The sequence below is a fragment of the Nerophis ophidion genome, linkage group LG13 (assembly GCF_033978795.1).
Source record: "Nerophis ophidion isolate RoL-2023_Sa linkage group LG13, RoL_Noph_v1.0, whole genome shotgun sequence".
Classification (NCBI taxonomy): Eukaryota; Metazoa; Chordata; class Actinopteri; order Syngnathiformes; family Syngnathidae; genus Nerophis; species Nerophis ophidion.
Window position 1 is genome coordinate 48,938,526 of NC_084623.1, and position 144,179 is coordinate 49,082,704.

Consider the following 144,179-nt stretch of genomic DNA (forward strand, 5'->3'; position numbering starts at 1 on the left):
GTGCGGCTTCGTAAAAAAAGAGTGCGGGTACTTTCCTGGCCCGCCTGCAGTCCAGGCCTGTCTCCTATCGAAAATGTGTGGCGCTTTATGAAGCGTAAAATACGACAGCGGAGACTCCGGACTGTTGAACGACTAAAACAAGAATGAGGAAGAATTCCACTTTCAAAGCTTCAACAATTAGTTTCCTCAGTTCCCAAACGTTTATTGAGTGTTGTTAAAGGAAAAGGTGATGTAACACAGTGGTGAACATGCCCTTTCCCAACTACTTTGGCACGTGTTGCAGCCATGATATTCTAAGTTAATTATTATTTGCAAAAAAAAAATAAAGTTTATGAGTTTGAACGTCAAATATGTTGTCTTTGTAGCATATTCAACTGAATATGGGTTGAAAAGGATTTGCAAATCATTGCATTCTGTTTAAATTTACATCTAACACAATTTCCCAACTCATATGGAAACGGGGTTTGTACATGAGGCCCCAGGTCCTCTATCTGTGATCTCTGGACTCAAATTTCCATAGAAATATGCCGACATCCTTGCAGAGAGTCTAAAACTCCGTTCTTCCCCGCGCTTTGGTCGACAAAGTGTATTCCCCACCGTCCTCCCTTTGATGCACTGACTACTGTATCTTCTCCTATTTACACCAGCAGCGTGTTTTCCAGCTCTTATCAAAGCAGCGCTATTGTGTCGGCGGAAAAAAAACAAAAACAGTAGCGATGGTCAAACACAGTCAGCTCAGACGCAGGAAGTAAACAAACACGGCTGGTGTGTGAGCGCTGAGTGACGTGAGCGACCCTCGCCTCAAGTCAGCGGAAGGGAATCGACGTTTGGTCGTTCTTCCCAAAATGCTAAAAGAAACGGCCGCTCGCCTGCGTCAATTAGGATTGGCCGACACGCCGTGTGACAAAGCAGCCAGTGACAAATGACGTGTCACGTGTGATGTATGGCGCACGCCGCCTTGCCAGAATGGTCTCAGTGTGGCGACCCGTGACCCCGCCCACTACCCCCCCTCCTCTCAGCATCCTCCCACCGACATGTCAGCATGTGTGACGGGAATCACAATGGACGCTTTTGAAAGGTGAGGGTGTTATGGAGCGTGTCATTACCCTCCCCCCCCCCTCCCCTCCTCATGTCATGCACTCACAGCCTCTAGATGGCAGCATAGAGCAGAGGAGCACCCTCACAATACTGTGTGTGTGTGTGTTTGAATCTGTGTGTATGTGTGTGAGTGTTTACACATGTGTGTGGTGTGTGTGTCTGTAGATAATTGTGTCTTTCTTGTATGTGCGTGTGAGTGTGTGTGTTTAGGTAAATGTGTCTTGTGTGTGTGTGCGTTTGTCAAAGTGACATATGGGGACATTTTTATGAAATTTCACCTTACATATGAGGACCTGTTGAAATATGGGGACATTTTCCATGTCCCCATATTTCCCGCAATGCTATCGTGTTCTAGACCCTCCCAGCATGTTCCCAGACCAAAAATCTCTGAAGTCTTCATTTGTCAAATTTTCAGAAAAAGTGTGTGAAAGTGTGTTTAATTTTTTTGCTCAACTTCGATTTTGCCCCTAGTGGCCATCTTTGCTATTATGACACACACACACACACACTTGTCCTCATATGTCATATGTCCTCATATGTCATGTGGGTCAGAAACTCACACACTCCAACATTTTGAAAAACCTCTAATCATTACAGCAATAAACATACTTTTGAAATCTAAATCAAATAACACATGTTCAACTGATCTGATGATCTCAACCTTTTTTATGTTAGTTTTATCTATTCATTTGGTTTATCTGGAGAGGATTTGGGCAAGACAATTAGTAATAAAGGGATTATGGTGATGATTTAATCGGTTTGATTCAGTATTTTACTGTATTGGGCTTTTTGCTATTATGTTGACTAAAATACAATGCCGCACAATAATTAATTTAAATGTGCCTGAAATGTAGGTTTTTGCATAAATGCCTCCCCCCCCCCACTCCACCCCCTACCAAAAAACCCCAAAAAAACAACCCTCAACTTTGATTGAGACAAAGGCAATAATTCAAATGCAATTCAAACTACATACAGTATTTAATATTTTCAAATGGTTACAATAGCACATGATTTTGGTATTTTTATCTTTGGGACAAATTTTGTATTCAATTGGCGATTGTTTTTGGAGGTATTCATTTTACATGGTGTTCAAGATGGTTACTTCCGCCCACTCTGAAGAGTCTCGGCGTCTGATTGGTCCAATTTTCAGTTAGGCGCTGCCTGATTGGCCGGTGGATGATGTCGGGATCCTAACAGAGGGCTAAATCACTAGTTTATTATTTTCCTCATGGAAGTTATACAGTTCACGTATCACACTTAATATTGAATATATATAAAAAGGGTTTTCCAAAAGGACCACTTATAAGCGAAATACAAAACTTCACACACGATTTTGAGCACAACAGGGCGCTCAGTGAACAGCACTTCCGGGACCTGCATCACCAGAAGGGGGACATCTATCTTGGCCACAAACCATCTTTGACAGTCTTCGACAGCATGGTTGAATCAGGTGAGCATAAAATGGAGTTTAACGTAATTAAATTCACCAATGTTTTTTAACATAGGAAAATAGTTCATTATAAAGAACAGTTAAATGTTTTTTGTTATTAATTGCAACCAGATTTGATTTTATGAGGTTAAATAAAGCATTTCAGTTCTGGGCCAAGGCCAAGGCATTAAAAAAAATTTTTTTTAAAGTTGCATGGAAGATTATAAGTAGCAGTGATTGTCACACACTAGGTGTGGGGAAATTATTCTCTGCATTTGACCCATCACCCTTGATCACTATGCAAGTAAACCTTTTCTTAATTTTAAACAAGACAGACTAGAGTTCTTCAAATTGTTTATACTTTTTGTCAAATACAAATATTTCAAGCTGATAAGCACTGTGGAGTTGGCATGTTACTGATATTGTTACATTAGTACTTTGTTTGAGAAGCTTCATGTCTGCATTGAGCCTAAATTTAACAGTTTTTGAAGGGTTTAGTTCTTTGTTTTATTTCTGTGTCACTGACTTTTTTAATTTTTATGTGTGGATATTTGTTAGGCGCATCAACACATGATATAGACATCGTGTCCAAAAGAAGAGCGAGACGTAATCCTGAGGCTGAAGCCACCGAGTTTATTTGATCTGGATGTGACAAGTCTTGTTTTAAGGCCCAGTGGATCAATGATTGGAAAGGTATGTCTTGTTATGTAACATATCAATGGTAACTGTATCAACATCTCATTTGGATCATTTCCTTACAGTCTAATAGAGGTTGTATTATATGGCTTTAATTAGAAGTGTTTGGAATAACAGCGTTCCACGTTCCAAGAGCTAGCTTCTGTAGCCGAGGATCGGACCGCCAAGTGCCCTGCCTTCGGCTGCCGCCCAGCTCACAATGCACCCGACCTCTATGGCCCCTCGGAGTCTTGTTCACGAGTGAGGGAAGAGTGGATCGTGAGATCGACAGGCGGATCGGTGTGGCGTCTTCGGTAATGCGGACGTTGTACCGATCCGTTGTGGTGAAGAAGGAGCTGAGCCGGAAGGCAAAGCTCTCAATTTACCGGTCGATCTACGTTCCCATCCTCACCTATGGTCATGAGCTTTGGGTCATGACCGAAAGGATAAGATCACGGGTACAAGCGGCCCAAATGAGTTTCCTCCGCCGTGTGGCAGGACTCTCCCTTAGAGATAGGGTGAGAAGCTCTGCCATCCGGGAGGAACTCAAAGTAAAGCCGCTGCTCCTCCACATGGAGAGGAGCCAGATGAAGTGGTTCGGGCATCTGGTCAGGATGCCACCCGAACGCCTCCCTAGGGAGGTGTTTAGGGAACGTCCAACTGGTAGGAGGCCACGGGGAAGACCCAGGACACGTTGGGAAGATTATGTCTCCCGGCTGGCCTGGGAACGCCTCGGGATCCCCCGGGAAGAGCTAGACGAAGTGGCTGGGGAGAGGGAAGTCTGGGCTTCCCTGCTTAGGCTGCTGCCACCGCGACCCAACCTCGGAAAAGCGGAAGATGATGGATGGATGGATGGATGGTATAATATGAAAACGATGTTACTAATGCTGTTACTTTTACCGGTAACGAGTAATCTAATAACTTTTATGTACGCTACAACGCTGTTACGATGCGTTTTATGTAATCTGGCATGCTACTTTTGATGTGATTGTATGTCAACAAGACAGCGTTAGAAGCACAAAAGGGTTAGTGCAGGTAATATCTTTTTACTAATGAAAGCAACCCCCGGAAGTAATTACGAACACGATATCAAATAGAAAGAGGCCTCATCCACACGCAAACAAAACCATTCAACAGAACTATCTTAACTGCCACTGCTAAGCTAAAAAATACAGCTGAACTATTCTGCTATGTCTGGGCGCTGAAGTCTCACGTCACTTGGCAAAAGGCACAGCTTTTTGAAGGCACACACACACTCTGCTCTCATGAAATGTCTCTCAACTGCATATGCTAGATATTTAAAACTTTTCTTTTTCAAGTAACACATTAATTACAAACCCCGTTTCCATATGAGTTGGGAAATTGTGTTAGATGTAAATCCAAACGGAATAATTTTTTTTACAAATAATAATTAACTTAGAATTTCATGGCTGCAATACGTGCCAAAGTAGTTGGGAAAGGGCATGTTCACCACTGTGTTACATCACCTTTTCTTTCAACAACACTCAATAACCGTTTGGGAACTGAGGAAACTAATTGTTGAAGCTTGGAAGGTGGAATTCTTTCCCATTTTTGTTTTATGTAGAGCTTCAGTCCTTCAACAGTCCGGGGTCTCCTCTGTCGTATTTTACGCTTCATAATGCGCCACACATTTTTGATAGGACTGCAGGCCGGCCAGGAAAGTACCTGCACTCTTTTTTATGAAGCTGAACATGTGCTGAATGTGGCTTGGCATTGTCTTGCTGAAATAAGCAGGGGCGTACATGAAAAAGTCGGCGCTTAAATGGCAGCAAATGTTGTTCCAAACAGATGGGTAACTTACAGATGTGTAAGTTACCCATGCCTTGGGCACTAATGCACCCCCATACCATCACAGATGCTGGCTTTTCAACTTTGCGTCGATAACAGTCTGGATGGTTCGCTTCCCCCTTGGTCCGGATGAAACGGTGTCGAATATTTCCAAAAACAATTTGAAATGTGGGCTCGTTAGACCACAGAACACCTTTCCACTTTGCATCAGTCCATCTTAGATGATCTCGGGCCCAGAGAAGCCGGCGGCGTTTCTGGATGTTGATAATTGGCTTTCGCTTTGCATAATAGATCTTTAACTTGCACTTACAGATATAGTGAAGTGAATTATATTTATATAGCGCTTTTCTCTAGTGACTCAAAGCGCTTTACATAGTGAAACCCAATATCTAAGTTACATTTAAAGCAGTGTGGGTGGCACTGGGAGTAGGTGAGTAAAGTGTCTTGCCCAAGGACACAACGGCAGTAACTAGGATGGCGGAAGTGGGAATCGAACCTGCAACCCTCAAGTTGCTGGCACGGCCACTCTACCAACCGAGCTATACCGCCCCAATATAGCAACAAACTGTATTTAGTGACAGTGGTTTTCTGGAGTGTTCCTGAACTCATGTGGTGATATCCTTTAGAGATTGATGTTGGTTTCTGATACAGTGCCGTCTGAGGGATGGAAGGTCACGGTTATTCAATGTTAGTTTCCAGACATGCCGCTTACGTGGAGTGATTTCTCCAGATTCTCTGAACCTTTTGATGATATCATGGAGCGTAGATGTGGAAATCCCTAAATTTCTTGCAATTGCACTTTGAGAAACGTTGTTCTTAAACTGTTTGACTATTTGCTCACACAGTTGTGGACAAAGGGGTGTACCTCGCCCCATCCTTTCCTGTGAAACACTGAGCATTTTTTGGGAAGCTGTTTTTATAGCCAATCATGGCACCCACCTGTTCCAAATTAGCCTTCACACCTGTGGGATGTCCCAAATAAGTGTTTGATGAGCATTTCTTAACTTTATCAGTATTTATTGCCACCTTTCCCAACTTGTTTGTTGCGTGTTGCTGGCATCAAATTCTAAAGTTAATGATTATTTGCACCAAAAAAATGTTTATCAGTTTGAACATGAAATATGTTGTCTTTGTAGCATATTCAACTGAATATGGCTTGAAAAGGATTTGCAAATCATTGTATTCTGTTTATATTTACATCTAACACAATTTCCCAACTCATATGGAAACGGGGTTTGTACTTAATTTAATAATTATTTACATTTATGAAAGAGTAATTCTGTTTGTAATTGAATTTTTAGTCAAGTAACGACTATTATTATTCCTTTTTAAAACAGATATTCCAAACATTGTTAATTGATAAACTGTTTTATCAGGATATGGTGTATTTACTCTTGCATCAATTTAAAAAGGTTCTTTTGTGGTCGAGTACCGAGGGAAGTTCATCTCAAGACATGAGCGGGACAAGAGACAGAAACCCTCTATAAATATCTTTACTATTTATCTGGCATTATATGCTCATAATGTTAACAACAAAAAGTGCTGATAATGTTATAATTAATAAGTTCTAACATTATTTTTATGTGTTTTGTTGCAGACACCAACTGTTGATGTTCTATCTCAACATTCTCCAGACTCATGTGAGCGATAAACCGACTTCATCCCTCCAACAGGTTATTACTTGACTATTTTACTATCCATCCATCCATCCATTTTCTACTACCTGTCCCTTTTTTGGGTTGGCGGGGTGTGCTTGAGCCTATCTGAGCTGCATTCGGGCGGAAGGCGGAGTACACCCTGGACAAGTCGCCACCTCATTACACGGCCAACACAAATAGACAACATTTACACTCACATTCACACACTAGGGCCAATTTAGTGTTGCCAATCAACCTATCCCCAGGTGCATGTCTTTGGAGGTAAGATGAAGCCGGAGTACCCGGAGGGAACCCACGCAGTCACGGGGAGAACATGCAAACTCCACACAGAAAGATCACGAGCCCAGGATTTAACTCAGGACTACTCAGGACCTTCGATTTGTGACGCACATGCACTAACCCCTGTTCCACCGTGCTGCCCTATATCTGCTAAAAACTTGACACAACCTATACTTCAAAATACATTTAATCCTTTTAACCTCTCACAGATCAGTTTATATGACAACATTTTTTTAAGCGTAAATCCATGTTAGTCTGTGGAATTTACAACTCATGTTTAGCAAAACAGATGTTACAGGTCAGCAACATGAATTCTATATGTGATCACTTGTCATGTACTCATATTGTTTGAACTAAAAAAGACTTCAGTGTGTTTCATATAAGGTCCTCATATTTTTCTGAACCACATTAGTGTGTGTTACAATGTTTAATTCAAAGCTTTAAAATGAGTGTTTCAATCCAGGTCCTCATATTTTCTGAACCACATTTTAGTGAATGTTACATTCTTAAATAATAGTCCAAGAGCTAAAACGCTATAATAATCTTTACTGTTTATGTAGAATTATATGCTCAGAATATTATCAACCAAAAGTGGTTGTTAATGTTATAATTAATTAGTTCTTACATTATATTTTTGTGTTTTGTTGCAGACACCAACTGTTGGGGTTCTATCTCAACATTCTCCAGATTCAGATGTGAGCGATAAACCGACTTCATCCCTCCAACAGGTTATTACAAGTCTATTTTTACTATATCTGCTCTAAATGTGACCCAACCTATATTTTGAAAGACATTTATTAATTTTAATCTCTCACAGATCAGTTTATATGACAACATTTTCGTAAGGGTACATCCATGTTAGTCAGTAAGGAGTTTGGAACTCATGTTTAGCAAAACAGGAGATGTTACAAGTCAACAACATACATTCTACATGTGACCACTCGTCATGTCCTTATATTGTTTGAACCAAGAAAGACTTAGGTGTGTTTCCTATAAGGTCCTCATATTTTCTAAACCAGATTAGTGTGTGTTACAATGTTAATGTCCAAGCTTTAAAATGAGTGTCTCAATTCAGGTCCTCATATTTTCTGAACCAGATTTTAGTGTGTTTTATATTCTTAATTAATTGTCTAAGAGCTGAAACTCTGTAATAATCTTTACTATTTATCTGGCATTGTATGCTCAGAGTTTTATCAACAAAAAGTGCTGATAATGTTATAATTAATTAGTTCTGACATTATATTTTTGTGTTTTGTTGCAGAAACCAACTGTTGAGGTTCCATCTCAACATTCTCCAGATTCAGATGTGAGCCATTAACTGACTTCATCCCTCCAACAGGTTATTACATGTCTATTTTTACTATATCTGCTCTAAATTTGACCCAACCTATATTTTGAAAGACATTTATTTATTTTAATCTCTCACAGATCAGTTTATATGACAACTTTTTCGCAAGGGTACATCCATGTTAGTCAGTAGAAAGTTTAGAACTCATGTTTAGCAAAACAGGAGATGTTACAAGTCAACAACATAAATTCTACATGTGAGCACTCGTCATGTCCTTATATTGTTTGAAGCAAGAAAGACTTAGGTGTGTTTCATATAATGTCCTCATATTTTCTGAACCAGAAAATGTGTGTTACAATGTTAATGTCAAAGCTTTAAAATGAGTGTCTCAATTCAGGTCCTCATATTTTCTGAACCAGATTTTTGAGTGTGTTACATTCTTAATGAATTGTCTAAGAGCTGAAACTCTGTAATAATCTTTACCCTTTATCTGGCATTGTATGCTCAGATTTTTATCAACAAAAAGTGGTGATAATGTTATAATTAATTAGTTATGACATTATATTTTTGTGTTTTGTTGCAGAAACCAACTGTTAAGGTTCTATCTCAACATTCTCTAGATTCAGATGACAGCCATAAACCGATTTCATCCCTCCAACAGGTTATTACATGTCTATTTTTACTATATCTGCTCTAAATTTGACCCAACCTATATTTTGAAAAACATTTATTAATTTTAATCTCTCACAGATCAGTTTATATGACAACATTTTCGTAAGGGTACATCCATGTTAGTCAGTAGGGAGTTTGGAACTCATGTTTAGCAAAACAGGAGATGTTACAAGTCAACAACATAAATTCTACATGTGAGCACTCGTCATGTCCTCATATTGTTTGAACCAAGAAAGACCTAGGTGTGTTTCATATAAGGTCCTCATATTTTCTGAACCAGATTAGTGTGTGTTAAAATGTTAATGTCAAAGCTTTAAAATGAGTGTTTCAATTCAGAAAATGCAGTGCATCTTGTTTACAGCCGGTTTCTGCAGCGCTGTTTTCATTGATCAAAGTATTTTTTCGGTGGTCGTGTTTTTGGTACATAACTTGTAAATAGTGCGCAAATAATAGGCTATATATATATAAATACATTCAAACCCCGTTTCCATATGAGTTGGGAAATTGTGTTAGATGTACATATAAACAGGATACAATTATTTGCAAAGAATTTTCAACCCCAATACTGTTGAATATGCTACAAAGACAACATATTTGATGTTAAAACTGCTAAACATTTTTTTTGCAAAGAATTTAGGGATTTTACCATCTACGGTCCGTAAAATTATCAAAAGGTTCAGAGAATCTGGAGAAATCACTGCACGTAAGCGATGTACTGCATTAAAAACCGACATCAGTGTGTAAAAGATATCACCACATGGGCTCAGAAATACTTCAGAAAACCACTGTCAGTTACTACAGTTGGTCGCTACATCTGTAAATGCAAGTTAAAACTCTACTATGCAAAGCAAATGCCATTTATCAACAACACAGAGGAACGCCGCGGGCTTCGCTGGGCCCGAGCTCATCTAAGATGGACTGATGCAAAGTGGAAAAGTGTTCTGTGGTCTGACGAGTCCACATTTCAAATTATATATGGAAATTGTGGACGTGGTGTTCTCCGGAACAAAGAGGAAAATAACCATCCGGCGCAAAGTTCAAAAGCCAGCATGTGTGATGGTATGGGGGTGTATTAGTGCCCAAGGCATGGGTAACTTACACATCTGAGAAGGCACCATTAATGCTGAATGGTCCATACAGGTTTTGGAGCAACATATGTTGTCATCCAAGCAACATTATCATGGACGCCCCTGCTTATTTCAGCAAAACAATGCCAAGCCACGTGTTACAACAGCGTGTCTTCGTAGTAAAAGAGTGTGGGTACTTTCCTTGCCCGCCTGCAGTCCAGACATGTCTCCCATCGAAAATGTGTAGCGCATTATGAAGCGTAAAACACGACAACTTAAGCTGTACATCAAGCAAGAATGGTAAAGAATTCCACTTTCAAAACTTCAACAATTAGTTTCCTCAGTTCCCAAACGTTTATTGAGTGTTGTTAAAAGAAAATGTGATGTAACACAGTGGTGAACATGCCCCTTCCCAACTACTTTGGCACGTGTTTCAGCCATGAAATTCAAAGTTAATTATTATTTGCAAAAAAAAAAAGTTTGAGTTTGAACATCAAATATGTTGTCTTTGTAATGCTTTCAATTGAATATGGGTTGAAAAGGATTTGCAAATCATTGTATTCAGTTTATATTTACATCTAACACAATTTCCCAACTTTTATGGAAACGGGGTTTGTATATATATTAGGGCTGGGCAATGATTAAAATTTTTAATCGAAGTTAATCGCACTATTTCTCTTATTAATCGCGATTAAATGCATTGTATACGCAAAGCCCAATAATGAATTCAAAAGTAGTGTATAGTGCACCTTTATTGGAATATTCTCCCACATGAACAAAAGCGCCAAAACATTTGTTGTGCAAACACAATTTAAATCAGTCCTTGTTAAACAGTAGCAGTTAAATAGCAAATTTTATGAAAATCAACTCAAAAAATGTAAATACAAACATTTAAGCTTATTGCCACTGCCAGGGTATTTAAGTGATCCTGTTTGTTATGGAAAATAAATATAATCTACATACAAATCTCTGAGCCACAATCATAACATCTGAACATGCAATTTCTGAGGTAACAGCAGAAACATTTTTTTTTTTTATCAGGGATCTTATGTTTAAAAAACTTATATTATAGGTAGTGGGCTGTTTTAGGGAATTTTTGATCAAATTATCCGTAGTAGCAATATTAATAATGTTGTGTTTATTCTGCGTAGTGGACTTAAAATAATTATGACCATATCTGTTTGCTTGGTGCTTTGATAAACTGAACGCATATACATGGTACTATATTGTGATGTTATGAGCCAGGAAAAAAAGAACTACCCTACCCAGCATGCAACAGGAGTGACGAGCATGCGCGGTAGCCCGGTATAGGTTGTGTTGCCATGACGGCATCTTGTATGTTGTGATATGCACGCTCTGAAAGCAAACGTTAAGAACTCAGCCAACACTCCTCGTCTGCATTATTCATAAATAGACAGACAACACATATACTCCGCTACTTCACAAAGCACAATATGTTAAATGTTTACTTTTACAGTTTTCTAATTCTTCCTTTCAGATTGACAGCAGGACAAATCGCTGGAAGTAGGTATGTCTCAAGCTTCTTCCACTTGGTCCACTCCAAAGCGGGGTAAATAAATAATCCACATCATTTACTAGAATATTATATTACGTTTTGCACCTTTTCACTGTGTTATAGTCATTATTCCTTCAGTAAGAAATTGTATTTTGTCTCCTTTATGACAGGTGCAAAGGGGAAGAAGTGGAAGCAGTTGAATGACACATGTTGCATTTTGTAACTGGCAACAAAGTACCAGGTAAAAAAGATTGTGAAGCCTGCCTCCATAAAGAACTAGTAGCTCTACAGGACAGAGATTGGCTTGCCATCAAGTACTACATCCATAACAGAATTATATTAAAAAAAGGGAAAAAAAATGTTTTCCCACATCTTCTGTGGTAGTTTGAGTATGTTACCAGCAATTAAAAAAGCAAAATAAACAGCAAGCGTTTTGTATTTATTCCAGATAATTCTTAGCGACAAAATCCACAAAAACAATTCAGTTACACTTAGTCGACAATTACATTTTTACCCATGTTTCTTTTAAACTCTTCTTGGTTTTAGATTACAGTAGCATGGGATTGGGATTTTTTTTTAAATGACAACACATCAACTAAACCAACTCAGGTGGTTTTGTTAAGTCTCTGATGTCATTAGCCTCATATGTCACATGAACCTGAAATCTTTAACACTCTGTGATGTCATGGTTGTCATATTTCACAAACTTGAAATCTTAAACACTCTGTGACGTCATGGTCATCATATGTCACATAAACTTGAAATCTTAAACACTCTGTGACGTCATGGTTGTCATATGTCACATGAACCTGAAATCTTAAACACTCTGTGATGTCATGGTCGTCATATGTCACATAAACTTGAAATCTTAAACACTCTGGTCTTCATTTGTCACCTAAACCTGACAAGTCCTCATATGTACCATAAAAATCAGGTTCAGAAAAAAACAAAAGAGTTGCAAAAATCTCAATAGACCACTGTGTTTCTAAAATTCTGGTTCACTAACCGTCTGATTCCCAGGCCTGTAGGACCATTGGAAAGGCATGTCCCCATATGTCACGTTTTTGTCATAAGTCCTCATATGTCACCCAAACACGTATGTGTGTGTGTGCGCGCGCATGTGCATATGTGTGTGTCTGTAGGTAAATGCATCTTTCTTGAAGTATGTGTGTGTGTGTGAGAGTCTTTATATAAGTGTGAGTGTTTGCATTCGTGTGTGTGTGTGTAAATATGTATTTCTTCGTGTGTTTGAATGTGTGTGTGTGTGTGTGTGTGTCTGTAGGTAAATGTGTCTTGTGTGTGTGTGTCTGTAGGTAAATTTGTCTTGTGTGTGTGTGTGCGTGCGTGTTTCTTTGTGTGTGTATCTATAAGTGTGTCTGTAGGTAAAAGTGTCTTTCTTGACTTAATGTGTGTGTATAATGGTGTATTTCTTTGTGAGTGTGCGTGTGTATTTATAAGTGTGTTTGTAGGTAAGTGTGTGTGTGTGTGTGTGTGTGTGTGTGTGTGTGTGCGCGTGTGTCTGTAGGTAAATGTGTCTTTCTTGATGTGTGTGTGAGTGCGTGTGTGTCTGTAGGTAAATGCATCTTTCTTGAAGAATGTGTGTGTGTGTGTGTGAGAGTCTTTATATAAGTGTGAGTGTTTGTATTCGTGTGTGTGTGTGTATGTGTGTGTAAATATGTATTTCTTCGTGTGTGTGCGTGTGTTTGAATGTGTGTGTGTGTGTCTGTAGGTAAATGTGTCTTGTGTGTGTGTGTTTGTAGGTAAATTTGTCTTGTGTGTGTGTGTGCGTGCGTGTTTCTTTGTGTGTGTATCTATAAGTGTGTCTGTAGGTAAAAGTGTCTTTCTTGACTTAATGTGTGTGTATAATGGTGTATTTCTTTGTGAGTGTGCGTGTGTATTTATAAGTGTGTTTGTAGGTAAGTGTGTGTGTGTGTGTGTGTGTGTGTGCGCGTGTGTCTGTAGGTAAATGTGTCTTTCTTGATGTGTGTGTGAGTGCGTGTGTGTCTGTAGGTAAATGCATCTTTCTTGAAGTATGTGTGTGTGTGTGAGAGTCTTTATATAAGTGTGAGTGTTTGTATTCGTGTGTGTGTGTATGTGTGTGTAAATATGTATTTTTTCGTGTGTGTGCGTGTATTTGAATGTGTGTGTGTGTGTCTGTAGGTAAATGTGTCTTGTGTGTGTGTGTCTGTAGGTAAATTTGTCTTGTGTGTGTGCGTGCGTGCGTGTTTCTTTGTGTGTGTATCTATAAGTGTGTCTGTAGGTAAAAGTGTCTTTCTTGACTTAATGTGTGTGTATAATAGTGTATTTCTTTGTGAGTGTGCGTGTGTATTTATAAGTGTGTTTGTAGGTAAGTGTGTGTGGGTGTGCGCGTGTGTCTGTAGGTAAATGTGTCTTTCTTGATGTGTGTGTGAGTGCGTGCGTGTGTTTGTGTGTGTATGTCTGTGTTTGTAAGTGTGTTTGTGTTTGTGTTTGAAAGTGTGCGTGAGTGTGTTTCTTTGTGTGTGTGTGCATGTGTACTTATAAGTGTGTCTGTAGGTAAATGTGTGTGTGTGTGTGTGTGTGTGTGCATGTGTACTTATAAGTGTGTCTGTAGGTAAATGTGTGTGTGTGTGTGTAAATATATGTTTCTTGTTCTGTGTGCATGTGTATTTATAAGTGTGTCTGTAGGTAAATGTGTGTGCGTGTGTGTGTTTGTATGTGTGTGTGCGTGCGTGTGTGTGAGTGTTTGTATCTGTGTGTGTGCGTTGTTTGCGTGTGTGTGTGTGTGTGGTTTTTTTGTGTGTGTCTGGAAATGTATCAGTAGGTAAATGTGTCTTTCTGGATGTGTGTGTGTAAATATTTGTGTTTTTTAGTGTATGTGCGTGTGTATGTGTAAGTGTGTCTGTCGATAAATGTGTCTTTCTGAATGTGTGTGTAAATGTGTGTTCATTTGTGAGTGTGTATGTGTGTGTAAATGTGTGTTTTTTTGTTTTTTGGGTGAGTATCTGTAAGTATGTCTGTAGGTAAAAGTGTGTTTCTTGATAAGTGTGTGTGTGTGTGTGTGTGTGTGTGCGTGAGTGTGTTTCTTTCTGTGTGTGCATGTGTACTTATAAGTGTGTCTGTAGGTAAATGTGTGTGTGTGTGAATGTGTGTGTGTGCATGTGTACTTATAAGTGTGTCTGTAGCTAAATGTGTGTGTGTGTGTGTGTGTGTGTGTGTAAATATGTGTTTCTTGTTCTGTGTGCATGTGTATTTATAAGTGTGTCTGTAGGTAAATGTGTGTGCGTGTGTGTGTTTGTATGTGTGTGTGTGTGTGGGTGTGTGAGTGTGTGCGTGTGTTTGTGTACGTGTGTGTGTGTGAGTGTTTGTATCTGTGTGTGTGTGTTGTTTGCGCGTGTGTGTGTGTGTGGTTTTTTTGTGTGTATCCTGAAATGTATCAGTAGGTAAATGTGTCTTTCTGGATGTGTGTGTGTAAATGTTTGTGTTTTATAGTGTATGTGCGTGTGTATATGTAAGTGTGTCTGTCGATAAATGTGTCTTTCTGAATGTGTGTGTAAATGTGTGTTTATTTGTGAGTGTGTATGTATGTGTAAATGTGTGTTTTTTTGTTTTTTGGGTGTGTACCTGTAAGTATGTCTGTAGGTAAAAGTGTGTTTCTTGATAAGTGTGTGTGTGTGTGTGTGTGTGTGTGTGCGTGAGTTTGTTTCTTTCTGTGTGTGCATGTGTACTTATAAGTGTGTCTGTAGGTAAATGTGTGTGTGTGTGTGTGCATGTGTACTTATAAGTGTGTCTGTAAGTAAATGTGTGTGAGTGTGTAAATATATGTTTCTTGTTCTGTGTGCATGTGTATTTACAAGTGTGTCTGTAGGGAAATGTGTGTGCGTGTGTGTGTTTGTATGTGTGTGTGCGTGTGTGTGAGTGTGTGCGTGTGTTTGCGTACGTGTGTGTGTGCGTTGTTTGCGTGAGTGTGTGTGTGTGATTTTTGTGTGTATATCTGGAAATGTATCAGTAGGTAAATGTGTCTTTCTGGATGTGTGTGTGTAAATGTTTGTGTTTTTTAGTGTATGTGCGTGTGTATATGTAAGTGTGTCTGTCGATAAATGTGTCTTTCTGAATGTGTGTGTAAATGTGTGTTTATTTGTGAGTGTGTATGTGTGTGTAAATGTGTGTTTTTTTGGTTTTTGGGTGTGTATCTGTAAGTATGTCTGGAGGTAAAAGTGTGTTTCTTGATAAGTGTGTGTGTGTGTGTGTGTGTGTGTGTGTGTGTGTGTGCGTGAGTGTGTTTCTTTCTGTGTGTGCATGTGTACTTATAAGTGTGTCTGTAGGTAAATGTGTGTGTGTGTGTGCATGTGTACTTATAAGTGTGTCTATAGGTAAATGTGTGTGTGTGTGTGTGTGTAAATATATGTTTCTTGTTCTGTGTGCATGTGTACTTATAAGTGTGTCTGTAGGTAAATGTGTGTGTGTGTGTAAATATATGTTTCTTGTTCTGTGTGCATGTGTATTTATAAGTGTGTCTGTAGGTAAATGTGTGTGTGTGTGTGCATGTGTACTTATAAGTGTGTCTGTAGGTAAATGTGTGTGTGTGTGTGTGTGTGTGTGTAAATATATGTTTCTTGTTCTGTGTGCATGTGTACTTATAAGTGTGTCTGTAGGTAAATGTGTGTGTGTGTGAGTGTGTGTAAATATATGTTTCTTGTTCTGTGTGCATGTGTACTTATAAGTGTGTCCGTAGGTAAATGTGTGTGTGTGTGTGTGTGTACTTATAAGTGTGTCTGTAGGTAAATGTGTGTGTGTGTGTGTGTGTAAATATATGTTTCTTGTTCTGTGTGCATGTGTACTTATAAGTGTGTCTGTAGGTAAATGTGTGTGTGTGTGTGCATGTGTACTTATAAGTGTGTCTGTAGGTAAATGTGTGTGTGTGTGTGTGTGTAAATATATGTTTCTTGTTCTGTGTGCATGTGTACTTATAAGTGTGTCTGTAGGTAAATGTGTGTGTGTGTGTGTAAATATATGTTTCTTGTTCTGTGTGCATGTGTATTTATAAGTGTGTCTGTAGGTAAATGTGTGTGTGTGTGTGTGTGTGTGTGTGTAAATATATGTTTCTTGTTCTGTGTGCATGTGTACTTATAAGTGTGTCTGTAGGTAAATGTGTGTGTGTGTGAGTGTGTGTAAATATATGTTTCTTGTTCTGTGTGCATGTGTACTTATAAGTGTGTCCGTAGGTAAATGTGTGTGTGTGTGTGTGTGTACTTATAAGTGTGTCTGTAGGTAAATGTGTGTGTGTGTGTGTGTGTAAATATATGTTTCTTGTTCTGTGTGCATGTGTATTTATAAGTGTGTCTGTAGGTAAATGTGTGTGTGTGTGTGCATGTGTACTTATAAGTGTGTCTGTAGGTAAATGTGTGTGTGTGTGTGTGTGTGTAAATATATGTTTCTTGTTCTGTGTGCATGTGTACTTATAAGTGTGTCTGTAGGTAAATGTGTGTGTGTGTGTGTAAATATATGTTTCTTGTTCTGTGTGCATGTGTATTTATAAGTGTGTCTGTAGGTAAATGTGTGTGCGTGTGTGTGTTTGTATGTGTGTGTGCGTGTGTGTGAGTGTGTGCGTGTGTGTGTGTACGTGTGTGTGTGTGAGTGTTTGTATGTGCGTGTGTGCGTTGTTTGCGTGTGTGTGTGTGTGTGGTTTTTTTGTGTGTATCTGGAAATGTATCAGTAGGTAAATCTGTCTTTCTGGATGTGTGTGTGTAAATGTTTGTGTTTTTTAGTGTATGTGCGTGTGTAAATGTAAGTGTGTCTGTCGATAAATGTGTATTTCTGAATGTGTGTGTAAATGTGTGTTTATTTGTGAGTGTGTATGTATGTGTAAATGTGTGTTTTTTTGTTTTTTGGGTGTGTATCTGTAAGTATGTCTGTAGGTAAAAGTGTGTTTCTTGATAAGTGTGTGTGTGTGTGTGTGTGTGTGTGTGTGTGTGTGTGTGTGTGTGTGTGTAAATGTATGTTTCTTGTTGTGTGTGTGTGTGTGCATCTGTAAGTGTGTCTTTAGGTAAACGTGTCTTTCTGAATGTGTGTGTGTGTGTGTGGTTTTTTTGTGTGTATCTGGAAATGTATCAGTAGGTAAATCTGTCTTTCTGGATGTGTGTGTGTAAATGTTTGTGTTTTTTAGTGTATGTGCGTGTGTAAATGTAAGTGTGTCTGTCGATAAATGTGTATTTCTGAATGTGTGTGTAAATGTGTGTTTATTTGTGTGTGTGCATGTGTATTTCAAATGAACAGAGGCTGGCTTTTCAACTTTGCGCCTAGAACAGTCCGGGGACTCCGTTGTGGTATTTTAAGCTTCAAATTGCACCACACAGTTTCAATGGGACACAGGTCTGGACTACTGGCAGGCCAGGAAAGTACCCGCACTCTTTCACTATGAAGCCACGGGGTTGTAAGACGTTGGCTTGGCATTGTCTTGCTGAAATAAGCAGGGGCGTCCATGATAACGTTGCTTGGATGGCAACATATGTTGCTCCAAAACCTGTATGTACATTTCAGCATTAATGGTGCCCTCACAGATGTGTAAGTTACCCATGCCTTGGGCACTAATACACCCCCATACCATCACAGATGCTGGCTTTTGAACTTTGTGCCTAAAACAATCCGGATGGTTGTTTTCTTTTTTGGTCCAGAGGACACTACGTCTGCAGTTTCCCCAAAAAATTTAAAATGTGGACTTGTCAGACCACAGAACACTTTTCCACTTTGCATCAGTCCATCCTAGTTGAGCTTGGGCCCATCGGCATTTCTGGGTGTTGTTGATAAATGGCTTTGGTTTTGCCTTTGCATAGTAGAGTTTAACTTTCACTTACAGATGTAGCGACGAACTGCAGTTACTGACAGTGGTTTTCTGATGTGTTCCTGAACCCATGTGTTGATATCCTTTACACACTGATGTTGCTTTTTGATGCAGTACCGCCTGAGGGATCGAAGGTCAGGGGCATTCCATGTTGGTTTTCTGCCCTGCTGCTTACGTGCAGTGATTTCTCCAGATTTTCTGAAGCTTTTGATGATATCACGTACCGTAGATGGTGAAATCCCTAAATTCCATGAAATAGCTGGTTGAGAAATGTTGTTCTTAAACTGTTTGACAATTTCCTCACGCATTTTCTCACAAAGTGTTGACCCTCGCCCCATCCTTGTTTGTGAATGACTGAGCATTTCATGCAAGCTGCTTTTATACTCAATCATGGCACCCACCTGTTCCCAATTGGCCTGTTCACCTGTGGGATGTTCCAAATAAGTGTTGGATGAGCATTCCTCAACTTTCTCAGTCTTTTTTGCCACTTGTTACAGCTTTCATGAAACATGTTGCAGCCATCAAATTCCAAATGAGCTAATGTTTGCAAAAAATAACAAGGTTTTGCAGTTCGGACGTTGAGTATCTTGTCTTTGCAGTCTATTCAAGTGAATATAAGTTAAAAAGGATTAGCAAATCATCATATTCTGTTTTTATTTACGAATTCCACAACATGCCAACTTTTTGTGTATAGGTCATGGCTTGTAAATGAGCATTGTTTGCTGTTTAAAAAAAAATGTTTTAAAGGACCTTATAGGCAGATTAGATGAATCTCAATACTTGTATTGTTAACCGCTTCTTGCTTGCAGTATTTTACGATTTAGGTTGCACAGAAAAGAGAAAAAACGATCCTTAATGATGACCAAAAATCCCCCCAAAAGTGCAGTTTTCCTTGGAATCGTTCTGTTCAGGAGTAACCAACGGGCACCAGGTCGTCCGTAAGGACCAGATCAGTCGCCCGCTGGCCTGTTCTAAAAATAGCTCAAATAGCAGCACTTACCAATGAGCTGCCTCTTTTTTTTAAATTGTATTTATTTACTAGCAAGCTGGTCTCGCTTTGCTCGACATTTTTAATTCTAAGAGAGACAAAACTCAAATAGGATTTGAAAATCCAAGAAAATATTTTAAAGACTTGATCTTCACTTGTTTAAATAAATTCATTTTTTTTTACTTTGCTGCTTATAACTTTCAGAAAGACAATTTTAGAGAAAAAATACAACCTTAAAAATGATTTTAGAATTTTTAAACACATATACCTTTTTACCTTTTCAATTCCTTCCTTTTCTTTCCTGACAATTTAAATCAATGTTCAAGTATTTTTTTTTTTTATTGGAAAGAATTATAAATACATTTTAATTAAATTTTTCATTTTAGCTTCTGTTTTTTCGACGAAGAATATTTGTGAAATATTTCTTCAAACTTATTATGATTAATATAAAAAAAAATACATATTCTGGCAAATCTAGAAAATCTGTCGAATCAAATTTAAATCTTATTTCAAAGTCTTTTGATTTAAAAAAAAAATGTTGTTCTGCAAAATCTAGAAGAAAAAAGGATTTGTCTTTGTTACAAATATAGTTTGGTCCAATTTGTTATATATTCTAACAGCGTGCAGATTGGATTTTAACCTATTTAAAAAATATCATCAAAATTCTAAAATTAATCTTAATCAGGAAAAATTACTAATGATGTTCCAAAAATATATTTTTTTATTTTTTCAAAAAGATTCAAATTAGCTAGTTTTTCTCTATTTTTTTCGGTTGAATTTTGAATTTTAAAAAGTCGAAATTGAAGATAAACTACGTTTCATAATTTAATTTTCATTTTTTTCCTGTTTTCTCCTCTTTTAACCGTTCAATTAAGTGTTTTTTTTCCTCATTTATTCTCTACAAAAAACCTTCTGTAAAAGGTAAAAAAAATGTACGACGGAATGACAGACAGAAATACCTGTCAGGCTTTCCCCTGACAGTTTTCTGTGTTTTAGTTTTTGCCTCTGCATTTCTCTGTTTCATCTGTTTAGTATTTCCTGTCTTTTAGTTCCTGTCTAGTGCTCTTATTTTGTCAGCTTCCTGTCTTGTTTCCTGAGTGCTGCGTTCCTCCTCAGTGTGTTTAGTATTTCCTGTCCTTAGTTCCCGTCTAGTGCTCTTATTTTGTCAGCTTCCTGTCTTGTTCCCTGAGTGCTGCGTTCCCCTTCAGCTGCGGCTGATTGGCATCTGGCCACACCTGTTACCAATCAGCCCGCTCCTATAAGTACCTCCTTTTGTCTTGTGTCAGTGGCTGGATCATTGTATGTCATTTGTATTGTCCTTGCCTCATGTCACTCTTGTGTCTTTGCTACCTGTCGAGTCTGGCATCATTTCAGCTATTACTTGTCGTGCTACGTCTTGTCCTGGTCGTCGTAGCGGTAAGCTGTTTTCGTTAGCCATAGCTATTTCCGGTTTTTCTGTTTGTTATCCTCTAGCTTCCATGCTAAAGTTCCTTTTTGTTTCTTGTTAGCTTCTATGCTAAAGGCCTTTTGTTTCATTTACCCGCGCTTTTAGTTTCAACCCTTTGTTTGGTTTTGTCTTAGTATTTATATCAAAATCATGTTTGTTCACTCCATGCCTGCCTCCATCTCTGCATCTTGGGGTTCGTCAATAAATAACTCTGACAATACCCATTTTTTAATATATATATAGATTTATTTATTAAAGGTAAATTGAGCAAATTGGCTATTTCTGGCAATTTATTTAAGTGTGTATCAAACTGGTAGTCCTTCGCATTAATCAGTACCCAAGAAGTAGCTCTTGGTTTCAAAAAGGTTGGTGACCCCTGGTTCTTTTGTTTTAGCTGCAGCCCCTCATGTCCTTCACAAGTTCACCCGCGACTTCAGCAGGTGGTTGTCGGCCTTTGCTGCAGTCACTCTTTCACGAGCGACTCCGCCGCGCTAACAATCGTTACGGCTTTGATGGATGTGCCAGTAGGCCGGCGCGGGTGTCGCTGAGCCGTCATCTTCCAGCTACGGCAGGTGATGAAAAGCCGCTCGCATGTATTCCAAACGGCTCCTCCTCCTTCGTCGTTTTCCATCGTTCGCGCTCATCCATCCGCCTCTCCAGCTCCTCTTCAACCACGTTTGAGTCCTCCATTTTTCACTTGGCCTTTTTCACCCGCCCCCAAACCACCCAACCCCCCACCCCCCTACCTGAGCTCTCATTACTTGTCTGCCTCTCTCCCAGTGACAACACAGTCACATGTTCTTCCCCTCTTGCATCCTGTTGAAAGTTTGATCCCGCTCGCTCCACCTGCATCTTGTCGCCTACAGTTTATCAGCAGATCCCCAAAATTTTAAGAAAAATAAATGCATTATCCCACTCGTGCCGGAGAGCATACTTGCCAACCTTGAGTCACATGTTCTTCCCTTCTTGCATCCTGTTGAAAGTTTGATCCCGCTCACTCCACCTGCATCTTGTCGCCTACAGTTTATCAGCAGATCCCCAAAATTTTAAGAAAAATAAATGCATTATTCCACTCGTGTCGGAGAGCATACTTGCCATCCTTGAGACACATGTTCTTCCCTTCTTGCATCCTGTTAAAAATTTGATCCAGCTCACTCCACCTGCATCTCGTCGCCTACAGTTTATCAGCAGATCCGCAAAATGTTAAGAAAAATAAATGCATTATCCCACTCGTGCCGGAGAGCATACTTGCCAACCTTGAGTCACATGTTCTTCCCTTCTTGCATCCTGTTGAAAGTTTGATCCCGCTCGCTCCACCTGCATCTCGTCGCCTACAGTTTATCATCAGATCCCCAAAATTTTAAGAAAAATAAATGCATTATCCCACTCGTGCCGGAGAGCATACTTGCCATTCTTGAGTCACATGTTCTTCTCTTCTTGCATCCTGTTGAAAGTTTGATCCCGCTCACTCCACCTGCATCTCGTCGCCTACAGTTTATCAGCAGATCCCCAAAATTTTAAGAAAAATAAATGCATTATCCCACTCGTGCCGGAGAGCATACTTGCCAACCTTGAGACCTCCGATTTCGGGAGGTGGGGGGCTTGGTCGGTGGTGGGGCAGAGGCGTGGTTTGGGGGTGTGGTAAAAAGGAGAGTATATTTACAGCCAATTCACCAACTCCAGTATTTCATACATATATATATATATATGTGTGTATGAAATACTTAACTTTCAGTGAATTCTAGCTATATATAAATATTTTATTATATATATAAATAAAATAAATAGTTGAATTTCAGACGGCACCTATCGAATACACAGTAATAAAAACACAGTTGTTCTACTAACTGTACTGTGCTTGCTGGTTACTAAAAAAAACAACAACAACACTTACCTTTCACTATTTGAGTAACGTCACTTCCGAGTTTCCAGAAGATGGCGCCAGTATGTGCTTTGCCCTGCCATCTTTCGCTGTCAGCTCTGTTCATTTTTGTGTTGTTTGCGTCTATTTTCGTCTCTGTCAGCTCATTGCTTGTGTATGACCGCCAAACACTGTGGGATCTTTGCCCCTTTCCCACTGATATGATCAACTATATATATATATATACATATATATATATATATATATATATATATATATATATATATATATATATATATATATATATATATATATATATATATATATATATATATATGTATATATGCATATATGTATAAAATACTTAACTTTCAGTGAATTCTAGCTATATATAAATATTTTATTATATATATAAATAAAATAAATAGTTGAATTTCAGACGGCACCTATCGAATACACAGTAATAAAAACACAGTTGTTCTACTAACTGTACTGTGCTTGCTGGTTACTAAAAAAAAAAACAACAACACTTACCTTTCACTATTTGAGTAACGTCACTTCCGAGTTTCCAGAAGATGGCGCCAGTATGTGCTTTGCCCTGCCATCTTTTGCTGTCAGCTCTGTTCATTTTTGGGTTGTTTGCATCCATTTTCGTCTCTGTCAGCTCACTGCTTGTGTATGACCGCCAAACACTGTGGGATCTTTGCCCCTTTCCCACTGATATGATCAACTATATATATATATATGTATATATATATATATATATATATATATATATATATATATATATATATATATATATATATATATATATATATATATATATATATATATGTATATATATGTATATATATGTATATATATATATATATATATATATATATATATATATATATATATATATGTATATATATATATATATATATATATATATATATATGTATATATATATATATATATATATATGTATATATGTATGAAATACTTAACTTTCAGTTAATTCTAGCTATATATAAATATTTTATTATATATATAAATAAAATAAATAGTTGAATTTCAGACGGCACCTATCGAATACACAGTAATAAAAACACAGTTGTTCTACTAACTGTACTGTGCTTGCTGGTTACAAAAAAAAAAAAACAACAACACTTACCTTTCACTATTTGAGTAACGTCACTTCCGAGTTACCAGAAGATGGCGCCAGTATGTGCTTTGCCCTGCCATCTTTTGCTGTCAGCTCTGTTCATTTTTGTATTGTTTGCCTCTATTTTCGTCTCTGTCAGCTCCCTGCTTGTGTATGACCGCCAAACACTGTTGGATCTTTGCCCCTTTCCCACTGATATGATCAACTTCGACGTTGGTTTTTCCACGTCCCAGTCAGCTTTTTCACCTGGCCGGATTCCTGCCTACCTTTCCCGCCTCATGGCTCCTGTCCCCCCGCCACCTGCAGGCTGTGTGTCGGGCCCCACCTGGATTATCTACGCTCTTGGACGTGCTGGCCTCTGCCAGGTTCGGTCTTGTGAACGCAAGATCTTTGACAAACAAAAAGTTTATCCTGAAGGATTTCTTCACTTCCCGCGGACTTGACGTCCTCTGTGTGACGGAAACATGGCTGAGAGCCGGTGAGTCCGCCCCTCTTAATGAACTTCCTACTTTAATTCTCCGCGGTCATCCAGTCGAAAAGGAGGCGGATTAGCAGTCGTTTTTAAAAACGACTTTTAATGCCGTCAGATCCGCCTGCAATTCTCCCTTTCAAGCTTCGAACTGTGCATGTTTGAGCTGGAGGGGGCGTGGCCTCCAGCTCTAGCTGAATTTCGGGAGAAAATTTCTTCCGGGAGGTTTTCGGGAGGGGCGCTAAATTTCGGGATTCTCCCTGAAAATCCGGGAGGGTTGGCAAGTATGCCGGAGAGTGACCAACTGGCCTACTCGACACGCCTTTTGGACGTTTAATATGCTTTGATGCTGCTCTCCAGGAACGCATTCTGTAGTGTTTTGCGGGTTTGGAGTTTAGTCTCTAAAACCTGAACAATGTTTGTGTGTCAAGAAACCGGCTTAAACAACACTGACTTGCAGCCAATGTTTTGTGACGTGCACCTCCACAAAAATATGACTGCAATGCACAGATTAGTTGATTGATGATTTAGTTGAATGTTGACCTTGTCAGTCCTGGCTGGGTATTGAACCGTCATCCTCTGCAACAAAAGGCACGACTACAATCATCGTTTTTGTTTTAAAGGTGAGAGGGGGCGGGGTCAAAGGCATCGTAACGTACGATAATTTATTATTATTTTTCATACTTGCCAACACTCCCGGATTTTCCGGGAGACTCCCGAAATTCAGCGCCTCTCCCGTAAACCTCCCGGGACAAATTTTCTCCCGAAAATCTCCCGAAATTCAGGCGGAGCTGGAGGCGACACCCCCTCCAGCTCCATGAGGTCCTGAGTGACGTCTCTGAGAGCGTGTCTGCCCAATGACGTTATAACTGTAGAATGATTGAGGGCGAGATCTTGGTTTCTTATGTGGGTTTATTGGTAGGCAGTTTCATTAAGGTCCTTCCAGCGCGGTAACAACACACAACAACAGCAGTCACATTTACGTCCACCACTCTACCGTAAGGCAGTTCGTCTGCGGTAAACAGCATGTGACATTCTTAATAGGCCAATACTGCCATCTACGGTACACCTCCAGGCAACTTCAACCCTTTACTAATACCCTCCTCCATTCACATCCCATCCCCCCGGATTGTAAATAACCTAATGTAAATAATACAATTTATGTACTTGTTATTTTGCTATCTGAACTCATTATGTTCTCTGCTGGCTGTACATATCCTACTAAGTAAGACCTACACTGTTTCAATGTCCACATTTCTCTGTTGATGCAATTGTTGATGACTGAAGTACTGATATCAACCAAAGCTCCTCATCCCACCCCCCGGATTGTAAATAATGGAAATAATTCAATGTACATACTATGATGTTTAACCTGTGTGATGACTGTATTATGTTGATAGTATATATTTGTACCATGAATTGATTAACGTGGACCCCGGCTTAAACAAGTTGAAAAACTTATTGGGGTGTTACCATTTAGTGGTCAATTGTACGGAATATGTACTGAAATGTGCAATCTACTAATAAAAGTATCAATCAATCAGTTAATCATGCATATGTGACAATAACATCTACTTTAGAAAGTGCAGTGCACAACTGCGCACACAACAGCTGTAAATATACTCCTCCCCTCTTAACCATGCCCCCCCCCCCAACCATGCACTCCAACCCCCATCCCCCACCCTCCACCTCCCGAAATCGGAGGTCTCAAGGTTGGCAAGTATGTTATTTTTCCATATTGATTTGATATTTTTTGATTATTTTGGATTGACAGACAAAAAGTAGCCATGAAGCACATGACCCCTACTGTTGTAAAGTTGTCTTTCTTTGACTTATCAATCAATCAATCAATGATTATTTATATAGACCTAAATCACTAGTGTCTCAAAGGGCTGTACAAACCACAACACAAACCACAACGACATCCTCGGTAGAGCCCACATAAGGGCAAGGAAAACTCACACCCAGTGGGACTCACACCCATATATCGACGTTTAGAGGCCAACTTTTTCCCCCGACTGCTCGCTGCATCTGACTGCTGATTGGTCAGCTGCTGCGTGCCGTCAATTGTTGCAGCTCGAGCCAATCAATCACCTCGTGAGCGGTCTAAGGAGAGAAGAGGGGTCGTTTTCTGCAAGATACCAGTGCTTGGCTCGTCTCCGTTGAAAATAGGGAAATATTATTTTCGGATGGCAAAAAGTGCAAGGGACCAAATTGTGCGCTTCAAAACACGGTCGCTATTAGGTCTTAAAGGGGAACATGATCACCAAACCTATGCAAGCGTCAATATATACTTTGATGTTGCAGAAAAAAGACCATGTATTTTTTTAACCGATTTACGAACTCTAAATGGGTGAATTTTGGCAAATTAAACGCCTTTCTGTTTATCGGTCTTTTAGCGATGACGTCAGAACGTGACGTCGCCGAGGTAACACACCCGCCGTATTCATTTTCACATTACAAACACCGGGTCTCAGCTCTGTTATTTTCCGTTTTTTCGACTATTTTTTGGAACCTTGGAGACATCATGCCTCGTCGGTGTGTTGTCGGAGGGTGTAACAACACTAACAGGGAGGGATTCAAGTTGCACCACTGGCAAGAAATCTTCCGCCAGACCCCCATTGAATGTGCCAGAGTGTCTTCACATTTGACCGGCGATGCTAAGACAGACATGGCACAGAGATGTATGGATAACCTGCAGATGCATTTGCAACGATTAAGTCAACGAAATCACAAAGGTGAGTTTTTTTTCATGTTGTTGACTTATGTGCTAATCAGACATATTTGGTCACGGCATGACTGCCAGCTAATCGATGCTAACATGCTACGCTAATCGATGCTATTTACGCTAGCTGTATGTGCATTTGAAACTAGATACCCACATTTAATGCGAAACAAACACTTACCAATCGACGGATTTAAGTTGCTCCAGTGTCACAAGATGCGAAAGTCCTGATCGTCTGGTCCGCACATTTTACCGGCGATGCTAATAAGGCAGCCATGTTATGGGCCACTTCATTAGGTACACCCACGCTATGGCCGAATAGCGTCAATAGCTTCAATTTCTTTTTCAATTTCGTTTTCGCTATCTGCCTCCATACTCCGACCATCTGTTTCAATACATGCGTGATCTGTTGAATCGCTTAAGCCGCTGAAATCCGAGTTTGAATCCGAGCTAATGTCGCTATATCTTGCTGTGGTAACCGCCATGTTGTTTGTATTGGCAGAACTGTATGACGTCACAGGGAAATGGATAGTGGTTTCGAAGCTAGCGAAAATAAGGCACTTTAAAGCTTTATTTAGGGATATTCCGGGACCGGTAAAATTTAGAAAAAAATTTCAAAAAAATACAACAAGCCACTGGGAACTGATTTTTATTGTTTTTAACCCTTTTGAAATTGTGATAATGTTCCCCTTTAATAGCTGGCGAGACAAGTGCGTAGTCACAGTCCACAGTCAAGCACGGCGGTGGTTGAGTTGTTATCTAAGGCTGCGTAATTCCTGCAGACACTGGGGAGCCGTGGTTCATTGAGGCAAGTAGGGGCAATTCTATGGAGGTTAATTTGTGTCTTTATTACAAAAGCTCTTTTTTTGGAAACTGAATTCATAGAACTCTGTTTTTTTTTTGTGAGCAACATTTCTTTACTTCGAGTTGGGATTTTTCACTGAAGCACAGCAACCTCCACTGTGTTATATTTAGGGATCCAAGCACAATCAGCAGATTACATGTATGTAGTGCCATATAACCTGCCTCTTTGTAACACTTGTGTCATGTGACTCCAGACTTGGCACCTCATTGGCTGGTTCTGAGAAAGGATCAATTGCTTCAGTCTTAATTTACCCAAAGTGGGTCTTGAGTTTTGAAGCAACAAATACTTCTGCACTGATTTTTTTTCAAATTATATTTATACACACAAATGTTTTCTACACTGAATTTTTCTGCACTAAATATCTTTACACTGACTTTTTGTACACTGATTTTTTTTTACTCTGAATTTTTAACTCTACATTTTTTCGCTGTGAATTTTTCTACACTGATTTTTTTTTACTCTAAATTTTCTACCCTACATTTTTTCACGCTGACTTTTTCTACACTGATTTTTTCTACAATTGATTTTTAAACACTGAAGTTGTGTACCCTGAAATTTTCTGCTCTTTTTTTTTTTACACCATATTCGTACACACTTATTTCTTATACAGTTAATTTTGTTTTACGCTGAATTTTTCCACACTTGAGTTTTGAAGCAACAAATACTTCTGCACTGATTTTTTTTAATTATATTTATACACACAAATGTTTTCTACACTGAATTTTTCTGCACAAAATATTTTTACACTGACTTTTTGTACACTGATTTTTTTTTACTCTGAATTTTTAACTCTACATTTTTTCACTCTGAATTTTTCTACACTGATTTTTTTTTTTACTCTAAATTTTCTACCCTACATTTTTTCACGCTGACTTCTTCTACACTGATCTTTTTTTACTCTGAATTTTTAACCCTACATTTTTTCACTGTGAATTTTTCTACACTGATTTTTTTTTACTCAAAATTTTCTACACTACATTTTTTCACGCTGACTTTTTCTACACTGATTTTTTCTACAATTGATTTTCAAACACGGAAGTTGTGTACCCTGAATTTTTCTGCTCTTTTTTTTTACACTAAATTCGTACACACTTATTTCTTATACAGTTAATTTTGTTTTACGCAGAATTTTTCTACACTTGAGTTTTGAAGCAACAAATACTTCTACACTGATTCTATTCATTAAATTTATACACATTTTTTTTCTACACTGAATTTGTTGGCACTTAATATTTTTTACATTTACTATACTTTTTACACTTACCACATGCTACATTTTTTCGCTGTGAATTTTTCTACACTGATTTTTTTTTACTCTAAATTTTTTACCCTACATTTTTTCACGCTGACTTTTTATACACTGATTTTTTTCTACAATTGATTTTTAAACACTGAAGTTGTTTCTGCTCTTCTTTTTTTTGTACACCAAATTTGTACACACTTAATACTTATACAGTTAATTTTGTTTTACGCTGAATTTTTCTACTCTGATTATTTTACGCTGAATATTTTACACAGAATTTTCCTCCACTGATTTTTTTCACACTGATTTTTATTTTACACTGAATTGTTTCTACGATGAATGTTTGTACACTGAATTTTTCTGGACTTATTTTTTTTTTTTTTTTTTTACAGAAAATGTTTTCTACAATGAATTGTTAAACACTGAAGTTTTACAGCCTGAATTTATCTGCCTTTATTTTTTGAGTTTTGAAGCAACAAATACTTCTACACTGGTTTTATTCATTAAATTTATACACACATTTTTTTTCTACACTGAATTTTTCTGCACTTAATATTTTTACATTTACATTACTTTTTACACTTACCATACTCTACATTTTTTCGCTTTGAATTTTTCTACACTGATTTTTTTTACTCAAAATTTTTACCCTACGTTTTTTCATGCTGAATTTTTCTACACTGTTTTTCTCTACGATTGATTTTTAAACACTGAAAACGTATACCCTGAATTTTTCTGCTCTTTTTTTTACACCAAATTCGTACACACTTAATTCCTATACAGTTAATTTTTTTCTGCACTGAATTGTTTTACGCTTAAATTTTTCTACACTGATTTTTTTTTACGCTGAATATTTTACATAGAATTTTCCTCCACTGATTTTTTTCACACTGATTTTTTTTACACTGAATTGTTCTACACTCAATCTTTCTACACTGAATTTTTACGCTGAATACTTTATACTGAATTTTTCTGCTCTTATTTTTTTTTTACACCAAATTTGTACGCACTAAATTTTTGTACACATAATTTTTCTGCACTGATTTTCTTTACGCTGAACTTTTGTACAGCTGGATTTTTCTACACTGAATTGAATTTTCTGCACTGATTTTATTTTTTTACACAAAATGTTCATAGGCTGAATTTCTCTGCAATTAATTTTTCTGTCCTGAATTTTTCTACTCTGAATTTTTTTATGCTGAATTTTTATACCATGAATTATTATGTTCTTATTTTTTAACACTAAATATTTAAACACTGAATTTTTCTGCACTGAAATTTTTTTCACGCTGAATTTTTCTTCATCTAATTGTTTTTACAATGAATTTTCAAAACACTGACATTTTCTGCACTTAGTTTTTTCACACTAATTTTTCATACAATGAATTGTTTTAACACTGATTTTTTTTACACACTGCATTTTAACACACAGATTTTTTTAAACACACATTTTGCTTACAAAGTTCAATTTAAAAAAAGTCAGCATAATTTGATGGGGAAAAAAATTAAACCCAAAAAGTTTTTTCACCTAAATTTTGTGTCTAAAAAAAGACACAAATTAACCTCCATAAAATTCCACCATGTGCTGTAACATTGTAATACAAAGCATGATCCCCTGTATTCTGCTTCCAAAAACTGTACACTGACTACTTTCTTAATAAACTAAAGGAAGGAAACTTAACACTCTCATTTTTTTCCCCTGAAATTGGATCCCATTATTTTCAAAATGATGTTGTTACAACACAGCGAGAGTTAATTTAGAAACATCTATTGGCAGACGTTCACAGTACTTCATAATCGAGCAAAGTAGCGCTCGTGTGACCCCAGGCGCTTTTAGTTCGGTGCAACAATAAGGGAAACTTCCCTGCACAAGCAGATGTCAGCCTGCATGTTAAAATGACTTTAAAAATTGATAGTACAAGCTGACAATTAACATAAGTTTTTTGTGGCTATGATGGGTTTGGAACTGAACGCAAAGTGTAAAAATAGTCTTAAATGAAGCAGCTGCGTTGGTAATGACATATAAAAGATAATCTAATGAGATCCTTGATTCAAAACATCTCTTAAAAGCTGGGGGTCCTCAACGTTTTCCAGGCCAAGGACCCGAAAACTAATGAATCCCCTACTTGTGTATCTTGTATGGAATTGTGTTTTAGATGAAAGTGGTCCCAGACGGTCGCGAGTTGAACTGTGGTTGATTGGTTGTCTTATAAACCAATCAGTTTTTTACGATCCAAACCCTCAAACAGGGCATTGTGTGGCCTTAAACAAGATTTTACTTTAACATTACTTATTTATAATTACAAGACTCCTGAAGGGCCCCACATGAACCTGAACTTAGAGTCAGAATAATTGTATCTAAGTTATCGCAAAACTTTGTTTCAATGAGTTCCGACGAGCAGACAAAAGCTGTCTTTGATCTTTCCAATCAAAAAGCTTGTAAAACTCCACTGTGTAGGATGGGAAGCGACATTAAGGTGTCGGTTTCTTTGATGTATTGTAAATCCCAGGAAGATGTTGTCTCGACCCGAGACCTACAAAGCGGAGAGGAAGCAGTACCTGAGTCCCCTCCTGGCACCTTTTCTTTGAACTGTTTTGTTATCAAAGGCAGCGGCTGTTTACGACCCCCTTCCTTTAGAAACAGCTGTTGCCATGTAATCAGGGAAAATCCAAATAAAAGAGGAGGCGTACAATCTTTCGTCAGAGCATGGTGGGACACTGTACAAGAGTACAGCCCAGACGTTTCTCCTCAATTGAGCTAAATTGAATTCTGTCTATGTTTAATTCCTTGCTTCTTTATCTGTTTAATAGACGTCATCAGTGTTTGAACCTGACACCTAACATCAATCAGTATGCGTACATGAGCCATACGACAAATTATCCACGTAATTTAGTTGAAACTAATTTAATAAAAACACATTTTAAAGGTGTTTACATCCAGCTTATGATGTCGCAAAATTTTGTATGGAAAATACTTGAATAGGATGTAAGACTTTTTAAAGATGTGAAAAACATATCTCGATTACCGTATATTCCGTACCATAGGGCGCACTGGATTAGAGGGCGCGTTTTTTCTAAATGTAGTACATTTCCTTCTGGTCTACATAACATGTAATGGTAGTTCTTTGGTCAAAATTTTGCATAGATTACGTTTTCCAGAACATCTTGTAGCCGCTTTCTGACAGTCGCTTCAGGACGTGCCGTTTTGTGGGTGGTCTTATTTACGTGGCCCACCTTCGGCAGCGTATTTTCTCCGTCACCTTTTTTGTAGCGGTGTAGCGTGCAAGGACGGGAGTGGAAGAAGTGTCAAAAGATGGAACTAACTGTTTTAATGACATTCAGACTTTCCCTAAGTCAATAACGGTGCAGCATCTTCTCATCCATGGCTCACTAGTGCAATAACAAGGCCGGAAATGTGTCCCGTGAAAAACCGTCCGACCTGAACTTTCTAATAACTAAAGTTACTTGGGTGAATAATGTAAACTCACTCTACCGGTATGTTTTAGCGCTTTCATGGCGAGTTTACTGACTGATATAAGAACTTTACACTACTTTATATTAGAAATGGCAACGGCTGAGGATGAATGTCCCATAACAAGAAGATAGAGAAAAAGAAGAAGCCTATCTACTACGGTGTCCCCACGGACTACAAAGGCGGACGCGCGCAATGTTTCAAGACTTTTGCAGATCCCAAATACAGATCAGCAGGTACCAGAAGGTAAGAAAAGTTGCTTTTCCATAATATTGCAAAACAAAACTCCAGATAACATGTCTCAACTTATACACACACCATAATAATACGCCTATGTTGAAGCACAGTAATGTTCTATATTTTTAATTGAACATATGCAATTTTGGTGTTGTTTACTTGAGTCATATTGCAGTCTACACTTATCATTTCACCATGTACCAAGTAAAATAGCTTCGTCATCTGTAAGCACAACTAAAATTATTCCGTACATTAGGTGCACCGGGTTATAAGGCGCACTGTCGAGTTTCGAGAAAATGAAAGCATTGTAAGTGCGCCTTATAGTCCGAAAAAAACTATATTTAATTTTAAGCCAGATCCCTCTTGCATGTAAACACTCCCAATGATCGATCGTTGTACCCGATGTTGTGCGTACGTACCAGTATTCCCAATAAGAATAACCCAGAAGCACAGTAGATGGCGCACTCCATGATCAGGGAGCTGACTATATTTCAATCAATCAATCAATGTTTATTTATATAGCCCTAAATAAATGGGTTGTACTTGTATAGCGCTTTTCTATCTTCAAGGTACTCAAAGAGCTTTGACATTACTTCCACATTTACCCATTCACACACACATTCACACTGATGGAGGGAGCTGCCATGCAAGGCGCTAACCAGCACCCATCAGGAGCAAGGGTGAAGTGTCTTGCTCAGGACACAACGGACGTGACGAGGTTGGTATTAGGTGGGGATTGAACCAGGGACCCTCGGGTTGCGCACGGCCACTCTCCCACTGCGCCACGCTGTTCCTAAATCACAAATGTCTCAAAGGACTGTACAAACCACTACGACTACGACATCCTCGGAAGAACCCACATAAGGGCAAGGAAAACTCACACCCAGTGGGACGCCAGTGACAATGATGACTATGAGAAACCTTGGAGAGGACCTCAAATGAATACAGAATCATTTTGAATCGGAAAAATATCGTTTTTGAATCGAGAATCGAATCGAATTGAAAATATCGATATATTATAGAATCGTGACCCCAAGAATCGGTATTGAATCGAATCGTGGGACACCCAAAGATTCACAACCCTAATATATATTTATATACACACACATATATCATCAATCAATCAATCAATGTTTATTTATACAGCCCTAAATCACAAATGTCTCAAAGGACTGTACAAACCATTACGACTACGACATCCTCGGAAGAACCCACAAAAGGGCAAGGAAAACTCACATCCAGTGGGCAGGGAGAATTCACACCCGAAAGCAATGGATGTCGAGCGGGTCTAACCTGATACTGTGAAAGCTCAATCCATAGTGGATCCAACACAGCCGCGAGAGTTCAGTTCAGAGCGGATCCAAGACAGCAGCAAGAGTCCCGTCCACAGGAAACCATCCCAAGCGGAGTCGGATCAGCAGCGTAGAGATGTCCCCAACCGATACACAGGCGAGCGGTCCATCCTGGGTCCCGACTCTGGACGAGTGGTCCTTCCTGGGTCTCGACTCTGTACAGCCAGTACTTCATCCATGGTCATTGGACCGGACCCCCTCCACAAGGGAGGGAGGGGTGGGGGGGGGGCAGAGGAGAAAAAGAACAGAAGCGGCAGATCAACTGGTCTAAAAAGGAGGTCTATTTAAAGGCTAGAGTGTATTTCCACGTTTATGCCTTAGTTTCATCAATATTGTTTTTCTAAAGCGTTCAAACCAATGATGTCATTGGCCCTTTTTAGGGGGGCTAAAGGCTACATAAAATTTCCCTAAAAAGTTCAGTTTTTTGGTTGTTTTTTTTTACAAAATATTCCAGACAATTTTGATATAAAGTAGGCAGAATGTGTGTTTAAATAAATTATACAATCCGTCATTATTCACTTATAGGATTATAAATATGTTAAATTTTGCTTCACCACTTCGTGTAAGGTAGAGATTATTTGATGCATGTAAGGTAATCATTAGTGAATAATTATAATCAAATAATACACTATTATTAGATGAGGCAATTCCTGAAGGAATTGAATGTGAATGCTCCAATGCTGAAGTTGAACTGAAATCCTGGAATTTTTTTTTAGAAGTGTTGAAGTAGAACTGTTATGGTTTACAGAGTGGAGATGATGACAAAGACACCAGGGGGTGGGAATGTTCAATGATTTATCATACATATCGTCAAAATATCCATCCATTTTCTACCGCTTATTCCCTTTTGGGGTCGCGGGGGGCGCTGGCGCCTATCTCAGCTACAATCGGGCGGAAGGCGGGGTACACCCTGGACAAGTCACCCCCTCATCGCAGGGCCAACACAGATAGACAGACAACATTCACACTCACATTCACTTTATAGTGTTGCCAATCATATATAATAACAATAATAAACAATACAAACTAAACCCCGAAAGGGAATAAGCGGTAGAAAATGGATGGATGGATATACTTAAACTAAGGGATGGAGTGTGAGACCAAAATCCAAGAGTGTTTAGTGTTAAACCATGTGTGTAATTAACTGTTGTGTGTTACTTTGATGTTGGATGAGGAAGCAGACAAATCCAAAGGGGGCTAGGCGAAAGGGGTCTGTGATCCAAGTGAGGTCCGTGGGGCAGAGAGAGAGGCTACAAGGTCCGTGTCCAGGCGGGGGTCGAGGATCGAGGGAGGCAGTTGAGATCCAGGGCAACGGAAAGAAAGCACTACGGGCACTGGGAGAAGACAGGGGACAAATCAAGCCACAGAGAAGAAACACAGAGAGAGCATAAATCTTGTTGCTTACGAGAAACTAATCAGAATCTGAATAGTTTTTATTGCCGTTTTTTGACGACGGATTCACAAACTAGGAATTTTTCTTGGTGCAATCGTGCAACAGAGAAGACATATAAGACAGAATAGGTAATAAGACGAGCTGTAAATGAGCTATCAGATCTTGTTCTTGTTCATGTGTCTGATGGCCGAGGGGAAAAAAACTGTTCAGGTGGCGGGAGGTGTGGGTCTGGATGGACCGTAGTCTCCTGCCTGTGGGGAGAGGGGAAAATAGTTTGTGTCCAGGGTGAGAAGAGTCAGCTGTGATCCGACCCACATGCCTCCTGGTCCTGGAGGTATGGGAGCTTGCAGCCAATCACCTTCTCAGCAGCACATACCATGCGCTGCAGTCGATGCTTATCCTGGACTGTGGTGCCGGGTAACCACACGGTGATGGAGGAGGTGAGGATGGACTCGATGATGGCTGAATAAAACTGCACCAGCATCTTGGTCGGCACCTTAAGTTTCCTCAGCTGCCGCAGGAAGTACATCCTCTGCTGGGCCTTCTTGATGAGGGCGCTGATGGTCGGCTCCCACTTGAGGTCTTGGGTGATGGTGATGCCCAAGAAATGGAAGGAGTCCACAATGGAGACAGGGGTGGGAGAGTCAATCAGGGTGAGGGGGGATGGTGGGGCTGTGACTTTCCTGAAGTCCATGATCATCTCCACTGTTTTCTGGGCGTTCAGTTCCCGCCAGGATCTTTGGGTCCACTGGTCCTTTATTCAGCTCCCTCTCATATGGACCAGTTGCGGTGATTGCAGATTGTCCCCGGCTGCGGCGACACGTGGGCGCGGTCTGAGCGGCAAACGCGGGGCCGTGTCCTGTGGAGCCTCAAGGAGCTCCCACAGAAGAGGGAGAAAAGGGAGAAGCAGACTCCGCATGCGCCGTAACAGATCACACAATTCCCAAACAGGCTGAGTATTTTGAAGTTTCAGGAACAGTTTAACTCAGATGAAAAATGTTGTGGAACTTTGAAGAACGTCCCATTGACTTCAATAGGAATTTGCCCCAAATTTTGGAATTTCTGGAAAAGCGGGAATTTTTTTGAACATGGTAAAAAAACGTGAATGGTCTGAATGAGTAGATGTATGTTGAAGTAGAAGAATTCCGAAAACAATTTTCACCACCCTTAACAATCCGCATCAGCTTAATGTGATAACTGCAGGTTGGAACAATAGGAATGAGGCCGTTTTAAAATTCCGCGGGAGCACCGCATTATTCCAAACAAGGGTCACGCGTGGTCCTCCACATGCTATACAGTCTGGAACATGCAGGTCACACCGGGTGGGGGATTAAAATTGTCCACTTGAGGGTGTTTGCTCGGTATTAATCCTGCGATAAGACTGCAGAGTGGTTCTTTTAACATGCATTGGCTGGAAGGGGTGGGTGGTCTCCAACAGCTTGGGCGTGATAAGAACACATATATATGATCCAATAATATCAGAACAATATTTTTGATGCAGGTTTTTATTGTTGGGTGTTGTGACTTTAAACCCAAGTGTGCATTGAGTGTACATGAAGCATCTACAAAACACCAAAACCAGTGAAGTCGGCACATTGTGAAAATCGTGAAGAAAAACAATGATTTGCAAATCCTTTTCAACTTATTTTCAATTGAATAGACTGCAAAGACAAGATATTTAATGTTTGAACTGGAAAACGGAATTCGATGCCTGCAACATGTTTCAAAAAAGCTGGCACGAGTGGCAAAAAAGACTGAGAAAGTTGAGGAATGCTCATCAAACACTTATTTGGAACAACCCGCAGTTGACCAGGCTAATTGGGAACAGGTGGGTGCCATGGTTGGGTATGAAAGCAACTTGCATGTAATGGTCAGTCATTCACAATCAAGGATGGGACGAGGGTCACTACTTTGTGAAGAAATGCGTGGGCAAATTGTTTAAGAACAACATTTCTCAACCAGCTATTATTATGAATTTTGAGATTTCACCATCTACTGTCCTTAATATCATCAAAATGTTCAGATAATCTGGAGAAATCACTCCACGTAAGCAGCAAGGCTGAAAACCAACATTGAATGCCCGTGACTTCCGATCCCTCAGGCGGTACCGCCTCAAAAACAGACATCAGTGTGTAAAGGATATCACCACAAGGGCTCAGGAACATTTCAGAAAACCAGTCAGTAACTACAGTTTGTTGCTACATCTGCAAGTGCAACGCAAAACTCTACAACCAAGGCCAAAGCCATTTATCAACAGCACCCAAAAATGCCGCCGGCCCGGAGCTCATCTAAGATTGACTGATGCAAAGTGGAAAAGTGTTCTGTGGTCTGACGAGTCCACATTTCAAATTTCTTTGATACTCTGTGGACGCAGTTTCCTCCGGACCAAAAAAGAAACGAACCATCCGAATTGTTTTGGGCACAAAGTTCAACAGCCAGCATCTGTGATGGTATGGGGGTGTATTAGTGCCCAAGGCATGGGTAACTTACACATCTGCGAAGGCACCATAAACGCTATAAGGTACATACAGGTTTTGGAACAACATATGTTGAAAAACATTTCTCAACCAGCTATTATTAGAAATTTTGGGATTTCACCATCTACTGTCTTTAATATCATCAAAAGGTTCAGATAATCTGGAGAAATCACTCCACGTAAGCAGCAAGGCTGAAAACCAATATTGAATGCCCGTGACTTTCGACCCCTCAGGCGGTACTGCCTCAAAAACAGACATCGGTGTGTAAAGGATATCACTACATGGGGTCAGGAACACGTCAAAAAACCACTGTCAGTAACTACAGTTCGTCACTACATCTGTAAGTGCAAGTTAAAACTCTACTATGCAAAGCGGAAGCCATTTATCAACAACACCCAGAGACGCTGACAGCTTCAATGGGCCCTAGCTCACCCAAGATGGACAGATGCAAAGTGTAAAATGTGGTCTGATGAGTCCACATTTAAATTGTGGACGTTGTGTCCCCCGGAAAAAAGAGGAAAAGAACAATCCGGATCGTTATAGGGGCAAAGTTCAAAAGCCAGCTCCTGTGATGGTATAAGGGTGTATTAGTGCCCAAAGCATGGGTAACTTACACATCTGTTAAGGCACCATTTGTGTTTCTGGTTTTGGAGCAACATATGTTGCCGTCCAAGCAATGTTATCATGGACGCCCCTGCTTATTTCAGCCAGACAATGCCAAGCCACATGTTACAACAGCGTGGCTTCATAGTAAAAGAGTGCGGGTACTGAACTGGCCTGCCTGTAGTCCACACCTGTCTCCCATTGAAAATGTGTGGCGCAATATGAAGCCTAAAATACCACAACGGAGACCCCGGACTGTTGAACAACTTAAGCTTTACATTAAGCGAGACTGTGAAAGAATTCCACCTGAAAAGCTTCTAATATCGGTCTCCTCAGTTCCCAAATGTTTACTTTGTTGTTAAAAGGAAAGGCCATGTAACACAGTGGTAAAAATGCCTAAGTGCCAAAAAGTTGGCACTTGGGCATTATTAGCAAAAAAAAAAGAAGTTTCTCAGTTCGAACATTAAATATCTTGTCTTTGCAGTCTATTCAATTGAATATAAGTTGAAAAGGATTTGCACATCGGGGGCGGTACCTCTGGATTGGCAGACCGGGGTGGTGGTTCCTCTCTTTAAGAAGGGGGACCGGAGGGTGTGTTCCAACTATCGTGGGATCACACTCCTCAGCCTTCCCGGTAAGGTTTATTCAGGTGTACTGGAGAGGAGGCTACACCGGATAGTCGAAGCTGGGACTCAAGAGGAACAGTGTGGTTTTCGTCCTGGTCGTGGAACTGTGGACCAGCTCTATACTCTCGGCAGGGTTCTTGAGGGTGCATGGGAGTTTGCCCAACTAATCTACATGTGCTTTGTGGACTTGGAGAAGGCATTCGACCGTGTCCCTCTGGAAGTCCTGTGGGGAGTGCTCAGAGAGTATGGGGTATCGGACTGTTTTATTGTGGCGGTCCACTCCCTGTATGATCAGTGTCAGAGCTTGGTCCGCATTGCCGGCAGTAAGTCGAACACATTTCCAGTGAGGGTTGGACTCCGCCAAGGCTGTCCTTTGTCATCGATTCTGTTCATAACTTTTATGGACAGAATTTCTAGGCGCAGTCAAGGCGTTGAAGGGTTCCGGTTTGGTGACCGCAGGATTAGGTCTCTGCTTTTTGCAAATGATGTGGTCCTGATGGCTTCATCTGACCGGGATCTTATGCTCTCACTGGATCGGTTCGCAGCCCAGTGTGAAGCGACCGGAATGAGAATCAGCACCTCCAAGTCCGAGTCCATGGTTCTCGCACGGAAAAAGGCGGAGTGCCGTCTCCGGGTTGGGGAGGAGACCCTGCCCCAAGTGGAGGAGTTCAAGTACCTAGGAGTCTTGTTCACGAGTGAGGGAAGAGTGGATCGTGAGATCGACAGGCGGATCTTCAGTAATGCGGACGTTGTACCGATCCGTTGTGGTGAAGAAGGAGCTGAGCCGGAATGCAAAGCTCTCAATTTACCGGTCGATCTACGTTCCCATCCTCACCTATGGTCATGAGCTTTGGGTCATGACCGAAAGGATAAGATCACGGGTACAAGCGGACGAAATGAGTTTCCTCCGCCGGGTGCCGGGACTCTCCCTTAGAGATAGGGTGAGAAGCTCTACCATCAGGGAGGAACTCAAAGTAAAGCCGCTGCTCCTCCACATCGAGAGGAGCCAGATGAGGTGGTTCGGGCATCTGGTCAGGATGCCACCCGAACGCCTGCCGAGGGAGGTGTTTAGGGCACGTCCAACCGGTAGGAGGCCACGGGGAAGACCCAGGACACGTTGGGAAGACTATGTCTCCCAGCTGGCCTGGGAACGCCTCGGGATCCCCCGGAAAGAGCTAGACAAAGTGGCTGGGAAGAGGGAAGTCTGGGTTTCCCTGCTTAGGCTGTTGCCCCCGCGACCCGACCTCAGATAAGCGGGAGTAGATGGATGTAAGGATATATTCTGTTTATATTTATTGAATTACACAACGTGCCAAATTCTCTGGTTTTGTAAACACAGCAGATGCCTTTGATTACAAGACCATCATCATTGTCTACAAATAGCCCTGACATTTACAAGATTGTCCTTCTGCTGTTGCTCTCTTATATTTAGTCCTTCTTCTTCTTTGTATCGTGTTCTTTCTAGTCCTTTAATTGCCCTTTTACCCCATACCCCCCAATCCCCATTTTAGCACAGCTTTGCCTCCTCGTTTATTGATCTTTCTCCTCCTCGCTCATCGGTATGCCCGCGCATGGCCGTCCGTCTTCACCGGCCGAGGGAGCAAAAAAAAAAAACGGCCGTGAGAGAGTCACTGCTGAGCAGCCCAGACAGAACCCAGCTGGGAGGGTCAGGACCCTAAATGACCATCCAGCCACGGCTACGCTCAATAAGTCACACATGCTCTTTTCCATGATGGCAGGTGCACCAGGTCATGGGCCTTCTCCAGCCTGAGGGGAGGAGGTTCAGAAGTGGACAGAATGACAAAAGAGAGGCTAAGGTCTAAAAAAAAATGCAGTATTTAGTGATTCAGCGTCAGGATAATAACAGTATAAGTCTTACCTTGTTTTGAGTAGACAATATTGTTGTAAATATCATCATAATCAGTTTGTATTATTCAATTTATCTAGCTCATCTATCAATATTTAAAAAGAATAAATAAATAAATATTTTTTTTAATACCCCTTGATGATTACATCATCAAAAACACACAGAAATGAAAAGCAAAGAGAGATGATCTGTTTGATCATCACACAGATTTTTAAATAGTCTGGAATTCTGTTTTGTGATTATTGGCGTTAGAATGTCATTGACCTGTGACATCGTCAAACGAATCAGGTCCTTTGAACGACTCTTTTAAGTGAACGATGAGAACCGATTCTCAGTTTGTTTGGGAGCCGTTTTTTTATCCACATACAAATTTTGCGTCGAAAATGACCAGTTTGGACGAAAAAATTAGTCAGAGTTAAAGGAAACTTTTTTTTTAATATGTATTTTTTAAGAGAACTATACGTGAAACACATATTTTTTAAGTGTATGTATCTTTTTTTAAAAATATTTATTTACATTTGGATTCACTTTTCAGGTTTATTTTTTTTAAAGGCAACTAGTTTCGGCGTACACACACCAGGTATGGCTGTTGAATTTTACACTCTTATTATGTCCTAATTTTTACTGCAGTTGTATTTATATATTTTTTTATACCTGTTACTGCATTTCATTTGTACTTATTATCTATAAAATGATTTTCTATATTGTTAAATGCTATGAAAACATAGCACTGGCTTTTTGAATGTAGCAAGGGTCCCCATATATATATATATATATATATATATATATATATATATATATATATATATATATATATATCCATCCATCCATCCATTTCTACCGCTTATTCCCTTTCGGGGTCGTGGGGGGCGCTGGCGCCTATCTCAGCTACAATCGGGCGGAAGGCGGGGTACACCCTGGACAAGTCGCCACCTCATCGCAGGGCCAACACAGATAGACAGACAACATTCACACTCACATTCACACACTAGGGCCAATTTAGTGTTGCCAATCAACCTATCCCCAGGTGCATGTCTTTATATATATATATATATATATATATATATATATATATATATATATATATATATATATATATACATATATATATATATATATACATATATATATATATATATATATGTATATATATATAGGTGTGGGAAAAATCACAAGACTACTTCATCTCTACAGAACTGTTTCATGAGGGGTTCCCTCAATCATCAGGAGATTCTGGTCAGGATGTATATATATATATATATATATATATATATATATATATATATATATATATATATATATATATGAAATCTCCTGATGATTGAGGGAACCCCTCATGAAACAGTTCTGTAGAGATGAAGTAGTCTTGGAATTTTTCCCACATATAAATATATATATATATATATATATATAAATATATATATATATATATATATATATATATATATATATATATATATATATATATATATATATATATATATATATATATATATATATATATATATATATATATATATTCCTCGCGCACTAATTGACTGAAAAAGTGCGATGATGTCACGTTATCGATGGGAAAATGCATTTTGGGAGACACAGAGAGTAACAAGCGGTAGAAAATGGATTAGAAAGGACAGATTTGTGTGACAATCATTGGTACTTTAATTTCCACTTAAAAAAAAATAATAATTTTGAATGATAGCATTTTTTTTTTAAAACTACCAACTTCCTGTGGGCCTGATTTTGGACGCTGGCAGGCCGGATCCGGCCCGCGGGTCGTAGTTTGAGGGCCCCTGGTTTATAGTGAAAACACAACAACAAATAAAATGATGTCCAATTTTTCTGAATAACTCCCACCGTTAAAGTAATAATTACGTATGTCAAATTATTGTCATCTACATATTATTGTAAAACTTTTACGGGTGATTGTTTTCTTGATTTAAAAAAAAAACAAACACACTCTTTACAAACAAAAGAACGAGCCAGTCTGTTGAACGGCTCTCTTAAAGAACGGCTCCTCAAGATCTGACTCCTTTCAAATATTCATAAATCACATCTCTAATCGATGCTAATCATTCAAATGTTTTTTTTTAAATAATAAAGACTTAATTCTGGGCTCCAAACATTAGTTTTCACTAAAATCTCGCCATTAGGAGAGCTATCGCGAGAAAGACAAATGGGCGTCACGTGATGCGTTGTTATGGAAACGCTTGCTAACACAGCTGGTCGAGTGCGTCCAGGAAACGACAAACTACGAGCGTTTGTTCCTCTCGTATTGGGAAACAAACACTCTAATAACACACACGTTGAATAAGGTAGTCTACCAGTCTGGGTCGCAACCGTCAGGGTAAGTTTTGTCATCTCTAATAATTGATGTTTTTGTCGTCACTATCACCAATTAGCTTACATCATATGTTAGCATGACGTCATATTCGTGTTTCCTTTGGAGACTCCAGCTTTAGTGACGCGTGATTTTGATTTATATAGTAAATATATATATGTCATATTAGTGCTAGGAGTTTTTTCAACACTCTTAAATTCACTTAAATTGTTGTGCCAATTCCACCAAAAAGCTCCAACTTGCCTATTTATTTACTAAATAGTGCTTTCCCAATATTTATTTTTCAGACCTGTGTGCTTTTAAATATATGCCTGTTGCAGGTGAGTTTGTCTGCCTTTTTTACTTTCAATATGTCTTTATTTACTTAACTTTGTTCATGTTTTGGGTGTTACTAGCAGAGGTGTGCATGTTTGCCTATTTTGCATGTTCTTCCTCTTATCTGGCTGCCTTCCATCCATCCCATTTTCTACTGCTTATTCCCTTTTTGTGTCACGGGGGACGCTGGCGCCAATCTCAGCTACAGCTGGTACACCCTGGTACACCCTGGACAAGTCGCCACCTCATCGCAGGGCCAACACAGATAGACAGACAACATTCACACTCACATTCACACACTAGTGTCAATTTAGTGTTGCCAATCAACCTATCCCCAGGTGCATGTCTTTGGAAGTGGGAGGAAGCCGGAATACCCGGAGGGAACCCACGCATTCACGGGGAGGACATGCAAACTCCACACAGAAAGATCCCGAGCCTGGGATTGAACCCAGGACTGCAGGACCTTTGTATTGTGAGGCAGACGCACCAACCCCTCTGCCACCGTGAAGCCCTGGCTGCCTTCCATTATGTCCAATTGGAGACTCTATATCAGGGGTCACCAACGCGGTGCCCGCGGGCACCAGGTAGCCCGTAAGGACCAGATGAGTCGCCCGCTGGCCTGTACTAAAAATAGCTCAAATAGCAGCACTTACCAGTGAGCTGCCTCTATTTTTTATATTGTATTTATTTACTTGCAAGCTGGTCTCGCTTTGCTCGACATTTTTGATTTTAAGAGAGACAAACTCAAATAGGTCTTCACTTGTTTAAATAAATTCATTTATTATTTTAGAAAGACAATTTTAGACAAAAAATACAACTTTAAAAATTTGGTGTTAAACTATTTGTGTAGTTAACTGTCACACCCTCAGTGAGACCTGTAAGGCTGCCGATCAAGTATGCCTTGCATTCACTTATGTGTGTGTAAAAGCCGCATATAGTATGTGACTGGGCCGGGACGCTGATGCATGGAGGGAAAGCGGTTGTGACGAAAGGCTGTAGAGGACGCTAAAGGCAGTGCCTTTAAGGCACGCCACGCCCACACTATTGTTGTCCGGGTGGAAATCGGGAGAAATTTGGGAAAATGGTTGTCCCGGGAGATTTCCGGGAGGTGCACTAAAATTCGGGAGTCCCCCGGGAAAATCGGGAGGGTTGGCAAGTATGCTTGTGATTGGATACTCACCGGGGCTGCTAGCGGATGAATTTGAGAACACACACAGTTGATAGACAGTTGCCATAGCCAATCAGATCACACGTTGTTGACAGTGGCCTCTCTAGGTTGCCTGATAACAAGACTGTAATTGGATACTCAATTTTTATTCCAAAGTGAGTATCCATTCACAAGTTTCAATTAAGCAGGAACCGGGATTTGTTGACCCACAAAGAAGTAGAACAACGTTGATTAGGTGGCAGATATACATTTGCAAGGCCATTTTCAAGAAGGATATTTAAAGAGAAACTACATCTTGTGAGATGATGTTGCCGATGAAATGGGGAAATGCCAGCCATTTTCACTCGAATCAATGGACTACGAGGGGCCATACGGCGTCGTCGAATGGGTGCTACAAATTGTCAGTTCAAATTTTTTATTATTTTATTTTTCATGTTTAATATGTGGGTTTTTTGCAATTTTAATTTTGACAGTACCATATAATATATGTTTTAGTTGCTGATGCAAGTTTATTCATTTTTATTGCTCCAGAAAATCACTTGTTGTCCCACTGTTGGTGGCGATTCAATGCCCAGTAGGGTATAAATGTGTTACTGTATAGTATTTTTCCCACAATGGTCATGTGGGGACATTATGTTATTTTGAGAGGTAATCACTAAAGGCCAAAGTGGAAAACGCACGGCCCGCCACTATGCTTGAATATAGTTCAGACTAGCACTGCTACGCTCAAACTGCTATGCCATGTTGGCTGCATGTTTTTTGACGATTTCTTACTGACATTCAATGAATAGCATCCACTTCTTTTCAGCCAAGAGACAGCTTATATCACGAAAAACTCATAAGCCGAGGTATGTCAGAGGGGCAATGTTGATACCTTACCTTTTAAAATGGAAAATTGACCTAACACCCTTAAGTAGACCACTTCATGTTCTGTTATTAAATAAGGTTTAAGGACATGTGATCATTTCACACATTTCTTATGTCATAAACCCAAACACTCTTTATGTGGTGTTTACAACCATTCACATTTATTTATAGCCTAACCAGGACAGCTGCCAGCAAACGCAATCAGCCGAGCCGTCCACTCGGTCATCAGTGACGGATTACCTGATCCTAAATCATTTATTATTGTTCCGTAGTCTATTACTGACCTAAAAGTCATGACGGAAACAGCAATATTTGCTTTGTCTTTGCCTCAAGGTTCCTCTCGCTGAGTGAAACTTAACAAGCCTCATCATTCCAAAGTCATTACGTTATCAGCTGTGTCGCTGGCACTTCTCAGCTCTACCTAAAATGCCTCACTTAACTAATTTCTCAATAGCCCTTTAAACATTTACTGCCAGGGGTTTTAACCACCCTCCATAGCTTTTGGCGAATATGTCATGCTTTCATTTTTAGAAGGTGATGACAGGGGTGTTGTACTTGGTGTGAATTACTTTAAAATGAGTGTGATCATGCCTGTAATCTCATTATCTTTGGATTTTATTGCAGAAAAAGCCTTTTTGTAAAACAACACAGGAAGAAGAATATACCCGTGCACCCAGCCTAAGAATAAACATGAATCCAAATGAAATTGTGGGGCATCCTAGCAGTAAATCCAAATCATTACAATTCAGTGCCAGGTAAGTTCAGATAACATCACTAAATATATTTTGCCAGCACTTTATATTTATTTTGCTGCAATGCTTTATAGATAAATGCTTACAGTTTAAAAGATAGGAAGAATATAGTGTGATCGGGATACTTCACCATGGCTCCTCGACACTCTTAATGGGAAATGTAGTCCGACTTCCGTTTGTAGTTTCTCATTTGCCAACCAGTAATTGACTAAATTGATGCTTAAGTCCTTCGGTACTTTCCTCCAGTGACTAATTGATGAAAGTATTGATCTGCCATGGCAACAGGGATCCGCAATTGCAGTAGATGGATTGAACATATTGATGAGCGCCTGGCTCACCAATCTGATGGACTGGGCCATTTGTATGATTGACTGTCATTGATTGACTTCATATAAGTGTGTGTGTGTGTGTGTGTGTGTGTGTGTGTGTGCGTTACCATAGGAACCCACAAGGCCTGCAGATAGAGAGTGTGACTCTGGCCCAGCAGGGCAACGTGATGGAAGACATGCTGCAAAAGCTGAAAGAGAGCATGAAAAAAGAGAAAGGCGAGAGGGGGTGAGTGTCAAATATGTTCTGTGTACCAATGGCGGTCTAACCTTAATTCAAAGGTTATATAGATCAATATGTGGAGAGGGCCACAGATGACGCACACATAGGTAATGCGTCTTGAAATACTGTTTGCTTTTTACTGGACTCATGATATGTGAAGTTGTGGGCTACCCGTCCTTATTTTGATACAGAAACCTAGTAAAAAATTGCTGTTTATGTGTAAAACCAAACCATAAAACACTAAAAGTATTAGTATTTGATTTAGCTACTTTATTAAATCATTGGTGTAATTCTACACCCCACGAATAAACACACATTTTTATCTAATGTAAATATCACACAACTCTTGATACATGTTCTTTGTACGTGCAACATCTATGCTGGAGCATATTGCAATGTACAACTTTTCCTAATACGTTTATATTTGTGTATGTATATATCAGACTACAACTTCCATGTTTCTGTAAATAGTTTTACCTCCACCATGAGGTTGTGTACCGTATTTCCTGGGCTATAGAGCGCACCGGTATATAAGCCGCACCCACTAAATTTTAGAAGAAAACACTTATGTGTTTATATGTTAGCCACGCTGTCCTTTAAACTGCAGATGCATACTTTAGGAAATTAGTTATTTAAACATAAATATTTTCTAAATGTTTATTCACACACCTTAATTGTTTCCCAATGGTGTGTGTAACACGGCAGTAAATCGGCTGATAAAAAAAACAAAAAACAGTAGTCATCGTCATGGACCCACGAGCTGTGGAAGCTAGCTCTCCAAACAGCTAAACAGACTTAATCCTTTTATGGTGAATTTAAGAAACTGAAACAATACAAAAAGAATGCCATTGTGGGTTTATAATACTAACACAGACACTCGTAAAACATGTAAACGTGTTAGCTAATGCTAACGACGCTAGCTTTGTTAGATTACGATAGCATGTACAAATAAGCATTAACGCTCCTACGGACATCACACTGGATGGTTTAGTAAGTACGAATTGTTTTAGTTACATTGTAAAACTTACAAATGTGGTTTGGCGTGACGAATGAAGAATAATTTTGAGCAGCAACGATATAGACAGTTTTACCCATTAGAACAAGAAGTACATTTTCAACCCGCAACACCAACGGCGTAGCACAAACAATAACACACATTTTTTGTGTATTTGCTTGTTTGTTTGTTTTTTAAATATTTGCAAAATGGCCACCAGGGAATTAAAATCCATAAACAAGCCGCACCGTTGTATAAGCCGCAGGGTACAAAGCGTAGGAAAATAGTAGCGGCGTATAGTCTGGAATTTAAGGCAATTGCTGGAGTTACGTTAATGGTAAATTAGTTAGTTAGCAACATAACTCAAAAAATTATGGCCGGGCTTTTTGTTTTTTGTCCTGTTGTCTGTTTGTAAGTGACATTGCCAAAAAAAGTTGAAGGCAAATTTTGATTAAACTTGTAGGAAATGTCAGAAATGGGATAAGGAACAAGTGATTAGATTTTGGGGCTGATCTGGATTACCGTCTGGATTCAATATTTTTTTTATAAAGATTTTTTTTGCTTTTGGAAGATAAGAGCCTGGCAGATGTTTGCACTATGTTTAAAAACATAGTGCAAACTTGTGCAAACTGTACTTCTGCGTGGATAAACCTTTTGCCTCCAGGGACCTAAGTGAAAATTAAGGAGCCAGAACACTGCCAGTAAGTTTTGGCATTGAAAAGAAAATGGCATTGTAGAAAAAGTTGTATTGACACTGAAACAAATTATGGAGTTTATATTAAATTAAAAAAAATGCAGACATTGGGAAAAACAGTACTTTTAGTTGATGTTATTTGTATCATTACATGTTTTTCAATGCCAATCTTAATATATTTTTTTTACACATTTATTTCTTTTACGTATCTCAAAAGCATTAATTTCCAGTATGTATCATATAAATACAAAACTCAATAATAACTTAATTTTTTAAGTCAGGATTTTCTAATCTTGTCATTGGTTTAGCAGGCAAACGACCAATCACAAACACGGTTATTTAACTGCTTATTTTAGTATTAGTCTTCCAACTTGAGGATGCCGTAGTAGACTTTAACATTTGCACTACTCTCAACAAAACAGTCACATCATGAGTGGCAGGGCACTTGACTATGAAAAACTGTGGGACAGAGATGTTCAATTGAAGGTTACATGGTCAATCTATACTTTCTTATAATAGACATTTCCTAGTTCACGCAATCAATGTTTATTTATATAGCCCTAAATCACAAATGTCTCAAAGGACTGTACAAACCATTACGACTACGACATCCTCGGAAGAACCCACAAAAGGGCAAGGAAAACTCACACCCAGTGGGCAGGGAGAATTCACATCCAGTGGGACGCCAGTGACAATGCTGACTATGAGAAACCTTGTAGTTGTGATGTTCTGGTTTACAATGTTCCGGCTACCTGAAATAGCATACCGAAAAGCTTCCCTAAAATGTCTACTCTCCTCAGAACAACAGCAGTTCCTATTTGACAAACTCTGCCTGCAACTCTTCAAGCTGTGATTTATAGCCCAGTTGTGCTGTCGTTGTGTATCTGTGTTATGCACTGCTTTGTTTTTCTCCCTGTGCTTGTCCCCTACGTCGCTCTGCTCCCCGAGTGGATGGATGGCTCAACCTTGTGTTAGAGTCAAATCCACTTATATGGGCCCAAAGAATAGTTTAGCAAATTTAGTTTGCCGAAAGAAAGTGTGGTGTAATCACTTTGTGACAAGAACACAGGCAATAATAAAGTCTGTCTGATGGCTTAGAGCGAATGCAGTACATCATTCTGTGATTGGGTCTGCCCAACTTTCTGTTTAAACGTGGCTTTGTCTATTAGGCCTTGAAGGGTTGTAGATACTAGCTCTATTTTGCCTAGTCCTAAACTACCCTTGAGAATGGCTTTTTCCTACTCCTTCTTTGCTGTGCAGTTTATCTTTATTGGCTCTGGTGTTGGGTGGAAACAGCCAGGAGCCTTTATGGTTTAATTACAATCTGCTTTTGTTTTTGTAAATGGTCATTTTGTATTGTAGTTTGTTTGTTTTAGTTTGAAATAAACACATACATAAACAAACACATTTTTCAAACAATGGACACATAAGTGATCACGTCACCACTATAAATAGTTTGTCTTCAACTTATACAAGTTGAAAAACTGATTCGGGTGTTACTATTTAGTGGTCAATTGTACGAAATATGTACTAAACTATGCAATCTACTAATAAAAGTTTCAATCAATCAATCAATGGTGAATTGATTGATTGATTGAAATAAAAGTTTCAATCAATCAATCAATTGTGGATTGATTGATTGATTGAAACTTTTATCAGTAGATTGCCCAGTTCAGTACATATTCCATAGAATTGACCACTAAAAAGTTTTTTAACTTGCTTAAATTGGGGTCCACGTAAATCAATTCATGGTAATACTTGGTTAATATTCAAATTTGAATTGGGTAATGTTTGTGCTTTTTGATTGGTTAAATTATCTGAATTTATGGGCAGAATAGTGGACCTCCCATTAGCTCCACTGTAAGTGGACTTTTCTTTACGTTAATTTAATATTTCAAATGCATTAAAAAAAAACAATCCGTTGTCCTGTCTTTAATTATGATTGTGAACGATTGGCAAAATTCCCCAAAAAGTGCAGTTCCCCTTAAAGTTAAACCCATGACAAGTTCTTACTTGATACTGTTTCTGTAAGTAATATGCAACTGTAATTATTTGGTATGTGTTTATTTTGACAAATGTGCTGTTTTGAACTGCCATATTGTTGAGCTAGAGAGACTTCATACGTGTACTTCTTGCTTGTGCGGTATTGTGTGCTTAGCTGTTGTGTAGCTGCCACCTCCTGGTATCTTATAGCCAACAATTTTTACTTTTTGTAAAGGACTTCCCTAAAATACAAGAAAAAAAAACAACTTTCTGTGCTTAATGGGGCGGTATAGCTCGGTTGGTAGAATGGCAATTTGAGGGTTCCAGGTTCGATCCCCGTTTCCGCCATCCTATTCACTGCCGTTGTGTCTTTGGGCAAGACACTTTACCCACCTGCGCCGAGTACCACCCACAGTGGTTTAAATGTAACTTAGATATTGGGTTTCACTATGTAAAAGCGCTATATAAATATATTCACTTCACTTCACTAATGGAGGATATGTAGATGTTAACTGGCTTTAAATTTGCTGCAGGTCTACTTGTATTGAAGCGCTTATACCTGAGATTTTAGCTGCTATCCAATATCAATATCCAGTAATCATTGGTCACCAGATTATGAAGTGAAGTGACCATGCCCTTTGTCACACTTGTAACCAACTTGAAAGCTTTGCTGCAGGCTGCAAGGGATGCGATTACAATATTTCTGTGTGTTTATGACTTGTTCAGAGAGTGTACCGCCCACCTTTGTGGAAACTTTCCCCATTATCAGATTGAAATTTGCAAAAAAAACCCAAAAAGCCACACTTTGTGTCCCCAGGTTACATGTCCTGAAGGGACATCTTGTCCTGCACCTGCAGAGGTGCGCCTCAGCTGTCTCCCTTGGCGACAGTCAGTTGCCAGGGCGATGGCGCTGGGGTGATTACCTGACGCCCACCCCCAGTGTCGGCATGGCACACCAATAGATTTCAGGGAGTTGGCAACTCTTGTCACAGTTAAACACACACATTCTCTCTCACACACACAGATATTGTCTGACTTGCGGTGACAGGTTGCCAGCTCAACCAAAAATAAACAGGCTTCACAATAGCATAAATAATTCAGCGGCTTGAGCATGAATAACTGCTGTCTAAATGAAGATTCCTTTTCAGATCTTCACACCAGGCAGGATTGATTATTTGTACATTCATCATGTACACCTGCATACATTTTCATTAATGAAAAATACCTTTTGCATACCTCATTTCTTAAACTAAAGTCATTTCAAGAAATAGTTAATTCTGCCTCAAACCTTCAGTGAGCACTGCTGCAATAAATCCCTGCTTAAACTTTGCAAGGATTCTGCGCACAACTGTTACTTTCCTTCATAGACTCAAGGAGTTATAGAATTTACAAAAATGCGATCATTAATTTTCTAATTTCCTAAAATCAATCAATCAATCAATCAATGTTTACTTATATAGCCCTAAATCACTAGTGTCTCAAAGGGCTGCACAAACCACAACACAAACCACTACGACATCCTCGGTAGGCCCACATAAGGGCAAGGAAAACTCACACCCAGTGGGACGTCGGTGACAATGATGACTACGAGAACCTTGGAGAGGACGAAAGCAATGGATGTCGAGCGGGTCTAACATGATACTGTGAAAGTTCAATCCATAATGGATCCAAAGCGGATCCAACACAGCAGCGAGAGTCCCGTACACAGCGGAGCCAGCAGGAAACCATCACAAGTGGAGGCGGATCAGCAGCGCAGAGATGTCCCCAGCCGATACACAGGCAAGCAGTACATGGCCAACAGATCGGACCGAACCCCCTCGACAAGGGAGAGTGGGACATAGAAGAAAAAGAAAAGATCTAAAGGCGTCTGTCATGATTGGATGTGTTGATCATTTATACAAATAAGACTTCAAATCCTACAGGCTTTAAACCCACTTTGGGGCATCATACAAATCTTGGACAGTCTCTTCAATCAATCAATCAATCAATGTTTACTTATATAGCCCTAAATCACTAGTGTCTCAAAGGGCTGCACAAACCACCACGACATCCTCTGTAGGCCCACATAAGGGCAAGGAAAACTCACACCCAGTGGGACATCGGTGACAATAATGACCCAGTGGGACGTCGGTGACAATGATGACTATGAGAACCTTAGAGAGGAGGAAAGCAATGGATGTCGAGCGGGTCTAACATGATACTGTGAAAGTTCAATCCACAATGGATCCAACACAGTCGCGAGAGTCCAGTCCAAAGCGGATCCAACACAGCAGCGAGAGTCCCGTTCACAGCGGAGCCAGCAGGAAACCATCCCAAGCGGAGGCGGAACAGCATCGCAGAGATGTCCCCAGCCGATACACAGGCAAGCAGTACATGGCCACCGGACCGGATCGGACCGGACCCCCTCCACAAGGGAGAGTGGGACATAGAAGAAAAAGCACAATATGTTGGTGGATACAACAATGCATGAAGTCCCAAAGGTTCTCAGTTGGATTCAAGTCCAAAGAAGGGTCAGGACAGTTGGAAGCATCGATATCCTTGTTCTTCAAAAAATTTATGACACATACCTCAACTGGGCATTGTCATGTACCAGAAGAAACTTTGGACTTAGTGCACTACAATGTCTGACGATTGTTCTCAAGAGCTCTTTGTGTACCTACCTATATGTAGTCATGGTACGCCCTTCAAGGATGTGCCTCCCTAGGCTATGCCTTTCCAAGTACTATCCTAATCATGCTGGTAGGAATCAAAGAATCCTCTGATCTGTCACATGTACTCAACGTGAACCTGCTCTCATACTGTATATGAGACCAGTGCAACAATTGCAATTTTGCCAATTATAGTGTTCTGCTGTGTTGCGCGGATTTCACTTGTGACCGTCGGGCTGTAATGCAACCCTAATGGAATCTGCTTCTGAAAGTTTGGACAAAAACACACTAGTGACCTGCCGCAGGTCAAATAGTTGCTCTGACTGCGCTCGTCCTGTACAGAGGAGCAGATAGTTATCCTGATGTTGGGTTTTGCCGCTACTCTTAGTTTACTGGCCTGTCTCCTGGTATCCCTTTCCCGCTCTTGACACAGCACACTTTGTGGCTAAGGTTCGTATGCATGTGATACTGGCACTACCATAGAAACGTCTGTCGACTGCATGCAAATATCACTTCATGCTGCCATTAGTGATGAGGGCACTCAAGATGTCCGTAATTCAATAACTACCAGTACTGCATTTATTGACAATGCAAGCCTTCACAGTATGTCTAACATCAGTAAATTGAAAATGACAATAACATAATTAAACCAACCTATGTATAACATTTAAATAAGTACTGTGGGACCTGAGAGATCAGGTCCCACCATCTCAAAGCCAATAGATGGTTTCTATTGGCTTTGAGATACAAGATAAAGGATGACAACGTTTGATTAAGCTGACATTGAGAAAGTCCATAACCAATGATAATTTTAATTTGAAGACACATTAGGGATTTATAAATAATTTCAAAATGCACTAAGGAAGAGTTACAGCAGCGATAGAGCATATCTTATCCAAATGATTGTATAATTATCCTCCGAAATACTCTCACTGTCTTTTTAGGCATCCAGGAATTCTTCAGTGGAAGGCAGGACAATTTGGATCAATAAACAGCTGTACTCCATTGCCTAACCCTAAGAAAGCACTAAAGGTAAGTTTTACTGTACTTGTGGAATCTGTTCCTGCAAAAATGCTGTTAATTAATTATATACATTTTTGAATTCAATATTATGTACATTTCTTTTCAAGTTTTAGTGCATGGATACCAACACCAGCAGGTCTGCAGTGCGTTTGCAGCTTGTTAACATCTAAATGTCCTCCAATAAGCTTACATAGTTGGTCTTTACTAGCACCTACACAACAGTTAAGCACATAATAGCACACAAGCTAGACATACTTAATGTGTCCTTAATTGAAAAGCAGTCTGAAAATAGCACATTAGTCAATATAAACACATATCAAATAAATATAGTTGTATTTTACTTACATATACAAAGTCTCCAAGGAAGAAGCATATTAGAAAGTATCCAGTAACAAATGTGTACGCATCATTCAATTTAAAGCAGCATGAGCTTTAACTTAAGGAGTTATTCTGGCCACTATGTGTCCCCCAAAAACAATTGACTTAAACTTAAACATGGTTAATTCTAAATATGTTTTTTTATACCATTGTTTTTTGTTTAAATAATTTTACTTAATCAAACTTTCTCTTACATTCCGTGTTATAAGATGGAAAATGGTGTATGATTCCTGTTGATATCGTAACGCACCAATATCGTTATCAGCCAATACTCAAGGCTCCAATATTGTTATTATATTAGAAGTAAAAAAGTTAAAATCAGGACACCCGTAGTTTTTAGTGTACATTTGCATAAAAGAGCGGAAATTAAATGTTACACCGCGTTCCTTGTCATATTTGAATGTAATACATTTCAAAAAATATAAAAGCTTTGACTTTGAACTGCTGTCAAGTCACAAATGGATATCCAATAATCCGAGTTTCTTGACAAAGAAGTTATTGAAAAATATGCTCTTAGCTTGAATATGGTCAATCATCAATCAATCAATGTTTATTTATATAGCCCCAAATCACAAATGTCTCAAAGGACTGCACAAATCATTACGACTACAACATGCTCAGAAGAACCCACAAAAGGGCAAGGAAAACTCACACCCAGTGGGCAGGGAGAATTCACATCCAGTGGGACGCCAGTGACAATGCTGACTATGAGAAACCTTGGAGAGGACCTCAGATGTGGGCAACCCCCCCCCCCTCTAGGGGACCGAAAGCAATGGATGTCGAGCGGGTCTAACATGATACTGTGAAAGTTCAATCCATAGTGGCTCCAACACAGCCGCGAGAGTTCAGTTCAAGCGGATCCAAGACAGCAGCGAGAGTCCCGTCCACAGGAGACCATCTCAAGCGGAGGCGGATCAGCAGCGTAGAGATGTCCCCAACCGATACAGGCGAGCGGTCCATCCTGGGTCTCGACTCTGGACAGCCAGTACTTCATCCATGGTCATCGGACCGGACCCCCTCCACAAGTGAGGGGGGGACATAGGAGAAAGAAAAAAAGCGGCAGATCAACTGGTCTAAAAAGGAGGTCTATTTAAAGGCTAGAGTATACAGATGAGTTTTAAGGTGAGACTTAAATGCTTCTACTGAGGTAGCATCTCGAACTGTTACCGGGAGGGCATTCCAGAGTACTGGAGCTCGAACGGAAAACGCTCTATAGCCCGCAGACTTTTTTTGGGCTCTAGGAATCACTAATAAGCCGGAGTCTTTTGAACGCAGATTTCTTGCCGGGACATATGGTACAATACAATCGGCAAGATAGGATGGAGCTAGACCGTGTAGTATTGTATACGTAAGTAGTAAAACCTTAAAGTCACATCTTAAGTGCACAGGAAGCCAGTGCAGGTGAGCCAGTACAGGCGTAATGTGATCAAACATTCTTGTTCTTGTCAAAAGTCTAGGAGCCGCATTTTGTACCAACTGTAATCTTTTAATGCTAGACATGGGGAGACCCGAAAATAATACGTTACAGTAATCGAGACGAGACGTAACAAACGCATGGATAATGATCTCGGCGTCTTTAGTGGACAAAATGGAGCGAATTTTAGCGATATTACGGAGATGAAAGAAGGCCGTTTTAGTAACGCTTTTAATGTGTGACTCAAAGGAGAGAGTTGGGTCGATGATAATACCCAGATTTTTTACAGAGTCACCTAGTTTTATTATATTCTGAATTAGAACAATTAATAATTGATGTACAGAAAAATAGTAGTTGTTAGAACCAATTGCCAGTATTTTTTTTCAGTGATTAACTGAATTTTGCGATATAAGAGTTGCATACAACATGCCGAAATTATAAAGGACTTCTACAGTTGAGTTGGTTTGCTCCAAGCTTTAGCAAATTGTTATCAGTGATTCATGTCCTGTCTCCAGCAGCTGTCAGCAGGCAAGGTGAAGATTCGTGTGCTAAAGGATGAACCTTTAACAGGTAAGAAGTCTTCAGCCACAGCATGAGCCTTTGCTGTACAGCTTCAAATGGATATGCTCTTCAACATATTTGATTCTAAATTTACCTGGCAGCAAAGTGGGCTCTCTTTGTAGGCTTCACATGGAGGTTAATATTTAAAGGGAACCCTCATTCTTCTGACAAGTTTGCCTTACAAGGTAGAACATGTTAGGAGCATTATAAATACCTCATTAAGGAGTCATGTTAAAATATTTTTAGCGGATTCATGTTTTTTTTAAATATTTTAAAGAATGTCAATGGCGGTCAACTTTTGGCAATGCACTCCTGGTTGCTCATTGATCGTCGAGCATATTTTTCATTGCTGTGTCCTTATTACAGTTATACTGTAGTGTGCACAAGGGTAGAAATGACACAATAAGCACACATGCTAAATCAGCCTTGTTGGCTAAGTGCTGGATGCGGTTGTGTATTAACCTCAGTTTGCTGTTTTCGGCTGTCCATCCATCCATTTTCTACCGCTTGTCCCTTTTTGGGTCGCGGGGGGTGTTGGAGCCTATGTCCGTTGCATTCGGGTGTAAGGCGGTGTACACCCTGGACAAGTCGCCACCTCCTCGCAGGGCCAAGAAAGACAGACAGACAACATTCACACACTAGGGCCAATGTAGTGCTGCCAATCCACTCATACCCAGGTGCATGTCTTTGGAACTGGGAGTAAGCCGGAGTACCTGGAGGGTACGATATGGCCTTTTATTAATATCTCGATATTTTTAAGCCATATCATGATACACAATATATATCACAATATTTTGCCTTAGCCTTGAATTAACACTCGATGCATATAATCACAGCAGTATGTTGATTGTATGTGTCTACATTAAACCATTCTTGTTCATACTGCTTTAATATATGCTCATTTTAAACTTTCATGCAGAGAGGGAAACCACAATTAAGTCAATTTACCAAAACTGTATTTATTAAACAGTTATTGAGCAGTGGCACAGACATTCATGTCATTTCAAAACAGAAAGTGCAAGATTGTCAGAGACATTTTAAAACAAGTTATTAGTGCACTTTTGTGCATGATGTCACTAAGATGACACATCAAAACAAAACTAAATTAAAGTGTCCTTTTTGTAAAGAAGGCAACTACAATAGTTTGAAACAAAGTGCACTTTTGTGCATGATGTCACACAAGATATTTCAATAACTGTCAAACAAAAATGAACTGCATAGTAGGAAATCAAATACTGTATGTCGTTTGCTATGTGGTAGGTTACTATGGATATTATTAAATTCTATTGTTGACTATTTTTTTCATACCATCTGGAAATGGTTGCTTTTGTGGGTATGGCACCGAACGGAGATGTTGACATGCAGTTTCAAGCACTCTTCATTTTCTAGCGGGGGACTTTTCAAATGATGCTACAAATCAGCAGGAGGTGCTACTTTTTGTAACAATGCTTTTGCCTCATACTCTTTCGACATATTCCCGTGTGAAGCCAAACCACCGCCAGATGACACCCTGTGTGTTTTTTCTTGGGAATTAATTCTTCCTTCATTTGTAACCAGATAGGCACCTTCTTTATGTCGTATTACCACTCGCACCACTCCGCTAGCATCACAGCTAATGCTACACATGCTGCTACCTCTCATGCGAGGGCGTATGACGCAGCAGTATGTGACGTATGTAAGAAGGTGCGTTTGTCTGTGAGAAGGAGAGACAGGAAAGAGTGAGAAGAGCCTGCAGTGTAATGCCTGCAGTTAAAAGCAACTGCATGAGAACGTATACTCGATTATCACGATATAGTTATTTTCTATATCGCACAGAGACAAACCCGCGATATATCGAGTATATCGATAAATCGCCCAGCCCTACCGGAGAGACTCACGCAGTCACGGGGAGAAGATTTGCAAACTCCACACAGAAACTCTTCTGTCAAATATGTCCACTTAATGTGACCAACAGACCTTGTTTTTGTTGTATCATAAATCTTGACCACAGACACTTGCTGCACCGACAAACCCTGACAAGGAAAACATTTGAGGAAATGTAAACTTGAGGGGGCAGGAAAAGCAGCTCGACAATCTCATGGTTGAATCACAATATCTCTGTCCCTTCAGCTCCACCTCATCTACCTTTGTGTGATACCTGCTGCTGTCCTCAGCCACCAACACAAAACAAGATGAGGGGACCAAACTTTGGACAAGGTGACGCGGCAACTGATAGACAGGTATCCACAAACCCACGTGAAGTGACGCAACATTTTAATTCAATCATTTTCCAGACTAGAGCACACAGGTGTATAAGCTGCACACACTAAATTTTAGAAGAAAAAAATATTTTTCTATATATTAGTTGCACTGGACTAAGGTGCAGATATATACATTGTGAAATTAGTTCTTTAAACAGAAATATTTTGTAAATGTTTATTTACTTACCTTAATTGTTTCCAAACGGTGTCTGTAAAACGGCTGATCAGACAAAACAAGTCCCCGTCATGGACCCGCTAGCTGCGGAAGCTAGCTCTCCAATCAGCTAAACTGTGAATAACTCCACAGTGACGTTTTGTGAAACTGAAACAATATAAAAAATGTCATTATAAGTTAATAATACTAAAATAGACTGGGAAATGTGTTAGCATATTAGCTAATGCTAATGAAACTAGCTTGATTACATTACGAATATATACATGAAAACACTTCTGCAGACATCACAAATTGGACGGTTTTGTAAGTAATAATTGTTTTAGACGAATTGAAAAACTTACAAAAGTGAGTGGTGAATGAAGAAGCCATACGAGTAGAAATGCTATCGACTAATAGTGAACAGAACGGCATTCATGCTTACGGTTGAAAGCTCAGTCTGAACAGAAAAGCACTGCAGAACCTACAGTAAGCAAAGTCGTCCAAAAGATAACAATAACTCTCCTTTCAATGTTTTTGCTTGATGTTGTTTTTTAAACTATTTGCATTATGGCCCTCAGCAAAGAAAAATCCTTAAATTAGCCACACATTTTTATAAGCTGCAGGGTTCGAAATGTAGGAAAAAAGTAGAGGCCTATAGTTTGGAATTTACGGTAATTTGATTGTCTGCGTCGTATGTCCCAATGTAATCATTTTTTGCTCTCATGAAGTGTGCCTTGAGTAGTAGGTTTGTGGTTTCCATCTATCCATTTTCTACCGCTTATTCCCTTTTGGGGTCGCGGGGGGCGCTGGCGCCTATCTCAGCTACAATCGGGCGGATTGTAGCTGAACCCTGGACAAGTCTCCACCTCATCACAGGGCCAACACAGATTGACAGACAACTTTCACACTCACATTCACACACTAGGGCCAATTTTGGTGTTGCCAATCAACCTATCCCCAGGTGCATGTCTTTGGGTGGTTGTTGAAGGGAAATACAAAAGTTGTGGCGCATCTGTGACATTAATACGACGCTGTATGCTTAAAATGAGCAAAATATGTGGATCGTGCATGTTATTATGGATGTGCCTATTACTAAATGACATATACAGATGCAAGTAAAATCAAGATGGAGGCTTTCTGAGCGCTATATTGGCGGTATAGAACAACTCCCAATGGGTCTACTGTTAGCTGACTTTTGCTGATGTTTATTTACTATTTAGAATGCATTACAAACATAAGGATTTTGATTAAAAGATATTATCACTTTGCGTGTGGACGTGCAAGTCCTAGTCACTTCCCAAGTCAAAACAAGACAAGTTGACACTCTTCTTGTGCCAAAACACTGCTCGCAGACCTTGCCCTTCAACTCACGAGAGACATGCCCCTTAGTGTCTGCCATATTCTAGCTGGTCTTTAAATCAGCTGTCTTGTCACTCTTACCGTGACAATATTTACAAATCTGTTTGCACTGCTCACAGATTAGCTGTAGCCTCTCATCAATAATCAAGTGACCCCTCATCAGAGCACTGTTGTTGTTCCTTTCACTTCAGCAGGAGAGATACACAATGCATGCATGCACTGCATTGACACAGAAATGGGAACTAATTTCCTCTAGCATGGCACACAAGAGTGCAGTGATGTACTGCGTGTTGCCTGATAGGATGCCCAATCCCTGAAGAGTGGCTGTAATTCATCCTCAGGCTTGAGAGGGGAAATAAGGGCCAGCTTTATGGGACCATTACAAGGCAGTCTCATACTTGTGTAGGCTTGCTGCTACAGTATTAGTATTTGTGCAACACAAACACACACATTGAAAAGGAACATATGATGTAGACGCACAATGACAGCTACATTATATCAAGGAATCAATACATGCTAGATGACTATAGCACAGACGTCCTCTAAGGCCAAACATTCACCAGAATCCTCTTGAGTTCTCTGCTCAACAACAAACATGTGCTCAGAATAACTAATCGACAGAGAAAATAGGTACAACATTTTCTAAACTTGTAAACAACGCTAGTAATGATTAGGAATGGGTTCATTTCACATCTGAACAAATAAAGTAAAAATTGCCGGTGCCTGGGAACCGATACTAGTACTCTAAAGCAGTGGTTCTGGAATGGGGTTACGCGTACCCCTGGGGGTACTTGAAGGTATGCCAAGGGGTATGTGAGATTTTTTTCAAATATTCTAAAAATAGCAACAATTCCAAAATCCTTTATAAATATATTTATTGAATAATACTTCAACAAATTATGAATGTAAGTTCATAAACTGTGAAAAGAAATGCAACAAGGCAATATTCAGTGTTTTGGACATGTTCCATAAATATTGATAGATAGATAGATAGATAGATAGATAGATAGATAGTACTTTATTGATTCCTTCAGGAGAGTTCCTTCAGGAAAATTAAAATTCCAGCAGCAGTGTACTTGAGATCAATTTAAAGAAAAAAGTAAAAAGTAAATAATGGGGGTTTAAAAGGAAACAAAATAGAGAAATATTACAAAAAGAATAAAAACAATGGGAATAACAATATAACAGTAAAATAAGAATATAACAAGACAAAGTAGGCAGTAGTGACCATGTTAAAGATGTTAAAGATTTCTTTTTTGTGAAGAAATGTTTAGAATTAAGTTCTTGAATCCAGATGGATCTCTATTACAATCCCCAAAGAGGGCCCTATAACTTGATGATTATTTCTATGTGTAGAAATATTGATTTATAATTGAATCACTTGTTTATTTTTCAACAAGGTTTTACTTATTTCTATATCTTTTTTTCCAAATAGTTCAAGAAAGACCATTACAAATGAGCAATATTTTGCACTGTTATACAATTTAATAAATCACAAACTGATTACATAGTGCTGTACTTTACTTCTTTATCTCTTTTTTTCAACCAAAAATGCTTTGCTCCCATTAGGAGGTACTTGAATTAAAAAAAAATGTTCACAGGGGGTACATCAGTGAAAAAAGGTTGAGAACCACTGCTCTAAAGGACCCATTTTTGACACTTATGTCTGTGTTCATGTGGTAATGAACGTTAATTGTTAAATTAGGAAATTAAAATGTGTATTTAACAGTAAGCTGATAATGATACTTGTGCTGTCCAGTTGTCATATCTTGTTTTCTCGGTCTCATTTGCAAGTATTATATAGGAGACTTTGCATGCAGTTGCAATTTCAAGACATTAGATAGCAGTAGTGTATAATTTAGTATTCGGGAAGTATATTTTACCATTAACCTGAACGTGCCAGTTTTGTCTTTTGTAGAGCCCTTCGAAGTGTTTATACTGCAGGTATTGTACTGACTACACCATCTGTTTGATTGTAAAATGTATCTTAGTTGTAGTTTTGATTTCCAAATTTGAAGGGGTTGAAATTGCTAATGCTAATCGATAGCTTGTATATGGTATATCCAATAAACATGGACTTAGCACATTTTTAAAAGTAGAGCCTAATTTTTGAGCACTTTCTATTAGGCATGCTTGCTTTGTTGGCACGGAAAATTGCAACATACCTACAGGCAGTTTGCCACAAAATTGCCTGTTTGCACACCATAGTTAGACATCACCATACAAGATGTCACATAGAATAAATTAATATAATGATACATTTTGATTTTACGTGAATCTGTAACAACTAGTACTGACGGATTTGTGTCAGTACCTGTAAAAGTACCAAATTCAGTACCCATCCCTAGTAATGATACTCCGACAATAAGTGGCTTTGTATCACTGCCCTGTCATTGACGCTTTTCAATGAAAACAAAATGATGATCTAAAAACTAATTCACAGACAAAAGCTGTCATCTTACCTCTCTTACACACACACAAACACACACACACACACACACACACACACACACACACACACACACACACACACACACACACACACACACACACACACACACACACACCCTCTCTGACGCACTTCGGTCAAAGTTTATTTGGAACGTTTGGATAAAAGGAAATATATCTAGCTTTTAGCTGCAATTCATTACAAGTTATTTAATCTTATATCCACACAAATAAGTTAATTTAAAGTACCAATGATTGTCACACACACACAAAGTGTGGCGAAATTATTCCCTGCGTTTGACCCATCACCCTTAATCACCCCCTGGGAGGTGAGGGGAGCAGTGAGCAGCAGCGTTGGCTGCGCCTGGGAATCATTTTTGGTGATTTAACCCCCAATTCCAACCCTTGATGCTGAGTGTCAAGCAGGGAGGTAATGGGTCCCATTTTTATAGTCTTTAGTATGCCTCGGCCAGGGTTTCAACTCACAACCTACCAATCTCAGAGCGGACACTGTAACCACTAGAAGCTTTGTAATAATGAAAAAAACAACAACATCCTGCCTTATGCGTGGGGGCTTCTGTGGAGTATGTAGTGTGTGTGCGTGTGTGTAAGTGTGTTTGGTCGAGAACTATTTGCTCAAGTCATTTCAAATTCCAAGTTCTTGTTAGAAGTAATTTCTGAGAAAGGCATGGAAAATGAATTTTACAAAACAAACACTTAAAGGACTCACTGTGACTGGAGCACTGATGTTATGATGCCAGCAGGACATAAGATGTTCACAAACTGCACCCACAGGGAGCCATGGGAGTCATTTAAGTACTGAAACTGCTCTCTGCATATAAACACTTGTGCTACTTTAAAAAGTTGAACCATTGGACGCGCACTTTTCAGTATTGAGAGTGATGTCCTTATTAGTTGTGGTGTTTTCCAAACATTTAGTTTTAAGCCATTGTGTCGTTAACCTAAGATAGGCTTCTTACAGGATGTCGGGGCAAGAAAGTAAAAAAAAGTTTTCTTTCCTACATTAAAAACTACGATTTGCGTAACACGTAAAGGTGGGGCTTTGGTCAAAATTTTACACAGATTTAGTTTTACACACCATCTTCAAGCTGCTTACTGACTGCGCCGTTTTGTGGGCGATCTTATTTACGCCCCCCTTCGACTGTCTCCACCCCGTCAGCTGTGTTGTAGTTTTAAACGCTTCCATATCAAGTCTACTGACTGATGGAAGTTAGAACTATATGCTACTTTTTGTTGGAAAAGACAAAAGCCGAGGATTTTAGCATGCATGTGCATGTATGAGTTAGCCTGCCCCACAACAAGAGGATAAAGAAAAATAAGCAACTTATTGGCTACATCTTTGGACTACAACTGAACAAAACATAGCAAAGTCGCTCACACAAAGCTCTTTGGGAGAATCTCTACCATATATAGTCGTGTTCAAAAGTTTATATGCACTTGTCAAGAACATAATGTCATGGCTGTCTTGAGTTTCCAATAATTTTTACAACTCTTATTTGTTTGTGATAGTGATTGGAGCACATACTTGTTGGTCGACATTCATGAAGTTTGGTTCTATTATGAATTTATTATTAATTTATTTAATTTATTATCATATTTCGCTGTGTTTGTTGCATGTTTGTTGCGTTTTGCTAGATTGTAAAATATGTCGATCAAGAGGGTGAGTGGCGTTCATATGTTGTCGATATTCAGTGTTTTATCGTTCATAGTTAATAGTGTAAAGCCAACATTCTTTATTTTCAAGTACATTCTTTGATTGATTGATTGAAACTTTTATTAGTAGATTGCACAGTTCAGTACATATTCCGCACAATTGACCACTAAATGGTAACACCCGAATAAGTTTTTCAACTTGTTTAAGTCGTGTTCCACGTAAATCAATTCTGGGTGTCTCATTCCAGATCAGTTAGAATAATACATAATGTTGGGTATAGAGAACATACAAACCCTTTATTTATTGAATCAAAGATACTGAAATTCCACGACATAGTGGAATTGCAAACAGCTAAGATTATACACAAAGCAAACTATAACCTGCTTCCCAAGAATATACAACAATTATTCTCAACAAAAGAAGAGAAATATAATCTTAGAGAAAAATGTAATTTAAAACATTTGTATGCACGTACAACACTTAAGACCTTCAGTATATCAGTATGTGGAATTAAATTATGGAATGGATTAAGCAAAGCAATCAAACAATGTACTAATATGATCTACTTCAAGAAGCTCTTCAAACTGGAAGTGATTACAAAGTACAAAAATGAAGAACCAAGATAAACATTCTGATTTTACTCACCCATTCATTCTCAAAATAATCCGACTTATCTCATCGTATGGAATAAAACTTACTTAAGCAATTATTTATTTATTTATGTATTTGTATGGTGATTACTTATTACTTATGGAGTATACATTGTGAATACATTGAGAACAGGAAGTGAACAAAAGTTTTAGCAACTGTTATGTAAAGAAAAGGGGTAGGATTAAATAAGCCCTGCTTCTTCCTCCTCCTTTTCGAACATGATGAAAAGAGAAACTGGAAATTGTGATGTATCATGTTGTATGCTTGCATGTTCGAAATAAACTCAAACTCAAACTCAAACTCATTCAGTAAAAAAATGTAAAAGTCCATTTCGTTTTTTAAGGTGGTCTGTCATAACGTTTTTAGCCATTTCTTTCTCTAAATTTGGCCCCCCGAGTCCAAATAATTGCCCATGCCTGTTCCAACCCTTGTTCTGAGAAAGGCATGCTAACTACAAATGCTGCAACATCTAATAATTGCGTAGAAAGAACAACTCTATATATATGGTAGACGTAAACTACTCTGTATAGCCCGTCTGTAGTTCTGATCAATCTTCAATGATCTGTTCTCTGAGAAGGTGCCAAGTGTTTATTGAAGTGAAGTACACTCGAGCAAGGCTCCATGTCCACAGCTACTTGAGGTGCGCAGCCCCCTCTCTGAGTGCCGCTTCTTTTCCCTTTGAATCCTGATTTGTACTCGTCTGTGTATGTCGCCTGAATGTTCTTATTGGATCATTTACCATCACATGCTTGTGTGTACACACACACACACACACAAGCATATAAGTGTGTATTGCGTAGCCTGATTTGACAAAGTTCACCTACAGGGGGCACTGAAGCTCCATTTATTTATTCACATTAGGTGCTCCTGTACTACTGTTAAATCTTTGGTTAGAGTTGACAATGATAAACTAAAATGGATATTAAGACAGATTTCTGTGGAAAGTATTCTAACAGTCATACCACAAACCATAAAGCATGGGAAATGCACACCAATATTACCATGAAATTGTCTCTAAATTGTCTTCTTGTTGGAATTCTTTTTTTTTTTTTTTTTTTTTTTAAATTTAGCACCCTTAAACACGGACTACTGTATAATCACCTCCTATCAGGTTGTAGCTCCACAACATAAAATAGCAGCACTGACCAGTGATATTCTGGTTCAGCTTTGGTATCCATCCATCCATCCATCTTCTTCCGCTTATCCGAGGTCGGGTCACGGGGACAACAGCCTAAGCAGGGAAACCCAGACTTCCCTTTCCCCAGCCACTTCGTCTAGCTCTTCCCGGGGGATCCCGAGGCGTTCCCAGGCCAGCCGGGAGACATAGTCTTCCCAACATGGCCTGGGTCTTCCCCGTGGCCTCCTACCGGTTGGACGTGCCCTAAACACCTCTCTAGGGAGGCGTTCGGGTGGCATCCTTACCAGATGCCCGAACCACCTCATCTGGCTCCTCTCGATGTGGATGAGCAGCGGCTTTACTTTGAGTTCCTCCCGGATGGCAGAGCTTCTCACCCTATCTCTAAGGGAGAGCCCCACCACACGGCGGAGGAAACTCATTTCGGCCGCTTGTACCCGTGATCTTATCCTTTCGGTCATGACCCAAAGCTCATGACCATAGGTGAGGATGGGAACGTAGATCGACCGGTAAATTGAGAGCTTTGCCTTCCGGCTCAGCTCCTTCTTCACCACAACGGATCGGTACAACGTCCGCATTACTGAAGACGCCGCACCGATCCGCCTGTCGATCTCACGATCCACTCTTCCCTCACTCATGAACAAGACAAATAGGTACTTGAACTCCTCCACTTGGGGCAGGGTCTCCTTCCCAACCTGGAGATGGCACTCCACCCTTTTCCGGGCGAGAACCATGGACATTTTTTTAGTTAATGCAACATGCGAGACGAGGATTAAATAACAAAACAAAAGCCAAGCCAAACCTGATAGAGCGTTCTAAACGGAAATTACTTAGGCCAGCTGTTAAAATAAACACTGTAATATGCATTGTAAATGTTGGCATGGTGAACCTGATGTTTAGTGGGCTTCTCATTGCCAGTGCTTGGTATTACTGGGGTGGATGCCTGCTTAATTTTGAAGCGCACACATCCCTGCCCTTATTCAATCACGCTCAACTGTGTATTTTGGCAGGATGCAAAGGCGAGGGATAATACACGTGCGGCTGACGCATGCATTTCTCGCTCCTCAGCTAATCCTGTGTCATTTGTGTTGGAAAGAATGAGCGCTAAGGGGACAGAGAATGGGACGGGAAGCCAAAAAGAAAATTGATTTCATTACTCTCGTTCCTCATCACCTTGTTATATGAGGGGTTTAGTCTAGTCCGTCAGTTTAAAAGCATTATTATTGTTTAATTGTGTGGTATGTTATGAAATGTTGGAATGTATGATCATTTAAAATGGCCATTAGCAACATACTTGCCAACCCTCCCATTTTTCCTGGCAGACTTCCGAATTTCAGTGCCCCTCCCGAAAATCTCCCAATTTCTACCTGGACAACAATATCGAGGCCGTGCCTTAAAGGCACTGCCTTAAGTTCTCTGCAACCTATCGTCGCCTCCGCTTTTCCCCCCATACAAACAGCGTGTCGACCAGCACACAATATATGTGGCTTTTACACACGCACAAGTGAATGCAAGGCATACTTGGTCAAAAGCCATACAGGTCACACTGAGGGTGGCGGTATAAACAACATTAACACTGTTACAAATATGCGCCACACTGAACCCACACCAAACAAGAATGACAAACACATTTTGGGAGAACATCCGCACCGTAACACAACACAAACACAACATAACAAATACCCAGAACCCCTTGCAGCACTAACTCTTCTGGTACGCTACAAAATACACCGCCGCTACCACCAAACTCTGCCCCCCACTCACTTCAAACCCCCCCATCTCCCGAATTCGGAAGTCTTAAGGTTGGCAAGTATGATCAGCAATGACCTAATTTGTCCTTTTTTGTAAATCTTCAACCAATATCGCCTAACTTGACTATGCTAGTAAATTTGTTTAGTATTTTCATCCGGAAATAAAAGTGCTAGTCTTTCTTCTAGCCGTCCATAGCGTTTCTACTCGTACGGATTCTTCATAAAAGTAAAAGATGTGTCTCCTTGTGTAAAAAGGAAAACAGACATGAGTCCAAATAGGAAGTATTGGAATTAAAAATAATCTGTTCTAAGGTCTAACTGTTGCTAACTTGAAACCCTTATTATGAGTAATGACGATATTAAGATGCCAGCGTAAAGCGTAACTACTTTAAAAGAGAAAGTTTGTGCACCTATTTGTTTGTGTGGTTATTTATTGACGTCTTCAAGGGCGTGGGTACTTGTTTTCCTGTTGTTTAACCTCACTAGCCTGTGGTCACTTGTGATTAATGAACCGAGTGTGCTTCCATTGTATCATTATTATGAAGATAACTGAGCTGTTTTTATGTATGAATAGCAAAAGGGTGTTCGCCCTGAGATAGGTTTGAGTTCAAACCCCGGCCAAGTCATACCATCCCATCCATCCATCCATCTTCTTCCGCTTATCCGAGGTCGGCTCGCGGGGGCAACAGCCTAAGCAGGGAAACCCAGACTCCCCTCTCCCCAGCCACCTCGTCTAGCTCTTCCCGGGGGATCCCGAGGCGTTCCCAGGCCAGCCGGGAGACATTGTCTTCCCAACGTGTCCTGGGTCTTCCCCGTGCCCTCCTACCGGTTGGACGTGCCCTAAACACCTCCCTAGGGAAGCGTTCGGGTGGCATCCTGACCAGATGCCCGAACCACCTCATCTGGCTCCTCTCGATGTGAAGGAGCAGCGGCTTTACTTTGAGCTCCTCCAGGATGGCAGAGCTTCTCACCCTATCTCTAAGGGAGAGCCCCGCCACACGGCGGAGGAAACTCATTTCGCCCGCTTGTACCCGTGATTTTATCCTTTCGGTCATGACCCAAAGCTCATGACCATAGGTGAGGATGGGAACGTAGATCGACCGGTAAATTGAGAGCTTTGCCTTCCGGCTCAGCTCCTTCTTCACCACTACGGATCGGTACAACGTACGCATTACTGAAGACGCCAGACCGATCCGCCTGTCGATCTCACGATCCACTCTTCCCTCACTCGTGAACAAGACTCCTAGGTACTTGAACTCCTCCACTTGGGGCAGGGTCTCTTCCCCAACCCGGAGATGGCATTCCACCCTTTTCCGGGCGAGAACCATGGACTCGGACTTGGAGGTGCTGATTCTCATAAAAATGGGACCCAGTGACAATCACTAGTACTTTAACTTAACTTAGTCAGTAGATGTTGATTAATGCCATTTGGCCATGGATGGTGTTGACATGGCACCGTGTCATAATGTGTACCTCAACAGGAGGTACCGTCTAATGTAAGTTTTGCATTATGTCAGGCTCGCACAGTAAAATGAGCTCCCATTTACGTAAAAATGTTGAGACAATTACTTTATCATTTCTCTTTGCCTGCTCAAATTAGTAATTACATACTCACAGCTTTAAAAAAATCTCATTAACTGTCCCTTCTATTTGTTTTTTTCAATGCCTAATTATTCAGCTGTGTAGTGGCAGTACATAGATTAAACTGTCTGCAATGCTGTGTCACAGAACATGACTTTTGGGACTATCATTTCCTTTATACCCGTGTTTTGCCGTTCTGTAATAGTAGTAGGTTAGGAAATATGAGCATAATCACTTTGGCATGTTTTGTCATTCAGTGCACTTCTTTGTTTTTTACTGCAGATGTTTGCTGGGGATTGCAGACATGACAAAAGGGCGGCAATGATTAAGAAGGAACAGAATGTTCAAAAGTCTTTTCAAGATTCTCTTCTTGGTGGAGACTATGATGAGGAGGAGTCTGCAAGGTCTTTCCAAGAAGCTCTCAAACAGTGGAGACAAGAGAGAAGTGTTGGTCCCGAAGAACAATCAACTATGTGGACACAAACAGGTGAGAAATGCCACAAAGTCATCAGAATGCAAGGTGATTTTTGAAACATTTAAAAGTTAATTAATGTACATGTAAAATTGAACTTATTTTATTTATATTCATGGGTATTTTATTTCTGGATAATGATATATGAATAAAACAATGCAGGCCCATATTTTGATATTTTATTTATTTTCATAGTTTTGTATAATTGCGGCCCACGCACTCTGGTTGGCTATACTGTATTTCCGGACTTCTGAACAAATATACAAGCCAAACCCACTGAATTTTAGAATAAAAACGTTTTTTTCCATGTATTAGCTGCACCAGACTTTAAACTGCAGTTATAAATGTTGTGAAATTAGTTATTTACACAAATATTTTGTAAATGATTATTTACATACTTTAATTGTTTCCAAAAGGTTTCTGTAACAAGGCAGTAAAACGGCTATTCAAACAAAACAGGTGTCATCGTCATGTACCTACTTGCTGCAGAAGCTAGCTAGTCGGTATACTTTTACTAGCTTCTGGGTAGATGTATACGTTTAGTTATTTTATTTATATTAATAGCTATTTTACTTGTAGTTAATAATAAATGAATAAAACAATTTAATGCAGGCCCATATTTTAATATTGTATTCATTATTTTTATAGTCTAGTCTAATTGCGGCCCACGCACCCTGGTTGGTTATGCTGTATTTCTGGACATCTGAACAAATATATAAGCCGCACCGACTGAATTTTAGAATAAACATTTTTTTTCCATGTATTAGCTGCACCAGACTTTAAGCGGAAGTTATAAATGTTGTGAAATTTGTTATTTACACATACATATTTTTAAAATGATTATTTACATACTTTAATTGTTTCCAAAAGGTTTCTGTAGCAAGGCAGTAAAACGGCTATTCAAATAAAACAGGAGTCATCGTCATGGATGCATTCGCTGCGGAAGCTAGCTCTCCAATCAGCTAAACAGATTCAATAAGTCTACAGTGATGTTTTAGTGAATTTACGAACAATACAAAAATAAAGCCATCGTAAGTTAATAATACTAACACAGACACTCGTAAAACATGTTAGCATATCAGCTAACGTTAACAAGGCTAGCTTCATACACGTACAAATATTCATGAAAACACTCCTACGGACATCACACATGAGACGTTTAGTAAGTAAGAATTATTTTGCTTATATTGTTAAACTTACAAATGTTGCTTGGAGTGATGAATGAAGAATCTGTACAAGTAGAAACCGTATGGACTGATAGAAGACGTAACAGGACGTTAACTTCTGGTTGAAAGTTCAGTCTAAACAGAACGGCACTGCAGCGCCTGGAGTAATCAAACTTGTCCAAAGACACCCGTTGAGTGTCTTCGCCTTTTTAAAAAATATATTTTCGTTATGACCCTCAGCGACGGACAATCCATTAATTAGCCGCATCGTTTTATAATCCGCAGGGTTTAAAGCATAGGAAAAAAGTACCTGTTTATAGTCTGGAATTGATGGTGTAGTATGGCAATCTTGAATCCTACTAGAAAGACGACCAAGTACAATAATGTTGCAAACACAAACATTACTGCATTAACAGACACACAAATAGCAACTTCCTGTGAACAAGTGAAGTGAATTATATTTATATAGCGCTTTTTCTCTAGTGACTCAAAGCGCTTTACATAGTGAAACCCAATATCTAAGTTACATTTAAACTTGTGTGGGTGGAACTGGGAGCAGGTGGGTAAAGTGTCTTGCTCAAGGACACAACGGCAGTGACTAGGATGGTGGAAGCGGGGATCGAACCTGGAACCTTCAAGTTGCTGGCATGGCCACTATATCGCCCCAAGTGGTACAGCTCAACGACAACAAGTTAACAACAAGTGGAAGTGTCTCCTGGGGAACTTAACTGTGTCAAAAATATGGAATTATTACATTCAATTTTACATTTAAGGACGACCCTGCAGGTTCACTATAGCTGCTGGTAAAAGTATTTTAAATTAGTCACATGGTTGAAACGTATAACCCAGACTCTACCCCCAGAGGCCCGTCAGTTAAATTGAGTTCCAGACCCCTGTTGTAGCATATTGCATTTCAGTCATTTGTTGGAAAAATAAAAAATAAAACACTTTTTTGTCATCAAAGTGGATCCGCGGAACTTGAACATTATTCATTCCGGGAGGCGTGTTGACCTTCTGGGTTTGTTCCAAATTTTAATTAATTAATGTGCCTCATAAGAAATAATGAAGACAAAATGAATCTGTTCCAGAAGTCTAACTTTTGTCATAACAAGTTTTCATTGTTTTTATAATTAAGTTGTAAATTAAACGGCCACCGTATGCCAAAATGCTGCCATCCTGAAATAATTGAAGTAATTAACATCGCTAACCTGGAAATTCGCAGAATTTAATACTGTAGCTGTGGTTAACAAACTTATTAAAACATTCGGTTGAAATGATTATCGTTATTCAGTGATAACTTTGGCAAATTAGTTATTTACCTTCCTCTGATAATCAAGTATTCCAAAGGCATTAAAATGGAGTTAGAGGACACGCTCTCTAATTGGAATGGCTATTTTTGTTACACACTGCAAAGCCCAATGTGATAACTCGTGCAGGGCTTTTTTTTTGCTATTGCAAATCTTTTCTACACCTGGGCACGCGTGAATAATGGAACCTTGTCTACCCCCAATTGTGTGCTAATATGTCATATCTTCTGCCCGACACGTCTTTCTTGGTATATCGACAACCCCACAATCGTTCTCCTTCCATTTTCTCCAAGTTCTGAGTGCTGCCCTTCGCCAAGCCGATAGTCGGACGTGTTCAGGAGGCCTTTCTGGAAAGTGCTTACCGCTGCAGTAAAAAAAAAATAATCCACGGTGGTTGCATATTGAGATAATGAGAGAAGTGTTATGGATGGCTGTTCTCCACATCACAGCACTCATCCCTCTCTGCCATGTGGGAATGTTTTTTTATGCCTTCCAAGTTGTGGGTCTGCATGTGCAGACGAGCGTGTTGTGCCATTAGCGATGTTAGTCTGGGTTCTGTGTGTCTCTGTGTTTGAGGCTTTTTTTTTTTTGCCCCTCTATTTTCTTCACCTTACCATTCAGACAAACACGGCTCCTCTCCTCATTCGCTTTATTCTGCAAATTACTGCCAGACCCTTCAGCCCTAATTGTCTCAGTCAAGCCACTGGCACTTAGGTCCAATTGAAAGCCGCCATTGTGGACTTCTTTAAGTGTTGAGAGCAATCATAAGGTTTTTCTTTCTGACATTTCATCTGTACATTTGGTCCGCTCATGCACTTGCAATGTTCGAACTGCATTGTACACGTTGTTCTTATTCACTATGCGCACTACTGGTATCTGTGATTCTACACAAAAAGTGCAATGAAGAGGTATTTTCTCACTTCTCGAGAAAACTTTCTCTATCTTTTGTCCAAAACATCCATTCAACCGGGCTCTGTTTTTACTTTCATTCTTCAATCAATACATGTTTATTTGGAAAGCCCTAAAACCACAAAGGGCTGCACAAGCCAGAATGACATCCTCGGTTCAGATCCCCACATCAGGGCAAGGAAAAAAATCAACCTAGTGGGATGACAATGAGAAACCTTGGAGAGGACCGCAGATGTGGGTGACTTCTCTCTAGGGCGACGGTGCAATGGACGTCGAGTGGGTCTAGCATAATATTGTGAGAGTCCAGTCCATAGTGGATCTAACATAATAGTGAGAGTCCAGTCCATAGTGGGGCCAGCAGGAGACCATCCCAAGCAGAGACGGGTCAGCAGCGCAGAGATGTGCCCAACAGATGCACAGGCGAGCGGTACACCCAGGGTCCCAAATCTGGACAGCCAGCACTTCATCCGTGGCCACCAGACCTGTGCCCCCGTCCACGAAAGACAGGGTGGCAGAGGAGAAAAGAAAAGAAACGGCAGATCAACTTGTCTAAAAAGGGTGTCTATTTAAAGGCAGGCATTCCAGAGTACAGGAGCCCGAATAGAAAACGCTCTATAGGGGATCTATTTAAAGGCTAGAGTATACAAATGATTGGGCAACACGGTGAAACAGGGGTTAGTGCATTTGCCTCACAATACGAAGGTCCTGAGTAGTCCTGAGTTCAATCCCGGGGTTCGGATCTTTGTTGAGTTTGCATGTTCTCCCCATGACTGCGTGGGTCCCCTCCGAGTACTACGGCTTCCTCCCACCTCCAAAAACATACACCTGGAGATAGGTTGATTGGCAACACTAAATTGGCCCTAGTGTGTGAATGCGAGTGTGAATGTTGTATGTCTATCTGTGTTGGCCCTCCGATGAGGTGGCGACTTGTCCAGGGTGTACCCCGCCTTCCGCCCGATTGTAGCTGAGATAGGCGCCAGCGCCCCCCGCGACCCCAAAAGGGAATAAGCGGTAGAAAATGGATAGATGGATGGAGTATACAAATGATTGGGCAACACGGTGAAACAGGGGTTAGTGCATTTGCCTCACAATACGAAGGTCCTGAGTAGTCCTGAGTTCAATCCCGGGCTTGGGATCTTTCTTTGTGGAGTTTGCATGTTCTCCCCATGACTGCGTGGGTTCCCTCCGGGTATTACGGCTTCCTCCCACCTCCAAAAACATACACCTGGGGATAGGTTGATTGGCAACACTAAATTGGCCCTAGTGCAGGGGTAGGGAACCTGCGGCTCTAGAGCCAGATGTGGCTCTTTTGATGACTGCATCTGGCTCTCAGATAAATCTTAACGGACATTGCTTAACACGATAAGTAATTAATGATTCCGCTGGTAATCACAGGGTTAAAAATACCGTTCAAAATTAAAAACATTCTCATGCATTTTTTTCCACCAATTCAAGAAGTCGCATTTATGGTAAGAAGTATTGTATTCATTATTTGTTAGCTTCAGAATAACAATGTTATTAAAAAGATTAAGAGACTTATTATACTCTAAAATTGTTAGTCTAACTTAAAAATGCGCACATTTAGTTGTATTCAGTGTTAAAAAATATTGGTAACACTTTAGTATGGGGAACATATTCTAAGTAACAAAGACTTAATTAAGACTTATTTGGACACTAGGGGACCATTAGAGTTACTAATAAGCAATAATTCTGAGGTTATTGAGGGAAGACTCTTAGTTAATGGCTTACTGCTTGTAAAATAAGGCCATGCAGAAAAAGGCATTAATAAGTACTTAAAAATGACTAATTAAGAGCCAATATGTTACAAATTTGCATGTTAATAAGCAACTGATTAATGGTGAATATGTTCTCTATATCAAAGTATTACCGAAATACAATATGGCTCTCACGGAAATATGTTTTTAAAATATTTGGCTTTCATGGCTCTCTCAGCCAAAAAGGTTCCCGACCCCTGCCCTAGTGTGTGAATGCGAGTGTGAATGTTCAGGGTGTACACGCCCTCCGCCCAAACGCAATTGAGATAGACTCCAGCACTCCGCGCGACCCCAAAAGAGACAAGCGGTAGAAAATGAATGGAGGGATGGAGTATACCAATGAGTTTTAAGATGGGACTTAAATGCTTCTACTGAGGTAGCATATAGAACTGTTACCGGGAGGGCATTCCAGAGAACTGGAGCCCGAATAGCAAACGCTCTATAGCCTGCAGACTTTTTTTTGGGGCTCTGGGAATCACTAATAAGCCGGAGTTCTTTGAACGTAGATTTCTTGCCGGGACATATGGTACAATACATTCAGCAAAAAAAGAAAAAACTATTCTTTTTTCATTGTTTTTTTTTCTTCCAGCATCAAAGTCAGGTGTAGCTACACAGACCGGCTTTCCTCCAGAGCGAGACCATGAAAGACAAGGCACAGCATGGGGAAATAGCAAGGCACCGATCAAGGTGGAGTTCCATGAGAGCAGACTCACCTACATGGACAGGTTGCTTCTCAAAAAGCACCGCAGGTACAGTCATTAACAGTTTTACTGTCGTTATTACCAAGACAACACTGCTAAATAATCATAACTTTCTTTTTTTATTGAACATTTGAACGTCTCAGAATATCGTAAACAATGAATCAGCGTCTCATGATGTCCTTTGATAGGCTACTTCCAAACGATGCAATTTGGCTCAGTTTAGCCTTGAATAATGTTGTTAGAACAGCCACTTACTTACCAGTTATGTGCTACTCTAAACAGGTCTACTGCAGCTCAGCGTGATAAGTGTAATGACCGTAGATCGACCAATGACTGCATGAGCAGAGACTGAGAAGCCAGGCAGGAACAGAATAGGCTGGTATCCGTATATTCAAAAAGCATGCAAGAAGAAATGTGAGTCACAGAAGAATATATGCCAACTCAGGTGATGAAAGGAGTGACTAAAATTGAGACACTTGACATGATTCCCAAACATTGTGTGATTAATGTTATCATCTATGTAAATGCAGCCTTTACCTCACAAACATTATTTAAAATAAATCTTACAATAGTTGAATATTTGATCTAATGTGTGCCATTATTTTACCCTTGCTTTTTACTAAATGCAGACCAGACCACCTCAGTGACCCTATAAAACTGCACAATATTTTTTCACGAATTAAAAAGGTAGCTGCCTGCTTCTCCTGATTGATATTGATAACTTATTTATACCTATTATTTTGTTACGGTTTAACTGTAGTTTGCGTACACCATTCTATGAGTCTGGCTTTGGGACAGTATCATTTGCAGCAGGCATCTTCTTACCTTGGATTTTCACTGTTCTTACCTTGGATTTTCACTGGATGCGGAACGTGATCTATTTATATCTGCACCATCTTTTGTAAATGCAAACACTGCACCTTATTGCGTTTTTATTCTGCACTACAACGAGTTAATGCAACGAAATTCCGTTCTTATCTGTACTGTAGTGTTGTAAAATACTAATATTTTGGTACCGGTACTAAAATAATTTCTATACTTTTCTAAATAAAGGGGACCTCAAAAAAATTGCATTACTGGCTTTATTTTAACAACAAATGTTAGGGTACATTTAACATGTTTCTTATTGCAGTTAAGTCCTTAAATGAAATAGTGAACATACAAAACAATTTGTCTTTTAGTAGTCAGTAAACAAACAAAGGCTCCTAATTAGTCTGCTGACATATGCAGTAACATATTGTGTTATTTATCATTGTATTATTTTGTCAACATTATTAAAGACAAGTGGTAGAAAATTATATATTAATCTACTTGTTCATTTACTGTTAATATCTGTTTACTTTTTTCTTTTAACATGATCTATCTACACTCCTGTTAAAATGTAATAATCACTAATTCTTCTGTTGTTTGATACTTTACATTACTTTTGGATGATACCACAAATTTGGGTATCAATCCGATACCAAGCAATTACAGGATTATACATTGGTGATATTCAATGTCATCATGTGTCCAGGGACGTATTTCCTGAGTTTATAAACATAATATACATTTTTTTTAAAACAATAATATGTGATGCCAAAAAATATTGACATAATCATGGTAGTATTGATTAGGTATGTGCCAGTAGTTGATATCATTACAGTGGATGTCAGGTGTCGATCCACCAATGGCTTTTGTTTACATGAATAAAACAATGCTACTGTAACAAACAGTCCAGGGTGTCCCTCCAGTGTTGCCGTAGGGCTGTGACATAAGGGGTCTATATAAAGGTGGGTTGTTGAAGAAGGTGTGATGTATATGGAGAGAGGGGTAAAGAAGGGAACAATAAAGAACTGGTGGAGACCGGACCTGCTCTCATGACTCCCTTTTATTATTTTATTTTATCAGTACACCCACAAATATGCGAACCCAGGATACTCGGCTACACTACGGTATGTAGTGAAGCATGTTTAGCTATTCCTCGTCCTGCAGGGATGATACTTGTATGAAACTCACTTTATTTGTCGCCAAGGAGACCAGGATTAGTGATTTAGAAGTCGCTAAAACAATGCCGACGGCGGATAGATGTTAGCCATGTCTTGAAACACCGTTTCAGTGTTATATCTTCACCTTTATTGTTAGTTTTTAAGCCAAAATGCATTCGTTCTCCCTTTTCTGTCTACACACTGTGTCTGCTTGTAAGTACTCCATGATTGTGTGCTGCCGAACATGCTCCTCTGCTCGTAAAAAGGCAATGTCACGTGACTTCGACCCGGGCGCGGGACCGATACGTTTCAGAGACCGAATAGTACCAAAAATGATTCATAAGTATTGCGGTACTTTACTAATACCGGTATACCGTACAACCCTACTGTACTGTAAAGATCAAATTTAAATGAAAATAAAAGGAAGTCTAAGTCTCGTGTAATTTACTGTGACCATTGAAGACATGGAGGAATTGTAAGCACTGCTGCCTCACAGAAGAAAGGTATCTGGTTTGAATCCATCTGGGATTTTGGTCCTTTCTGTCTACAGTTGGCACAGTCTCATTTTTCTTTGGGTGCTCCATATCCCCCAATTGCTAAAATCATGTGTGGCTTTTTTCTAGTCAGCTTTATTGATCTTCAGTTTCCTCCATTTTTGCTAATTGGTTCCTGGCTTAAAATATGTCAATATATTTTGCCACTGGATCTGTCTTTCAAAATAGCTTCTCAGCACTTATTCTGCGACAAACTTAATTAGGGCTTGGCTTCAGCAAGTCCCATAATTACTACCCTTTATTTAAGCACAATCTTTGGGCTGATTAACCTTCCGGAGATTGGTCCAGAGGGGAGGAAAGCTCCAGTCCACCTTTAGGCCAACTGACTTGCCTGAGCTGGACTAGCTGCAAGTCCCTAGCTGCACTGGCTGTTAAGTGAGGAACAGGGGAGGGAGCCAATCTATGGTGCAATAAGCCTGCAGCCATGATAGAGGCAGAGCTTAATGAAGAGACGGAGAGACCGGTTGGCTGGCAGGAAAAAAAAAAGAGTGATAGGCTGAATTTTAACAAGTTTCTGAGAGTGAAGGAAGGACGGCTAGGAGATGTTTTATAGAAGTCACTGAAGTGGAAAGGTGTATAAGAGTCGTAAACACCCCCAGTCCGGTGACGAGGAGGGTTGTCAGGCTGAGTACACAAGGTTGCTGGGCAGTATGGTCACCTCTATCAATGCCAACGTCGGAAGTATCTGTAATCAAGGCTTTAATATAGGCTGACCATATGTCCTCTTTTTCCCGGACATGTCCTCTTTTGCGGGGCTGTCCGGGCGGGTTTCTTAAATTTCTTATATGTCCGGCGTTTTGATTCAGGGTTGCGTGTATTTTCAATATACGTACAGGGTTAAGAAGGGGCTAAAATCAAAACAAATTGTGAAGGTGTGCGCACGCAGCAGAATTCGTGAGGGAGGGGCAGAGACAGAGAGCGAGAGATCGGTGGATTGGTTGTTAAACTAAGCATACTTGGTCAACAGCCATACAGGTCACACTGAGGGTGGCCGTATAAACAACTTTAACACTGTTACAAATATGCGCCACAATGTGAATCCACACCAAACAAGAATGACAAACACATTTTGGCGGAATATCCGCACTGTAACACAACATAAACACAACAGAACAAATACCCAGAACCTTTATGCAGCACTACCTCTTCTTGATTGATTGATTGATTGATTGATTGATACTTTTATTAGTAGATTGCACAGTTCAGTACATATTCCGTACAATTGACCACTAAATGGTAACACCCGAATAAGTTTTTCAACTTGTTTAAGTCGGGGTCCACGTCAATCAATTCAATTCAATTCTGGGACGCTAAAATATACACCCCCCCACTAGCTCCCCCCAAACCCCAATTTCTTCAAATATTCCACTTTGAAAAATAGTTTTGGTAGAAGTTTTTATAAATTTATTGTTTGCCATAAAAAAACATAGTTTTGTTTGACAACAAAGGGCGGAAAACAAACAAACAAAAAAAACAACATAAAAACGCTAAAACATTTTGAAATGAGGAATAGATCGGAAGTTGATGTAGACTCCAGAGATTTAAGAGTTAAATACAAAATGTATGTATGCCCTTTGCTCTTCGGCCTCCGCTTGGGATGGTTTCCTGCTGGCTCCGCTGTGAACGGGACTCTCGCTGCTGTGTTGGATCCGCTTTGGACTGGACTCTCGCGACTGTGTTGGATCCATTATGGATTGAACTTTCACAGTATCATGTTAGACCCGCTCGACATCCATTGCTTTCGTCCTCTCCAAGGTTCTCATAGTCATCATTGTCACTGACGTCCCACTGGGTGTGAGTTTTCCTTGCCCTTATGTTGGCCTACCGAGGATGTCGTAGTGGTTTGTGCAGCCCTTTGAGACACTAGTGATTTAGGGCTATATAAGTAAACATTGATTGATTGATTGATTTCATGACCGAAGCAAAACACTTATACTGAAATAAATACAGCTAAAACTCATTAAATAAAACTATACAAAAAACTACCAGCGGTAAAGGTTAGATCAATGAAGGAAAGAAGAAAGTGAATGAATGTTTATAACTGAATACATTTACATACGCATTCAAATTTGTCTCTTTATTTTTATATTATTTCTTTTAATTAATTAAGTAACATTTATGACAACCTTTTTCCAAAACACAATATATTATGTGAGATATAACAGGACAATGCATACGTTTATCATTTGTTTTCAAAATGCTTACAAAAAAGTGGGACCCCAAAAATTTTCTGTGGGACCCCATTTTTATGACTTGATGGGGTCCCTGGGACCCCATTTTGAAAATTCCTAGCGCAAACACTGCTGTCAACAGAGGATACTTTTTTATTTTTATTTAAATAAATATATTATTTATAAAGGAAGTTGAAGTATCATTGGCAAATTTTCCTGGCACGTATATGTGTCCCCTTTTTGGGATTTCAGAATATGGTCAGCCTATTTAATACCTTTAAGGAAAATCTCTACTGCACCCATCCAGTATTTGCTAATTTGAAAACAAACCCCATGTCATTGCACTGCAAAAAGTCAGTGTTCTAAAACAAAAAATACAAAAATGAGGGGTATTTTATTTGAACCTAGCAAAATGATCTGCCAATAGAACAAGAACATTTGGCTTGTCAAGACTTTCCAAAACAAGTACGATTAGCTAACATCAATGAACCCAAAAATACCTTAAAATAAGTATGTTCTCACTAATAATGAGTGCAGTTTTCTCGGTAGAAAAAAAATGAGACCTTTTTGCTCAATATGTTGAAAAATATTAATGCTAGTGCCATTATCTTGACATAATGATATGTGCTCTGTATTACATTTACTTATATTAAAAACTAATTTATGGTTCTTAATGGAAAGGCAACAAGGCAACCGCTTGTTACTCTCGGGGTCTCCTAGCCGCTCAGGCAAATCATATTGTCTAAAAATGCATTTTTCCATCGATAACATGACATCATCGCGCCAAGTCAATTAGTGCGCATATATACAGCCTGGCCAAAAATGTTTTTAATTGTAATTTGGATGAATTTATCTGAATGTGCATGAACTATTTATGTTAAAAATTGTTAGACATGTCACATGTGAAATGTTTAAATATTCACTGTTAGTTTACTGTACTGTGCCAACTGTACTACTATATGAGCATGTCTTTTCTATTGTTTCATTGAAAATAAAACAGCAAAGTCCATTTGGCTGTCATCCGTTTTAATTACGAGTCATGATTTTTTTCAAGGCTTAAAATAAGAAATTATTACTTTAAAAAAGTAGTTTTATACTTGTGAGTGTTGATAACACAGCTCTGCAACAGTTGATATTCTATTTTCAAGCATGTTTTACTCATTATAGGTCATAAAATCTCAATGACAAGCAGATCATTTAGGATAGGCTGACCATATTCAGAAATCCCAAAAAGAGGACACATGCGTGCCAAGGCCTGGACTAGGTGAAAATTCGCCAATGATACTTGAACTTGCCTTATAAATAATGTATTTATTTAAATATAAATATAGCGGGGAAGGGGCGGGGGGGGGTTGTATTTTGTAGCATCCCGGAAGAGTCAGTGCTGCAAGGGGTTTTGGGTATCTGTTTGGTTATGTTTATGTTGTGTTTTGGTGCGGATGTTCTCCCGAAATGTGTTTGTCATTCTTGTTTTGTGTGGGGTCACAGTGTGGCGCATATTTGTAACAGTGTTAAAGTTTATACGGCCACCCTCAGTTGATTAAGTATGTCTTGATTGACAATCCACTATCTAGCTATCTCCCTCTCTCTGTCTCTGCCCCTCCCTCACGACTGTTGCTGTGTGCACACCTTCACGATTTGTTTTGTTTTTAACTCATCTTAACCCTGTATGTACATTGGGAATACACACAAACTTGACGCAAAACACTGGACATTTGAGGCATTTAAGAAACCCCGCCCGGACACCCCGGACAGTCCTGCAAAAGATGACATGTCCGGAGAAAAGAGGACGTATGGTCAGTCTAATTTAGGACCAAAATAACTTAAAACACATAAAACACTCTAACATAAAATCTGCTTAGTGTTATCAGACAGAAAATTAGCAAATATCACCCTTATTTGAGATATTTAATCTTACTTAGATTTCAGTTTTTGCAGTGTGCCTCGCTCAATTATGTCATGTAAAAAGGAGTACACAAAAAATACTAAACCTTTTAGCTAAATACTGTAAAGGTGTTCCCAGGTCCAGTATTTTTTTGCCATGAATTGTACCCACTATGTTAAGGCCTGTTAGTTTGATCTAAAACGTCTGCCAAATATATGTCTTTTTGACACAACACACGTTCTACCTTCCCAATGGCGCGCAGTTTTGTAGAACCGGATTCAATCCAATGATCCATACAGATGCTTGCAGCCTGCAGACCTAATGAAATAATGAATCAGACGGTCTCATGTATAATTCCACAACTCTGCTCGATCATAAATCAGAGGTGACCTCTAAAGGAGCTATTTTTTACACTCCTTTCTCCCACTGCTGCTACTTGACATTTAACATGAAAAAAGTTAAGAGTCAAAACGAAAAGAACAGTGTTGATAGGTCATTTGATAGCATTTTCTTTGCCCTCTGTAGACCCCCCCAAATAATCAAATTTTATTAACCTTAAAGGGATCGTATTAGGATTTGTTTTCTAATTAACACATGGTTGTGGTCTGCATAATGTGTAATGGTGGTTCTTTGGTCAAAATGTTGCAGTGATTATGCCTTACAGACCGTCTTCAAGCCACTATCTGACCGTCTCTTCCGGATGTCCCGTTTTGTAGGTGGTCTTATTTATGTGCCTCCACTTCGACAGTGTCTTCTCCCCACCATCTTTGTTGTAGTTTTTCCAGCTTCCATAGCGAGTTTACTGACAGATACAAGTTCAAACTATACGCTAGTTTGTAATAAAAATGGCAACAACACAGGATGTGCATGTACGAGCCAGCCGGCACCACAACAAGAGGATCGTCCAAAAAATAGGAGCTTATCGATAACATAGTTGGACTACAATGGCGAACCAGCGCAAAGCAAATTATTACCATACAGCCGCGATCAAAAGTTTACATACACTTGTAAAGAACATAATGTCCTGGCTGTCTTGAGTTTCCAATCATTTCTAAAACTCTCATTTTTTTGTGATAGTGATTGGAGCACATACTCACCTTTTCTCCTCCAAACATACTGCTGCCAACCAGCTCGATTTTTGTTTCATCTGACCACAACTTTCCTCCAGAAGGTCTTATCTTGTCACGCCTATGGATTATGTTTTGTTTTTTGGACATTCATTTCTGGCGTTTGCACTTCCTTGTTTTCTTGGTTTCCATAGTAACTCATTAGTTTCCACCTTGTCTCCAAGTCACGCCCCGGTCCTCAGTTTTCACACCTGTTAATCATTATCATAGTCATTATTTAAGCCATTCTGTTTCCGTCTTCGTCCTGGTAACCTTACCCACATTACCACGCACCTACCTGTCCCTCATCTACCTTCATGCCTTGCCACGCTGTTTGTTGTTCTGTCCATACCAAGTAAGTAATTGGTTTGTTTTGTGCCACAGTTAGTGTCTTTTGTTTGTTTGTATATAGTCATGCCATTGTGCTGTTTTTTCTTTTGAGTAGTCTAGTTTGTTCTCCGCCATTGTGCGCGCCCTTTGTTTCCCTGTTTTTGAATTATAGTGTTAAATAAATCAAAATGTACTCACACTCTCGTCTGACCCTTTGCGTAGAAGAAGCAATACAAGTCCAAGTCCATGTGTGACATCTTTGTCCATGTGATGTCAGATGAAACAAAAATTGAGCTGTTTGACCACAATATCCAGCAATATGTTGGGAGGAGAACAGGTGAGGCCTTTTATCCCAGGAACACCAGGATTACCATCAAGCATGGTGGTAGTACTATTATGCTCTAGGCCTGGTTTTCTGCCAATGGAACTGGTGCTTTACGGAGAGTAAATGGGACAATGAAAAAGGAAGATTACCTCCAAATTCTTCAGGACAACCTAAAATCATCAGCCCGGAGGTTGGGTGTTGGGCGCAGTTCGGTGTTCTAACAGGACAATGACCCCAAACACATGTCAAAAGTGGTAAAGGAATGGCCGAATCCGGCTAAGGAAGATTACCTCCAAATTCTTCAGGACAACCTAAAATCATCAGCCCGGAGGTTGGGTGTTGGGCGCAGTTCGGTGTTCTAACAGGACAATGACCCCAAACACATGTCAAAAGTGGTAAAGGAATGGCCAAATCAGGCTACGATTAGGGTTTTCGAATGGCCTTCCCAAAGTCCTGACTTAAACATGTGGACAATGCTGAAGAAACAAGTCCATGTATGAGTGGTCAAAAATTCAACCAGAAGCTTGCCAGAAGCTTGTGGATGGCTACCAAAAGCGCCTTATTGCAGTGAAACATGCCAAAAGGGACATGTAAACAAATATTACCATTGCTGTATGTATACTTTTCACCCAGCAGATTTGCTCACATTTTCAGTAGACCCATAATAAATTCATAAAAGAACCAAACTTGAGTGTTTTTTGTGACCACAAAGTATGTGCTCCAATCACTCTATCCCCCCAAAAAACAAGAGTTGTAGAAATGATTGGAAACTCAAGACAGCCATGACATTATGTTTGTTACAAGTGTATGAAAACTTTTGACCACGACTGTATTTAAAATCGCACAGGTTGTTTAAATTCCCATCGGCTTGTGTGGCGAAAGTACGAAGGAAGACAATATTATTTTCTAAGTATCTCCGCAATAAAGTTGACATATTCATCAATGTAGCTCTACTTATCATATTTGATGTCATGATGTTCTAATTGGGCAGCACGGTGGGAGAAGGGTTAGTGTTTCTGCCTCACAATACGAAGGTCTGGAGTTCAATCCCGTGCTCGGGATCTTTCTGTGTGGAGTTTGCATGTTCTCCCCGTGACTGCGTGGGTTCCCTCCGGGTACTCCGGCTTCCTCCAACCTCCAAAAAACATGTACCTGTGGATAGGTTGATTGGCAACACTAAAATTGGCCCTAGTGTGTGAATGTGAGTGTGAATGTTGTCTATCTGTGTTGGTCCTGCGATGAGATGGTGACTTGTCCAGGGTGTACGCTGCCTTCCGCCCCAATGCAGTTGAGCGGTAGGAAATGGATGGATGTATGTTCTAATTTTGACCGCAACGAGCTGAGACTGATTCAGATCCGATTGATCGACAATTAATTCCAGACAGGCGACTGAACAAGGAATGAATGAATTGGTTATCCTGCCCGACGGAAAAAGAAGCATCATCTTTATTGTCATCTTCTGGATTCAACCCTTCCTCTTGAAGAACAGATGGGAACAATCATGGAGAATCGGCTTGCAGATCTGCAATGGGGGAAAGGTGGGTGGGGTTCCTTGCCCAGGCATGGCGGGAGGCAAGATCAGAACCCTCGATTACTGTGTAAAACCCTTCATCAGAATGATGCAGAGTCTCAAGGTTTCAGTGTCTTGTTTGGATAATAGAAAAGTGAAAGATGAAGCAAAGTGATGACAAGAGAGACTGTAATTAAAAATGACATAACGAGTCCATTATTCACAACAACATATCTTGCCATGCTTGTGCAGAGTAAAGGCTAAAGAAGAAGTTATTCAGAACGGGGAAAATAAATATCGCAATTGCAGCCACTTGGTGAGCATTTTTCTCTCACCGCCCTGGCACTTTGCCCTGCTGAGCGGAATCAAGTTTCCTGGAAAGGTAAAGACAGAGTGTGAAGGACGGGGGTCTGCAGTGAAGGTGAGCTGTATACATTTGAATAGATAATAATCATGCGTGCATCTACTTAAGAAAAGCTGAGAAAGCCTTATCTTGTTTTCTCCGTATGCAAATGCATGGTGTATGACAACAATAAGGACTCTTTACATTTACATTTCTACTTTCTTAGCACCCCACTTGAGGCGTGTCATCCACCACGGGTCTGCTCTACAGCTTTGGAATCTCTGAATGATACGCTCATCGAAGCGAAGCAGGCAAGCAGCCGAAGAGGTAATGAACCCCCGTTTTTATGTCCCATTAATGTACAGTAATAACAGTTATATGCTCTTGTTCTTTCTGCCGCGTATCCCCAAATGAGTTCTCAAACTAAATAAACATTTAGGAGCGTTAATGCCCTGACCTGCACCCATAAACAGAAATGCATTAAGAGTTTAAACACATAGCATGCGAGGGGGTTTGATGCATTGTGCCCGCCTGTCCATCTGTAACAGACTGATGTGTAATCACAGGCTCTGATTGTGTGGGCAGAGGCATGTCGGGGACGATTCATGCCTGACAGGTTGCACTCTGCCTGGGTAAGAAGATGGACAAGGTAGACAGGGCAGTGGGGGTTTGGGTTTGCATTCCTGTCTGATGCTTATGACCTGTCACTCATCAGTCAGGGGAGTGTCCGGAGCGCTTGCCCCCCAGCGGTAGCTGTTAAGAGACGGTTAGACTTGGGTGATTGCTCTCCTTCCAAACCTTACTGTACGACTCTGAGGCTATCAAATGTCTCGTATCGCATCCATCAAGAGTTGCTCCAATCTCGAACTCATGTAGATCAACTAGTTCTTGTTTACCTTAACCCTCTGGGGACATTTGATTTTTATTATCTTCAGAACAAAACTGGACATAAATGTCCTTACGTTTTTGAAGGACGTAAAAATATTTAGGATTTTTTTTGGGCGCGGTTAAGGTTAGTTAGGGTCAATAGAATTCAGTCCTTAACAATATAAGACATGTATTTTTGTTTCCTTTTGATCAGACAATGTCAGAGGTTTAAAAGAGAATATTATCTGTTCTGTTCCATGTTTTATTTTAGTGTGACTCCCTTAGTACTGTTTTCAGCACCCCTGGGTTTGTGTTTTAGTTTCCATGTGTGCTGATTATTTTCACCTGCCTCTGATTAGTGTTCGGGACGCTCACCTGTTTAATCCTGCTTTTCGCCACGCTCAGTCTGGCTGTCTGGTTTGCTCAATGCAACAAGTTAAGTGTGTTTTCCGTTTGATTCCTGAGCTAAGTTTTGCCATTGGTTTGCTTGTTTTCCTTGCTAAGTTTTTCCTGTTAGCTTACCATAGCTCCCCGTGCTATCGACACACTTCTTATATTTTTGTATTCCTGCCTGACTGATTTATGGACAGTAAATCATTCTTACCTGCATGCTGCCTCCAGAGTTCCGTCTGCATCCTGGGAAAACAATCCACCTGTGACATTAACTAATGCAAATTTATACTAATTGACAACTGCGACATCATTTGTTTAGAATGCCTTTAAGGATTGAAATAACAAATACAAACATTTTTGTCAGATAATTTTGTTTAGGGCATGGATAAATAGATAGATGGATGGATAGATGGACCCTTATTGTCTGTTAAAAAATAGAAATTCATCTTTGACAGGCTGGAAGACAAGGTTACAGGACAGTACAATAGAAAAAAATAAAACCATAAAAACATAGACACAAAATGTATAATTAAAACAGGTGATGCAACAGTGTTCATCTTTTTTTGTTTAAAGTGACTGTGGCAGTGGTAATGAAAGTTTTTTTTTTGTATAAGTGGGACCTTAAAGCAATGGCCTGATGGTAACAGCTGGAATGATGAGTGCAATGGGTGTGTGGGGTCCTGATACATGGAAGTGGCTATTATTTTACTAGCCTGTTTTGTTAGGAGAAACGTAATATAAAAAACAAAGCAAAAAAAAGAATATTACATGTTTTTCCCTTTGAAAAATCAAGGACCCCTATGCCTTGTCTGGCTTTAGAACAGGGGTGCCCATTACGTCGATCGCGAGCTACCAGTCGACCGCGGGGGGTGTGTCAGTCGATCTCCAGCCAGGCTTTTAAAAAAAATAGACCTAAAAATTAGTGATCATCAATCTTCACCAAGACGTCACTTAAATGACATTCACGGTACCGGAGGGTCTTGTGAGATAAGGCTGGCTGCTGCAAGACCATTATTATGAAAATATGACCGAGAGGAAGGCGAGAAACACTTTTTATTTCAACAGACTCTCGCGCCGTAACTTCCGTCAAAACTCTAAAGGCCGACTGCACATTTCTTATCTTCACAATAAAAGCCCTGCTTCATGCTGCCTGCGCTAACTAAATACAGAGTCTCGGAAAACTGGCGTGCACAAGCGATCCCTCAGAAAGCTGGCGTGCACATCACTTGTGCACGCCAGCTTTCCGAGACTCTTATTTTGTTAGCGCAGGCAACATGAAGCAGGGCTTTTATTGTGAAGATAGGAAATGTGCAGTCGGCCTTAAGAGTTTTGACAGAAGGGACGGCGCGAAAGTCTGTTGAAATAAAAAGTGTTTCTTGCCTTCCTCTCTGTCACATTTTCATAATAATGAACTGGCAGCAGCCAGCGTCATCTCACAAGACCCCCGGGTGCCGTGAATGTCAATCAAGCAAGCTACGGAATTTGCCGCCAATGTTTTTCTTGTAAAGTGTATGGAAGCTGGATGAATTAGATGCCAAAAACCAACCACTTTCATGTGGTATTGTACAGAAAGGACAACTTTTTTTCTCCTCCATTTGAAAATGTGGGCGCTATCATCATTACTGTCTGATTCCAATCAATGCAAGTCATCAGAATCAGGTAATACACCAACTTATATTCTTGTCTTCGTGAAAGAAAGACATCTATATGTGTTACACATGCTTGTATGATCATTAAACACAATTAACTTGTTTACAAAAATGTCTCTTTCATAAATAAATAAATATTATATATATAAATGAGGTAGATCCCCTCGAGTTGGTCAATTGAAAAGTAGCTCGCCTGCAGAAAAAGTGTGGGCACCCCTGCTTTAGAATATAGTCGAATAAGTATCGTGAATGAATTGCACATTGCAATTTTATTGTTTTAACATTAAAAAAATATATATTTGGAAAAATCATGTATCATGGAATAATAACAACAAATTTGGCCATAGGTACAGCAAACATTTACAAAAAAGGGGTTAATCCCGCTATAAAACAAATCTCCCATGGCAGTAATAATAAAAAAACAATCTAAAAAAAAATCCTGTCGAGTAAAATATCTTCAAGAGAAAGATCATAATGACCTTTCAGTCTCACTTATTTTGTCATATCTAAGTTTTCACCAACTAACACAAGAGATGAAATGACTTAAATATAAAATACATACACTTATTGAATTGACAAACAAAAGGTTTAGAAATATTACTTACCCTCCCGAATTTTACGGTAGACACCCGAATTTCAGTGCCTCTCCCGAAAATCTCCCGGGACAACCATTCTCCCGATTTCCAGCCGGACCTAAGTGAGGACAGCCTGTTGTCACGTCCACTTTTCTTCCATAAAAACAGTGTGCCGGCCCAGTCACGTTGTAACATCTACGGCTTTTGGAGAGTGCACAACTGCACACACAACAAGGAGATTATTATATATGTCTCCGTTATCCATAGGTTAAAGTTAAAGTACCAATGATTGTAACACACATACTAGATGTGGCGAAAATATTCTCTGCATTTGACCCATCAACCTTGATCACCCCCTGGGAGGTGAGGGGAGCAGTGGGCAGCAGCGGTGCCACGCCCAGGAATCATTTTTGGTGATGTAACCACCAATACCAACCCTTAATGCTGAGTGCCAAGAAGGGAGGTAATGGGTCCCATTGTTATAGTCTTTGGTATGACTCGGCCGGGATTTGAACTCACGACATACCGATCTCAGGGCGGACACTCCAACCACAAGGCCACTGAGTAGGTCACAAGGCCACTGAGTAGGTTTATCTTTAACCCATAAAGTAGGCAGGCACAGAGCTATTTCTCAGCATGTGTTTATTCCGGCCGGCACGTCAACAACATCCGGAATCCCATCATGCATTGCTTCAAAACTACGGCAAGTAGTAATGTCCCAAAAAAATAATGACAGAGAATAGAACGAGGATGGACAATTCAACCCTAAACTCAGTCCTTTCCTGGTAATTAGATGTCACGGATGCTGCCCATACCTATGCTCCTTCAAAATCTGTGCTACTGGCTGCAAAGCGTTGCACTTTCAAATACAACAATGAGTAGAGTGTTCTGTGTCTGTATATGTGTAAATAAATTAACACTGATATACAAACCCCGTTTCCATGAGTTGGGAAATTGTGTTAGATGTAAATATAAACGGAATACAATGATTTGAAAATCATTTTCAACCCCTATTCAGTTGAATATGCTACAAAGACAACATATTTGATGTTCAAACTATTTTTTTGCAAATAATCATTAACTTTAGAATTTGATGCCAGCAACACGTGACAAAGAAATTGGGAAAGGTGGCAATAAATACTGACAAAGTTGAGGAATTCTCATCAAACACTTATTTGGAACATCCCACAGGTGTGCAGGCTAATTGGGAACAGGTGGGTGCCATGATTGGGTATAAAAACAGCTTCCCAAAAAATGCTCAGTCTTTCACAAGAAAGGATTGGGCGAGGTACACCCCTTTGTCCACAACTGCGTGATCAAATAGTCAAACACTTCAAGAACAACGTTTCTCAAAGTGTAATTGTCACTAAATACAGTTTGTCGCTACATCTGTAAGTGCAAGTAAAAGCTCTACTATGTAAAGCCATTTATCAGCAAACATCCAGAAACGCCACCGGCTTTTCTGGGCCCGAGATCATCTAAGATGGACTGATGCAAAGTGGAAAAGTGTTCTGTGGTCTGAGGAGTCCACATTTCAAATTGCTTTTAGAAATATTCGACATTGTGTCATCCGGACCAAAGGGGAAGCGAACCATCCAGACTGTTATCGACGCAAAGTTCAAAAGCCAGCATCTGTGATGGTATAGGGGTGCACTAGTGCCCAAGGCATTGGTAACTTACACATCTGTGAAGGCACCATTAATGCTAAAAGGTACATGTTTTGGAACAACATATGCTCCCATCTAAGGGCCGTCTTTTTCATGAACGCCCCTGCTTATTTCAGCAAGACAATGCCAAGCCACATTCAGCACGTGTTACAACAGCATGGCTTCGTAAAAAAAGAGTGCGGGTACTTTCCTGGCCCGCCTGCAGTCCAGACCTGTCTCCCATCGAAAATGTGTGGCACATTATGAAGCTGAAAATACGACAGCACAGACCCCGGACTTTTGAACGACTGAAGCTCTACATAAAATAAGAATGGGAAAGAATTCCACTTTCAAAGCTTCAACAATTAGTTTCCTCAGTTCCCAAACGTTTATTGAGTGTTGTTAAAAGAAAAGGTGATGTAACACAGTGGTGAACATGCCCTTTCCCAACTACTTTGGCACGTGTTGCAGCCATGAAATTCTAAGTTAATTATTATTTGCAAAAAAAAAAAATAAAGTTTATGAGCTTGAACATCAAATATCTTGTCTTTGTAGTGCATTCAATTGACTATGGGTTGAAAATGATTTGCAAATCATTGTATTCCGTTTATATTTACATCTAACACAATTTCCTAACTTCCTATGGAAACGGGGTTGGTATATATATATATATATATATATATATATATATATATATATATAAAATACAATATGTTTTAATATTTTGGTGGGGTTCCTGTATATTATAGTATAATTTTCATGGTCAAAATCGCAGAAATTCCATGTTTCCTGATCAAAACAATGCAGCAAATGAGAAGTGAGGCAGACAGAGGCGGTGCCTCCACGGCTACACACAGGCCAATAATGATAATACGGCAACTGTCATTCCAGAAAACATATGCGCTATACACATGTCAGCATTTCCAATAAGTAGGAGTCTGTATAGAGCGGCATACAGAGATATCCAGACCAAGGTCAGTCTGGTTGACGGCTTTATAAGAAACATAGGTAGGTTTTTTGCCCATCAGACTTTCAGACATTACATTACAATGTTTTGTGAAAGAAAAAAAATACTTTTTTGTCGCCTTTTGACCCTTTAAGGCCCATGCAGTAGAATGTGAACAAACAAACTTCAGAATACAGATCATTTATACAGGGAGCAAAATAACTTATTCTTTTGACTGTTACAACCACGTAACCTCTTTTCCCCCCATGAATCTGTCACACAAACAAAATGAGGAGATAAAAATTCACAAAGGTTCACACTATGTGTCATGTTTCCAGTGCATTATTCACATATTGAAAATGTCTTTAGTCGGACACACAACATTCCTGTACAATTCATGCAGGGCTGGAGGAGCCACAGTCAATAATAGCACAGTAAATGAAAAACTCCACTTACCTTAGATGCATTAAATATCCCCCTATTAGTGTTTATTACTTTTGGAATGAACTGCTGTGAATAAGCGGAAGTTGTTTTAAATACTCCCCAGGGATGTGTTGCTGTAAACAAACATGCAATGAAACACATTTAAAACTAATTAACAGCAACTAATCTTGAAGAGCAAAAAAAAAACATCATTCATCACTCTGGCCTACAGACAAAGGAAGCTCTTAGCAAGCTGCCCTCCGGTACAGCCAATAGTTCACACCTTTGATATACAAAGATAGTCTTTTTATTACAAACCCCGTTTCCATATGAGTTGGGAAATTGTGTTAGATGTAAATATAAACGGAATACAATGATTTCAGTTGAATATGCTACAAAGACAATATATTTGATGTTCAAACTGATAAACATTTCTTTGGTAAACAATCATTAACTTTAGAATTTGATGCCAGCAAAACGTGACAAAGAAGTTGGGAAAGGTGGCAATAAATTCTGATAAAGTTGAGGAATGCTAATCCAACACTTATTTGGAACATCCCACAGGTGTGCAGGCTAATTGGGAACAGGTGGGTGCCATGATTGGGTATAAAAACAGCTTCCCAAAAAAGGCTCAGTCTTTCACAAGAAAGGATGGAGCGAGGTACACCCCTTTGTCCATAACTGCATGAGCAAATAGTCAAACAGTTTAAGAACAACGTTTCTCAAAGTCCAATTGCAAGAAATTTAGGGATTTCAACATCTACGGTCCATAATATCATCAAAAGGTTCAGAGAACCTGGAGAAATCACTCCACGTAAGCGGCATGGCCGGAAACCAACATCGAATGACCGTGACCTTCGATCCCTCAGACGGCACTGTATCAAAAGCCGACATCAATCTCTAAAGGATATCACCACGTGGGCTCAGGAACACTTCAGAAAACCACTGTCACTAAATACAGTGTGTCGCTTCATCTGTAAATGCAAGTTGAAGCTCTACTATGCAAAGCGGAAGCCATTTATCAACAACATCCAGAAACGCTGCCGGCTTTTCTGGGCCCGAGATTATCTAAAATGGACTGATGCAAAGTGGAAAAGTGTTCTGTGGTCTGACGAGTCCACATTTCAAATAGTTTTTGGAAATATTCAAATATCTTGTCTTTGTAGTACATTCAATTGAATATGGGTTGAAAAGGACAACCTGACACAATTTCCCAACTCATATGGAATCGGGGTTTGTATGTCACACTGAAGATTTCACCAGGTGTTTTTTGAGTTGCATACAAATCTTTTGTTTTACACAATCCAATTAGTCGACTGGTGGCATTTTATTTCTAAACTGGCATGGCTCTTTAATGTTGTCTACATCCATTCCAACTATGTAGCCAAAAGATTTGTAGTGGTCCACTTAGTTAATTGTGTTTCTGCCAAGGAAGACTCGTTAACTTCCATGGACCATCACATGCATGTTGGCAGAGTTTAGCTCACATGTTCAGCTGCATTCTCCATTTCTGTTTTTCGCCTCCATTATCAGTCAAAGGGATGCCACCAGCGCCGTGAATAATCCATACTGCTCTGCCACCATTGAAGCCAGATCTTTTATCTAAGATAGGATCTTTTTTTTTTTTACCTGCCTAATGATGGCTTCACCACAGGTATTGAAGAGCAAGGGAGAGAAAGCAACCCCGTCAGACTCTTTGAATGAAAATGGATGGATAGACGGATGGATAATCCGCTGAGTAATCAATCTGATATGGAAGTAGCTCGCCGCAGCTGCCATCAATCTGCAGAACCACGCTTAACTACATGTCTCCCTTATGCTGATACACCTTATATACTGCAAGATCCTCAAGAACAAGAGTGTCATACTTTCATTAAGACTCAATTAAAAACAATTATTAGACATACTCTATCTTCTATTCAGAAATTCAATTTTTGAGATTTTGGATGACTTAAGAGGATGATTTTGAGCTACTTAATTTGTTTTTTTATTCGTCTACTTTTGTGTTTTATTTAAAAACACTTTCTCCAACACTGCATTTCATTGTGTCTGGATCATTTCAGCGCATCATCATGTGCTATATTTTTTTTTTTGCCAGAACAAAGGCGTCTTCCAGAGCACACTTTTGCAGTGCAGTTGTAGATGACACAGGAGGAAGTTTTCTAGTAACGGAGAAGATGAATTGCAGATGACAGTTGTGTGCTGCATGTTCCTCTTTATAACAAAGCGACGTATGAATTGATTTAAGTTGTAACACTTGTGTTACCATTTAGTGGTCATTTGTACAGAATATGTACTGTACTGTGCAATCTACTAGGAAAAGTTTCAATCAAGCAATCAATCACAGGTTGATGGCATGGAAGTGCAGTCAATATGCCCTTTTTGGTTCCTAGATCAATAGGTTCCTGTAGAAGTGTGTGGTTTGTGTTTACATCGCACTTCACAGTTCAGAGTACCGTATTTGTGTGACTAAGTCGCAGTTTTTTTCATAGTTTGGCCGGGGGTGCGACTTATACTCAAGAGCGACTTATGTGTGAAATTATTAACACATTACCGTAAAATCCATCTTCTTCCGCTTATCCGAGGTTGGGTCGCGGGGGCAACAGCCTAAGCAGGGAAGCCCAGACATCCCTCTCCCCAGCCACTTCGTCTAGCTCTTCCCAGGGGATCCCGAGGCGTTCCCAGGCCAGCCGGGAGACATAGTCTTCCCAACGTGTCCTGGGTCTTCCCCGTGGCCTCCTACCGGTTGGACGTGCCCTAAACACCTCCCTCGGGAGGCGTTCGGGTGGCATCCTGACCAGATGCCCGAACCACCTCATCTGGCTCCTCTCGATGTGAAGGAGCAGCGGCTTTACTTTGAGTTCCTCCCGGATGGCAGAGCTTCTCACCCTATCTCTAAGGGAGAGCCCCACCACACGGCGGAGGAAACTGTTTTCGGCCGCTTGTACCCGTAATCTTATCCTTTCGGTCATGACCCAAAGCTCATGACCATAGGTGAGGATGGGAACGTAGATCGACCGGTAAATTGAGAGCTTTGCCTTCCGGCTCAGCTCCTTCTTCACCACAACGGATCGGTACAACGTCCGCATTACTGAAGACGCCGCACCGATCTGCCTGTCGATCTCACGATCCACTCTTCCCCCACTCGTGAACAAGACTCCTAGGTACTTGAACTCCTCCACTTGGGGCAGGGTCTCCTCCCCAACCCGGAGATGGCATTCCACCCTTTTCCGGGCGAGAACCATGGACTCGGACTTGGAGTAAAATTACCGTAAAATATCAAATGATATTATTTACCTCATTCTCGTAAGAGACTAGACGTATAAGATCTCATCGGATTTAGCAATTAGAAGTGACAGATTGTTTGGTAAACGTATAGCATGTTCTATATGTAATAATTATTTGAATAACTCTTACCATAATATGTTACGTTAACATACCAGGCAACTTCTCAGTTGGTTATTTATGCCTCATATAACGTACACTTATTCAGCCTGTTGTTCACTATTCTTTATTTATTTTAAATTGCCTTTCAAATGTCTATTCTTGGTGTTGGGTTTTATCAAATAAATTTTCCCCAAAAATGCGACTTATACTCTAGTGCGACTTATAAAGGTTTTTTTCCTTCTTTATTATGCATTTTCGGCAGGTGCGACTTATACTCCAAAAAATGCGTTAGTTTTTATCAATCAGGTGGATGACGTATGGAGGAGGTGTTTAATATATTTCTATACTGATACCATATAAATAAAAAATATATATACAACATAATACTAAAAAGGGAGCAATTGAAATACAAAACAGTCATTTACAAAACGATATGATTTCAAAATAAAGTGTACCGAATTGTTCATAAAAAGTCAGGCTTCTGTCCGCAATGCCCATCAGTCGGAATGTCGTACTCTTGGTTCATGATGAATTCATGGGGGTCAGTTAATTGCTTTTGGTCCATTTCAGCTGTAAATAACAATATATAAATAATAAATGCAGGGGTTTATCGCACGCCGACAAGAAAAACACATCGGCTTTTGCGTTAGCTTGTTAGCATTAGCATTCTTTTCACTCGGGTTGAGGCTAATAACTACACAAATGGAGTGTTACTGACTTAATACTTTTACAACATGTAATAAAGTAAGTAGTTAGTATTTGATTGTATTTACCTTCTTGCCACTCGTGTGCTGCCTACATTTTTTTTACATTTATCCAACAAAGTCAGAGTAGTAAGCATCTGAGGTCATACTCCTCCGTTAAAACGTTTACAAGGGTCTGTCCGCTTCTCGTAACTTCGCTAAAGAAATGAAGTTTCTGCATTTCGAAAGCTCTTTTCGTTCTTCTTTCTCTCTGTATTCAAGTTTGTTATAATAGAACACAAGTAATATAAATTTAAAAAACAAGTCGCCGCGTTAATTCTAATGGTGGTCATGTGTTTAAAAAAAAAAGGTTTTTGGATTACCCGCAACGGTATTTAAACAATCAGTGTTGGACAGCATAGCCCACCCCTGAAAAGGTTCCTGGCTGCTTAGAAAAGAACTCTGAAAGGTTCCAGAAGAATCTATACGGGTAATTTTTGTTATGGGATTTATTTAGATTGTGTAGGTCAGTGACATGTGGTCAAGGAAGACAGGTAAGACAGAGTCATGATGACTGATGAAAAAAACTAAACTAACAACCTTGAGTTATGAGTATACCGTATTTTCCGGATTATAAGGCACACTTATAATCTTATTTTTTTCTCAAAACTCTACACTGTGCCTAATGTACCGAATATTTCTAGGTTTGCTTACCAACCTCAAATCAGTTTTATCTGGTACATGGTCTAATGATAAGTGTGACCAGTAGATGGCAGTCAAACATAAGATGGACTGCCAATATATGGCTTAAGTAAACAACCCAACATTTTATGTTCCATTGAAAATATGAAACAGTACACACAGCGCCCAAAAGTCGCCGCGTTAATTCTAATGGTGGTCGTGTGTTGAAAAAAAATTTTTTTGGAATACCCCCGAGTGTGTTAGAAAAACCAGCATTCAACAGCACAGCCCACTCCGAAAAGGTTCAAAGTCGCTTGGAAAAGACACACCTAGAAAAAAAGAACCCCGAAAGGTTCCTGAAGAACTAAATCCCCGGGTGGTTTTTGGTGGAAACACAGGGAGAACTTTATTTAATATTCCTGAAAAAAAGTTATTGCGGTGGAAAAAGGCTTAATGACCGTCTCAATGGTGACAACTGGTAGTACATGCCAACACCTTATTCAAATAAGGTGGTCTGCACCACTTTTACACTTGTTATAAAACATGAAAATAGTCATAGTACCTGCAACATACCCACTTATTGTTAGGGATAATGTTTGAGAAGAAATTATCGAGTTCGAACCCATTATCGAATCCTCTTATCGATTCTTTTTCGAATCCAGATAGGTTGTTGTGTATAAAAAACCCCACAATATTTGGTTAACAAAAGCTCACTTTTATTTTATAAGAAAATAATAAAATAAACAAATATTGACTGTTAACCCCCTGAAAAATATGTATATGACTGTTGTTACCCAAAGTATATTAAGTGGGATTTTTCAAAAAAACAAATATATACAGTAACACAAAAACAACCTGTCTCTGTGATCACTATACGTGTATAAATAATAATATAGTGTTAAATAAAATCAGTCCCTTGGGCACAAACCTGAAAATAATACAGCTCTCCAAAAAGTGCACTTCTGCTGCTATTGGAACATACTAACTACACACACTATGACACTAAGAACACCACAGTCATCAAGCAAAAATTATTCCCCCTTTACATGAGAGCGAAGCCTGGCAATAATTGCATATTGCCAGTTCTGCCCTCACTATACGTGTTGAGGTTATACAGCTTGGCAGACAGCTAACAAACAATCCAAAGCAGATTAATCCTTTTAGGCTCCTTATTGTTGTTGATCTTGCTTTGTCTTTTCCGATCTTTACTTCTGACTTGCAATGGACTGTTTAAAAAAAAAAATGAAATACACACAATGACAAATGTATAAGCTATGTGATTCAATTAACATACTGAAATGTAATACGCAATATGTAAATATTAGCTTCACACAAATACACAGTACTATCATCCAAAAAATACTTCTGAGTGTTGAAACTATTTCGATGGTGGAAATATACGACTGGCAGCCATTTTAAGTCCCTAAAACGTCCATTGAAACAGTGCACAAAAATCGTTTTTCAATAAACATCTTAGTATCAAACTTAACCACTTTGCACCTTAATATTGAGTTACATAAACAAGTTAAAGAGTTTACTTACCTACTTATCTTTTCCAAGGCTTGTAAGAGCTAACACAACTTGTCGACTTTTCAATTGTCTCAACCCGGAAGTGCCCAAACTAACCCGGAAGTGCCCAAACTAATGACGCGTAGTATTTTCATATCGCCAGTAAGAGTCTACAATCAAATGGGCATAACATTGCAGAATAAGCTAGTCCGGTTACTTTTAGACCTCCACCCCAGATCACACCTCAATCCAACCCACTTCTCCAAAGTGGGCTGGCTCAGGGTGGAGGACAGAGTAAAACAACTTGCACTGAGCCTAGTCTATAAAATCCGCTACACCTCCCTGATACCAAAGTACATGTCAAACTACTTCCTTAATGACCGCCGTAACCACAACACCAGGGGGAGCTCCACAAACCACGTTAAACCCAGATTCCGATCTAACAAAGGTCTTAACTCATTCTCTTTCTATGCCACATCAATGTGGAATGCACTCCCAACAGGTGTAAAAGTAATTGCATCTCTATATTCCTTCAAAACCGCTCTAAAACAACACCTCCAGGCGACTTAAACACTTTACTAATACCCTCCTCCATTCACATCCCATCTCCCCGGATTACAAACAAATCAAATGTACTTCTAATGTATATACTTGTTCTTATGCTATCTGAACTCACTATGTTCTCTGCTGGCTGTACATATCCTACTAAATAAGACCTACACTGTTTCAATGTCCACATTTCTCTGTTGATGCAATTGTTGATGACTGAAGTTCTGATGTCAACCAAAGCTCCTCATTCCACCCCCCGGATTGTAAATAATGTAAATAATTCAATGTACATACTATGATGATTAACTTGTGTGATGACTGTATTATGTTGATAGTATATATTTGTACCATGAATTGATTAACGTGGACCCCGACTTAAACAAGTTGAAAAACTTATTCGGGTGTTACCATTTAGTGGTCAATTGTACGGAATATGTACTGAACTGTGCAATCTACTAATAAAAGTATCAATCAATCAATCAAAAGTCCCACAGGGCATTTCCTGTATGTGGTAAGGGATTCGTTACCAGGGATTCGAATAAAGAACCAACTCTTTTTCTTTACTATAGTGGCCTCGATAACGGGAACCGGTTCTCAAAAAAGGATCCAAGTTCATGGAATCGGTTCTTTTCTTATCGAACACCCAGGAGAACCGATTTCGGACATAATCCCTACTTATTGTACAAACAATTTTATAGTATGCGCACACTATTAGTTCTTATCTTACAGATCAGTCAATAGGCTCAAACCACTGTTTGAAACACTTTTGTAAATTAGAAACATTTTTTTGACAAAATGAATTTATGTGTTCATAGGTCAAGATGAAGATTTCCGAAGCTATTGTGCATTGTTGTTTGCGGTCCCCGTCAGCGGGATCGGGTTTGGACCTCTAAACCCTACACTCCACGCGCTGGATGATGTGAGTTTCTGGGTCATTAACAGATGCAGCTTAGTACAGTAGAGTCACTCTATTCTATTACAATCCTAGGGACAATCTACAATGTTATGTCTTCTCCAGACTGACAGAGACCAAGCCATTGCTGAGCAAAGCCTACACAATGGAAAGTAAGTTATTATATGATTCAATATCATAATTATTTATATTTGTCAACAAAAAAAATACTGTAAAAACATTTAAAGAGATCCAATAAGGAGAACTAGTAGATCATTTTCACAATAATGTTGTATTATGATAGTCACTGGTTTGCAGCGATTGTATATCCAACTGCAGAAGTAAAACTACAGTTTTGTGACATACCAAACTACTTCATTTTTCCCTAACAGTGTCAGTCAAAAGTACTTTCTCGTTGTAAAGGCACCATTTGTTTATACCTTTCTTTTACGGATAAAATAGCAGGTGTTATTTATTGATATGGGATTTATTTAGATCCTGTAGGGGAGGTAAGACATAGAGTCATGATGACTGATGAAAACAACTAAACTAACAACCTTGGGATATGCGTATACCGTATTTTCCGGATTATAAGGCGCACTTAAAATAGTTTTTTTTCCCTCTCAAAAGTGCGCCTTATTACCCGGTACGCCTAATGTACGGAATAATTTTGGTTTTGCTTACCAACCTCGAATCAATTTTATTTTGTACATGGTGTGATGATAAGTGTGACCAGTAGATGGCAGTCAAACATAAGAGATACGTGTTAACTGCCAATATGATGGCAATATGGCTTAAGTAAACAACACCGACATTGTATATGTTCCACTGAAAATATAGAACATTACACACGGCGCTCAAAAATCTATCAAAAATGTTTTAGTACAACTTTGGTAAGCTATGAAGCCGCCCTACTTGATGGATTGTCGGCGCATTAAACATACGAGTATTATGGTGTGTGTATAAGGCAAGACATTATCTGGCGTTTTGTTTTTGCAATATTATGCAAAAGGAACTTTTCTTACCTTCTGGTACCAGCTGACACATTTCCAGGTGAGGATATGCTGCTCCGTTATTGATTGAAGTAAAGTCTGAATGTCATTAAAACAGTTAGCGCCATCTTTTGACACTTCTTCCACTCCCGTCCTTGCACGCTACACCGGTACAACAAAGATGAAGGGGAGAAGACGCTGCAGATGGTGAACCACGTAAATAAGACCGCCCACATAATGGCGCATCCTGAAGCGACTGTCAGAAAACGGCTTGAAAATTATCCGTAAAACATCATCGTTGCGACCAAAGAGCCACTATTACATGTTATGTAGACCACAAGGAAGTGTTTGCCATTGAGAAAAAAATATATATATATTTGGCCCCTTTAATGCACCCTATAATCCGGAAAATACAGTAATTGAGATATGTTCTTCACATTTTCAAAAAGTCTTACATCCTATTCAAGTATTTTCCATGCAAAATTTTGCGACATCATAAACCACATGTAAACACCTTTAAAACATGTTTTTATTAATCTAGTTTCAAGTAAATTACGTCGATAATTTGTCTTATGGTTCATGTAAGCATACTGAGTGATACTAGGTGCCAGGTTCAAACACTGATGACATCTATCAAACAGACAAAGAAGCAAGGAATTAAACAGACAGAATTCTATTTAGCTCAATTGAGGAGAAACATCTGGGCTGTACTCTTGTACAGTGTTTACCATGGAAAAGCAAATGTCTGGGGTATTTCCTTTGAGCTGCTTCTCCATAAACACACCATCAGCAACTTCTCCATATTTTCAATAATAAATGTCCGCCATTTCAACGTCCTTAGCTGGCGTATCATTCTCATTCCAAAAACACGTACAATTAGGAACTCGTGTCCCAAGGTACCACTGTATTTGATTGCCGGGTAAACACATGACACAAAAAAACACTTCCCTTACTAATCAATGTGTAACACGTGGGGATTTATTCTGCCTCTTTAGAGAACCGAAGGCTGCACACTGAAAAATCTGGATAAGATATACTGTTACACTCCAATTTACCAGCCATGAATCTCTTCGCTCGTGACTGGCATAGTACCTAATTGTCGAGTGAGTACACCGTTAATGTTGAGTCAGTACTTTCTTGGCTTGATTTCCCATGCAGCATCCCTTTTGTCAAGCCAGCATCTAGCAAAGAAAGAGAATTGGTTCCCCAAACTCTTATAACCAGCATTGAGTGCACAGGAGCACAACTATCAAGACAATCTGAGACACCAGTTCGACCCAAAGTACTCCAAGGAACTCATCCCTTAAAGCCTGAAACTGAACGAGAAGGACGCTCATTTAAAAGTAAGCTGTGCAGTTGTGGGACTTTGTAGTAGCAAGCGGCGTTACCTATCTGAAATACTAGCACCATGAAATTCATGAGAAAATTCAGACCATGCATTTGCCTGATCACCATTGCTTTTGATGTACATCGTGAGTCATGTATAGTTTGCAGTGTGTGCATATATAAAGTGCATACTATAAAAGGATTTTACATAATGAGTTTTGTTACGATAACTAAAATGTATAATTATTACTTGTATAGTTTAATGTTAATATAAAAATAAATACAATAGAAGTAAATGATATATACATGTGTTACATTTCTAATTAATTTAAAAAGTGAAAAATTATGACAATATAATATAGTAAACATACAATTAATTATATGAAATATTGTAGAACAACATTTTACACATAAAATGTAATAAATGGTTTTATTTACATCATACATATTTGTATGTATATATATATATATATATATATATATATATATATATATATATATATATATATATATATATATATGTGTGTGTGTGTATATCTATATATATCTATATCTATATCTATATCTACATATATATATATATATGTGTGTATATCTATATATATATATATATATATATATATATATATATATATATATATATATATATATATATATATATATATATATATATATATATATATATATATATATATACGGTACACCTAATGTACGGAATAGTTAAATATATACATATATACATGTATGTATATACATATACATGTATGTCTATATATATATATATATAGATACGGTACGCCTAATGTACGGAATAGTTAAATATATACATATATGTATATACATATGCATGTATGTCTATATATATATATATATATATATATATATATATATATACGGTACACCTAATGTACGGAATAGTTAAATATATACATGTATGTATATATATATACATGTATGTCTATATATATATATATATATATATATATATATACGGTGCGCCTAATGTACGGAATAGTTAAATATATACATATATACATGTATGTATATACATATACACGTATGTCTATATATGTATATATATATATATATATACGGTACGCCTAATGTACGGAATAGTTAAATATATACATATATACATGTATGTATATACATATACATGTATGTCTATATATATATATATATATATATATATATATATATATATATTTATTTATATGTATATTTATATGTATATATATATATGTATATATGGAGAGTTTCCTCAGGAAAATTAAAAGTATGTATATGTATATATATATACATATATATATATGTATGTGTATATATATATATATATATATATATATATATTTATATATATATTTATATATGTATGTATATATATGTGTGTGTATATATGTGTATATATATATATATATATATATATATATATATATATATATACACATTATATGATCAGGATATTATATCACACTGTTACATAATATATGAAATATATTAATAATTTATACAATTATAATTCTAAAATGAATTTTAAGTTTAATTTTGATCATTGTTTTAATGATCTATACATTGGTATCCAAACTCTTTCCACAGAGGGTCATATACTGCAAAATGAGATAATACTACAATTGCTGATTGAAGATGCTCTAACTGTTTCAGTGTACATCAAAATATACGAAGCGATTTCATGTTCTACCTTTCATGTTACAGGTGACAAAGAGTTATGATTGTTCTAATATAATTTATTGAAAACTAATATATTTTCAGAACATTTGGTGGGGCGGGCAATAAAAAACTAACTGCAGGCCATGAATGGCCCCTGGGCCACACTTTGGACACCCTTGATTTATACACATATACATGCATCTAGCTATATATATATACATAATAACTTAGTGTATATAATTTGATACCATAACATAATAGTGTATAGTTTTTCTGTTATTATAGAATATTATGTTACAGTATTTTATTTAAAAACCAAGTACAATATATTATTGAGCTAACTTAATCCAACAAACACATTTCTTTGTTGATTTATTGCTTTTTGAAGATGGAATGTAGTCAGCTATTTCAAATTATTTTGTTATATATATATATATATATATATATATATATATATATATATATATATATATATATATATATATATATATATATATAATAAAATAGTATTATATTAATACAGCTTTGTTTTGGTTTATTCCTAGTATGTTTACATCATGTGATCCCACAAGTAAGCAGCAACACGCTAATGATGTTCCTTTCCTTTCTACAGTGCTGTCCACCAAGAGTAAGCCATCATACTTCTCTGCTGAGAAAGCAAACATTTCAACTTCATACTCACAGCCACAGATGTCCACTTCCTCTCCCACAATCCACAAATCAAAACACCACCATGGTTCCCCACACCCTCCATTATTTCCACATCATCAAACTGAGATCCCAGACACCTTTCCTGATCCTTCTCCTCTAATCCCACATGAGCATATTTCCCCCTTTCCGCCATCATCCTCTTTAAATTCGGCCCTCACTGTCTCGCCGCAGAGTTCAGCTTTACTCCTCAATGCCTGCCGATCGAAGCCATTACAAAAAGGCTCAATATCACCTGTCCTCCCACAGAAGTTACAATCATCCCAGTTACTTCTTGAACCAATCCCATCAGCGACGCCTTCCCAATCACCAACAAGCAATCTAAAGAGCCCGAACCAATCCCACCAGGAGTCTCTGCTTTTAGATCATTCCCTTCACTTTCCTTCATCGCCTATATCATCCAGCACAAATCCACCTCAAGGAGGCTTGAATATATTGTTTTCCGGCTCACCTGGAGTCAGCCACTTGCCTATGAATAAATGTGGCTCTAGCTCATTAACATATGCAGACGCCACAGGTTTTATGTCCTCTACTCCAACGACAAGTGTTGAATCACTTCCGTCGTATCTTTTGAAAGGCACACAGGATCCTTTGAAGGCTGTGGAGATGGAAGAGGAAGACACACCAACAGGTATGTGGATTGTTTGGCTGGAGATGTTAGTTTTTGAGTTATTCTTATCACAGTGGTGCCGCAGGATACGGGTTTCATCGTTTCTGCGACATAGCTTGTACTAAAGATGTCCGATACAGCTTTTTCTCTTCCGATACGATACTAATATCGGCACAAATCATAGTAAGCCCTAGGGCTGTATTTATCAAGCGTCTTAGAGGGCCATTTTTCACTTAAGTCCTAAGAATTTGCGAAATTTAGTCCTACTCTCAAACTTGAAAATAAAAGCTATTTATCAACTTTCTTAAGTTTCTTTCTCCTACTCTCCACGATATTTAAGAGACCTTCAGAGGTGTCTTAAGTGGTTAGGAGTTGCCAGCGGGCGATGGCACTGAGGCGAGAAGGATGTCCTGGCTTTGTTCGATGACGAGCAGCTGATCAAACGGTATCGTTTGGACAGAGCGGGTATTATTTTTGTCACAGATTTAATAAGGGGCGTCATCTCATGAGCAACATAGAGCCACCCACACCAGTTTCAAATTAGTTGCCTAATTAATGAACTCGAAAGAAAAGGAAACATTTATTTTTGATTCATTGCCAATATGGTTTGTTTTGTATTATTTTGTAGTTTATTATCAAAATATACACTCCCATTGTCCACTTCAATATATCTAAGATATTTCTTTATTAGACAAGGGATTCCCTTCCGTGATTGGTCATTTCTGTGGACACAGAAATTACGTCACCTAAATTTCCGTTTACGGCACATAGTGATGTCGTAATTCAGCTCTGAGTGTGACACTTAAGATTCCGTCCTACACTTTGCTGAAAGTGTGAGTAAGACGCTTGATAAATAACGTTTAAGTGCAGCTTTCAGCGAATAATTTCTTTACTCATAAGTCAATTCTTAGCAGACTTCTTAGGAGTAATTCTAAGAAGCTTGATAAATACGGCCCCTGGTATTATTTTGTTGTGTGGTATGTTAGCAAACAATGTTAGGTATTGGAATGGAAAACTGCTGTCTTTAAGGGGGAATAGTACACACAAATGAATTAAACTACTCAGTGGTCTAATGGTTAGAGCAGGGGTCTCAGACACGCGGAAAATGGCCCATCCATCCATCCATCTTCCGCTTATCCGAGGTTGGGTCGCGGGGGCAACAGCCTAAGCAGGGAAACCCAGACTTCCCTCTCCCCAGCCACTTCGTCTAGCTCTTCCCGGGGGATCCCGAGGCGTTCCCAGGCCAGCCGGGAGACATAGTCTTCCCAGCGTGTCCTGGGTCTTCCCCGTGGCCTCCTACCGGTTGGACGTGCCCTAAACACCTCCCTAGGGAGGCGTTCGGGTGGCATCCTGACCAGATGCCCGAACCACCTCTTCTGGCTCCTCTCGATGTGAGGGAGCAGCGGCTTTACTTTGAATTCCTCCCGGATGGCAGAGGTTCTCACCCTATCTCTAAGAGAGAGCCCCGCCACACGGCGGAGGAAACTCATTTCGGCAACTTGTACCCGTGATCTTATCCTTTCGGTCATGACCCAAAGCTCATGACCATAGGTGAGGATGGGAACGTAGATCGACCGGTAAATTGAGAGCTTTGCCTTCCGGCTCAGCTCCTTCTTCACCACAATGGATCGGTACAACGTCCGCATTACTGAAGACGCCGCACCGATCCGCCTGTCAAATGGCCCGCGATACGTTATTTTGCGGCCCCCACCTCAATATGAAAGTTTAATGTTTGTGCGGCCTGCGAGTTTTATATGAATGGCGCTTGACAGCATTGTGTTATTTGGCTCCAAAATGGCTCTTTCAACATTCTGGGTTGCCTACCCCTGCGTTAGTGGAAAAGCGGCAAATGAGTGGAAGCGACAGAGTTGTTGCCATGGAGACGAGGGTTTTCTTATGTGCCTGGCTGCAGTCAAACCGCGACACCTGTCCGTCAGTATTAACAGTCCCCGAGAACTCGGACCAATTCAAATCATTTTTTTTTTTTTTTATTTAATTTGCATCGCCTCACACGATGAACACTACATGTATTTCTATATGAGGCCGGATAACACTCTGGGAGCCGTCACTTTTTAGCGCTCGCTATCCAGGTACTTTCCCGGCTATTATCCATTGACCGCCGTGTTGCTGTAGGGAGGAAAAGCAGAACAACACACATTGCAGAAATAACATTAATCTCTGTGCGTCGGCTAAATACAAATATATTCTACAACCCCAGACATGTCTTTTTCAAAGCCTGCAGTGAAGAGAAGGGTTAGTGATGAGCAAAGACAATTCCAGGAAAAGTGGGGGATGCAATATTACTTTGTTGAGCATAGGAGTGTCTTATTTGCACAGAGAAAGTTGCGGTGCACAATGGATACAATTTCAAACGTCATGATACAACTAGACATGCTGAGGAGTGTGCAACATTTTTTTTAAGAAATATTTTCTTGCGGCCGGGCTTCACCCAAACTCTGAATCCAGTGGCCCCCAGGTAAATTGAGTTTGAGACCCCTGAGTTAGTGTCCGCCCTGAGATGGGTAGGTTGTGAGTCATATTAAAGACTATAAAAATGGGACCCATTACCTCCCTGCTTGGCACTCAGCATCAAGGGTTGGAATTGGGGGTTAAATCACCATATATGATTCCCGGGCGCAGCCACCGCTGCTGCTCACTACTCGCCTCACCTCCCAGTGGGTGAACAAGAGCATGGGTCAAATGCAGAGGACAAATTTCGCCACACCTTTAGTGTGACATTGTACTTTAACTTTAACTTATAAACCCAGTAAGTTGAAAGATGCGGACACATTTGTTACTGAATACTCCCTAATAAATGTTGCTTTGGAGACTTTGTAATATGCAACTTTGGTTATGTGATACTTGGTTATATTGACAAATGTGCTTAAGACAGGTGTCAAATGTACGGCCCAATCAGACCCGCGAACAGGTTTTAACCGGCCCCCGGGATGAGTTTGCTAAGTATAAAAATGAGCTGAAATTTTTGAATGAAAGAAACTGCTGTTCTAAATGTGTCCACTAGATGTCGCAATATTAATTATTTGTATCTTTGTAGATTATGCTACATATGTAAAAAAAAAACCTCCCAAAAAATGTGTTGACTGTTGAACATTATCACATAATTTATTCAGAAAGTATAAAGATAAGGAGAGAATACTATTAACTGCAACATCTAAGTGTGAAAAACAAAACAATACAACAATATTTTGATTTGCACATTTTCAGAATGTGCTTGTTCTATTTTCAAACAAAGAAAAAAAAATATTTTTTTAAGTTATTGTGCTGTGATTTTACCAGTCCGGTCCACTTGGGAGTAAATTTTTCTCCACGTGGCCCCCGATGTAAAATAAGTTTGACACCCCTGACTTAAAACAATGTTCGCTGAATGACACTGGTTACATTTGTGTAGCTTCTGTTCAAGTGTCTGCTCAGCTGGGTTAAAAGACCAACCTTTCGTGCTTATTGGAGGACATTTAGCTGTCCAGTGTTGCACAAATATATTGCAACCTTATATCAGAGTGTTTGGAATACAAGCAGATATAATCGGATACTTGTTTAATGGCTGATATTTTGCCGGGACATCGCTACCTTGCACCTTCAAAAACGTGTTTTGCCGAACCGCGTCGCCCATTGGAAATTAATTCAAATCACTTTAATCCCTGCCTGGGCCTCCAAGAACAGCATCATTTTAACATTTAAAAAGCCTTTTAAAAAGTAAAACTAACTTTCAGAAAAGAACTATTGTGTCAAAAACAATACGATATAATTATTTGATATATTTTCAAGGCCAACATTCCTTATTTGGTGTTATCGACTCATGCTTCGGTATTGTGCAGACCAGCAGTGCTGAACTGAAACTGTTTTATCAAATCCTTCAAAGTCTCAGGTCTTTTTTTTTTAAGATTTCTTTAATTCAATGAATATCATCCATTTAATGTTTTAGCACTGTCCTTCACATTCACTTTCTTCCTTGGTAGTGAGTAAGGATGATGTTTTGATTGGACCTTACGGGTTTCACTGTGACATTGGTATTGCCAAGTAACAGCTGGGAAGCCGGTAAACCAAAGTTTTGCTTTTAACCATTAGCTTAACAACTACCCGTATCCTGAGGTACCATATTGTAATAAGATAGACTTGTATTCAACCCACAGTGGACAAATAACCTTATGTCCAGATTTCCTAGGATAGTTTGTCAATAAATGCTTGTTTTTCCACAGATAGTGAAAGTGACATGTCCTGTGACAGCCTGGATTTGACAGCATAAGACTCTTCAAATCAAGTAGGAGAGAATAACATTCCATAGATGTTCCACTGTATAAACAACAGACTTCACCCTTGCTCCTGATGGGTGGTGGTTAGGGCCTTGCATGGCAGCTCCCGCCATAAGTTTGTCAATGTATGTGTGAATGGGTGAATGTGGAAGTAGTGTCAAAGCGCTGTGAGTACCTTGAATGTAGAAAAGCGCTATACAAGTATTACCCATTCATAACCCAGAGGACATGATCTTCCTGAGGAGACCTAAAGTAGACTTTATTATCGTAGCTGACTTGGTTTGTTGCTTTAAAAGTTATTACTTTGCATTATTCATCAAAAGCTTGAAAATACCCGAGGCAGAGGTGGTAAAGGTGCAAGTGCAGTGAAGGAAAAGAACAAAGTACTTATATAGTGCTGTAATTTATCCCTAATGACCTATAATGCTTCTTTAAAAGTGTTGAAGCAAAAATGATGTCTGCGGTGGTGAGGATAGTACGTTTGGCCTTTAATCTTTCTGTTGTTTTTCTACTACTTTTATAAACGTGGGCCCATGCTGATAGATGCACTTTTTCAAGGTATTCAACAACATAAGTACACACTGGTACTAAACTACATTAAGCTCTATGCCACAGTCTAACTGAATTACAGTGGTACCTTGGAGTACAAGTGCCTCATCTTACGAGTTTGTCAGGATACGAGCTATTTTTCTGTTAAAAAATGGATGATATTTATTGAATTAAAGAAATAAATCAAAAACAGGTAGTCAACTTGATGAAGCAGTTGGAGTGTATGTAGCACTGTTAGTTTGCACCACACTGAAGCAGAATGAGTCAACAACGCCAGCCAAGGATGTTTAAATATTATCAAAACGGTGGACATTTATCCATGAAAATATGGACAAGCTGCTAATGGTGTGTTTGACTGATAAACAGCTGGAAGGAGATACTGTATAATCTGCTTTCCAAGGCAAATGCCGTGCATTATTGTATTCATTCAAAAAAGTACTTTAGTTTGTAGTACATTCTATTGTATTGATTTGCGTGCAATATTTCTTATATTACAGTTTCTTTTTATTTTAAAAAGGGATTTTATGTCTTTTTCAAGGATGACCCTTGTCACAGAACCAACTAAAAATGTATATTCCGAGGTACCACTGTATTTTGCAGCCTTACAATTGTCTCTGCATGACTTTAAAGCTATGCTATGTTTTAAAACATGGGTTTGCACTAATTATAGTGCTCAATTGTATTATTTTGTCTTAAAAAAACAGACTTGTGGAAATGTACGGCCTAATTTTTTGATGTGGAAGATGATAAATACCCCTTGAAATCATTGGTAGAGCCTCTCCTATAGCGTTCACTTAAAGAGACAGTGCACACTAAATTATTACAAGACTTGGGACTCTGGTAGTGTTTAGCGTAGTCCAGTGTTCTAACATTGAGATTTGTGTACAGTATAATAGAGTGACTTGGAAAAAAATGTCGTTGTCTTACTGTTGGCTCTCTGTCCAGGGCCACGGTGGCGCTGTAAACACGTCAGTTGGTATTCAAAGAGCTTGTAGTGAACCTACTAACCTGAATAAAAACAACCGTAAATGAAAGTATTTGCAAGACCTATTTTTGAAATACAAAATAAAGTTATCTTATACGTTGGGGCAGTTCTGATTTCGCCCTTTGAACCCTGCCTAGCAACAGATGTGACGCAAGCAGGATAAATAAACAGAGCAGCTGAATTTATCGATGTTGCTGTGTCTGCTAGTCGGTTTACATTTGCATTTCATGTGTGAATTTTGGCAAAAAAAAGTGTATCATGTGATTTAAATAGTAAACTGTTAAGCAGTGTGTTTATTTAAAATACATTATTTTTATACATTCCAAAAGTACTGAGAAATGTAAATATTGTCTGCCTTGCTGTAATGATATTGTTTTTTCAGTTCCTTCAGGATTTGGCATACTTTGTGGAGAGATGTCTGATAATATCGGCAGGCCGATATTGTCGGCAGATAAATGCTTTAAAATGTAATATCGTAAATTATCGTGATCGCTCTCAAACAGTAAAATTAATGACTTTTTAAAGCGCCCCTGTACGGAGCGGTACATATCCCAGTCAGCAGGCCCTCCCCTCTCTAACACACAGTTATGCGCATAGCTCGGTTGGTAGAGTGGCCATGCCAGCATCTTGAGGGTTGCAGGTTCGATTCCCGCTTCCGCCATCCTAGTTACTGCCGTTGTGTCCTTGGGCAAGACACTTTACCCACCTGCTCCCAGTGCCACCCACACTGGTTTAAATGTAACTTACATATTGGGTTTCACTGTGTAAAGCGCTTTAAGTCACTAGAGAAAAGCGCTATATAAATATAATTCACTTCACTTCACTTCACAACACAGGAGTTGACAACTGCAGCATGAGAGGTTTACTGGTGACGCTTGATGACCTCATCAAACCGCCCCGAGCACAGCATAACAACAAGAGTGTGTTGTTGCCGGTGCCGCAGCCGTGGCTAACAAGACAGCGAGCTCAGTGACTGACTAACGATACAATATCTATGGTTTGGGATTATTTTAAAGGGTGTCTGACGGATAAAAAGCAGGCAATTTGCGATGACTGCAAAAAGTTGGTTATGCGAGGAGGAAGCAAGACGTCTTCCCTTAAAACGAGCCATTAGATCTCCCACCTCTTCAAGAATCATAAAGAGATACACGATGAATGCAAGCGGAAGATGGATGAAAAGCAAACACGGAAAAAAAGTAGTACCACACGGTTCTCGCTTAAAAACTCCGCCAACAAAACACAAAAATATAACAAAAACCACCCCAGGACCAAAGCCTAGGTTGTGGTCAGGGACAACGCACGCAGTATGGCAAAAGCTACGGTGGAGTTTGGTATGGATAGTCTGCCCTGCACGGCGCACACTTTGCAGGTTGCAGTGAACGAAGGTGCCCTGTCTCAACGCAGCATTTCAAAAGCTCTGGCTGACTGGTAGGCCACTTCAAGCACTCACCACTAGTTTGCAGCATATTTGTGTTACTCATACAAATACGTTAGAGCAGGGTCCCTTGCACTAAGGGAGGACTATATTGTCAACTTTATTACTCTAGTATACTTTGGACTGAAGTTGTGTGCTTTCAATGTTTTTGTAGCTATTGTTTGAGGCATGTTTAAAAGAAAAATGAATGCACTTTGTGAAAGTCAAAGTATAGTATTTCCCATAGTTGTAGTGGGTGTCAGGATTTCATCTCAGAGAGAGCATTTCCCAAATTCCAAACTGCTGTTTAGAGGCATGTTAAAAAAAAATAATGCACTTTGTGACTTCAATAATAAATATGGCAGTGCCATGTTGGCACTTTTTTCCATGCCATTATCGGACATTTCTACTTTTTTGTGATTGTTGCAACCAAGAATGCCTAATTTGCAGCTTTTTTAGACACTTTTTGCAAAAGTTGCAATGTTTTGAAGCTTATTTTATTTCCAAAAACATTAAACTCGACGCGTTATTTTGTGATTGGTTATCATTGCTTTTAAGTGTTCCTCTGTAACCGTTGCATCAAACAGAACAGGATTTTAACACAAATTAGAAAACAAACTATTGATGTTTTACTCATTTTGTACAGCACGGATGTAGAAGTTGACACTTGATGGCAGAAAAACACATACTTAGACCTAATTGTCAAATTACTGTACTATTTTAATGCATTATAACTGATAATAGTAATAATTAATTACAGCAAGAAACCCCACAAAAGCTTCCTTATGTCCTTTCTATTCATGTTGTCCACAAGTTGGAGGCATTCTCTAAGTTTTATGCTTGAAAAGTGTTTGTCTATCTTAAACATTCTTTTATGTTCCAACACATTTACCCCCAGCATGATAAGAGCATTTATGAACTGTTGAGAGCGATCCATAACGCCAATGTTGTTAAATAAAAGACGATGAAAAATTGTCATCACACCTTAACATCTCTAACATGTTCTTAATTGCCGTACCCTGGATGAACAACTGATCTTGGCGGTCCGCTCCCTGTATGATCAGTGTCAGAGCCTGGTCCGCATTGCGGGCAGTAAGTCGGACCCGTTTCCAGTGAGGGTTGGACTCCGCCAAGGCTGTCCTTTGTCACCGATAACTTTTATGGACAGAATTTCAAGGCGCAGTCAGGGCGTTGAGGGGATCCGATTTGGTGGCTGCAGGATTAGGTCTCTGTTTTTTGCAGATGATATGGTCCTGATGGCTTCAACTGGCCAAGATCTTCAGCTCTGACTGGATCGGTTCGCAGCCGAGTTTGAAGCGACTGGGATGAGAATCAGCACCTCCAAGTCTGAGTCCATGGTTCTCGCCCGGGAAAGGGGGGAGTGCCATCTCCAAGTTGGGGTGGAGGAGTTCAACTACATAGGAGTCTTGTTCACGAGTGAGGGAAGAGTCGATTGTGAGATCAACCGGTTGATCGGGGCGGCCTCTTCAGTAATGCGAACGCTGTATCGATCCGTTGTGGTGAAGAAGGGGCTGAGCCGGAAGGCAAAGCTCTCAATTTACCAGTCGATCTACATTCCCATCCTCACCTAGGGTCATGAGCTTTGGGTTATGACCGAGAGGACAAGATCACGGGTATTACCGGCCGAAATGAGTTTCCTCCTCCGGGTGGCGGAGCTCTCCCTTAGAGATAAGGTGAGAAGCTCTGCCATCCGGGAGGAACTCAGAGTAAAGCTGCTGCTCCTCCACATCGAGAGGAGCCAGATGAGGTGGTTCGGGCATATGCTCAGGATGTCCGACTGGCAAGGGGCCAAGGGGAAGACCCAGGACACGTTGGGAAGACTATGTCTCCCGGCTGGCCTGGGAACGCCTTGGGATAACCCGGGAGGAGCTGGATAAGCGGAAGAAAATGGATGGATGGATGTATAAACAACAGTTTGATATTGCTCGGCCAAAATTTGCTGGTACGTATTAAGTTTTGCTCTTAGTTTCAACATCCTCATTGCCCTTCTGGCTCTGAAGCGCAATTTTTCTCTCCGTCTTCATTGTGTTGAAACACTAATGCTGCTGATCTAATCTTAACTGAACAGATTTTCTTCATTGCAGCCTTGTTTCTCACGAGGGCACCTTCTCAGGAAAAGGAGGAAAACCCCTCGCCTCCATTTTTGAGATGCGCGCTGTGCTCCGGGGGTTAATTAAAAATCCATTCATCGGCTGGAAACAAATGAAACCGAGGGAGTGGGGCGGAAGAGGCTTGCTTATTATTGGGAATTTGAAAAATACACACGCTGCCTTAAATTGAAGTTGTCCTTTAGACTGTTTGGGTGGAAGTCAAGCTTCAGGGACCAACTTTAATTAACTCTTCGTTGCTCTGAATTCTCGTTTCTGTGCCCTTAACCCCGGCAAGAATGTACTTGCCATAAATGTCTCTCTTTGCTTATACCTCACCATAAAATGTGTCTTTTCTCTTAAGTGATGCACCTCCATCGTCACGGGTCTGTGGGGCACCAGTTTTCTAATCTCGGTGAGTGTTCCCCACATGATTTGGACATTAACTGAATTTTGACCACAACACCAAACTTAATGCAGTATTTCGAAGTATGTTGAAGTTAGTCTATCGTGTAAAATAGATATCTTTATGGTAGGGCTGGGCAATATATCGAATATACTCGCTATATCACGGGTTTGTCTCTGTGCGATACAGAAAATTGCTATATCGTGATATTCGAGTATACGTTCTTACGCAGTTGCTTTTAGCTGCGGGCATTACACTACAGGATTTTCTGACTCTTGTGATAAACAAGCGCACCTTCTTACATACGTCATATGTCGCGCGTGCAACGTCATACACCCTTGCAGAGCAGAGAGGTAGCGGCATGGGTAACGTTAGCTGTGGTGCTCGCGGAGTGGTAATACGAGAGAATGAAGGTGCAAGTATGGTAACAAATGAAGGAAGAATTAATTCTCAAGAAAAACAGTCTGGTGGTGGTTTGGTTTCAAGCGGGAACATGTTGAACAGACAACCGTTATATGTCAAGAATGCGGCAAAAGCATTGCTACAAAAAGTAGCAGAACTGCTAATTTGTGGCATCATTTGAAAATTCACAATGAGAACGAAGAGTGCTTGAAACTCCGCATGTCAACATCTCGGCCGGTGCCACACCCACAAAATGCCCAAGCAACCATTTCCACATCAACACCGCATGAAAAAAATAGTCAACAACAGAAGGCGAGAACCTACCACATAGTGAAGGACATACACTATTTGACTTCCTGTAATGCAGCCCATTTTTATTTGATAGGTATTGAAATATCTTGTGTGACATCATGCACAAAAGTGCACTTTAATTGTTTTAAACTATTGTAGTGGCGCTCTGTACAAAAAAGCACGCTTTAATTCAGTGTTAGTCATCTTAGTGACATCATGCACAAAAGTGCACTAATAGCTTGTTTTAAAATGTCTCTGACAATCTTGCACTTTCTGCTTTGGAAATGGCATGAATGTTTGTGCCACTGCTTAATAACTGTTTAATAAACACAGTTTTGGATTTGATTTCCCTCTCTGCATGAAAGTTTAAAATGAGCATATAATAATGCAGTATGAACAAGAATGTTTTAATGTAGACACATCGAAGATTCATACTGCTGTCATTATATGCATCAAGTGTTCATTCATGGCTAAAATATCGAGCTATATATCGTGTATCGTGACATGGCTTGAAAATATCGAGATATATATCAAAGGCCATACTTTATGGCAGCATTGGTTGGTTTTGAACCGGTTAAAAAGCTACTTAACCAACTGGAAGCAATACATGAAGCTAAGCGAACACACATCTACAGGGTCAGTTATGTCTTTTAAATTTGTTGTATTGTTGCTATAATTACACAAAATGTGTAAGTTACATAAAAATACCTGGAAGTTTGTTTGATGTTTTTGTCAATGTACATAACTATTGTATCGCTGTGTTCCCAGTACTGCAATAATTAGGTAGGTAGGTCTTTATTTTTGATGTACAAGTACAACGACACTTTGTTTTCAGCACAAACCCGTTCAAGATTAGACAAAGAAACAGTGTACAGGGTTACAGAACAGGAACGCTGATGGGAAAAAGGTAAAACGCTGGGGAAAAAGATGAGTAAAAAATACAATCTAGACTGGGCTCCTAAGGGGGTCTAGTCTGGAGTGGGGAAAAAAACCTCCATGCAATGCACACATAAACACATTACATTTAATCACGACAAACTCGCAACAGAGGGGCGGGGAGTTGGGGTCCTCGAAGGCGACCGCTGCTTTAAAGTGCCACCATCCGACCATCACCCGAAGGAGAAAAAGCGGTGGTGAGGCGTGGGATGGGGTTGGGGTGTGTGTGCGTGTATGCCCAATTGCCTTGGGTGTGATGATGTAAAGTTTTTTTAGACGGAGGCCGATATGCAAAAGTTCGACTCCAGGTGTCGTTGCGGAGGGAGGGAGGTCAAAAGCGTCCATCATTGAGGTGTCCTCAGGGGTGTTTTTCAGAACAGCTTGGTCCTGTTTCCACAGCGTTGAGGCCATTTGAGGGAGTCAAATCGTAGATTAGGATGTTTGTTTTCCGCGAGCAGACAAAACAATGACTTGTCTGTTGTATTCGTCTGTGCTAGGTGCTCTCAAATTCAATTCAATTTTCCTTTTCAGCAAGCTTCTCCATGATGTGATCCATTTTGCGATTCAGTTCAGAAATCGCTGCAGTCTGTGTTCCCACAGCCCTGCCCAAACCATCCATTGCGACGAACAGTCTTTGGGCTCCTGGAATCACTGCCATCCTCTTACAAATTTGAAGATACACCAGTGCTATGCCCAGTCCAATCAGCAAGTGCCTCTCAGTCCTTTCCTCGATGGAACGGACTGAGAGGCACATGATTCTCCATTTGTCCCAGGAATCTCTCCAGTACCCCGCAGCAATGGTTCCATCAGGGCAGCCAGGCTCTCCAGAACCTCTTTTCCTCGTCGAAAAGATTTTGTCAATTGCGTCGAGAGTCCAGCTGATCATATCCATGTCTGATGTTTAGATTTGAGGACAGTACAAAGAAAGAGGCTTCAAAAAAGTTCAGACAAGACAAAAACAAAGAGAGCAAGCTGGGAGAAGAGGGAACGGAAAAAAATGCGACCGGCCTCACCAGAGGCAAGACAGAAAATGTAATTGTTATGTTGGACACGCCGTTCTACTTCCCTTTTGTCCACTATATCAACTTGAGAGTTAGGTGTACGTGTGACGACAGAAAACATATTTTATTGTCTCATTACGAACTTTATATCACTGTTATTTCTAGTTTTGTATTGATGTAATTGTCTAGGGCATGGGTGTCAAACTATGGCCCGCAGGCCAAATCTGGCCCACCGTGTAATTTAATTTGGCCCTTGAGGCAATATCAATTTAGCATTAGAGCTGGCCCGCCGGTGTTATACAGCGTCTGTGCCACTGTAACACCGCATTCACTGCTAATACTCATACTTGCCAACCCTCCTAATTTTCCCGGTAGACTCCCAAAGTTCAGTGCCCCTCCCGAAAATCTCCCGGGGCAACCATTCTCCCGAATTTCTACCGATTTCCACCTGGACAACTATATCTGGGGCGTGCATTTAAGGCACTGCCTTTAGCATTCTCTACAACCTGTCGTCACGTCCGCTTTTCCTCCATACTAACAGCGTGTCACATAATATTTGTGGCTTTTACACACACACACAAGTGAATGCAGGGCATACTTGGTCAAGTCATACAGGTCACACTGAGGGTGGCCGTATAAACAACTTTAGCACTGTAACAAATAAGCGCCACACTGTGAACCCACACCAAACAAGAATAACAAACACATTTCGGGTGAACATCCGCACCGTAACACAACAGAACAAATACCCAGAATCCCTTGCAGCACTAACTCTTCCGGGAAACTTCCAGCAAACTGACCAATAATTAACGTTTTATTCATGCATTTTCTCTTGCTACTTCAAAGCTTGAATGTTTGGTTCATTCATTATTGTTATTTTATTTTTAACTTTGTTATTAGCCTGTGGGAAAAAAATTATATTTACCTCAGAAGATTTCAAATTGGAAAAAAGGCATAACATTTTTATTTAAATTTTATTTGATGTGCCATTGGTATTTTTTAAATTATTATTATTATTATTATTTGAAACTGGATGTTGCATGTCACTAACGTTATATAAGCCTTGCTTGGTCAATATTCAATGCAAAACTTGTTTGGGTCCCTATTAAAAGGATTCATTTGTTCAACCTCGGCCCGCGGCTTCGTTCAGTTTTAAATTTTGGCCCACTCTGTATTTGAGTTTGACACCCCTGGTCTAGGGTCTCGACGATTGGCAGTAAACTTAAACCATTAACCTTTAATTTATCCATAGAAATATGGAGAAGCTGCTGATGGTGTGCTTGACGGAGAATCAGCTCTCGGTGGATTCCATAGGTGTCCACTCTCCAAGGTAAATGCTGTACATTATCATTTTGTCTATTGTTACACAACATGTGTTATTTAAATGTTTGTTTTCCCTTTAGAAGGCAAGTTAAACCGATTACATAGATTTGATATCATTTCAACGGGCGATGCTGTTTCATAATAGTTTTTCGAGGTACGAACCGCCTCACAGATCCAATTAAACTCCTATCCTAAGGTACCACCGTTATGTAAAAAGTAGATAAAGTACACAATAGCACTTCTTGGAGGCACACACAGTTCATTAGCAATAAAGGTACAGACGCACAACGCTGATGTGTTCTCAGTAGGGCTGAATTGCTAAGAGTGCTTTTAAACTGTCTAAAAACCAGCATCAAGATCGCCATAAACTGTTGTGGGACTGCTGAGACCTTTTTTGAAAATGGTCGGAAAATAGTATAATATGATACAACAGATATGAGCGAACCATGCTTATATCTGCCATTGCTTTTACAAAAAGCGTTTTCTTAGGCCTCATGTTTTGTTATGAACCACATCCAAAATGTGCTGTTGATGTTTTTGTGCTCCAAGAGATTAGATTGTGAAGATTGCCTCCCGTGTCCAACTTTTTTGCCTGAAGATAGTTTCCAATTTGCAAGCATTTCTCATATCACAAAGGCCCTCCTAATAGGATTTAGAACAAATATGTAAGAACGCCGAGCTTACAACAGAGATGAAAATGAGTTTTAAACCCAGAGGAGCGCTGCATGCGTGCTGGAAAATGAGAGAAGGGGGACAATGCCGCCGGATCCGAGGGGAGATTTCCTGAGATGCCTCTTTTATTTTGAGCATATTTGTGCACGCTTCCATTGTTGTGAGCTTACTTCCGTGAATATTTGAACTTAGTGTGGATGTGTGGCATTGTCTTCTGGCTTGTAAATTGCGGTTGAAAGCCAACGTACAGAGAAACCCCCATGCCTTATTTTCATTTCCGCTCAGTTTGGCACAGGATGTGTTTGAGTTCTTGTTGCTATTTATGTTTACGTTTTTCAGTGTTGTCCCATAGAAGATCCACCTTTTCAGCTTGCTTTGCAGCAGCTGTGCAGTTTGGTTTGCCAGTGTATGGAGTTCATATTCTGATATTTTAAAGTTACTTTACGGACAATGCGCACTTTACAATACTCATATGCATATGTACATTTATTCAGTTATAAACAGATTGAGGTGGGCGGGGTTGGGGGTATATTGTGGCGTCCTGGAATAGTTAGTGCTGCAAGGGGTTCTGGGTATTTGTTCTGCTGTGCTTAAGTTGTGTTACGGTGCGGATGTTCTCCCGAAATGTGTTTGTCATTCTTGTTTGGTGTGGGTTCACAGTGTGGCGCATATTTGTAACAGTGTTAAAGTTGTTTATACGGTCACCCTCAGTGTGACCTGTATGGCTGTTGACCAAGTATGCTTTGCATTCACTTGTGTGTGAAAAGCCGTATACAATATGTGACTAGGCCGGCACGCAAAGGCAGTGTCTTTAAAGCAGGGGTCTCAAACATGCAGCCCACACCTTAATATGACAATTTAATGTGAGTGCGGCCCGCGAGTTTAATATGAATGCATGAACGACGCTTGACGGCGTCATACTTGCCAACGCTCCCAGGAGACACCTGAATTTCGGGGCGTCCGTCCTCTAGAATTCCTGTCGATTTTCTCCCAACCAGCAATACTCAGGGAATACCATGATTGCACTGTCTTTACTTTACTGTCTTTAGGGCTGCAACTGTTGTGTTTAAGTTGTGTTACGGATGTTCTCCCGAACTGTGTTTATCATTCTTGTTTGGTGTGGGTTCACAGCGTGGCGCATATTTGGACCAGTGTTAAAGTTGTTTATACGGCCACCCTCAGTGTGACCTGTATGGCTGTTGACCAAGTATAACTTGCATTCACTTGTGTGTGTGAAAAGCCGTATACATTATGTGACTAGGCCGGCACGCAAAGGCAGTGTCTTTAAAGCAGGGGTCTCAAACATGCGGCCCACACCTTGATATGACAATTTAATGCGAGTGCGGCCCGCGAGTTTAATATGAATGTATGAACGGCGCTTGACAGCGTCATACTTGCCAACGCTCCCAGGAGACACCTGAATTTCGGGGCGTCCGTCCTCTAGAATTCCTGTCGATTTTCTCCCAACCAACAATACTCAGGGAATACCATGATTGCACTGTCTTTACTTTACTGTGTTTGGGGCCGCAACTGTTGTGTTTAAGTTGTGTTAGGGTGCACATGTTCTCCCGAACTGTGTTTGTCATTCTTGTTTGGTGTGGGTTCACAGTGTGGCGCATATTTGTAACAGTGTTAAAAGTTGTTTATACGGCCACCCTCAGTGTGACCTGTATGGCTGTTGACCAAGTATGACTTGCATTCACTTGTGTGTGTGAAAAGCCGTATACATTATGTGACTAGGCCGGCACGCAAAGGCAGTGTCTTTAAAGCAGGGGTCTCAAACATGCGGCAATTGGCCCGCGAGATGGCACCTTGATATGACAATTTAATGCGAGTGCGGCCCGCCAAAGCTCCCAGGAGACACCTGAATTTCGGGGCGTCCGTCCTCTAAAATTCCTGTCGATTTTCTCCCAACCAACAATACTCAGGGAATACCATGATTGCACTGTCTTTACTTTACTGTCTTTAGGGCTGCAACTGTTTTGTTTAAGTTGTGTTAGGGTGCAGATGTTCTCCCGAACTGTGTTTGTCATTCTTGTTTGGTGTGGGTTCACAGTGTGGCGCATATTTGTAACAGTGTTAAAGTTGTTTATACGGCCACCCTCAGTGTGACCTGTATGGCTGTTGACCAAGTATAACTTGCACTCACTTGTGTGTGTGAAAAGCCGTATACATTATGTGACTGGGCCGGCACGCAGGGGTCTCAAACACGCGGCCCACACCTTGATATGACAATTTAATGCGAGTGCGGCCCGCGAGTTTAATATGAATGCATGAACGGCGCTTGACAGCGTCATACTTGCCAACGTTCCCAGGAGACGCCTGAATTTCGGGGCGTCCGTCCTCTAGTATTGCTGTCGATTTTCTCCCAACCAACAAAACTCAGGGACTACTATGATTGCACTGTCTTTACCGCCACTTACTTCCTGTACAAACAGCGTGCAAGTCCATTTATATGTTGTATCTGGCTATGTAAGACGCACGCATGCAATAGCAAGACATATTTGATCAACTGCCACACAGGTCACACTGAGGGTGGCCGTAAAAAAAACTTCAACATTGTTACAAATATGCGCCACACTATGAACCCACACCAAACAATAATGACAAACACATTTTTGGAGAACATCCGCACCGTAACACAACATAAACACAACAGAACACATACCCAGAATCCCATGCAGCCCTACCTCTTCCAGGCCACTAACCCCACTTCCTACTTACGTCGGGTGAGGTGGTGTATATTGTAGCCCGGGAGAGTTAGGGGTGCAAGGTGTCCTGGGCATTTGTTCTGTTGTGTTTAAGTTGTGTTAGGGTGCGGATGTTCTCCCGAAATGTGTTTGTCATTCTTGTTTGGTGTGTGTTCACAGTGTGGCACATATTTGTAACAGTTAAAGTTGTTTCTAGGGCCACCCTCAGTGTGACCTGTATGGCTGTTGACCAAGTATGGATTGCATTCACTCGTGACTGGGCCGGCACGCAAAGGCCGCGTCTTTAAAGCACGCCCCCAATATTGTTTTGTGTGTGGAAATCGGGAGAATGGTTACCTCGGGATATTATCGAGAGGGGCACTGAAATTCGGGAGTCTCCCGGGAAAATTGTGAGGGTTGGCTCTCTCTATCTCTGCTCCTCCCTCACGAATGCTGCTGCGTGCACACACCTTCACAATTTGTTTTGTTTTTAACTCCTTCTTAACCCTGGACGTACATTGAAAATACAGGCAACCCTGACTCAAACTGCCGGACATTGGAAGCATTTAAGACACCCCGCCCGGACAGCCCAGACAGCCCCGCAAAAGAGGACATGTCCGGGGAAAAGAGGACATATAGTCAGTCTACCTAAGTATCTGCAATTGGCACTGTATCCGTTCAAATGCCCAAGGCTCACCTGTCCAACACAAATGCCAATAAGCACCTTGATATGCCCACCTGTGAAGTGGATGAATTATCCCAGCAAAGTATTTAGATCTTTGAGTCGAGCTCATGTAAGGCGGAAGCAAAAACCAAAGGTCGAATTTTTTTAGTTTAGTTTTTCTGGTTGTATTCCTTTAAGTAATGTTATACTGTGTAATGGATTACTTATGGCGGTCCGTTCCCTGTACGATCAGTGCCAGAGCTTGGTCCGCATTGCCGGCAGTAAGTCGAACACATTTCCAGTGAGGGTTGGACTCCGCCAAGGCTGTCCTTTGTCACCGATTCTGTTCATAACTTTTATGGACAGAATTTCTAGGCGCAGTCAAGGCGTTGAGGAGTTCCGGTTTGGTGACCGCAGGATTAGGTCTCTGCTTTTTGCAGATGATGTGGTCCTGATGGCTTCATCTGACCGGGATCTTCAGCTCTCGCTGGATCGGTTCGCAGCCGAGTGTGAAGCGACCGGAATGAGAATCAGCACCTCCAAGTCCGAGTCCATGGTTCTCGCCCGGAAAAGGGTGGAATGCCATCTCCGGGTTGGGGAGGAGACCCTGTCCCAAGTGGAGGAGTTCAAGTACCTAGGAGTCTTGTTCACGAGTGGGGGAAGAGTGGATCGTGAGATCGACAGGTGGATCGGTGCGGCGTCTTCAGTAATGCGGACGTTGTACCGATCCGTTGTGGTGAAGAAGGAGCTGAGCCGGAAGGCAAAGCTCTCAATTTACCGGTCGATCTACGTTCCCATCCTCACCTATGGTCATGAGCTTTGGGTCATGACCGAAAGGATAAGATCACGGGTACAAGCGGCCGAAATGAGTTTCCTCCGCCGTGTGGCGGGGCTCTCCCTTAGAGATAGGGTGAGAAGCTCTGCCATCCGGGAGGGACTCGAAGTAAAGCCGCTGCTCCTTCACATGGAGAGGAGCCAGATGAGGTGGTTCGGGCATCTGGTCAGGATGCCACCCGAACGCCTCCCTAGGGAGGTGTTTAGGGCACGTCCAACCGGTAGGAGGCCACGGGGAAGACCCAGGACACGTTGGGAAGACTATGTCTCCCGGCTGGCCTGGGAACGCCTCGGGATCCCCCGGGAAGAGCTAGACGAAGTGGCTGGGGAGAGGGAAGTCTGGGTTTCCCTGCTTAGGCTGTTGCCCCCGCGACCCGACCTCGGATAAGCGGAAGATGATGGATGGATGGATGGATGGATGGATTACTTATCTTGAGTAACTACTTCACTGCAGTATATTTAGTACACACCAGGGGAGAATTATGCTGAGTGCTGTGGACTAGAAAGGTTCTGTGTCACAATATAAAAGCAGCGTGGGGAGAAAGAAAAAGCGATGTTTAAAAACTGTAGTGTTTTAGGAGAGAAAATACAAATTAATCTTATTATTCACTGCCGCGTTACGAGTCGCTATCGTGCAGTATGTGTACGCCTTTTTTTATTTGGCAATTACTGCTGGTTTTTGTGTTTTATAATCTCCACATAATATTCATATCAAATCAGACCATAAACATCTATTGAGCCACATGATGCACATTATGCTTTATTTGCCTGCTGCAGGCTGGCATATTAGCAGCGTTTCTTAAACGTGCATACTGTAGCGATTCAATCTTCTTCTTTTTTTATGTCCTGCGGTTTTTCTATAGCGAACGTCCTTGGGCTGAAATGATCTCATCAAAATTCCCGTCCGTGGAGCTTTTGAACTGTGTCGTTGCGGGGCTTATGTTACAAGAATGAGGTTGACGGTGAGCTACTCCACTAGCCTCATCACAGCGGGCAGTCAGCAGCTCGTCAAACCCGCCGCGGCCTGTGCCACAATCGTTAAAGCTCCGACTTTAATGAGCGCGAGGGGGCCCGGGATGGGAGGACGGCGGGGGGATAGGGGATGGACGTGGGATCGCCTTGACAACACTGCACACGCATGTAAGGTCCTATAGCCCGCCATTTGCCCCTAACATCAGTTTTTCAGAACCAAAATGCTTTATTTGTGTTTCCTCCTCTACCAAAAAGTCTCAAAATGACATTCTTAGTACAGATGTACGATAATGGCTTTTTTTGCCGATATCCGATATTCCCCAACTTTTAATTACCAATTCCGATATCAACCGATACTGATATATACAGTCGTGGAATAACACAATATTATGTGAACGGGACTCTCGCTGCTGTGTTGGATCCGCTTTGGACTGGACTCTCGCGACTGTGTCGGATCCATTATGGATTGAACTTTCACAGTATCATGTTAGACCCGCTCGACATCCATTGCTTTCCTCCTCTCCAAGGTTCTCATAGTCATCATTGTCACCGACGTCCCACTGGGTGTGAGTTTTCCTTGCCCTTATGTGGGCTCACCGAGGATGTCGTAGTGGTTTGTGCAGCCCTTTGAGACACTAGTGATTTAGGGCTATATAAGTAAACATTGATTGATTGATTGATTGATAATTTTGTTGTGATGCCCCGCTGGATGCATTAAACAATGTAACAAGGTTTTCCAAAATAAATCAACTCAAGTTATGGATAAAAATGCCAACATGGCACTGCCATATTTATTATTGAAGTCACAAAGTGCATTTTTTTTTTAACATGCCTCAAAAACAGCAGCTTGGAATTTGGGACATGCCCTCCCTGAGAGAGCATGAGGAGGTTGAGGTGGGCGTGGACGTGGTTGAGGTGGGCGGGGTTGGGGGGCAGCGGAGGGTGTATATTGTAGTGTTAGTGCTGCAAGGGTTTGTGGTAGGGATGCGCGGTTTGCGGTCTCATCCGCGGGTAAACCGCGGGTCGGGCGGTTGACATGACGAAAAAATAGATTTTAATTCGATTCGGGCGGGTGGCGGTTGAACCATCTGGAGACATTTGATATACATGGTTCTGGGATCGTTATCCTTTGCCATTCAAAGAGCCATTTAAGACCCGTGTCATAAAGCGAAGAAGTCAATAGGAGACTGCCGACTGTCACCCAAACATTAAATATTAGGGCGTGCTATGAAACCATTGGCTTTGTCGCCTTCTACTTCATACACGATCTGCTTGTCAGTCCAGCATCATGTTGTGTGTGGCTTCCGCGGCAACACGCACACGACTGCAAGGCATACTGGGTGACACAGAGTACACTAATGGTTGTGATGTAAACAATTTTAACACTCTTAGTAATATGCGCCACGCTGTGAAGCCACACCAATTAAGAACGACAAACACATTTCGGGAGAACATCCTCACAGTAACACAACATAAATGCAACAAATACCCATAATCCTTTGTATTCATGACACTTCCTGACTATTTTATTCACCCCAAACCCCGCCCCCCCTGTGCGTCGGTAAGGTGGGCGGGGTTGGGGGCGCGCGGGTGTAAAATATATTCAGGAAGTGTCATGAATACAAAGGATTCTGGGTATTAGTTGTGTTGCGTTTATGTTGTGTTACTGTGAGGATGTTCTCCCGAAATGTGTTTGTCAATCTTGTTGGGTGTGGCTTCATAGTGTGGCGCATATTAGTAAGCGTTAAAGTTGTTTATATCACAACCATCAGTGTACTCTGTATCACCCAGTATGCCTTTCAATCTCATACGTGTGATTTCAGAAGCTGCACACAACATGTTGCCGGACCAACAATCGGTTCATACATGTTGTTGAAGGTGTCTAAGGCAATGGCTTCACAGCACGCCCATATTCTTGTCATCAGGATGAACGCTATTGAATTGTCGCGAGAACGTTAGCGTCTCCAATTGACTACATTACTCTGTGAAACAGTTTTAAATAGCTCTGTGAGTGGTTAAGGTGGTCAACCTCTGGTATAATTCGGCGGGCGGTTGGCGGGCGGGTACGGTCCCGATAAAATGTTGGTTCGGGTGGACGGCGGGTGGATGACGATTTTGGTGACGTGGATGCGGATGATATATAATTGCCTATCCGCGCATCTCTAGTTCGTGGGTATTTGTTCTGTTGTGAATATGTTGTGTTACGTTGTGGATGTTCTCCCGAAATATGTTTGTCATTCTTGTTTGGTGTGGGTTCAAAGCGTGAGTTAAAGTTGTTTATACGGCCACCCTCAGTGTGACCTGTATGGCTGTTGACCAAGAATGCCTTGCATTCACTTGTGTGTGTGAAAAGCCGTAGATATTATGTGATTGGGCGGGCACGCAAAGGCAGAGCCTTTAAGGTTTATTGGTGCTCTGTACTTCTCCCTACGTCCGTGGACCATTCTGAACAGCGGCGTTTTTAAAAGTCATACATTTTTACTTTTTGAAACCGATACCGATAATTTACGATATTACATTCTATATATATATATATATATATATATATATATATATATATATATATATATATATATTATAATACACAAACCCAGTTTCCATATGAGTTGGGTAATTGTGTTAGATGTAAATATAAACGGAATACAATGATTTGCAAATCCTTTTCAACCCATATTCAGCTGAATATCCTACAAAGACAACATATTTGATGTTCAAACTGATAAACATTTTTTTTTTTTGCAAATAATCATTAACTTTAGAATTTGACGCCAGCAACAAGTGAGAAAGAAGTTGGGAAAGGTGGCAATAAATACTGATCAAGTTGAAGAATGCTTATCAAACACTTATTTGGAACATCCCACAGGTGTGCAGGCTAATTGGGAACAGGTGGGTGCCATGATTGGGTATAAAATCAGCTTCCATGAAATGCTCAGTAATTCACAAACAAGGATGGGGCGAGGGTCACCACTATGTAAGCAAATTGTCAAACAGTTTTAGAACAAACTTTCTCCACGAGCTATTGCAAGGAATTCAGGGATTTTACCATCTACGGTCCGTAAAATCATCAAAAGGTTCAGAGAATCTGGAGAAATCACTGCAGGTAAGCGATGATATTACGGACCATTGATCCCTCAGGCGGTACTGCATCAAAAACAGACATCAGTGTGTAAAGGATATCACCACATTGGCTCAGGAACACTTCATAAAACTACTGTCAGTAACTACAGTTAGTTGCTACATCTGTAAGTGCAAGTTAAAACTCTGCTATGCAAAGCAAAACCCATTTATCAACAGCACCAAGGAACGCCGCCGGCTTGGCTGGGCCCGAGCTCATCTAAGATGTACTGATGCAAAGTTGAAAGGTGTTCTGTGGTCTGATGAGTCCACATTTCAAATCATATTTGGAAACTGTGGACGTGGTGTCCTCCGAAAGAAAGAGGAAAAAAAACATCCGGATTGTTATAGGCGCAAAGTTCAAAAGCCAGCATCTGTGATGGTATGGTTGTGTAGTAGTGCCCAAGGCATGGGTAACTTACACATCTGTGAAAGCACCATTAATGCCGAATGGTCCATACAGGTTTTGGAGCAACATATATTGTCATCCAAGCAACGTTATCATGGACGCCCCTCCTTATTTCAACAAGACAATGCCAATCCACATTCCGCATGTGTTACAACAGCGTGGCTTCGTAAAAAAGAGTACAGGTACTTTCCTGGCCCACCTGCAGTCCTGACCTGTCTCCCATTGAAAATGTGTGGCGCATTATGAAGCGTAAAATACGACAGCGGAAACCCCGGACTGTTGAACGACTAAAGCTCTTCATAAAACAAGAATGGGAAAGAATTACACTTTCATAGCTTCAACAATTAGTTTCCTCAGTTCCCAAACGTTTATTAAGTGTTGTTAAAAGAAAAGGTGATGTAACACAGTGGTGAACATGCCCTTTCCCAACTACTTTGGCACATGTTGCAGCCATGAAATTCTAAGTTAATTATTATTTGCAAAAAGAATTGAGTTCATGAGTTTGAACATCAAATATCTTGTCTTTAAAGTCCATTCAACTGAATATGGGTTGAAAAGGATTTGCAAATCGTTGTATTCTGTTTATATTTACATCTAACACAATTTCCCAACTCATATGGAAACAGAGTTTATATATATATATATATATATATATATATATATATATATATATGTCTTTGATTGGATTATCCAGATAATAGTGCTCAATACCGTGGTAGAGCGCAATATGTATGTGTGGGAAAAATCACAAGACTACTTCATCTCTACAGAACTGTTTCATGAGGGGTTCCCTCAATCATCAGGAGATTTTTACTTATTTATTTATTTATTTTTTCATCTCCAATCATTTCCTGATGATTGAGGGAACCCCTCATGAAACAGTTCTGTAGAGATGAAGTAGTCTTGTGATTTTTCCCACACCTATATATATATATATATATATATATATATATATATATATATATTGGGTTATGACTGATCACGGGTACATCCATCCCTCCATTTTTTCCGCTTATTCCCTTTTTGGGGTCACGGGGGGCGCCGGCGCCTATCTCAGCTACAATCGGGCAGAAGGCGGGCTACACCCTGGACAAGTCGCCACCTCATTGCAGGGCCACCGCAGATAGACAGACAACATTCACACTCACATTCACACACTAGGGCCAATTTAGTGTTGACATTTTACCTATCCCCAGGTGCATGTCTTTGAAAGTGGGAGGAAGCCGGAGTACCCAGAGGAATCCCACGCATTCACAGCCGAAATGAGTTTTCTCCGCTGGGTGGTGGGTCTCTCCTTTAGACATAGGGTTAGAATCTCTGTCAACCGGGAGGAGCTCAAAGTAAAGCCGCTGCTCCTCCACATCGAGAGGAGCAAGACGAGGTGGTTCGGGCATCTGGTCAGGATGCCACCCGAACGCCTCCCTGGAGAGGTGTTTAGGGCCCGTTCGACAGGAGGCCACAGGGAAGACCCAGGACACGTTGGAAAGACTCTGTCTCTCGGCTGGCCTGGGAATGCCTCAGGATCCCCCGGTAGGAGCTGGAAGAAGTGGCTGGGGAGAGGGAAGTCTGGGCTTCTCTGCTTGGGCTGCTGCCCCCGCGACCCAACTTTGGATATGCGGAAGATAATGGATGGATGGATAGATGTAAACTGTATCTACAGTACAGGCCGAAATGTTGGACACACCATCTCATTTCAATGTGTTTTCTTTATTTTCAGGGCTATTTACATTGGAGATTCATATTAGGTAAATCTAGAAAAGTGCTCAAGGTTGTCCAATAATACTAATTATCATTAGTTTTCCTTTAAAACTCCCCATTCCCCCCAGTACAAAAAACCCCATTTTTTTAAGTAATAATTTTTCCCGTTGAAAAATCATTAATAGTCCTGCTGACGTCACTTACTGTAGGTCACTTAGCGTTGCAGGTTTAAAACGTCTCTGCCAACAGGGGGTAGTAGAGAGCCCCTTTTTAGCCACCGCATTGCATTTTAATGATCCCTGGCTGGCCATCAAATGACTGCAACCTATTTAAGATAAAGGCTGGGGGGACCAATAACACTTGGCAAGACAAATGTAAACATGAAGCATGCAAAGGATTTTTTTTTTTAACTTCTCACCCAGGTTGGCAGTAACAACTTTTAATGGATGCCTTTTGGAAAGATTAGATCCGCATCTAGTTTTACACCCAATATGTGTCACGGCGCTGAATTGTTGACTGATTTCTAGCTTGAGAGTGAACAAAATGGAGTATCTTTACGCGTGTGTGTTTGACGGTTTGGGGCGGCAGCTTATTCAGAAAGTTGAGGCATAAGTTGCAATGTTTCGAAGCTTATTTGTTGTCAGTAACATCAAATTTTGAACCTTAACCAAAAAAGGCACATTATTTCAAAACAAATTTAAAATCATATACTGTATTGATGTTTTACTCTTTTTATACCACACTAACTTAATGGCAGTTGATGCACATCCTCGGAGTTAATTGTCAAATTACTGTACTCTTTTAATTAATTATGACATAAATTAGACATAATCAATTATAAATACAAAAAAACAGCACAAAAAGGCTTTCTTATTGTCCGTTCTTTGCTTTGATGTCAGACATTCTCCGTGTATTATGCTTGAAATGTCTTACATTTACAATATGTTGCAACGTAAATCCACATATTTAGAGACTTTGTGAACCGTTGTGATCTATTTGTTGGTGAATGAGAGCCGATGAGATATTCTCATCAGACTTCAACATCTCTAACATGCAAATTGAAATGATTCCATTCATCCATCCATTTCCTACCGCTTGCCCCTTTCAGGGAGATTCATTAAAATGATTTAAAATACAAACCCCGTTTACATATGAGTTGGTAAATTGTGTTAGATGTAAATATAAACGGAATACAATGATTTCCAAATCATTTTCAACCCATATTCAGTTGAATATGCTACAAAGACAACATATTTGATGTTTAAACTAATAAACTTTATTTTTTTTGCAAAAAATAATAGAATTTCATGGCTGAAACATGTGCCGAAGTAGTTGGGAAAGGGCATGTTTACCACTGTGTTACATCACCTTTTCTTTTAACAACACTCAATAAACCTTTGGGAACTGAGGAGACACAATTTTGAAGCTTTTCAGGTGGAATTATTTCCCATTCTTGTTTTATGTACAGCTTAAGTTGTTCAACAGTCCGGGTTCTCCGTTGTGGTATTTTAGGCTTCATAATGCGCCACACATGTTCAATGGGAGACATGTCTGGACTACAGGCAGGTCAGTCTAGTACCCGCACTCTTTTACTACGAAGCAACGCTGTTGTAACAAGTGACTTTGTATTGTCTTGCTGAAATAAGCAGGGGCGTCCATGATAACGTTGCTTGGATGGCAACATATGTTGCCCCAAAACCTGTATGTACCTTTCAGCATTAACGGTGCCTTCACAGATGTGTAAGTTACCCATGCCTTGGGCATTAATACACCCTCATACCATCACAGATGCTGGATTTTGAACTTTGCGTCGATAACAGTCTGGATGGTTCGCTTCCCCTTTGGTCCGAATGACACGATGTCAAATATTTCCAAAAACAATGCTGGCTTTTTAACTTTCCACCTAGAACAGTCCTGATGGTTCTTTTCCCCTTTGGTCCAGAGGACACGTTCGTTTCCAAAAAACAATTTGAAATGTAGACTCGTCAGACCACAGAACAATTTTTTACTTTGCAGAAGTCCATGTTAGCTGAGCTCGGGCCCAGCCAAGCCGGCGGCGTTTCTTGGTGCTGTTGATAAATGGGTTTTGCTTTGCATAGCAGAGTTTTAACTTGCACTTACAGATGTAGCAACTAACTGTAGTTACTGCCAGTAGTTTTACGAAGTGTTCCTGAGCCAGTGTGGTGATACCCTTTACACACGGATGTCGTTTTTTGATGCAGTACAGCCTGAGGGATCAAAGGTCCGTAATATAATCGCTTCTGGGTGTCGTTGATAAATGGCTTTGGTTTGCATAGTAGTTTTAACTTGCACTTACAGATGTAGCGACAAACTGTAGTTACTGACAATGGTTTTCTGAAGTGTTTCTGAGCTCATGTGGTGATATCCTTTACACACTGATGTCGCTTTTTGATGCAGTACCGCCTGAGGGAACAAAAGTACGTTATATCATCGCTTATGGTCAGTGATTTCTCCAGATTCTCTGAAACTTTTGATGATTTTACGGACCGTAGATTGTGAAATTCCTAAATTCTTTGCAATAGAACGTTTAGAAATATTGTTCTTAAACTGTTTGACTCACGCATTTGTTCACAAAGTAGTGACCTTCGCCCCGTCCTTGTTCGTGAATGACTGAGCATTTCACAGAAGCTGTTTTTACACCCAATCATGGCACCCACCTGTTCCCAATTAGCCTGCACACTTGTGGGATGTTCCAAATAAGTGTTTGATGACTATTCCTCAACTTTATCAGTATTTATAGCCACCTTTCCCAACTTCTTTGTCCCGTGTTGCTTGCGTCAAATTCTAAAGTTAATAATTGAAAATATGTTTATCAGTTTGAACATCAAATATGTTGTCTTTGTAGCATATTCAACTGAATATGGGTTGAAAATGATTTGCAAATCATTGTATTCCGTTTATATTTACATCTAACACAATTTCCCAACTCATATGGAAACGGGGTTTGTAGATTTAACAGTTTCACGCTGCACTACTGTATTCTAAAAAAAAACAGATGATAAAGCAGGTTGTGTTTATCAGTGCATTATCAGCAAAATAAAAGCAAGAGAAATGCGTGTCCTGCTCCCAAGAACTTGCCGGCACTTTGTTGACCAAATTTCCACAACAAAAGCATTTTCTTTGCTTTGAGACTTTTTTTTTACACACTTTCATTACCCGACTCAAGACGCTCCTACAAGTCATGGCCGGGAGTAATCCCTCTTTGTTGTGCTCCATCAATCTAAGTCTCGGTCCGTGGCGGTGATTGTGTAATGGATCATTAGACAGTTGAAGGATTTTTGACAGCCTGTCGTTGGCTGGGAGGCCTTAATATGCTTAATGTCTGCCTGAAATCATGTCTGTGTGTGTGTTTCAAGAACTGGGCTGGTGCGTGTCTGGCGGTGGTTGCCGTCTTGTGTGGATGCATGTAGCAGGCATAATCGGCGCTGGAGGCCTTAACCGAGCACTATGAATATCACACTGAGTCGTGTAATACCAGATTAACAAATACCACACTGAGGGCTTCCTAAATAGCTCCTGACATCTTTAAAACACACATGCTGATGAGCATCTCTATGCACATGTTGCCGGTTTTTCCTGCTTTCCAGCGTTTTGCTCGACATGGGGTTAGGAGGGAGAGCATGTAATATCATGTTATGGTATTGCAAGGGAAATGACGGCAAACGGACACCAGGGTGTGGCTATGTTCAATAATTTATCCATCCATCCATCCATTTCCTACCGCTTATTCCCTTTCGGGGTCGCGGGGGGCGCTGGCGCCTATCTCAGCTACAATCGGGCGGAAGGCGGGGTACACCCAGGACAAGTCGCCACCTCATCACAGGGCCAACACAGATAGACAGACAACATTCACACTCACATTCACACACGAGGGCCAATTTAGTGTTGCCAATCAACCTATCCCCAGGTGCATGTCTTTGGAAGTGGGAGGAAGCCGGAGTACCCGGAGGGAACCCACGCATTTATCCTATATAGTAAATATATAAAATAAGAATAATAAACCATACTAAATTTATAAGATAACCCAAGGAAATGGAGTGTGTCAAACCCAAGTACGAAGTGTCTTAGTATGTGCGTAGATTAACTGAAGTGTGTGTTAACGTAAATGTTGAATGAGGAAGCAGGTAAAACCAAAGAGGGCAAGGCAAACGGAGTCCAAATTCCGCGTGGGGCAGAGGGAGAGACGTAAGAGTCCAGGGGCGAGCGAGGGAGGCAGTCCAAATCCAGGACAATGGAAAAGGAAACACTGCGGAAAACACAGGAGAACAAACAAGGATGTCAGAACACGAGGGAAAAGCGCATAGAGAGCACAAGCCTTACGGTATCCGATTAGAGAACTAAATTCCCGCGCCGATCCTTGGGTCCACTGGTCCTTTATTGAGCTTGTCCTCATCAGTACCAGGTGAGCAGATTGGTAAATGAGGGCAGGCTTGTCGCTGCGTGGGCGTGCTGCGCTCAGCGTGAGCGGGTCCTCTGGGTGGTCCCGCAGCGGAGGGAGACGCAGACTGTGCGTGTGCCGCAACATATCATGTAAACTAACCTTCACATTGTAATCCATCAATGGAATACAGTGAAGACCCTACAGTTCTGAATGCAACAAGCATTTTTAAGAACTAAAACAAAAACGTGAACACACCAAACTTGACACCATAACGTTTTCCACAAGGACGAATAACAGATGCCAGCATTTTTATCACTATTCATGATTCAAACCCCGTTTGTTTTTATGTAGGTTTTAAGATTGTTATATTGGGTCAGAAGAATAGAGTGAAATTGGAACTGTATGCAAAGTTTAGTACATAATACTTGCAAATGAGACTGGAATGTAATGAGAAAACAAGCTATAATACGGTTATCATAATCAACTATTTTTAAATGTTGCAATCAAAATATATTCTAATATTAAACAAGTAACATTTACTCACACACAAAATGAGAAAATATTGTAACTTCATTAGATTAGATTAGATTAGATAGTACTTTATTTATTACGTCAGGAGAGTTCCTTCAGGAAAATTACAGTTTTCAGCACAATCCAATTCAAGATCAGACAAACATTACAGGGAGACAGAACAGGATCGCTGACGGGTCTGCCGGCTTTCAGCGCCCCTTACAAAAAAGATGAGATACAGGTAAACAAGAGAGGGGGAATGGGAGAAAAAAATTGAAGATTAAAATAAAATAAAAAAATCGGTCTTAGCATGGGCATTGGAGAGGGGGTGCAGACTGAGGCCAAGGGAAAAAAAAACAACTCATAGCCATAGTACACACATGTGTGTAAGAGGGAAACATCAAACATCAAAGAACACAGAGGACATTAAAGCATCAGATACAACCAGACACTTCTACATACAGCTATGAATAAAAAGTAAAAGAAACATATCCACTTTGGTGGCCTCTGGGGTGTTCCACGCCATCGTCCGCTGGGGTGGAGGGAGCATGGCCAGAGACAGGAGCAGACCCAACTAAGCAACCAAGACAGCCGACTGTTGCTAGGCAACAGACCAAACACCCCGATGCCCTTGCTCTCATTTCGGGTGACTTTAATCATTCTTCTTTGGACTCAATTTTACCCAGTTTTCATGGAACAATTTCCCTTGTGGATCAATAAAGTTTGTCTAAGTCTAACCTTGAATACCGATAATAATGTTCATGTGAAAGGTACATATCCTTAGGGAGCAGAACAAATACTGCAAAGTGTTGACAATTCATAATACTTAATACAAAGCTACTGTTCGTCTTGGGGGCTTCACGGTGGCAGATGGGTTAGTGCGTCTGCCTCACAATACGAAGTTCCTGCAGTCCTGGGTTCAAATCCAGGCTCGGGATCTTTCTGTGTGGAGTTTGCATGTTCTCCCCGTGAATGCGTGGGTTCCCTCCGGGTACTCCGGCTTCCTCCCACTTCCAAAGACATGCACCTGGGGATAGGTTGATTGGCAACACTAAATTGGCCCTAGTGTGTGAATGTTGTCTGTCTATCTGTGTTGGCCCTGCGATGAGGTGGCGACTTGTCCAGGGTGTACCCTGCCTTCCGCCCGATTGTAGCTGAGATAGGCGCCAGCGCCCCCCGCGACCCCGAAAGGGAATAAGCGGTAGGAAATGGATGGATGGATGTTCATCTTGGTTGGTGGGTTAGTTGGTTGAAATATATAATCTAGGAGCGTCGATTAGTAAAAATAAAAATAAAATCTGGAGGTCGCTGAAACACTTGGTCAGAGCTGCCAAGCTTCACGCTTTGAGCCTTTTTCATACCATATGCTTATACTCTATATTTATTCATATAAAATAACAATAGCAAACTTTGGTTTTTGCAGCTTGCCGTTGTGTGAGTAACTCTGATTGATTGATCGAAACAACACTGAATATTGACAACATATGAACGTCACTCACCCTCTCGATCGACATATTTTACAATCAAGCGAAACGCAACAAAAATGCAACAAAAAAAGCAGAATATGAACGCAAAGGGCACAAAATAAACCCACTGACAGGTTGTTATATCTGATATATCACTAAGATTTAGAACTTTGTTGTAAAAATCTCCTTTCGCGTCTGTCCTTGACACCCAGGCTGGCCGCTATGGAAACGCTGTCCACCCACACTACTTGATGCCTCGTCTGAGCTTAGATGACCATAGTAACTACAAACCTTGTTTCCATATGAGTTGGGAAATTGTGTTAGATGTAAATATAAACGAAATACAATGATTTGCAAATCCTTTTCAACCCATATTCAGTTGAGTATGCACAAAAACAACATACTTATTGTTCAAACTCATAAACATTTTTTTGTTGTTGCAAATAATCATTAACTTTAGAATTTGATGCCAGCAACACGTGACAGAAAATTAGTAAAGGTGGCAATAAATACTGATAAAGTTGAGGAATGCTCGTCAAACACTTATTTGGAACATCCCGCAGGTGTGCAGGCTAATTGGGAACAGGTGGGTGCCATGATTGGGTATTAAAACAGCTTCCCAAAAAATGCTCAGTCTTTCATATGAAAGGATGGGGCGAGGTACACCCCTTTGTCCACAACTGCGTGAGCAAATAGTCAAACAGTTTAAGAACAACGTTTCTCAAAGTGCAATTGCAAGAAATTTAGGGATTTCAACATCTACGGTCCATAATATCATCAAAAGGTTCAGAGAATCAGGAGAAATCACTCCACGTAAGCGGCATGGCCGGAAACCAACATTGAATGACCGTGACCTTCGATCCCTCAGACGGCACTGTATCAAAAACTGACATATCTAAAGGATATCACTACATGGGCACAGGAAGACTTCATAAAACCACTGTCACTAAATAAAGTTTGGCGCTACATCTGTAAGTGCAAGTTAAAGCTCTACTATGCAAGGCAGAGCCATTTATCAACAACATCCAGAAACGCTTCCAGCTTCTCTGGGCCCAGGATCATCTAAGATGGACTGATGCAAGATGAAAAAGTGTTCTGTGGTCTGAGGAGTCCACATTTCAAATTGTTTTTGGAAATATTCGACATTGTGTCATTCGGACCAAAGGGGAAGCGAACCATCCAGACTGTTATCGACGCAAAGTTCAAAAGCCAGCATCTGTGATGGTATGGGGGTGCATTAGCACCCAAGGCATGGGTAACTTACACATCTGTGAAGGCACCATTAATGCTAAAAGGTACATACATGTTTTGGAACAACATATGCTGCCATCTAAGCACCGTCTTTTTCATGAATGCCCCTGCTTATTTCAGCAAGACAATGCCAAGCCACATTCAGCACGTGTTACAACAGCGTGGCTTCTTAAAAAAAGAGCGCGGGTACTTTCCTGGCCCGCCTGCAGTCCAGACCTGTCTCCCGTCAAAAATGTGTGGCGCATTATGAAGCGTAAAATACGACAGCGGAGACCCCGGACTGTTGAACGACTGAAGCTCTACATAAAACAAGAATTGGAAAAAATTCCACTTTCAAAGCTTCAACAATTAGTTTCCTCAGTTCCCAAACGTTTATTGAGTGTTTTTAAAAAAGAAAGGTGATTTAACACAGTGGTGAACATGCCCTTTCCCAACTACTTTGGCACATGTTGCAGCCATGAAATTCTAAGTTAATTATTATTTGCAGAAAAAAAAAGTTTACGAGTTTGAACATCAAATATCTTGTCTTTTTAGTGCATTCAATTGAATATGAGTTGAAAAGGATTTGCAAATCTTTGTATTCCGTTTTTATTTACATCTAACACAATTTACCAACTCATATGGAAACGGGGTTTGTATTTTAAATCATTTTAATGAATCCCCCTGACAGGGGCAAGCGGTAGAAAATGGATGGATGAATGGAATCATTTCTATTTGCATGTTAGAGATGTTGAAGTCTGATGAGAATATCTCAGCGTCTCTCATTCACCAACAAATAGATCACTCTCAACGGTTCACAAAGGCTCTAAATATGTGGATTTACGTTGCAACATATTGTAAATGTAAGACATTTCAAGCATAATACACGGAGAATGTCTGACAACAGAGCAAAGAAAGCCTTTTTGTGCTGTTTTTTTGTATATGTAATTATGATTAATATTAGTTATAATTGATTAAAAGAGTACAGTAATTTGACAATTAACTCAGAGTATGTGCATTTACTGCCATCAAGTTAGTGTGGTATAAAAAGAGTAAAACATCAAGACAGTATGTGATTTCAAATTTGTTTTGAAATAATGTGCCTTTTTTGGTTGTGTTGTCGGAGGGTGTAACAACACTAACAGGGAGGGATTCAAGTTGCACCACTGGCAAGAAATCTGCCGCCAGACCCCCATTGAATGTACCAGAGTGTCTTCACATTTGACCGGCGATGCTAAGACAGACATGGCACAGAGATGTATGGATAACCTGCAGATGCATTTGCAACGATTAAGTCAACGAAATCACAAAGGTGAGTTTTGTTGATGTTGTTGACTTATGTGCTAATCAGACATATTTGGTCGCAGCATGACTGCCAGCTAATCGATGCTAACATGCTATGCTAATCAATGCTAACATTCTATTTACGCTAGCTGGATGTACATTTGAAACTAGATACCCACATTTAATGCGAAACAAACACTTACCAATCGACATATTTAGGTTCACTGTCACATGATGCGAAAGTCCTGATCGTTTGGTCCGCACATTTTAACGGCGATGCTAATAAGGCAGCCATCCTATGGGCCACTTCATTAGGTACACTCACGCTATGGCCGAATAGCGTCAATAGCTATTCGCTCAATAGCTTCAATTTCTTCTTCAATCTCGTTTTCGCTATCTTCCTCAATACTCCGACCATCTGTTTCAATACATGCGTAATCTGTTGAATCGCTTAAGCCGCTGAAATCCGGGTCTGAATCCGAGCTAATGTCGCTATATCTTGCTGTGGTAACCACCATGTTGTTTGTATTGGCAGCACTGTATGACGTCACAGGGAAATGGACAGTCGCAAATCAAGAACTTTAAAGCTTTTTTTAGGGATATTCCGGGAGGTGTAAAATTTTGAAAAAAACTTCGAAAAATAAAACAACCCACTGGGAACTGATTTTTATTGTTTTTAACCCTTTTGAAATTGTGATAATGTTCCCGTTTAAAGCAGACGACTTTTAGCGCTCATATTTCCTAACGGTCCGTGACGTCGCGCGTACACGTCATCATTCCGCGACGTTTTCAACAGGACACTTCGCGGGAAATTTAAAATTGCAATTTAGTAAACTAAAAAGGCTGTCCTTTGTCACCGATTCTGTTCATAACTTTTATGGACAGAATTTCTAGGCGCAGTCAAGGCGTTGAGGGGTTCCGGTTTGGTGACCGCAGGATTAGGTCTCTGCTTTTTGCAGATGATGTGGTCCTGATGGCTTCATCCGACTGGGATCTTCAGCTCTCACTGGATCGGTTCGCAGCCGAGTGTGAAGCGACCGGAATGAGAATCAGCACCTCCAAGTCCGAGTCCATGGTTCTCGCCCGGAAAAGGGTGGAATGCCATCTCCAGGTTGGGGAGGAGACCCTGCCCCAAGTGGAGGAGTTCAAGTACCTTGGAGTCTTGTTCACGAGTGAGGGAAGAGTGGATCGTGAGATCGACAGGCGGGTCGGTGCGGCGTCTTCAGTAATGCGGACGTTGTACCGATCCGTTGTGGTGAAGAAGGAGCTGAGCCGGAAGGCAAAGCTCTCAATTTACCGGTCGATCTACGTTCCCATCCTCACCTATGGTCATGAGCTTTGGGTCATGACCGAAAGGATAAGATCACGGGTACAAGCGGCCGAAATGAGTTTCCTCCGCCGTGTGGCGGGGCTCTCCCTTAGAGATAGGGTGAGAAGCTCTGCCATCCGGGAGGAACTCAAAGTAAAGCCGCTGCTCCTCCACATCGAGAGGAGCCAGGAGGTGGTTCGGGCATCTGGTCAGGATGCCACCCGAACGCCTCCCTAGGGAGCTGTTTGGGGCACGTCCAACCGGTAGGAGGCCACGGGGAAGACCCAGGACACGTTGGGAAGACTATGTCTCCCGGCTGGCTTGGGAACGCCTTGGGAAGAGCTAGACGAAGTGGCTGGGGAAAGGGAAGTCTGGGTTTCCCTGCTTAGGCTGTTGCCCCCGCGACCCGACCTCGGATAAGCGGAAGAAGATGGATAAATGGATGGATAAACTAAAATGTCCGTATTGGCATGTGTTGCAATGTTAATATTTCATCATTGATATATAAACTATCAGACTGCGTGGTCGGTAGTATTGGGTTTCAGTAAGTGGATTATATTTATATAGCGCTTTTTCTCAAGTGACTCAAAGCGCTTTACATAGTGACACCCAATAATCTAAGTTACATTTAAACCAGTGTGGGTGGCACTGGGAGCAGGTGGGTAAAGTGTCTTGCCCAAGGACACAACGACAGTAACTAGGATGGCACAAGCGGGAATCGAACCTGCAACTCTCAAGTTGCTGGCACAAACACTCTACCAACCGACCTATTCCGTCCCAGTAGGCCTTTAAGCTACAATCACACCCGTGTGGGTGGCACTAGGAGTAAGGCGGGTGAAGTGAATGTGGAAAAAAAAACCTAATATGACCTTTTAACTCTCAGCCCGTGCGTGCGTGTGTGTGTGTGTGTGTGTGTGTGTGTGTGTGTGTGTGTGTGCACTGCATGTAAAGTGTATTGAGACACAAAGGTAAGAGCCACTTGGCTTCAATGCCGGTGTCGCCTACACGCTGCAGCTTTGTCATCAGTTTGTTCTTAATAAGGTTAGGGTGGCACTGGATTAGGTCATCCAGCACATACACACCGAGTCTTTAACTCCCAAACACACACACACACACACATCTCATTTCCCAGCACAGAGGTTACTCCTGCAGATGATAAATGACTTTAGAGCAAAAAGAACTCATGCCCGTGACAGCTGCTGCACCCTCTGTGTAGGTATGAGTGCAGGAAGATAAACACCAGGCGCTGAAACCAGTTTGTCATCTATATAGTGAATTTATTCATGCACTTTGTGCTTGAGTGTGTGTGTGTGTGTTGCTATTTAGCATTAGTCCTAGAAGCTGCTGCTAATAAATCTCGACTACTGGTGTCCTCAGCGGGGTTCATGAGCACCCCGTCATCGCTCACTCGTGAGCGTTTTGAGGATCACTCAGTAACAAACCCATTGCCAGGTTGATAAAGAACGCCTACAACTTCAAAGACGAAGTGAGATTCCAGTCTTTGTGTGAATATGTTTATTTGTAGTGTCAGTCGCTCCTTGGGGACTCTGGCTGATGGACCAAACAGTTTTTTCCCCCCAGCTTTTCAATAATTGGAGGAGTCTATACCCCAAAGTGTTTGTCTGGTACTGTAAGCACCAATGATGTGTCCCAGTCATGCCTGGGAGTCACTTAGTTCTTAGTGCTGGCTTTCATTGGAGTATATCCCGGTTCAGTAGAAGCATTTAAGTCTCACCTTAAAACTCATTTGTATACTCTAGCCTTTAAATAGACTCCCTTTTTAGACCAGTTGATCTGCCGTTTCTTTTCTTTTTCTTCTATGTCCCACTCTCCCTTGTGGAGGGGGTCCGGTCCGATCCGGTGGCCATGTACTGCTTGCCTGTGTATCGGCTGGGGACATCTCTGCGCTGCTGATCCGCCTCCGCTTGGGATGGTTTCCTGCTGGCTCCGCTGTGAACGGGACTCTCGCTGCTGTGTTGGATCCGCTTTGGACTGGACTCTCGCGACTGTGTTGGATCCATTGTGGATTGAACTTTCACAGTATCAGGTTAGACCCGCTCGACATCCATTGCTTTCCTCCTCTCTAAGGCTCTCATAGTCATCATTGTCACCGACGTCCCACTGGGTCATTATTGTCACCGATGTCTCACTGGGTGTGAGTTTTCCTTGCCCTTATGTGGGCCTACCGAGGATGTCGTGGTGGTTTGTGCAGCCCTTTGAGACACTAGTGATTTAGGGCTACATAAGTAAACATTGATTGATTGATTGATTGATTCTATTCTTTAGGCCAGGGGTGGTCCCACTTTTTCTGCAGACGAGCTACTTTTCAATTGACCAAGTCGAGGAGATCTACCTCATTCATATTTATAATTTATGTTTATTTATTTATGAAAGAGACATTTTTGTTAACAAGTTAATGGTGTTTAAGGATAATACAAGCATGTTTAAAGGCCTACTGAAATGAGATGTTCTTATTCAAACAGGGATAGCAGGTCCATTTTATGTGTCATACTTGATCATTTTGCGATATTTTTGCTGAAAGGATTTAGTAGAGAACATCGACGATAAAGTTCGCAACTTTTGGTCGCTAATAAAAAAGCCTTGCCTGTACCGGAAGTAGCAGACGATGTGCGCGTGACGTCACGGGTTGTGGAGCTCCTCACATCCGCACATTGTTTATAATCATAGCCACCAGCAGCAAGTGCAATTCGGACCGAGAAAGCAACGAGTTCCCCATTAATTTGAGCAAGGATGAACGATTCATGGATGAGGAAAGTTAGAGTGAAGCACTAAAAACAAAAAAGGAAAGGCGATGGCAGTGTGAGCCGTTCAGATGTTATTAGACACATGTACTAGGATAATTCTGTAAAATCCCTTATCTGCTTATCGTGTTACTAGAGTTTTAGTGAGATCATAAAGTCATACCTGAAAGTCGGAGGGCTGCGGTGAACGCCAGTGTCTCTGAGAGAAACCAATGGAGTAGCCAAGATCACAACTGCCTTTTTGACAGCTACAGGAGGAGGTCGCATAATCCACTCAAGTCTCCGGTAAGAGCCGACTTAATATCACAATTTTCCCATCCAAAAACTTGCTGTTTGACGTAGAGAAACATGTTCGCTTGACCGCTCTGTGTTAAAGCTTCACAACAAACAAAGAAACACTGGCTGTGTTTCTGTGCTAAAGGCAGCTGCAATCCACCGCTTTCCACCAACAGCATTCTTCTTTATAGTCTCCATTATTAATTGAACAAATTGCAAGAGATTCAGCAACACAAATGTCCAGAATACTGCGATGAAAAGAGTGGTGCTGGGCTAATATGTCCGCTACAACCCGAGACGTCACAAACACGTCATCATTCCGCAACGTTTTCAACAAGAAACTCTGCGGGAAATTTAAAATTGTAATTTAGTAAACTAAAAAGGCCGTATTGGCATGTGTTGCAATGTTAATATT

The 144,179-nt window shown here is 40.3% G+C and overlaps 2 protein-coding genes and 2 long non-coding RNA genes across 4 annotated transcripts; all 4 read left to right on the top strand.

Annotated features, from left to right (window-relative positions):
- Positions 1 to 2,447: 2,447 nt before the first annotated feature.
- On the top strand, positions 2,448 to 8,491 carry LOC133564982 (uncharacterized). Its single transcript, XR_009809397.1, has 5 exons — positions 2,448 to 2,548; positions 3,086 to 3,220; positions 6,609 to 6,684; positions 7,599 to 7,676; positions 8,210 to 8,491. It is a non-coding gene; the product is annotated as an uncharacterized LOC133564982 (long non-coding RNA).
- Positions 8,492 to 11,470: 2,979 nt separating this feature from the next.
- LOC133564983 (uncharacterized) lies at positions 11,471 to 11,915 on the top strand. Its single transcript, XR_009809398.1, has 2 exons — positions 11,471 to 11,545; positions 11,662 to 11,915. It is a non-coding gene; the product is annotated as an uncharacterized LOC133564983 (long non-coding RNA).
- Positions 11,916 to 35,887: 23,972 nt separating this feature from the next.
- On the top strand, positions 35,888 to 100,551 carry zbbx (zinc finger, B-box domain containing). Its single transcript, XM_061918130.1, has 13 exons — positions 35,888 to 35,950; positions 36,310 to 36,434; positions 40,956 to 41,033; positions 44,606 to 44,630; positions 46,396 to 46,526; positions 46,965 to 47,078; positions 54,336 to 54,423; positions 56,722 to 56,776; positions 58,877 to 58,986; positions 70,044 to 70,248; positions 75,980 to 76,139; positions 86,509 to 86,609; positions 100,406 to 100,551. The coding sequence occupies exons 1-13, from the start codon at positions 35,888 to 35,890 to the stop codon at positions 100,549 to 100,551; spliced, it is 1,401 nt and encodes a 466-aa protein (XP_061774114.1).
- A 33-nt stretch (positions 100,552 to 100,584) lies between these two features.
- LOC133564984 (proton channel OtopLc-like) lies at positions 100,585 to 111,534 on the top strand. Its single transcript, XM_061919484.1, has 4 exons — positions 100,585 to 100,655; positions 102,633 to 102,817; positions 105,082 to 105,807; positions 110,004 to 111,534. The coding sequence occupies exons 1-4, from the start codon at positions 100,591 to 100,593 to the stop codon at positions 110,048 to 110,050; spliced, it is 1,023 nt and encodes a 340-aa protein (XP_061775468.1). The 5' UTR covers positions 100,585 to 100,590; the 3' UTR covers positions 110,051 to 111,534.
- The last annotated feature ends 32,645 nt before the right edge of the window (positions 111,535 to 144,179 follow it).

Coding starts and splice junctions, on each gene's coding strand:
- LOC133564984 (XM_061919484.1), top strand. CDS start 100,591: ATGTTATGTCTTCTCCAGACTGACAGAGACCAAGCCATTGCTGAGCAA. Junction 100,656..102,632: donor CAAAGCCTACACAATGGAAA/GTAAGTTATTAT, acceptor TTTCCCATGCAG/CATCCCTTTTGTCAAGCCAG. Junction 102,818..105,081: donor AGAAGGACGCTCATTTAAAA/GTAAGCTGTGCA, acceptor TCCTTTCTACAG/TGCTGTCCACCAAGAGTAAG.
- zbbx (XM_061918130.1), top strand. CDS start 35,888: ATGCGCTGCAGTCGATGCTTATCCTGGACTGTGGTGCCGGGTAACCAC. Junction 35,951..36,309: donor ACCACACGGTGATGGAGGAG/GTGAGGATGGAC, acceptor CGGTGATTGCAG/ATTGTCCCCGGCTGCGGCGA. Junction 41,034..44,605: donor ATGACAAAAGAGAGGCTAAG/GTCTAAAAAAAA, acceptor TCACACCCTCAG/TGAGACCTGTAAGGCTGCCG.